The sequence below is a fragment of the Buteo buteo genome, chromosome 23, assembly GCF_964188355.1.
Source record: "Buteo buteo chromosome 23, bButBut1.hap1.1, whole genome shotgun sequence".
NCBI lineage: Eukaryota > Metazoa > Chordata > Aves > Accipitriformes > Accipitridae > Buteo > Buteo buteo.
In genome coordinates, this window is record NC_134193.1 from 5,987,613 (window position 1) to 6,109,686 (window position 122,074).

At 56.9% G+C, this 122,074-nt stretch overlaps 6 protein-coding genes across 18 annotated transcripts in view; 1 reads left to right on the plus strand and 5 right to left on the minus strand.

Moving 5' to 3' along the window:
• The window catches only part of KCNC4 (potassium voltage-gated channel subfamily C member 4), a 20,618-nt gene extending 18,263 nt beyond the window's left edge, over positions 1-2,355 (minus strand). For 4 of the 5 annotated variants that reach the window (XM_075054895.1, XM_075054897.1, XM_075054896.1 and 1 more), the window contains exon 1: positions 1,669-2,330. In XM_075054895.1, coding sequence (XP_074910996.1) covers positions 1,669-2,319 — 651 coding nt within the window. In that variant the 5' untranslated portion in view covers positions 2,320-2,330. Of the gene's footprint in view, positions 1-1,668 lie in introns of all 5 variants that reach the window. The other variant, XM_075054893.1, reaches the window with a different exon arrangement.
• Positions 2,356-9,386: 7,031 nt separating this feature from the next.
• SLC6A17 (solute carrier family 6 member 17) lies at positions 9,387-23,160 on the minus strand. 2 transcript variants are annotated; one of them, XM_075054605.1, is made up of 12 exons: positions 22,875-23,160; positions 19,145-19,302; positions 18,737-18,863; positions 17,928-18,109; positions 16,719-16,829; positions 15,515-15,756; positions 15,153-15,275; positions 14,625-14,817; positions 14,061-14,253; positions 13,710-13,869; positions 12,986-13,148; positions 9,387-12,545 (listed from the first exon to the last, which is right to left on the minus strand). In XM_075054605.1, exons 1-12 carry the CDS (start codon positions 23,158-23,160, stop codon positions 12,177-12,179), a joined length of 2,307 nt encoding a protein of 768 aa, XP_074910706.1. In that variant the 3' UTR covers positions 9,387-12,176. The 2 variants fall into 2 exon arrangements, with proteins under 2 accessions (XP_074910706.1, XP_074910707.1); XM_075054606.1 differs by lacking the exon at positions 15,153-15,275.
• A 37,220-nt stretch (positions 23,161-60,380) lies between these two features.
• On the plus strand, positions 60,381-66,673 carry ALX3 (ALX homeobox 3). Its single transcript, XM_075055805.1, has 4 exons — positions 60,381-60,636; positions 63,920-64,224; positions 65,576-65,638; positions 66,325-66,673. Exons 1-4 carry the CDS (start codon positions 60,396-60,398, stop codon positions 66,640-66,642), a joined length of 927 nt encoding a protein of 308 aa, XP_074911906.1. The 5' UTR covers positions 60,381-60,395; the 3' UTR covers positions 66,643-66,673.
• A 1,705-nt stretch (positions 66,674-68,378) lies between these two features.
• STRIP1 (striatin interacting protein 1) lies at positions 68,379-80,472 on the minus strand. Of its 4 annotated transcripts, XM_075055800.1 has the most exons (22): positions 78,916-80,125; positions 78,689-78,800; positions 78,438-78,507; positions 78,076-78,150; positions 77,408-77,542; positions 76,909-77,029; positions 76,469-76,537; positions 75,907-76,013; positions 75,337-75,464; positions 74,695-74,877; positions 74,357-74,574; positions 74,033-74,098; positions 73,812-73,875; positions 73,352-73,423; positions 73,002-73,076; positions 72,704-72,801; positions 72,287-72,413; positions 72,090-72,190; positions 71,810-71,876; positions 71,417-71,521; positions 70,919-71,123; positions 68,379-70,590 (listed from the first exon to the last, which is right to left on the minus strand). In XM_075055800.1, the coding sequence occupies exons 1-22, from the start codon at positions 79,140-79,142 to the stop codon at positions 70,343-70,345; spliced, it is 2,673 nt and encodes an 890-aa protein (XP_074911901.1). In that variant the 5' UTR covers positions 79,143-80,125; the 3' UTR covers positions 68,379-70,342. The 4 variants fall into 4 exon arrangements, with proteins under 4 accessions (XP_074911901.1, XP_074911899.1, XP_074911898.1 ...); XM_075055798.1 differs by lacking the exons at positions 78,689-78,800; positions 78,916-80,125 and adding an exon at positions 80,407-80,472 and having other exon boundaries at positions 68,380-70,590; XM_075055797.1 differs by lacking the exons at positions 78,689-78,800; positions 78,916-80,125 and adding an exon at positions 80,236-80,383 and having other exon boundaries at positions 68,380-70,590.
• A 695-nt stretch (positions 80,473-81,167) lies between these two features.
• On the minus strand, positions 81,168-108,360 carry AHCYL1 (adenosylhomocysteinase like 1). Of its 3 annotated transcripts, XM_075055802.1 has the most exons (19): positions 108,044-108,112; positions 95,268-95,448; positions 93,125-93,241; positions 92,271-92,382; positions 91,766-91,909; positions 90,862-90,962; positions 90,462-90,564; positions 90,109-90,203; positions 89,120-89,226; positions 88,921-89,037; positions 88,642-88,705; positions 87,095-87,183; positions 86,605-86,675; positions 86,036-86,130; positions 85,853-85,951; positions 85,207-85,275; positions 83,939-84,017; positions 83,336-83,456; positions 81,168-83,189 (listed from the first exon to the last, which is right to left on the minus strand). In XM_075055802.1, the coding sequence occupies exons 4-19, from the start codon at positions 92,359-92,361 to the stop codon at positions 83,183-83,185; spliced, it is 1,452 nt and encodes a 483-aa protein (XP_074911903.1). In that variant the 5' UTR covers positions 92,362-92,382; positions 93,125-93,241; positions 95,268-95,448; positions 108,044-108,112; the 3' UTR covers positions 81,168-83,182. The 3 variants fall into 3 exon arrangements, with proteins under 3 accessions (XP_074911903.1, XP_074911905.1, XP_074911902.1); XM_075055804.1 differs by lacking the exon at positions 93,125-93,241; XM_075055801.1 differs by lacking the exons at positions 93,125-93,241; positions 95,268-95,448 and having other exon boundaries at positions 108,044-108,360.
• Positions 108,361-112,339: 3,979 nt separating this feature from the next.
• Positions 112,340-121,101, minus strand: CSF1 (colony stimulating factor 1). 3 transcript variants are annotated; one of them, XM_075055285.1, is made up of 9 exons: positions 120,804-121,101; positions 119,368-119,499; positions 117,451-117,513; positions 116,959-117,138; positions 116,523-116,700; positions 114,697-114,824; positions 114,352-114,407; positions 114,209-114,261; positions 112,340-113,876 (listed from the first exon to the last, which is right to left on the minus strand). In XM_075055285.1, exons 1-8 carry the CDS (start codon positions 120,822-120,824, stop codon positions 114,210-114,212), a joined length of 810 nt encoding a protein of 269 aa, XP_074911386.1. In that variant the 5' UTR covers positions 120,825-121,101; the 3' UTR covers positions 112,340-113,876; position 114,209. The 3 variants fall into 3 exon arrangements, with proteins under 3 accessions (XP_074911386.1, XP_074911384.1, XP_074911385.1); XM_075055283.1 differs by having other exon boundaries at positions 114,697-115,535; positions 120,804-121,083; XM_075055284.1 differs by lacking the exon at positions 117,451-117,513 and having other exon boundaries at positions 114,697-115,535; positions 120,804-121,087.
• Positions 121,102-122,074: the final 973 nt, after the last annotated feature.

Sequence of the window (122,074 nt, forward strand, 5' to 3'; positions counted from 1 at the left end):
GCGTTACCACTGGAAGGTGACCATCCCAGTGGCAGTGCTAAGCTGAGCCTTTATCTTAGGGCAGTAAGAAGGAAGCAGGGAGCTCCCAGTACAGACTGATCCCACTCCAGCCCCAGTCAGGGCTCACATCACAGCCATCTCTGCTCCCTCCAACACACTCCTCCTGCTAAAGCAAATGCCTTTCCGAGAGCAGCTCAGCACACGGGAAAAGCAGAACCAAATAATAACATGAAAAATTTGAGTTGAATTATTGTGCTCAGGTTTATTTTTTTGTTTAATTTTTTATTTGGAGCTTTCCACCACTCAGAGCATCTCTCAGAGGCAACAAGCCCTCAAAGATGGACAAAGGATTGGGTACCCCTTTTAAAATGAGTAAAGCTCTTGCTGCCCAAACATCCTCTGCATGTGTGTGTGTGTGTGTTGCACTTACGTTAGCTGCAAAAATACCTCCTTGACAAACTGACCCCCTGCCCCGCGCGCTGCTGGTGGGTGTGAAATGCCTGCAGGATTTCTTACCATTGATGGTTTTTTTACACCTCTAAATGCATCCAGAATTCATTTAGATCCCAAATGCCTATATGTGTGTGTGTAGCAGATTTATAAACTGGGCGTGATGGGGGACACACGCGTGGGGATGGGACTGGATGGGTACAGGTGGGTGTCTGGAGGTCGGTGGGCAGCACTTTGGGGGTGATCTAAGAGTAGCTGGGAGAGGAGACGCATGCGCAGAATAATGCCTGACCCGGGCTGGGAGCCCAAAGATGCGCCTCGTTATGGGGTATATGTCCCGGGCTTGTCGGTGGCTGTGGGTAGGGATCGTCTGCATGTGCAAGGGGAGGTTGTGGGGGGATGTTTGTGCACGTATGAGCTCGTGTGTGTGTGTACACAGTGTACCAGGTCCCCGGGGACGTGCGTGGATAAAGGGGGTTGGGATGCGTGTGTGTGTTTGTGTGTTAACCGCGGCTGAGAGCCTGCGCTCGCACGTGCTGATGGGGACCGTATGCTGCGCGTGGGCAGCATCGACGCGGCGATGGTGGGGACAGGGGTGCGGGGATGAGGGTGCTCGCAGGGCAGGGAGGGGTGCTTGCGCAGAGGCACGCGGTGTCCTTTGGGGCTGCTGCTGCTGTAGAAGACGAGCACAAGCTCCTCGGGGACAACTGTGAGGATCCTGTTTGCTTCAGGACCTGATTTGGGTGCCAGCAGGCATCAGTCCTGTCCCCCCACTCCACACCTGGGCCATTAAATGTGGATTTTGGCATGGGCACGCACACAACCTGACGAGAGGAACCCAAGCAGTCCTGCCTGTCCTAGAGCATCCTGAAACTCTGCCAGGACTCAGCCCTGCCAAGGACTCTCCCTGATAATCCCTCACCTCCATGTGCCCAGGAGGTGCCCGGGTAGCACCCGAGGGTGCGAAGGGGACAAGGAGTGGGCCTGCCCCCAGCTCCCCCAGATGCAATGCGTTAGGAGGGGATGGGGAGATGATGGAAGAGACTTCCCCCTGGATGGGAGATGGCCAACGCGCCCCATGGTAGGAGGGAGATGGCAACGGGGGCGCCCACGCAACCCACTAGGAGAGTCCATCTCACCCATGGGCATGAGGAAATGGAGACACAACCCCAGCACGGCCCCATCCCACCTCCCCACTGGCACGTTTCGAGAGCTTACCCTTGCCGCCTTGGATGAGTAGGGATCCTCAAAGAGCGCCCACATCCTGGGCTGCCAATTCCGACAGCAACCACCCCCTCCGGCAGCCCCTGCCGCCCCCGGCGGCCTGTCATCCATGCCCAGGCGTTGAAGGGCCATCTCCCTACCCCCTTCCTCTTCAGGCTCCTCTCCACCGGCCCCTCCACCGGGCTCGGGACTCTCGAAGATGTCCAGGGCCTCTTCGGCATCGCGATGCTGGCGGTAGGTCATCCAGCAACAGGGCTCCACATCCGTCTCATCGATGCCCCAGTAGGTCAGCTCTTCTTCGAAGAGGGGTCCACAGATATCCGCAGGGCAGTGCAGCTTGCCGGTACGGTAGTAGTTGAGCACGTAGGAGAAGATCCCGGGGTGACGGTCGAAGAAGAACTCATTGCTTTTACCATCAAAGTCAAAGTTGCTCTGGGCATCGGGGTCGGCAAGCCAGGCCAGGCGGGTGCCCGGCAAAGTCCGGAGGGTGCTTTTGTAGGTCTCATGCCGGGTACCACCTACATTGATGGTGATCTTGTCCGACTCTTCCCCTTTGCCCATCTCTTCCTTCAGGCATGTTTTGGAGGGTGGTTTGTTCCCAGACTTGCGTCCACGGTAGGAGGAGACACACACCGAGCTGATCATAGATTTCGGTGGATGGGAGATGCACGCTACGCGCACCCTTCCTCCGGGCGAGGAGCTGGGGGTCGGCGGAGGCGGGAGAGGGGGGCAGAGATGGGACTGGGGAGGGGAAAAGGGGGGGCTCAGGCTTGGCTCTGGCCTCAGGGGGAGCAGGCTGGAGCCGAGCCGGACACCGCTGGCTGCTGGGGGACGGCAGGGGAGGCTGCAACCTCCACCCCCTCCAAAACCACCCCCTGAAATAAAACCGCCCTAAACCGGGAGCCAGCCCAGCCCTGCCGGGCAGCAACAAGTGCGGGCAGGAGGGGGCCGCGGGCCGGGCTCGGGGAGGGGGGGGGGGGCGGCAGCCCCGGCTCCGCCGCGGGGGGATGCGGGCCCGGCCGGGGAGGATGCTGCCGCCGCCAAGGCCGGGGGGGTGACACGGACACGACGAGCCCTGAGCCCCGCCGGGCTGCGTGTGTGTCCCCCCCCCTCCCCGATACCTGCAGCGCCAGGCGCGGGGGGGGGCCCCGCCGCCCGCTCCGGCGGCTCCGCGCTCCCTCCGCCCTCCCGGGGCCGGGGTCGGGGGGGGGGGGGGCACCTCCCCGCTTCCCGGCGGGGGAGGGCAGGGGGGGAAGGTGGGATGGATGTGCCCCCCCCGCCCCAAGCCGGGCCCTGTCCTCCCCGGGGGGGGGGGGGGGCTGCGGCGCCGAGGGGGGGGCCCCGCTCACGCGTGGCCGGGCCCGGGGGGGGGGGGGGGGGGCCTGTTGCGCCCCGGCCGTTGCCTCCCGGCTCGGCTCGGGGGAGGCGGCGAGGGCTGCTCCGGGGCTCGGCGGGGGAAGAGCCGCCGCCCGGGGCTTTTATAGGGCTGGGAGCGAGCGGCGGGGTTACGGGAGCCGGCGCCGCCCCGCCGGGGACCCCCCCCCCCCCCCGCCCCAGCCCCCCAGCCCCCCGCCGCTGCCCTCCCTCCCAACCACACTCCTCCATCCCCGCATCCCTCCTTCCATCCTCCCATCCCTCCATCCCCTCCACCCCCAGCCCAGCTCCCCCCCTACCCGGCCCCCCAGGCCCCCCCCCCCCCCCGCACCCCCAGGTACCGGCTCACCTCCCCGCGGGGCCCGACGTGCAGGCGAGGCTCTCGGGGACTCGGTGTCAGCGAGGAGTGAACCCCGGACACCCCAGCTCCGCTTCGCGCCGGAGGGGAAATGCAGCCCAGAGCTGGCTGCGGATCTGGAGCCAGCTCTTGGCAGAGGCTCGAGCAGATCCCATCCCTCCCTGGCTCGCAATCCCTCGCTCACCGAGAGGTCAGGAGAGACCGACCTCGGGTGCGGGGTCCGTGGCCGGTGGGGAGCCGGGTGGTTACAGGCAGACCTGGCCCTCTTTCCGTCCCCCGAGCATCTCTCTGTCCCGGTTTGGCTCTCGGGTGAAGGATGCCCCTTCCCCAGCGCTGCACCCGCGGACGCCGAGCCTGGGACTCAGGGTACCAACCACCCCAGCCCCAGGGTCCCTTCCCCTAAACCCTCCTCCTTGGTGGGCTCTTACACCCTTGGGGTGCTGGTGATGCTCAGCCCCATCGCCTGGGGCTGGGGAGGGGGTGAAGAGCTCTGGTGACCCAGGGGACAAGCCCGTCACCAAGGCAAAGACCTGAAGGACCCGGCCCCGCCAGCGCTGTTTACTGCTGCGTTGGCATTGCTGGTGCTGGGGCAGAGGGGGGATGCAGGCGGGTGCTTTGGGGTCATAGGTGGGATCCAAGCCCAGCATAGGCCTGTTATTAGGGTGGGGGGCTGAGCCAGGGGGTCAGCACTTGATTAAGGGGGTCCTTGGTGCAGGGCGAGGGGACAGAGAGTGAGGGATGCTGCCCCGTGCCAGCACCCCTCTCTGCACCTCCCTGGGCTCTATGGAGCTTCCCCCCCCAGGGCCCCTCCTCACCCCCTGCCCAGGTTTGTCCCCTCGGTGACACGCTCACCCCCTTAACTGGGGGGCGTTGGAGGTGGCTGGGGCAAACGCTCCACCCAAAAAGCCCCAAGGCACGAGAGCCGCGCTTAAAAATCTTACCACCAAGAAAGCCCTGCTCCAACTGTAACTGCAACTCGACAGCTTCCAGGGCCGGATCCTGAGCGGGTGGAGGCTGGCGTAGCTCCACACCCAAACCACCCGGGGCTGCACCAGCGGGAGAGCGTGGAGCCCAAGGGAAAACCGTGCTGGAAGAATCGAGCCTTGCATCACCGGCCAGGCATCGCAGCTCAGCTCCTCATCATCGGTAATGCGAGTTTGGCCAGGAGGAAGGAATGCTGCGACCTGATGCTAATATTTTATCCGGCGACTTTCATCCTGGGGAGATCTTCGTGCACCCAAGCGCGACCGTTCCTGGGGTGGGAGGAGGTGGCCAGGCAGACAAATGGGTTGTATCTGGGGAAGGAAGAGATCTTTTAGCCAGCAACACCCGCCCAAAGCTGTCTGCTCTCTAAATATGCCTTCAGATTTTTAATGTCCATGAAAAAAAAGAAAAAAAGAGAGAGAGAAAGAGAGAAAATAGAAAGAGCTTGATGAATAAGGGCCTTTTTGGAGCAAGAGGGAGTCACTTCTGCAGGGACCTCCTGCAAGACTGAAGGCATCTCAGATAACATCAAGGAACGAAGAGCAGCACCTGGAAGATCTCAAGGAAGATCAGCTCCAACCTGGAAAGCCACAGCCCTTGGGTGGGTCCTGAGGACACGGTAAGGGGTCTCTGGGTCCCCCCCACTGGTCTCTATGCTGTCTCTCCCCCTGACCCGGCACGGTGCCCTGAGCCCTGCCCGTGGCCCGGCACATCAGACATGTCCCCAGCTTGGCACACCAAGACCAGCTCAATTGGGCCCTGGGATACTGGGAGGGCTGCGTGGCCTAAAGGAGAGGTTGGGAACATGCTGGGGTCACACAATGTCTCTGTCCATGGAGGGACGGAGGAGGGAGGTGGACTGCAGCTCACTTCAGGGAGAGACGATCCTGCTTTGAGGTAGAGATGGGCAAACCAACCTCTCCAGGTCCTTCCAGCCCAGGACTCTGTTAATAAAAAGATACGCTGACCTCAGCAACCCCTAGATGCTCCAAACAAGGTCTCTGCCCTCTTCCCTTTATGCTTTTGGTGGGACAGGTCCGTCTCCAGCCTGTGGGTGGTAGCACCCACAGCACGGCAGGGTGCTGATGCTGCAGAGCAGTTCCCCAAGGCACAAGCTCCAAGCAACCTCTCAGGACGCTATTGGAGGTGGCTCTTCCCAACGAAGCTGTTGCAAGCCATGGGCAAGGTTCATCTCTGCCGTCCGCCTCTGCTGGGTGAATTTTTCAACTAAAATTGCTCAGCGCCAGCTAAACATGGATATTTGGTCCGTGCAGTTTTGCACGGACAGAGTTGGCAGCCCCTTCCCTCCACGACCTCTGCCTGGAAGGGGAGCTAGCTCATCCCAACCCTCCCCCGTGTGGGGCCTGCACCCCAAATTTTTCCCGAGGCGGCGAGTGGCAGAGTCCCGGTGCTGCTGTCACACAGTGCCATCTTGTGGGTCCTGCAACACAGGCTGGAGCCAAGGCAAGACAAAAAAAAAAAAAAAAAAACAGGCGGCGGAGGATGTCTGAGTCCAGCGGCGAATCTGGCTCCATCCACGGCATCGCTGATGCAATTTTATTCCATAAAAGCAATTTGGGAGCAAGAGGAGGCTGGGCTGCAGTGGGGACGGTGGTGGTGATCATCTGCCTTCGGAATGACCAGGAGCGGTTCATGAGCTGCTGCTGTGCCTCGGTTTCCCTATCTTTAAGAGTTGGGATAACTGTCCCTGGTTTTCTTTCCGAGGTGCTCAGGGAACCACAGCAAGATGTTGCTATTAGACGCTCCACTGTGTGACCGTACCCACCATGTGCCTGTACCCTAGTCCAGAGCTGTTTTGAGATGAGACTCCCAAAAACAACCCCCTGATGCGGCGGCACCAGCCTTCGCCTCCCACCAGGCTCTGAAGGCTCCCTGCCTCGCTGTCACAGGAAATTCAATTACGTTTTTTTTAAGCACGTATTTGGCTTAAATTTTATATGTGGGCCTGTTTCTCTGCGTCTTTTTTCTAGCCCCACAAGGGCCAGAATCACCCTTTTCAGTTTGTTTCATTCATCTGTTTTGCAGGGAGCCCCTGGCACTGGGACCTACGTGTTTCTGACCCCTCCAGACCTGCTCTCAGCTCCCGCCAGTCCGCAGGGCAGGGGAAACCAAATCCTGCCCCACTCACCCTCCTGGCCTGGGGCTTTTCCACGGCAGCAGCTCACTCAGACCCAGGCGATAGCTGCAATCCCAAAGATGCAGCAGAGCTGCTGTTTGGGGTTTTTGCAGGGTTTGCTTTTGCAGGCGGAAAGAGGAATAAAACAAAACGAGGCCTCTCCACACTGGGGACAAGCCGGCATGGCAGCAGCCTGCCGGTGCCTTGTCCTTAGACAGAGTCCTGTGGTGGGGACATGTGTACCCTCCTGGGTCTGGCATCTAAGCCTCTTCCCAAGCCCAGAGCCACCCAGCGCACACAGCAGTGGGAGCACAGGGGTGGGCTGAGGCTGGCCAGCTCAGCACAGCAGTGAGCACCACGTGTGGGTACCACAGAGCCCTAGGCATCACCCTGAGTCGGGCTCGATGGGTGCTGCATCTGTAATCCTGTGTCCCCTCTGTGCCACTTCACTGGGGATGAGGAGGAGCTGGGACCATCTCTGTCCCTGCTCCCACAGATCGGGGCTGTGCTGGGGTCCAGCTGCCCTACGCGTCCTCTTGCCCTGGTCATCGTCCCCGGGGGATGTTTTCCCCCAGAGCCAGGTCCTGGACAGCCTCTGGGCAAAGATAACCCGTGCGCCACCTCCTGCAGTGCTGCTCCTCCAGCCCCTATTGCAGACACTTGCCTCAATCCTACACCAACATCTCCAGATGATGCAGAGGTGCTCAGAAAACCTGCCCTGCTCCTATACAGCTGCCACCGTAGAGGTGGGGGGACAAGTTCAGTTCACAGCCACGGCAGTAGGCTGATGGCGTCCCCAGGGCTGGTGGATCTCACCTGGTCCCATCCATGCTGTTTTCTCCCCCCCTTCCTCATGCTCCCTGGGCCTGAATCAGCCCTGGAGAAGCCAAAGGAGCTACAAAAGATGGGAGGGAAGGGAAGGGGCAGTACCACTCCCCACCAAGCCTGTTACTAAGCTAATATCCAGCAGCTGAAGTCATCTGGGGCTGCTGGAAATCTCTGGTCCTTCTCCAGGTAGGGTCTCCAGACTCCCACTACCCCCCTCAGGATAAGCCACCAGCAATGTTAGCAGGGCATTGTGCAAAGGAGGAGATGCTGTGTCTTACCGGTCCATATGCCCCATAAAGCCAGTGTGTACTGGTTGAACTGGTCCAGGATGGAAGATCACCTCCACGATGCTCCTGAAGAACGTGCGGGCAGCCGTGCCCTGAGTGAGCCCCTCGCAGGGGCTGATGCTGGATGGAGAAAGGGAATCAGAGGATCAGGGGAGACAAAAGGATGATAGCGGGGACGGGACGGGACAGGGAAGGACAGAGACATCGATGCCTGTGGGTGCTGACAGCCCCAATGCCTATTGCTTTAGCTCTCTGCAACGCCCAACCTCAGAGAGACCCCAAAGCCCACCCCAAGAAAGGAAACAGAGGCAGAGAAGAGACTTGGTGAGAAGGGATTTGGTAAGAAGAGACTTTTAATCGGACTCCATTACAGCTGTTACAGGATTTCTCTCGACTGCCGAGGAGTCCGGCCGGCACGGCACGCGTGGTAAATACACCGGCTACGAGGATACATGGGACGAGTTACTACGAGATCTGTGCTTTTACCTGTACAGGAGGGTTTTGCCAGCGTTGTGCTTGCCCGCAGGGGAAGCAGCCGCATCCTGCGTGCTGCCATGGCTCTGCCCGGGCTGTGCCGTGTGTGTGTGTGTGTCCCAGCCACCAAGGCCACCCAGCTCTGTTCCCCACTCCTGCCAGTGAGACCCAGGCTCAGGGAAGGATGGGGGACAGGAGGAAGGCAGTGGGAGTTGCTCCAGGGAGGTGCTGGGGTTTAACGTGACCTGCTGGGGTCTGGGTAGGGGCCAGGAGGTGACGCAGGGGCTCTTTGGGAGGGATTGAGGGGAAGGGGCCAAGGGACACCCAGGGACGGTGCAAATCAGCAGCGTACAGCCGGCTCCAGCCATCCCCTCTGCTTTGCACCAGGGTCAAGGGCAGATCCAGCCCTCACCCACAGCACTGGCCGCACAACCCGATGCTCAGGGACGGAGCGTCCCAGCTCCAGCCCTACGGGGACCACGTGCACCCTTGGACCTGCAGCACCGCCGTCACAGGGCGGGCACCCTCCTGCAAAGCTCCTTTCTGCCCTCAGCACCAGCCATCCCCTCACCAGACCCATTTAAGCCCTCCCCAGCTCTGTCTCCAGAGAGGGGACAGGGTTTTGGCCCCTCCTGATCTACTCAGCACCTCCTTGTCCCCCAGCCAGGGACACCATCCTGCTCCATGCAGCAGGATCCAGGCTGGGAACCGCGTGGGGAGCTGATGTGGGGGGACAGGAATATTGGCAGCAGTTCCCCCCTCCTTCTCCCAGCGCCTGGAGGAAAACTGAAAAGTGCCTGTGCTCACAACTAGCAGCTATTCCCTGTGCCTCTGTGGAGAAAAAGAGGGAAAAAAAGTGATTTCTAGGGCTAAAAGCCAGTGGGGGTTGGCCTGATCTGCAGCCCGGGACCCCAAGAAGGTGTGTGGAGGGAGAGCCTGCCCCGGCAAGCGGGAGAAACCCCCAACGCAGGCTCCAAAAGTGACCGAGTACAGCGAGAAGTGAATCCTAAACAAAACACATCCGCGCACACATACACGCGCACACCCCCACGCACGGCATCTACGGACGAACACACGCACACTCACACGGCGACGACACAGATCACTTAAAATTTAACACACGCCCCCCCCCCCCCAACACCCTGTGTCTAACACCGAGCAAATGCCACAAAGAAATACAGTATTTCCACAGATAAAAATAAAGGTGTCATCCCTCCTCCTCCTCTTTGCTGGATCCCCAGGACAGCTGGACCCCCTGGGGCTGGGGGGAGACAGGGGGATGGCCACCCACCGCACACAAGAAATAAAAAGGTAAAAATATGTCCCGATATACAGTGAGAATTGATCTGTACAGCACTGGGAATGAAAATAGGTCACGGGCCACTTTGGAATACGTTTTGTCATTTAACAGCATTTACAGTGACATTTACAGAATAAATATACAATAGAAATAGAGAATCTCTAGGTTATTATTCCATCTCCTCTCTCTGTATATATTTTATATATATATAATATAGCTTTTTTGTTACCTTCTTATTGACTTTGCCTCCTATTGATGCTGCAAGAAGAGGGGAGGAAAGCGAATGCCTCCCTGGCTGGTTTGGGAATGGTGATGGGAGAGACGGAGGGCCGGACCCTTCCCCCCAGGGTTTGAGGAGCATCATGCCATGGGAGCGGATGGGACTAAGCACTTTGGCTATGGGAGGTTTCCTGCTCCATTAACTCCATGGGAGCTATGGTGGGAATCCGGCCCCCAGACCCAGGGGCATTGGGAAGGTGATGTTGGGCAACGATTTGGCTCATCCTCTGTTTTGCTGGTTGGGTGGAGGAAACTGGGGACAGAGGGAGAAATAAGAGGTGGGAGGGAACATCTTGCCTAAGGATGGGGAAATGCCACGGGGTTTGTGCTTCTCCCATTCAGGGACGATGCCATGGGACTATTTCTATGTGGCTCGGCACAGGCAGGGGAAGGAGAAAGACAGCAGAGGTGATGGTGAAGGGGGGATTGCCGGAGGAGAAACAAGACCATGGCTGATCCTGACCACACAGGGCTGGTGCTTCTCAGAGCTATCAAACACTGAGCTGCTTTGGTTCAGTCCATGCCTCTGTTTTCCCCCTGGAAAAATGGTTAGTGAAAGGCCTGAGCTAATTGTCCAGGAAGAGCATCCAGGTCACCAGCCAAGCCCATGGAGAAGGACTGTAAATAAAGGATCACTACCCACAAGAGAAAATGTCATCGTGGGAGACCTCCTGGCCCCAGAGATGCCAGGAGAAGTCAAGGATGTGGCGAATGGACCAGGTACTTTCTGCCTTCGCCTCCCAGCCAAAAGAATCCAGGTGAAAGAAAACCCATTGACAGGAGAGCGGAGGAGAGAAGGGCTCGTGTGCAAGCATCCACAAACTTGGCCTTCAGACTGGCTTGAAATACCATCATGCATGATCCAAGCCCAGCAGAACCAAGGATGAGGAGCTTCCTCAGCTTTTGGAGGCCATAGCAACGTGCTGAGAGGGAGAGAGGGTGCAAGTAGGCTGCTGCTCCCCTGTCCCCATGGGGAAAGGAGGAAGATGCCACATAATACTGGTACTCTTGACAGAAATGCTTGGCTACATGTAGGATTCAAGGAAACAACCCTCAGTCCCAGCAGGAGAGACTCGGAGCTGGGAGATCCCAACCTTTACTGACAGCCTGAAGAGAAACAACATAAGGTCGCATCAGTCTGGTCCCCAGATAACATAGATGGGCACGAGAGAGACCCCTGGGCTCTACCAATGGCTCACCAGCCTGGATCAAGGGCTAGCGGGGACACTGGAACCAGGTACTGACTCCCAGTGACTGCTGCTCAGCAGATGCCTGCTGTCCCCAAGAGCTGGTTACCCCCATCCGAAGGCTGCTGAGCCCCTGTGGAGCTGCAACGGGAGGCAAAGCAGACCCCCTGGCTCAAAGCTATGAGAAATGAGGACGCGTGTCCAGAGATAATCACTGTCCAGCTCACCTCAGCTGGTGGGTGCAAGGGGGGTAAGTCAGGGGGTGGTTTCCTGAGAGCTAAACCAGGACTGCGGTAGGACTGGATGCCCCACAGCTTCTCTGCTTGTCCCTCTGGGACATCAAAAGAGAGCAGCAAGAGGAGACGATTACCATGCCAGGGATTTTGGTTCAGCAGAGCATCCCACATGTCAGGAGTAATTCCAGGAGAGCACTCCTGACCCCCATCACGGTAACCCTATCCAGACCCCACACATGCTCACACATCCAAATCACCCTCACTTCAGAGGTCCTTCTGCCACTCAGCATGCTAACTGCCTAACCACGGAGCATGCCGACCACTTCATCCCATGGGCACGACATCTCCGTGTCTCAGAACAACCCACAGACGCTGTCCCCATGCTAGCGGTAACAAAACAGATACCAAGGATCCACCATCCACTGTCTCACGCATTGCAATGTCTCAGCCAGCCCCGCACTGCTCCCTGCCAACCCTGGTCAAAATTTGGGGGTTATTTGGGTGTGTCCACAGCTATAAAAACCTACAGGAGATACAACAATGACGACGATGGTGACAACAGCAGCACCTTTTTGTGCTATGAACATCAATGGTTAATTGTGCTCGTTGGAATAAGGCCATGACTCCTCCCCGCTAAAGGACAACAGACTGGGAGGGAAGAGCGCTGGGTTACAGGTGGAAGCGTGGCTGGCTTTCCACCTGATACCAGGTCCTTTTTCCAACCATCAGCTGCTTAGAAAAGAGAGATTCTTTGCTTCAGATTTGAGCTGTGCGAGAACAACTCTCGGAAAGATATTGCAGCGTCTCTTGTTCCTCCTCCCTTCCCCGAAGGCAACCCCGGGGGATCCTGCCTTTCAGCCGAGGGTTGTCAGAGGAGTCCTGCCCCTCCCGCAATCCCTTCTTCCCGATGTCATCTTAGAAATGGCTGCTTTTGGTTACGATTTTAAGAGGGGTTTCTTCTTCATCTTCCTTATTAATTAATTTTCCTGTTGCCTGGACAGCCAGGATCCACTCCCCAGTGACCTCCTCTCCCGGTGGGGGTGGTCGGCAGGCAACCATCACAGTTCGGATTCAGGGGTGCTGGCCAGTAGGTACCCACTCCCGTATCGTCCGTTGGGGGCACTGCTCATTTCCATGGGGGAGTTGCTCCCGGGACCCAGGTAGGAACGGTGTGTGGGCATGGGGGACGGGGTCTCGCTGGGCACTTTGCTCAGGATGAAGCGGGTCTCATCGTTGTCTTCCAAATTGGAGATGTCCTTCATCATCCGGCCCTTCTTATAGGTGACAGAGAGGGCGTTGGAGCCATCCGACACGAGATGGAACTGCCGAAGGATGAAGACCAGAGGCAGAGGGAGGGATGCCAGGATGATCAGAGAGATGAGGATAGCCATGGCCCAGGTTGGGTAGAAAAGGAACTTTTCTGCAGCCTGGAAGAGACAGATATTAGTGTCAAGGGGCTGTTACAGCAAAGGTGATGCACACCAGGTACGTCTGCTAAGTGCCAGGCAATTCCTGCTGCTTCCTGCCAGACTTCATCCTCAGGGGCACCACGTGGAGCTATCAGAAGGTGGGGTCAAATCAAAGAAAAGGACATGGTCCAGCACACAGCATGTAGCTGTGGAAGCAAACCAAAATCCAAGCTCAAACTTCAGCCCACGGTCAGAGCTGGCTGGAGACTTCTGGGCAGTGTGGACAAACCTGATTGCTTGCAGAGGATGAGCGGCCACAGGCAGGACATCTCCCAGCAGGAGAGGGGAGGAGAAACAAGCAGAGCTGTGAAGAGCGGGGTGGTCTGCAGCTCTCAGCTGCCCCCTGCTCAGCCTGGACCTGGAGTGGAGGTGGCTGTGGGGAAGGGAGCTGTGCTCACCTCCTCTCTGATCCATGCACTGTAGCCCGGGGGGCTGACTCCCAGCTGGATGATGCTGGCGGTCATGAGCACAGCCATGCAGATGGGAGACACGTACTTCCAGGTGTAGTAGTAGAATTGATAGGGCCGGAAACCCAGCATTTCTGTCAGCTCCTGCATGAACCTGCCGAGAAGAGATGGAACCATGCCATTCCCCACCTTCAAGTGAGAAACTCTCTCCCCAGGGGCCCCCATTTTAAATTATGCTCAAGGTAGAACCTGAAGAACCACCCAGCTGATCCAGGCAAGTATCTCAGTGTCCCCTCAAGCCTGTAGGACTGGTTGGGAACCTCCTAAGGAAAAGGCCATTTGAGTGTTAGCCGGAGCCTCCTTTGCTCTGGCCAACTTATGAACAAGAACAGGCGCTGGGGGGAATAATGTCCCCTGCCAGAAGGGCCCAGAAACCTGAGACAAAAGCGTAATCAGAAGTGTCAGAGCACCACAACCGACAGTAGATACCCGCTAGAAGGACCTGCTCCTGGGGCTGGGTTACACCTAGTGTAGGGCAAGAGGATCAAGGTGAACTGAGTTCCTGCCTCTATAAGGTAGCTGTTCCTTGGGCATTTGCTCCATCAGAGCTGGCCTCCTGGGGAAAAAGTCATATGGAAAAGAACTGGAAGGAGGGGTGGGGAGGCTAGCCAGGAGTTACAGCACAGTTATTCTTTTTGTCATACAAACGCCTTACTTCTTGGTGCCATAAATCCAGGCCACAGCGATGTTCTCCAGGATGACCACAACCGTGAGTGGCAGCGTGGCTGAATAATCGTCAAACATGGTGACAAAGTAATTCCCAGAGCGCTGCACAAAGATCAGTCCCACCACGAAGGCGAAGATGCAGGAACCAACTGTGGGGAGCAAACAAGCATGGTCAGCAGAGCACCCCAAGGGCAACTAAGGCCTCCACCACAAGGTCCCTTCCCTGCATTAGCAGGACCCGGTACACATCCACTATGTCCACATTCTTCTGGAGTGACTCCCCAGGGCAACAGGGACCCTCCACCCCTCCCCCAGGAGGTTGCAGGAGAAAAGACCTCACCTGTGAACACTTCCTTCCGCACCTTGAAGGTGTCGATGATGGGCGTAGTGATCCCTGACATGGTCCCGATCATGCTCCCCAACCCCAGGTTTATCAGCATCAGGAAGAACATGACAGACCAAAATGGTGAGGCTGGGAAGTGGGTCATGGCTTCTGTGAAGGCAATGAAGGCCAGGCCAGTTCCTTGCACCGACTGTTCGGGGGGAGAGAGGACCAAAAGATGAGAAGAAACATGTCAGGGACACAGCCTGCAAGCCCCTGCATGCCTCAGGTCTCTCTCACTGAACCACTCTTCAAGGAAAGAAAAATCCAGTCTGGTACGCCAGCCTGGAAGCAGTGATGACCCTGCTAGACTTGCTATGGTGAGACCTTTCCCTCACCCCAGGAAGGACCATTGTGTGCTGGGGAAGACCACAGGGACAGAGAATCCCCATTCCCAGAGGGCCTCTAAAAATAGATTTTCCAGATCCACGTGCCAGGAGTAACACAAGTAGAGCAGCTCCTACCAGGGAGAGGCAATGGAGTAGGTGACCTCCTGGTCCTAGCAGGAGTGCCACCAGGTACCTTGTCGAGTTCATCCTCCAACAGGCAGGCATCCAAGCCCAGTTCTTTGAAGTGCCCCTCTTTCACCGTCATGATCACCCTGTACATCTCATTGTAGTCCTTGGCAGTGAGGTGGGAGAAGTTCACGTGGGGTGGGATGAGGTCATGGCTCAGCACGTTGGTGTTCAGGTAGCCCAAGATCTTCTCAGCATTCCTGAGGGAGAGCAGAGCCTCATCACCCAGAGATGTCCCCTTCCTCCCAGGGTGGAGGAAGGGGCCTGACCATGGAAGCCCTTTGCATCAGGCAGGATGAACCTCCCTGGGTCACGTTACCCAGGTCCCAGTCAGAGAACCTCTTTGCAATTTCCTAAGGTGTAAACATTGCATTAGGCCACATGACAGAGGATGCAAATGGGGACCCACCAGTAAATGGGCTCTCTGCACCTCCTTCTCAGGCTTACCTCCTGCTCTGGGACTCCACAGTGTGTGGCCAGGATTTTTATGGATGCAGCTCACTGTCTAAAGATAACACTGGGTGCACAAATTCACCTTCCTCCAGCTGCTTCTGGTGTACAGCAGAGCAGCTCCCTTAACCTTGCAGACAAGTGGACGCTACGACGAGTAGAAACTGGGGGAAACCCAGGTGATGTGACTAGGCGTGTTGGATTCACCCTTAGTTTGCAGAATAAGAGCTCATCTTAGGGCTGGATTTTAGGTTGGAGGAGCTGAATACCGAACCGCCTCAGCTGCAGTGGGACATCTCTGGAGATCCAGGACTTGACCATCAGGAACTTGGGTCCACCAAAACACGGTATCACCCAGCTCCAGAGCACTTCCTCTATTGCCTCCAGACCCACCACAACCAGCAGTAGCAAAGACCTGCCCACCCCAAACAGAGAAAAAACTCTTACTCCACCACACATTTCTCATTCATGATGTTGGCCTTGAAGCCCAGCACAGCAAATACAACCAGCGTGGCCAGGATGGATGTGAAGAAGTTGATGAAGGAGACGAGCGTGGCGTCAAAGTGGCAGTTGTTGTCCTGCTTGTTGTAGCTGGAGAAGGCGATGACCCCCCCGAAGCCCAGGCCCAAGGCGAAGAAAACCTGCGTAGCTGCCTCCCGCCACACCTGGGGGTCCAGCATCTTGTCCAGCTTGGAGGGGAGACACAAGAAAAACCCATCACAGTGGAGCCAGAGCTAAATTAAAAGGCTTCTGTACCTACAACCTGGGCTGGTTTTGGAGCAGCCATGGGCATGCTTTGATCTACCACGATCAGGTCTTGCATTACCAAACATTCAGAGGTCCTTTTTCTCTTTCCCACAGAAGGGGAAACTGAGGCATAGAAAAGGGCAGGTGAAGGTGCTCCATGTGCCCCAGAGCCCAAGCTGGACGACCAATCTCCCAGTGCAAAGCCCTACAGCTTCCCAGTGGACCACCCAGCTGCCCTGGGGAGCTGGCATCCCCATCCCCATCCCCTCACCCACGTACCATCCAACCATGGGTCTCCATCCTCCCCTGGCCATCTCCTGCCTCCAGAGCACCTGGAGCACTTGAAATCAAACGCCTCGGCTGGTGGGTTTGTTTAACCTCCCATCCCCCCAACCACATCCCCCCTTCTCCTGCAAGCCAGAGCTGCAGGCTGGAGGCCTCCGAGTGTCATTCATCAAGAGATCATAATTAATATCTCCTAACAGCCTCGCCGGCTGAGCTGATTCATCTACATCTCTGCTTAATTAATTAATTAGCTGGTTAATTAATGGATGCATACCACCAGCAGAGGTTTTGCTGCCAGCCAGCATTTTCCTATGAAGTCTTTAAATATATTGTCTCGGGCACCCCCACTCCCCTACCCTGGCATCTGGGCACCTAAAGGTGATGGGAGTGATGCTAAGGCTCAAAGCAGCTCCAGGGTGGTGAGTATGCGAGGCTTGTGGCTGTCCTGGCCATACCCTGTATTTAAGGTGCTGCTAGAACATCCTGATGATATATCAGGATCTCCGAGGTAGTTTGGGGTGGTACTCTGGGTTTTGGGGTGGGGAGCATAAGGGAAAATAGGGTGCGACCTGCCAGGAGGAGAACCTGCCTGGAGTGTGCTGGGCTTGGAGACTCTTACCTTGGGCGTGAACATGTGCATGATCCCATCTACTGCCCCACGCAGCAGAAGTCCTCGCACCAAGAAGCAAACCAGCACCACGTAGGGGAAGAGCGAGCTGAAGTACATCACCTAGAGTAAGAGGGATGCAACGTGGGCACAATCTCATTAACTGCTCGTGAGTTCAGCCACTTCCCCATCCAATCCGAGGATAGCTCAACAGGGGTGAGAAGGGAGGGTTACCCTCCCCAAAATGAGGTCTGCTCTGCAGGCAGGGCAGGGTTTAGCTGTGGGACCTCCTCAGTGCAGGATGTTACAAGTGCTGAAGCTTAGGTGGATTTGCAGAGTGCTTGGACATGCTTAAGAGAGAAAATCTGTTGGGGTGGCTGAATGTGAAGATGCCAGTGTTGGCTTACAAAATCCCTGAAACACAAACTCCTGGTGCCCAGGGAGCCTGAGGGAAGGACAGCTCTGCATCCCCCCACCCCCACCCCCTTTCCCCAGCATCTGCCCAGAACTGCAGGCAGCCGCAGCTGGTGACTGGCATGGGACACATTTTCAGTGCCCTGATGAGCAGATGCAGATAGGACTTCATCCTGGGCAGGGGAGACCTGCTGCTGTGGTCCTGCTTTTGCAGCTCACTCCCACCCGTCTGCTCTCAGGGCTGTGGGACAGGGGTCTCATTGCCCTCTGCTACCTGCTAATGCACCAGATGTTTTGCAGAGCACATCTGGAGACAGGGTTGTTAAAGTGTCCTGGGAGACCATACCCTTCTGCATCTGACCCCGCTGCTTACACAGCCTTGCTTGAAATATCAATGGCCTCTGCAAGCTAATGACATCTCTCTCCCAAAGCTTTCTGTTCCTCCCTGCCCTGCTTCTCCTGCACAGTCCCAGTGTTCCCCCTGTGAAGGAGGACTGAACACTCACCCCTACACCCTACAAGCATCCATCAAGATGGCATCAGGGGATCGGACAGTTGGCATCCCCCCAAATGCAGGGGCTGAGCAGGCAATTTGGCTAGCCTGATGTGGCTGACCGCTGGGCCATGGCTGCAGGTGTCAGCTGGACTAAACCTCTTCCCTACATCCTCTTTTGATCTTATTCTGGATCCCAGGGGACACAGTATCCTCCAGCCACCCCAGATCAGGGCAGGAGAGCGTGGTTCAGGCAGGGGGTTTCTGCCTCAAGGACAGACCCCAGCCAGGCTCAGGTGGCCACCGATACCCACCTTCCCCGAGGACTGGATGCCTTTGATCATGGCCAAGCCAACAAGGCTCCAGGCCACCAGCAGACACAGGGTCATCTTCCAGTTGAGCCCCCCACTCTCTGAGATAGAGTTGGAGATGTCTAGGGTCTCCCGGTACCAGAAGTAGGTGGTGGCCGAGCTCCTTTCGCATTCGGTCTCCACAACTGCAACCGAACAGAGGCAGGAGACCATGAGGGGGCTGGGGGAGAGTCACCCACCATCTCTTAGGGGATTAACAATGTCAAAGACCTGCCGGAGCCAGCCAAGAAAGGCAGGCATCCCTGGAAACTAAGGGACAGGAGTTAATGGGGCTCATTTTTGGCAGGAAAAAGAAGAGACAGGACATAAAGCCATTGTCAGATGAAAATAAGACATTAAATACAGGGAGAGACATTTGCATTTGCTGTAAAACCTCCCAGAGTGTCCCAAAGAGATGCTCAGATGCCATTAAACACCATTAGCTCCATCAGCATCTCAGTTGGGCACTGATGGAGCCGCCAGGTGAGCCCTGCCTGGCTCTCATTGCCTCCCTCCATGGTCCTGGGTCAGATCCTGGCTCTGAGCACTGAAGCAGCCTGGAGACCCAAGCTCTGCATCCTCAAACTGGCATCAAATCCCATCAGTGGGGACAGACCCCGAGAGGAGAGCATGGGAGAGACCTATCCAACCCAAGGGAAACATTTTCATATCATCAAGGCAGCTGGACCGGAGAGGACCTGGTGCCCCAGGAGACACCTCAACCTGCGGTGTCCCAAACCGAGCCTCCCCCCATGCCAGTGGCCATCCCTTACCGGCCACGGAGCCATTTTTCACGATGGGGCACTCGCTCCAGGGAAGAGGGTACTGGAAGGACTTAAAGAAGTAAAAGATGCTCCAGCCGATGATGACGTTGTAATAGAGACCGACAAAAAAACAGACCTGGGGGGAGGAAGGAGGACATGGTATTAAATCACAGGGCAGTGACACTGTCCCCAACACACCTTCCGCTGGGTAGGGAGCCGGGGGGAGCAGGGATGCTGAGATCAGGGGATGGGCCTGTTCCCACCTGGCCCTAGACCCAGGGGTGGAGCTGGAAAAACTCCCCTTGACCTCCCAAACTTCCACGCGGGGCCCCTTGATGTTTACTTCCAGGCCATCCCTGCCTTTGCAGCTTTCAAAGCCATCCCATGCACCCCGAGGGGACCCACGGGTGCACTCACGAGGCAGCTGGCATAGCCGATGCCCCCCAGGCGAGGACAGATGTAATTCCAGACGCCGATGCTGCCCCGGCGGATCCGCTGCCCCACCGCCAGCTCCAGGAAGAAGAGGGGGAGCCCGATGATGATGAGCAGGACCAGGTACGGGACCAGGTAGGCACCTGGCAGGGGAGAGAAAGCTCATCATGGACCTGTCTCCTCCTGCTCTCATGCAGCCAAGGATGAACGGACAGGGACGGACAGGCAGGGCAGAGCTGGGACAGGCTCTGCCTGGTCCATCAATTCATTTGCAATGGATCTGGGAATGCGGATTGGTGCTCAGGCAGCAGAGAAGACAGCCATGGAGAGGAGCAAACCACACGTGTGTGGAAGGAAAGGATGCAACATCCTCTGCCAGTGTGGGTACATGTGAGATAGACCCCAACGCACCTAAAGACATGCTGCATCCCTGCAGGCGCATCGCCCCACGCACAAGGAGACACCCCGGTAAGCCAACCCATGGGGACACGCACACATTCCCAGCCATCTCGGACACACAGGCAGGCAGGACATCTCCTGTTCACCCAGGTCCTGCCTGCACACGCACGTCTGAGCACAGCCGAGCCCCCTGCACCAACACGCACCCCCCCGCAGACACCCCACGTCGCCGGCAGCAGCATTCACCACGCCACGTGCCACCTGGTACGGAGCGAGGTCCTCTGGTAGGGGTAGAAACAGCTCAAATTAGAAACTCAGTTAATCTCTGCCTAATTGAGGAGGCCAGAGAGAAATTAGGAGTTCCTGAAGCATAACCAACTGACCGTAAAGGATGCGATGACTCACGCTGCAGCGCCCAGCTGATGAATTACTCCAACCTTCTGCCAGGGGCTGAGGAACGGGCTCCGGAGCATAAGGCTCACTCCCACAGGGCGGCAGGCGATCCAAAGGCACACGCTGGAGCCTGGTTGCGTTGGGCAAATTCCTGGCTGGATTTAGACCCCGGTGACAGCCACCACCCCCTGGCCCCGGGCAGGACCTGTGGCAGCTGATGCTGCTTCGAGCAGCGGTGCTGCAAAGCGGTTCAGCCTGCAATAATGTCCTGAGCTAAGCACCCTGGCAGCAGGTTGGGGATTGACGTGTTAGAAATGCAGGTGGGGACATAAATTAAGATGCAAGAGGTCCAGGGTGATTAGGTGGATGAAAGGAGAGGCAGAGAGCAGGGCAGAGCTGGAGCCCCGTGTAATTTGGGAAGGACCACGAGCATCCCATCTCTGCAACGCCCTCCTGGGCGCCCACATCTCAACCTGCGGATGGACGGAGATGAGACAGATGGACAGATTCAGATGCAGATTTGTCCAATATTGGAGATTTTCTTCCTGTGATCTCTGGAAAGATGGGCACCAGCTCATGCCCCGTGCATTGCCATGCTCGGCAGCACCACCATAGAAGTACAACGGGCAGGGCTGCCAGCCCATGCCGGCTCCTGGCACACCGAGTCCTGGAAATTTGGCTCCAGCTCATCTTGCTACCAGCACGCAGCCATTCTCCCCCACAGACGCCTACTTGGGGAGCAGGAGAGAAAGCAGCAGCTGCCACCCCATCCCAGGGCTGCTCAGCGCACCCAGAAGTGGTCTGTCCATCACTCCCCAGCTCCTGCATCCATCTGTCTGGCATCAGCCTCGCAGCCTGGTGGGAATCCCAGCCAGGGGCCAGGAGGTTAAACGCGGTGGGAAGAAAAGGCAGAAAATCAGTGTCTGCCTCATGGGACAGGGGAGATGATGCCGCTTGGCCAAAAGAAAAAGTGCAGGAAAGCTCAGCAATCTGCTGCTCAAGCCAATTCCCAGCTCTGTGCCTCAGTTTCCCCTTCTGTAAAATAGGGGCAATGGTTGGGGCAGCTTGTAAACCTTTTTTGACACCTGCTGCAGGAAGATGTTATACAACAGCAAGGAGCTCCTAAAGCCAGCTGCTTGTCCCAGTCCCTGCCTGGCTCTGTGCCTGTGTCCTGCCGCAGGACGGGGCTGAGCTGCCGCGTTCAAACCCAGCACACCCATCTCCTCTGCTACAGTGGGTCTCAGGGCTGTTGTAGGTTGAATTTCTCATCCCCACTTCACATCCCATCTAGCCTTTTGTCTAAAAACGCTTGCTTAATGCTCTGCACATGCAGACAGCAAATTCAACCCTGGATTTGCCAGGGAATACACCAGGATGAATCCCAGCCTGGGAACACGAACTGCTCCTCCTGTCACCCAGCACCTGGGACAGCCAAGGGAATGCAAACATACAGGACAGCAGAGACGTCAGCATAAACTGAGAAATTTTCATTCCTTGCACTAATTACTGTTAGTTATTGACTCTTGTGCCAGTGGGGAAACTGAGGCACAGCTGGGTTAAGTGCTTGCAGAGAAGCGGAACTCTGGATCTCCAGGGTCTGAGCTGGTTCCCAATCTCATTTAATTGGGAAAACCTGCTTGGAAGTCAGAGGCCAGATGCGGAGAGCTGTGTAATGAAGCCAGCAGGGGTGTATCAATCTATCCCAGCCCTGAATTTACCCCAGGCTCTGCCTCCAACCTCCTTCGAGCCATGCATACAACCCTCCCCACTGCATCCGATGCACATGTGCACCGGCACGTGCAACGCAGCTTAACGCAGGCGTTCAAGTCCCGCAACGCCTGCAGATGCTCGCTCGCTGCAACCCAAGACCACGCTGAGACACCCCACCCCCATCAGCTTTGCAACGTGGTGGACACACCGTGCAAAGCCGTGCTGTGCCAAAATCGAGCCGAGCCTGGACCCAAACTAGGGCACTGGGAGCTAAGTGTGCCAGCAGCCGGGGAGATGCTGGGATGCACGAGCCGGCCGCAGCGTGCTCCATCCCAGCTGGGAAGGGAAGGCGATGGGGGTGCGAGCAGCCCTGGGGTGGGAAGTGCTGACTGCACAGGTCTTCGTTTGGGGAGAATGACTCATCGTGAAGATGACACCAGAGAAGTTTTAATTATTGAGAGCGCTGCAGGTTTGCCAGCTCCCGGGCTGGGGGCACGCCGAATGATGCAGCTCCGGGAACAAGGCGAGTGCAAGGGGGGAGAGGGGAAAGTTGGGCTGATCCTGGCTTCCTTCAACGCTGCTCAGCGGGGGCTGTTTCCCATCACTGCAAAGGTCAGTGCTGTGGGGGAGAGGCCTCGAAGGCTGGGTTTGAATTAATGCGGAGCAAACCGCCCTCTCATCAGTGTCATGAAGGGTGTCTGGTCTCAGCACAGCTGGAAGAGACCTGGCCCTCTGGGCTGCTCCTGGAAAATCAAGGAGTGGGCTTGGGGTGGGCTGGGAGGACAGGCTGGCTGGCAGGAGGATTTGGGAAGGGGCTGGAGCCTACACAACAGGGCTTCAAGACCTAGGGAAAATAGAGGAACCTTCTCTTCTTTTTTCACACCTTAGTTTCCAAATTGCCCCAACAGGAATTGGGGGGCTGCAGCAAAAAATCCTGGCTCTCAGCCTGGGATTCACCTTGACTTTGGAGTGGGTGGGTGGACAACCTTTAGGAAGAGGCCGTCCTGGAGGTTCCCGCATCTCTGAACTGATGAAGGCGCAGCGATGAGCAGCTCCTGACCACGCCTTTCCTCCTTCAGAGCCCAAATAACCCACTTTAAAGCCTCAATAACCCCCATCCTGCCCCAAGATGCACCCCTCGACATGCAGTGAGGCAGGATTGGGCTATACTCCCTCCCCTAAGGGCTGAGCCCATCCCTGCCCCACCTCTCACCTCCTCCGTTCTTCTGGCAGAGGTAGGGGAAGCGCCAGACATTGCCCAGCCCCACGGAGTAGCCGATCTGCGCCAGGATGTACTGCAGCTTGCTGTTCCACGCCGGCCGGTTCTCTGCATCCAGCTCCTCATCTCCATCCTTCTGCTTGTCCCAGGTCTCCCCCGTCACGTTGAGGACGCTGCGTTTGTAGTCCACGGGCTCTTCATGAGCCAGCAGGTCGGCCACCGACTCAGTGACATGCTCGCTGCTGTGCTCCCGCTGCGTCACCTTGCTGTTCTTCGGCATCGGGATGGCTCCACGTGGCCCCGGGGGGCGGGATGGGGCGAGGGGAGAAGATGAGCGTCCCGCAGGGAACGGCACCCGTGTGAGCTACAGCTCAGACCTCACCTCCTCTTCATCAGCAGGACCTGGGCAGGGGAAGAGGTCAACAGAGGGTGAGTTGGTTTTGCCTTACCCCCAGCGTGTCCTGGTGCTAGTGGGACCAGCAGCACAAGGGGGAGAAGGGTCTCCATCACCCCATGCTTTGGAGACCTCCTTCTGGACTGAGGAATGCTAAGGGCCCCCTTCTCCATAAGTGATGGACCAGGAGCAACACCTTGGATCAGCCTTCATGGAGAAGAGCCTCCCGCCACCCACAAGTGGGAATTTCCCTGAGCTGCAGGGGACAGTGACAAGCGATGGAGCTAGTCGCATCGCCGTGACACTTCTTTTCCCCTCTAACAACCCTGGGCCCGCAGCTGATCCCCCACGAGGGCTGACGCCACATTCAGCGCCGGCCAGGGTTCTGCCCTCCCTGCCCCGCTCCCTCCCCTCCTGACCCATCGGCAGAGCCTGGGCTCAGCCTCACAACAGCTTGAAAGCACTCAGGGGACAGTGACAAACGCCCAGGCTATCTCTCCATCCCTGGACATTATCAGGAGCAACTTAAAAGCCTGGAAGCCTGCAGCTAAATCTTCCCAGGCAGCTTTACAACAGATAACGGCTGCAAAACAGCGGCAGCCGAGGCAAAGCCATCAATCGTCCCAGTCTCTCCACCTTCCCAGCCTTCATCGCAGGCCAGACTTGCCCAGGGAGAGCCATACCAGTCCCACAGCATCCATGCGGTTACACCAGTTAACACAAGTTTGCCTTCACCACCTCATTCCCAAAACCGATGGCACCAGATCCCACGGGTGCGGGGCCGGAATAAGCGCAAGCAGGGTAATTTTTGGACCCACGGAGGGAGCGTGGGTGGGAGTGTGGGTTTGCCGCCGGCGCGGTGATGAGTGGATGTGCGTGGTGGGTCGTGTTTACAAACAGGCAGCTGTGTGTTTGCACCGGGGACTCCTCCAGCTGCGGGAGCAATCCTGCACAGAGGGATTTCAGGGGGTGCCCACAATCCAGGTCAGCCCTGCAGAGCTCACCCCTGCCTCAAAAAGCTTGGGGACATCAGGGAAATCCTCTCTGCTGGGCTGGGGATCCCCAACTAGGAAAGCACCACATCCCTCCTCTCCATACTGGGAGAACTGGGGTCAGACTGGCAGCTCCCACCCCAGCTGGGACTGTGGCACTTCACCAGCTGGGGAGAAAACACAGAAACCCCACATCTTGAAAAAATTACTCTCCCAAAAGGGCCATACTTGCTTCTTTTCTCTGCCCTCCGTCCCTGCTTTCCAGGGGACACCAGGCTGGTCACTGGCCCCTGGAAGAGCGATGCTGCTGCACTCAGGGACCTGTCCTACCCCAGCCGGGCTGCAGCATCATCTCACCCTCGCCCTGGGGGCTTTCTCCTTCAGTTCAAAGCTCATACAAGACCCAGTAGCAGCTCACAGGTGACATGGCACAAACAACCCATCAGCGCAGTCCTTGGGACAGCCGACCCTCAGCACGGGCAGCCAGTCTCTGCCGGGATGGATGATGCAGGATGGACCTCCTGGCGAGCCAAAGGAAAACTCTCCCATGATTTTCCAGAGCCATCCCCAGCTCTTCTTTCCTTTGGACAAACATCCATCTTCTTGACCCAATTCAGCTCACAATCCCAAACCCTTTCACAGCAGCAGGTTCAACCCAGGCAGCAAAGCCCATCCCCACCCAGTGCACTAAGGTCCCAACCCAGCATGGGAGGGAAGCAAAGCATTGGCAGCAGGAAACCTCACCTTCCCTCACCCTCACCTTGGTGTTTTTTCACCCCTGAAGAAAGTTCCCCCTTTGCCAGGCCCCGTTCCTATTAGAAAAGCTATTTTCGGCTGTCGGCTGCATCCGTTGCCAGGCAACTGTGTCGGCTCCACATCTTTCCTGGATCCGGCTCCTCTGGAGAAGCCGTTTGAATTATTCTTTCAAGCCTGGCCCAGCAATGTTTAATTTCCTAACGAGGGCTCATTCACGTAAACCGCTTACGGCTGAATCGTGGCAATTACCAGTACATGGCTGCTGGGGGCTGGAGTATCCTCAGCCGGGATGGGGACAGGCACAGAGGGTGGGGAAGGGCCTCATCCAGCAGCCAGGAAATCACTGGGATTTCCATCGATTTTGAATCAGGTTCTATATAGATTAGTGCAGACCTGGTTGCACCCGTGAGTTGTTTGCTGCTCCCTGTCCGCTCAGCAGCCACTTAAGCTCCTTCTGGGCGAGGGCGACTCAGACCTTCAGGAGGACACAGCCCCAGGGGCTAAAGTCTCTCTTTATATTACGGATAGAGCCTAGAAGACCTAGGATCTGCTGGCCAAGCCCACAGAGCTCAGTGGCCCATGGCAAGGGCACCCAAACTGGTCTCCTGGGACAGCTAAAACCCTTGGACCAAAGCCTGGGAGGTGCCCAGCTCCAGGGAAGGTGGTGTTGAGCCAGGCCAGCACGATGGAGTCAGGACAGACCCCACAGCATCTCTTGCTGGATCTCTGCCTCTCCCCCTCCTCAGTTCAGGTGTCCCCCTCCCGCATCATCCTTAGGAGCTGAGAGGCAGCAGGACACAGCAGTCCTTGAGGAGCAGGTTTCTTCAAGCACCTCCAAAGCCCCAGAGGCTCTCAGCGCCTTGGAGGACACTTGAGACAGCAACATTCCCAAAGGATTTGGGGAGCAAAAGGGGTGCTTGGCTGCTCTCCTGGGGCTGGGGCAAGGGCTCTCTAGGCATTGGGATGACACTGGAGGATGAGCTGAGGGTGAAGGAGCAGACGTACAAGTCTTCCTGCCATGGGAGATGCACCCCAGTTGAACTAGAACAAGGGAAAACCATGGTAGACGTCCAAATCTTGATCCCGGCATGGCTCTGTCACTGTGTCCCCATGGCTTGCTTGGGGACATCCTGCTGTCTCCCAAATGGCTCAGCCCCAGCCTGGTGATGGTGGTGTTGCCCAGAGGAGATCCAGGCCTGAAGAAGAGAAGACTGTTCCCGACAGCAATGCCGTGAGCATACCCAACCTTTGCCATCCACATACCCAACCTTTGCCGTCCACATCCTGCTGGTACCATGAGATGAGCCCAGCCAGAACCAGCACAAAGCCACTAACCCACATGGCACAGGGACCCAATCCAGGGAACAGTGAGGTCGACGGGGCTCTTCCTATTAATTTCCCCAGCATTTTGCATCAGCCCCAAGGTCCGCACCCCTCAAATTGTAAAGCACAGTCCAAATCCATCTGAGAAAGGTATTTGCACTCATTTCTTTGATTGAAAGGGGAATTTAATCAAAAATTCATCTGCCAAAAATAATAACAACCCTGTGAGAAAGATGAAGCAGATCAGCTGACAACCAGGAGCTTTCTGGGCTGGAGAGAGATAGAAAACCCTTGCTACTGACAGATGGAGATTCAGCTTGTTTACTTAGCCCTCATGACCTTAATTTTCTTAAATGTGCATTTTTTCTTTCTCTTTAGAAGACAGATTAGGGTCTTTCAGAGCCCATGGCTTGTAATAACCTCACTTGCACTGCCAGACCAGGGGTGCCTTTGCACCAACTGCTTTGCCCAGGTAAAACCAGTGCTGATGCCACCCATGCAGATGCTTGGAGAGGCACCATAGCTTTTCCCATGACAGGACCAGGGAAAGGACCAGTTTGTGCTGGGGTCGGTGCTGGCATCTCTAGATATCACTTGAGAGCAGCCAACAACATCCCGGAGGGTGTTACGAAGGGAGGTGTTGGGGAAAGCATCACTGGGTTTTCCCTGAGGATAACTTGCCTCCTGTATCTCCCACCACTCCGTGTCCCTAGGTATCTCCTTGAAGGAGATTCCCACTTTCGTAGTCCCCAGTGGGTGCCTCCACATCCAACCCTTTGCCGCCATGCAAAGCAACCACAATCCCCTGCACCCTGTTCCGACACCAGACTCACTGGCTGAGCCCAGGGCTCCTGCTCGCAAAGTGACAATCCCCATCCATGTCCCCCTTGTCCAGGTGACACAGGGGTGGCCTCGACCACCGTACCCCTTTGCACCGACAGCTCAGGAGCCACCGCTGCAGCAGGTCAAAGGCACTTGGCAATGGTTTGCCATGGTACAAGCTGGATTCCCCCCACTCAGGGAAGGGGCAGAGATGGAGAAGCTCCTGCTTTGCTACACCCAGGGGGTTTAATCCCTGCCCAAAGGCTCCCATCAATCCCAGCTGGAGACGGAAACACCCACTGGCGAAAAGCTGCTATTTGGGATGAGTGAAGACCTCTGGGAGCCAAGAGCACTGTGTCCTCCAGCCCAGCCCCACCAGCAGCATCATGAATGGTTCAGCAGAGGAGGGATGCTCTGAGCCGTGTGTCCTGCCTCGACCCGTCCTTGCTTTCTCAGGAAGATGGCTAGGGAGCAATAAAGCAGGCTGGAAACGTGTCAGCAAAGCTTTCAGCTAGGCCTGGGAGCGCAGAGGCAGGCAGGGAGGAGATGAGGATTTGCAGCAGCCTCTGAGGAGAGCAGCTACCAGCAGCAAAGATGCTCTGGGTCTGAAGGACAGACATTGGAGGAGATTTCTCCTCTCCTGTGTGCAAATTCTACACTTATACCCTGTTTAGGTCCATAGAGGGGAAACCGAGGCAGGAAAAAACACAGCCTGAGATTGGGTGAATTTAAAATTAACATTTAAACCATGGGGACTCTCTGCTGGTCCCTCACTACCCCACCACCTCCCCTTCTTCAGGTATGAGCCTGCTGTGCTCAGCTTCCAGGCAAATCCCCCACAGGTCCTAGAGGAGAGGGGAAAGATGCTCCTGGTGAAGCACCAGCTCATTGGGCCTGGGAAGGTCCAGCTTACTCCATCAAGGGCACAGAGGAGTGAGGCAAGAGCAAAGGGACCAAAGACACTGAGGGATTTCAGGAGGTAGAAAGGCCACTCTCGGTTTCAGGCTGGGAGATTCAAGCATCAATATGCAGGTCCCTGTCCTCCCCAACACACATGGGGCCAGGGAAACCTCACACCCAGGGCCAGGCTGTTTGATGCAGATGGGGAGACTGAAGCAGGGAGGGGAAGGGACGGATCCAAGGTCACCCAGGAAGCCAGAGAGCCTGGGAAGGAGGAACAAGCATCCTTCCCGTCATCCCTCTGTACGCTGCAAAGCCAAGCAGCAAAGAGAAGGAGCCCTAGATGCACATCCCGACTTTGAGACCAAATCATGAGAAAACCAGCTCCAGGTCCCTACCTGCTGCTCCCCGTGGTCAGGAGTGCCTCTGCGACGGGAGAGGAATTGCCCTCACAGAGCGGGTCCTTCGGGAGGTATCCCACTCTTATGAGCCGCAAGAAACCAAGGGCAGGACCCTCCCAGCAGCATCCAAACTACGCTTCAAAGCCCCAAGAAAAGATTTTTGCCCAACAAAGTAGCACGGCAGCTCTGATGCCCCCAGCCCTGCTCCAGGGACCTTCCTGCAGCCTCTGTCACCCAAACCTGCCTTCTGCGAGCCAAGGCTGGTCCAAGATCCCTCCATCTTAAATCTATTCAGTGCTGGGGCTTGCTCCTCCCTGCTCATCCTCTCTGGCTCCACAGGGAAGGTTTTTGCCATCTGGGCTCATTAGGGCTGCTCCCCTTCTTTAAATGATCCCTGTTAATTAGCGCCAGGCTCTCATTGCCCTGCAGAGATGACACAGGGTGACTCAGTCCCACCAACCGAGCTGCATCCGGGTGTGCTCCCTCCCTTACACCCACGTGTGGAGGGGTACAAACTTTGGACAGGGTTGGCGTGAGCAGATGGGAGAGCACAGGGGTGCCCAAGGACAAGGGCACCTGCAAGAAGCTTTACTGGAAGCCAGGCTCCCAGCGCCAGTGCGGGGTTGAGAGCAGCTCAGTGGCACGCACCTGACATTTCCCCGCCGGAGGTGCTGGAGATGCTCTGCGCCGAGTCCTCGTGCAAACACTCAGGCCCGCTTTAGCATCATGACACAAGAGCAGTTCGCATTCACTGATGAATCAGAGCTGCCTCCGCTTCTGTCTTACACCTACCTAAGTGGCTTTCGCCAGCAAAAGCGCCCAGATGTTATAAATAACTCCCAGCTCCTATAAAGGCAAGCAGAGGTGGGGCTACCCCAGCCACCGACACCTGCTCCACCCCAGAGGTGGGTGAGTTTCCCACCATCCCCAGCTTAGGTTTTTTACGCCCCGTGGCAGGTTGTGACATTACAGCAACTCTTTTCTTCAATAGGTGACAAGAAACCTTCAGAAAGGGCAGTTTGGCTGATGGGTCATGAGACAGACACAACACCACTGGAGGAGGGGAAGCCTTGGCACTTGGGTTTGTCACGGAGTGTATGAGCCCATTGATTCATCAAATTTGGTCGCCTTTCATCTCTCATTTAGCATCATGAAAACATACATCAGCTGCAATAGCGTGACACCGTATCAAAGCCAACCGTCATATGTTTCCTTCAGGGCTCTGTTTGATTCACCAGATGATCTTTTTCCGGTTAGATCTCGGTGATCCCACTTAACTCACCCACTCTGGCTGAAGGTTAGTGACTGAACCCAAAATTAGTCTAGGTTTATCCTACAAGGCAGCAAACAGGCAGCATCCAAATCCCTCTGCAAGGTCTGCTTTTCCCTCTTGTAATTCATGAAGCTGCTGCTACGTTTGTAAACAAACAAGTCCAAATGCAACCCAGGATGGGGTAAAATCAGAGCCTTTCCTCCCAAGGCAATGGTTTAGTCTGGATATACGTAGGTCAGCATCTGATCTAGGGTAAATTTGATCCTCGTGACTCCAGCTCGGCTCTGGTATAAGTCCAGATTCCCTGCTCTGTGCAAGCCTGAAGTAGCAGTGGAGTCACTCTAGCTTTAAACCAAACCCTTTTATTCCTATTGACTTCAGCGGAGCCGTCTCCAATTTATTCCAAAGAACAGCTCAGACCCACATTTTATTTCCCTTCCAAGCAGCTGAGCTGCAGTCAAACCACCATCCAGGTTCCTTGACCTAGTCCCGACACCTCTAGAGAGATATTCGCAAGAAACTCTACGCCCTGCCGAGAATAGCTCAGCTGCCGTGGCATTTTGGGTTTTTTCCTACCAAGACCAGAAATAGTTGCATCAGCTCCTGATGGATTCAAATCTCAGGTGCCTCAGACACAAGGCATGATCCAAGAAGAAGAAGGATTTCACCTTCTGGGTGCTTTACAAAGAACTGGGACCAGATTTCTCAGCTAGCCTAAGCCCCACGTCCCCGGAGCAACGCAAATCTGCACCTGGCCGAGATGCCAGCCCAAAACATGCGCCTTTGGGCACATCCAGCGTTGCAAAAAATGCATAGAAGGGAATAAGGACTCTCCACACCCAATACTGAGAATTGCACGAAACCAGGACCCCCAGCCCCATTTTTTTCTGCCTCAAAACCAGCCATCCACATTCAGGGAGCAGCACAAAAATAAAAGAAGGGAAAATAAACCCCCAACACTTCAGGGGCCAGGAACAAAATATTCATTGCAGCTGAATGCCTTTTCCTCTCCCAATGTTATTGTCAAGGTCAACCTGGAAGCTGCATTTCTACCCACCCTCAAGCAGTGGCTCAGAGGGGATGAGCCCCCCACCAACCCAAGCTGAGCAGCCAGTGCCACCCCACCCACCCCCCCCCCGGCAGCTACCCCCAGCCTCTCCGGGGTGCCTTAAGCCATTTGCTGTCTCTAAACGTCCCCCCCACAGCCCTCGATGCCACCACCCTTAGTGCCATGCCTGATGCCTCCAGACTTAGGTGTCCACCCCTCCATCACCCCCTCCCCGCCAGCCTAGCCCTGAGCACCTTCCCCCCAAAAAGGCCCCGACAGCAGCGGTGGGGAAGGGGCAAACCGAGCAGGCAGCACCCGGTGAGGTGGGAAGACCCCCGGGAGCGGGACCCCGGGGGGAAGCGAAGGCATCAGCCCTTACCTGGGCGCGGCGGCGGCGGCTGCTGCCCGGCGGCTCCCGGGAAGGCTGAAACTGACGCGGTCCCGGGAGAAATTGACCAGATCCCGGGAGAAATTGACCAGATCCTGAAGGAGACGGACCAAATCCCCGGCAGAAATTGACCAGGTTTTCCCCCTGCCCCGGGGTCGGGAGGGGAAAGGAACGAGACCGGGAGGCGGCGGCGGGGCCGGTGCTCCGGTTAGCGGTGCTGGACGGAACCGGGCAGCCTCCGCACCCCGCGGCGGAGAAGCTGCGCGGGTACCGGTGGCTGCGGGTACCGGTGGCTGCGCGCCGGGCGGCCGCTTTCCTTCCTTCTTTCCTTCCCCCCCCCCCCACTCTTCCTCCTCCTCCTCCTCCTCTCCCCGCCACCCCTCGGCGGATGCGCGCTGGGCTCGGCCCGGCCCCGCTCTCCTTCGCCGGAGGGGAGGTAACTCCGCTCGGCTCCAAAAAAAAAAAAAAAAACCAACAAAAAAAACCCAACAACCAATAAAAAAATAAAATAATAATAATAATGGACACGCAGCCCCTGACGCAGGCTTGAGTCACCAGGGCTGTGTGTCAAAGCTGGGGTGCCAGGCCACCCCCCCACCCTCACCTCTCCAAAGGGGGCTCTTGCATTAAAAATAAAAAATAATAATAATTAAAAAAGAAATAGCAGTGAGTGCTGGCAAAAGGGCTGGGTTCAGCTTTACTCGCCCTGGTGCTGGGGGGGGAAGGCAAAAGCTCCTTTATAATGGCCCCCCCCGGCCAAAAAGAGCAGCCCCAGAGGTGCCCTCCTGGCCACTGCTGTGGCTCTGCCCTGGGGAAGGGAAGTGCTTTGGGAGGGGTAGGGGGAGAAGGAGATCTGGTCACCCCTTTCCTCCAAGGGTAACTTGAGAGGAGTCACTTTGTCTCAGACCACACGGGGACAAAGGGAGACAGGAGGAGTGGTCAGGACCCACATTCTGCTCCCCATAACTCAGGTGCAAATCTGGAGCCCACCCTTTGAAGGCAGTGGTGCTCAGGCTTGGCCTAAAACCCAGTGACACTCAGGGACCCCAGACCCAACGCAGGGCTCAGAGGACATCGCATCTCCAGCCACACCAGTTCCCTCTCATGACAAAGGTGAGCCCAGGAGCAGCACAGGCTGGAGCGAGGCTGAGCTAGGGGTGTAAGCCAGCTTTGGAGTATGAGGTATTTGCATTTATTAACCCACCTTTAATGCTGATGGTGAAATTCTGCAGGCAAAAGGGTCCCACTCCCCATCCAAACAAGACACAGTGGGATAGATAGTAACACCAGGTATTTTATCAGAAGGAAGGCAGAAATACACATGCACAAACAGCTCTTCAGGGTAAGCAAACCCCAAACCCAGCTTCTTATACAGACTTGATTTGTCACAGCCACTTAGGCTACTTTGGTGCAGTAACTGTGGTGTGGCTAGCAGAGAGTCCAGGCACACCTGTAGACATCAGCCCTCCCCTTTTATTCACTGCTGCTCTCAGAAAACATCTAATTGGGTTAATCAGGAAAGCCAGAGGGCTGTTAGGTTGGTTGACTGGTGGGGAAAAGGAGTTTTCAAAGGAGTTCATTGCTGGTTCAGTACCTGATGGAAAGGATTAAGGTTTCTGGATCCTGAAAACCCAAATTCAGCCCATCCTAATCCCAGCAGTGTAGCCTCGACACTTTTCCCCAGCCAGAGTGTTACTGTTGCGGGGGATACTGGTACCAGTATCCAGCTCCTGGGCCTGTGAGAACCCCAAAAGGAGGAAAAACACATTTGGAAGAGACAGACCCTGGAGGATTCAGATCTCAAGCCCCCAACCATGCTCCTTCTAGCTCCTGGATCTCAATGTTTATGCACATTTCTGGCATTTGGACCCATTTCCCTTTCCAGCCTATTAAGCACAAAATGATCAATTCTCCCAGGTACTTGGGAGCCCAGCCAGCACCTGCACTGAGATCCAGTGCCCGAGTGTGAGACCAACGGTCATAACTCTCCCTCCTGCCCCCCTGGGAGGAATAAGGCCACACTCCATTAAATCTGCGCCTTTACCCATCCCAGGCAGGAGTAAGGCAGCTCGATGCAGCACTTGAAGGGGAAGAGGCGCGTGATTTACTACCGTGCAAAATTCCCAGCGTCTGCTCAGCTTATTGCAATGTCTCTGCACATCTCACAGAGGCTGATGCACCTTGGCAGGGGTGGGGGGACTTTGAGGCTGATGTGAGCCAGCCTGGAAGAGACGGGGTGTCGGTCAAAGCCTGCCAGGGGTTCCTCTGGTTTGTGGTCAGCCTTCATGACCTCTCTGAAGATTTGATGCTTTCTGTGTTTTAAACGTGGCATCTTGTCACAGTCCTTCTTGTGGATCACGCTTTCTCGTTGATAGAAGAATGAAACATGGAGGGCAAGGATGCAATGCCCAGGCTGGGAAGTGAAGGTTAGACTTGGAGCCATCACAGCCAGCACATCAGTGGGGTCCCCTGCTCCCTCTTATGGGGACATGCAGGGGACAGGCAATGGCAGCTATTAACAAGCAGGGAGAGAGAAATGTGCCCCACAGCATGTCACCTCCACACCACCATGGGGACCAAGAGCCCCCTGCGGGGACGCTCCCTGCTCTGCTCCCGTGTGACTGCCCAGGGGCCCGGATCCAGTCAGGGGTCTGGGACAAGGCCATGGGGGAGTGGGGCCAGGAGACATTATGGGGTGTGGAGGAGCCTCTCCCTCCGTGAAATTCAAGCCCACGCAGGGTCAATGTGAGACGCACTCTCCCCCGGCTGGAAAGTGACAACCACCCCCGTGCAGAGCAGCATCAGGCTCATCACATGCACTGGGAAGACCCAGCAATGGGAGAAAGGCCCTGCTGTCCGCAGGCACAAGAAAAACTTTCTAATTTCTGAAGATGGAGGTTTTTATTGCATCCCAGTGCTGTCTCCATGGGGAGATGGGTACTAGCTTGGGAGGGCTGGGGAAGGGGACCTGCAGAGCCCACAACCTGCAAATGCCAGCAGCATAAAGCTCTCTGCACGCTCAGAGATTAAACAAAAGAAGATCAGTTGACCTTATTAAGGGGGTCTTAAGTAAAGGGAAGTCAAGCAACCTTATTAAGAGTGGCTGAACCAGCCATTCAGCTCCCCTGCTCCTGCACTTCTTGGGGGAGCAGGGATGAGCCTATTCGAGCTGGGAAGGGGTCAGTTCCTATGCCACACGTGACTTGATGACACCTTGAGGTGTCATAAATTCTCCCCTGAGGATTTAAAGATCTCACTTTGGCTGGCCACACATCACCAAAGTGCATTGCTGGTTGGTAAACTGAGGCACAGAAAGATCCCCAGCTGTATCCCAACTAAAAAAATGACTAGACAAGGTTGGATATGGACTCTGCCATGAACATGCATACTCAGGACCAAAATTTCAGGTTATGGCCCAGGCTGTCACACTGCAGACTGTGCCAGCTATTGGCACAGAAGATACCACAGTCAGATGCAAGAAGCTCTGGCTACGGCTGCATTTGGCTGAGGCTGATCCAGAGACACAGGCTCAAAAAAAAAAAATACCCCAAACTCAGAGAGCCCGGTACTTTTCCGACACTAGCCTGAGCAGCGGGAACAGTCTGGATTAAAGCAGAGCATGAGTAATGTCTCTCCTGGAAGAGCAGTGCCCCGGAGAGCCAGCGAAAGGCTGATACCACAGTCGAAGATAGACGCATTTCCATAAACGCTGGAGCAGCAGCCTATAAATAACCGCCTGAATTTACCGCTGCTCTCATGTGACCCTGATCCCCGCATTTTCGGCTGCCATCTGTCACCATGGAAATGGCATCACAGGGCCACCAACCATTCATTCATAGGACTGGTCCAGGGGAGGGGGCCTGGCATGGGGGAGGCATCGCTGAGGCTTTTTAAAGGATGAAAGTTGCAATTGGGGGAGGAAAAATACAGCAGGGAGATTTAGAGGGAGTGGGTGAGGATGGAGCAGTCCTTCCCAGGAGAGATGCGGCAGAGCCTGCGTTTCCAAACGTGCTGCAGCCAGGCAGGGGCACCCGGGCAGAGCTGTGGGAAGGGATGGACAGACAGACAAGCCCGGATGGACAGAGAGCAGGGATGAACGGATATCTGCAGGGAGCACAGGGATGAATGAATCCCTCCCTGGACAGCACCCAGCAGTTTGGAGCATCATGAGGGTGCCGCCAGCACAGGGAGAGGCACTTACCGCCCTGTCCCCCCCCAAACCCCTCCTGGCCACAGGGACAACCCTTGTGCCCTGTGCCTTTGGGAGGAGACAGCTGCCTTAAGAGTTTACCTTATTGCCTCCTCCAGGTGAAATGGCTACCAAACCTGGCTTTTCCCCCCAAAGCAGGGTGCAAACAGGGAGGGATTAACAGGACAGTGAGCGTGGAGCTGTCGGTACGCTCAGAAGATGATTTTCCACCTAAGCTGTCAAGCCGACCTACATTCAAGTGATAATAATCGAAGGGGATAATACCCTCCGGTTTCTAAATATGTATTTGCCTGCAAAGCCAGGGCCTGTCACGGCTCATTCGAGGCCGGGCGCTGCTAACGCAGAGGGAAAGGAGCAGAGCCTGGGAAAGGAGAGCCCAGTCTGACTCAGAGCAGAGGAATGTCTGGCTCTGACAGAGCATTTTCCACCCAGGGATCCCAACTGGCTGTGCCAGGCTGCTTCCCCCATCCCGCAGGGCAAAGGGATGTGCCCAAGGCTACAGGTGAGGCGGTGGCACAGCCAGGATCCTGACCAGGATATTCCCCTCGGATTTGCCCTGCCCATCCCAGAGATGCCCCATCCTCATCATCACGGGGCGGGGGGGGGGGGGGAACAGGGACACCTTGGGCTGGTGACCAGCGAGCCCACGCAGACATGGTGGCACTTCCAAGGGCTCCCAAACCTCCCTGGTCACCCAGGGGCAGGATGATAACCCTGCAGGGTACCATGTCCCCAAAAGAGGGGTAAATGCCAGACAGCCCCAGCTGGAAACATCAAGAAACATGGAGAAAATGACCTTTAAAAGAAACATCTACCATTTATTAGTGATCTTAATGAAACCAGCCCCGGTGCCCCTCCATGCACTCACCTGTTGACTGTTTTTCTGCGGGGCTGCAAGGAGCAGAGACCATCTATTTTTGGCCTAGAGATCATGTCTAAAAAACAAAAGAGTGGTTGGGAGGAGGCAATAAGCCGTGTCTGAGCGCAAGAAGAAAAACCACACTGCTTTATTCAGCCCCAGGGGACAAGCATGCAGGGAATAAAGGGGACTCTGCACAATAGAAGGAAAAATAATAAACCCCAGCACAGGCGTAGGAATGAGAACCATGTCCCATTGCCCCTGGGCAAGGGCTCCTAGCAGCGGGACAACACGCTTTAAAGAGCTGCTGCTCCTGAGTTCTGGTCTTAATTTTCTTCACATGCCGAGCTGCCATCGGATCAGACGCGGCCGAGTCTGCATTGTGCAACGGGGCAAATTCATGAGCGCCGGGGCTGCGTGGCACCATGCTGGCTCAGGCTGCTGCGATGGAGCAGGCTCCATTTCCAGGTAGTTTTGGGGGCCTGGATGGGTCTTTTTGGAGGGGCTGAGTGATCTCAGAGAAGGTTTTTTGAAGGCTTTGCCTGTAGTTTGGCTGATACTGCTTTCCTCCCCCTCCAGACCCCCAGGTCCTGCTCCTCACTGCCTGTGCTCCCTGGCTGAGCCACCTCTGTCTCCTTGGAGGGTTTGCAGTGGGGTAGAGCCCAAAAGCCCTCCCTCATGGCCAGATCCAGCCTTCCCTGCCCAGCACAGAGGCCTGAGTTGGGGATCTGGGATAGTCTCAGTGCCTGGACTCGCTCTGGGGAGCTGCAAGGTCCTCGGACATTTTGTCCTTGGAAATGAAAACAAAAACCATTTAAAGGACTGCTGATCCTCAGATCTCCTTGTACAGCCGCTGCTGGCTGTGCCGTTTATTCCTGGAGGAATAAAGAGAGATCTCAGCCTGCCTTTAGGCCAGCTTCTTTGAGAGGGGACATGTGTCCCCTTTCCGAGTCTCAAAGGGAGGACACAGCCCAGCAGGGAGGGAGTTTGCTGTGGCCTTGTCTGATGCTGCCCAAACCAGCACATGGCTTGTTCCTCTGATGCTCGTTCCGACTGTGCAACCTGCCTGGCAGACTCAACAGGGTTCAAAGTACCAAAACCAGAGGATTTTCACCCCAACCCACACTCCCTGGGGAGAAAAACCATGTCCTGGGCTCTTAAGTCAATCCCACCGAGCTGTTCATCATCCCTCGGCACAGCCTCTGCCCTCCCCGGGGAGATAACCCCCAGCAACTTGGCACCCGGCATCGTTCTCTACCCAGCTAACGAGAAGCAGCCAAATGCCATCCAGCCGGTCCCCACCAGTAGCTGCTTTCAACAGAAATCACCCAGAAACTGCCCCAGGGCCACGCAGCAGCAGCCCTGGCTGGCCAGGAGCAGATGGGAGCCAGCCGGCCACCTGCGGTCCCCACGGCCACCTGCCACTAGCCAGCCCTCCCCAATGTCCCCAGCCTGGCAATGCAGCTCCCAAGTCTCGGCAAGAGCCACGGATCCACTGGAATAAGGGAGCGGAGAAAGCAAAGCTGCCGGCGTCAGCTGGGGGATGCTTCCCACCGGATCCCCAAGGCTCCCACGGGACTCGGTGCGTGGAGCCCGTCGGTTCCTGTTTCACCAGCTGCCATGTGATTTTGCCTTGGGTATATTTTAAGCGCTGCCTTTGACGTCACACCTTCTTCCCCAGGATGCTGCTTTCTATACATTTCCAGGCAAAACGGTCCCCAAATCTCCTCTTCAGGTTCCCCCCCCGCCCCATCAGGCACTGAGCTCCCCTGGCCCGAATTTCACCCATCCCCTGCAGTATCACCTCCCCACAGCCAGGTCACCGCTTAGCAGCTAAACAAAGCTAAGGATGGGAAGTGATATTTAATAATCAGCTTTGGCAGAACAAGGAACAGGTGGAAAAAAAACAGGTGCGAGATGCCCGGCTCACCCAGCAATTGGACTCAGGGCAGGAGCGGTCCATTGGCCCCACTGGGCGGATGCAGGAGGCAAGGCATCTGGAGATGGAGCCAGCCAGGGTGGTGGGTTCACCCTGCTCCCTCCTTCCTTTCAGAGCTGGGTGCAAGTGAAAAATCCTTCTGGTGTCCCACACCACCCTGACAAGATCCATCAGGCCTGACAGGGAGCCAGACCCCATCCCATCCCCTCCATCCCACCTGCTCTCCTGGATTAGTCCCAGCCCCAAATGAATTGCTGCATCCTGCCCCAGACCAGAGGCAAGCCTCCAAATCCCTCACCTCACAGGTCTGAGCACCTCCAGGAGCAGGATACGGCCATCTGGGGAGAAGGACACAGGCAGGGATGGAGCAGCATGGCCACTGTGCTTGTTCCAGCAGTTGGGGAGAGTTTTGCAGCACTGCCAGCACAAACACACTGAGCTCTTTGCTCATATGTCTCATTCCAGAAACAGCCACTGTCTGTTCCCGGAGACCTTCACCTGAGCCTCACTTCACCTCCCATCGAGCTGTTTGGGCTGACCCATGACCAGTGGAGAGCAGCAGACGGCAAAGATCTGACCTGTTTTTTCCCTTCTCCCAAGAATTTTTACCTCCAGCTCCGTCTCGGCACATCCCACTGGATCTCAGTGCCAACACCGGGCATACAAGTGCCTCTGTGTCCTTCCCCAGAGGTCCCCGAAGTCAGGCTGCCCGTGGAGATGCTGTGGGGATATCCACTGCCCCATACACAGCAGAAACCCGCCCTTCAATGTCCTGTGAGCACCCCTGCCCCGAAAGAAACCCAAAACATCTGGCCAAGGGAGCACATTTCCTTACTCCGGACCTTGGGCACAGCTGTTTTTTTTTCTCTTTGAATCCCCTGGCCATCACCCAGCCGGGCATTTCCACGGGCTCTCTGGCATCTCACCTGCCGGTGGGATATCTGCAGCTGTGGTTCAGCCCCCATCGGAGCCATACCAGTGGAGAGGGAAAATGCAGGAGGTCTTGGGGCTGGGAGAGGTCACTCAGAGGACTAAAGCAGCTGATAAAAAAAATCCCATCCCAGAGGTTCAGCTGGAAACGATCATCCACGTGAAGACAAGTCGGTTGGGATGAGCCTCCCTCCCCTCCCTCGTGCCCCCCAACCCTCCAAGCTTCCCGCACGAGGGGGTTTCACTGCGCTTTAAGGACAGACCAAGCCCCAAGGTATGTGAAACGCTGTTGGAGAGAAGAGCCTGGATGCCATCCCTCACCCTCCCTGCTGAGCTCCCATCAACCCAGCGAGACAGCCACCCGCAGGGCTGCCTCTCCCCAGCCTCAGTGCGGAGAAGCCGCTGATGCTCGGCCCCTCTGGAGCCCTTTCCCGTCAGGAAGAGCTGGGCTGCCCTACTATAGCTGGCATGAATGAAGGCATCTCCCCACCCCGTTAGCCCCCTGGGGCTGATTCTTCTTCTCTCGCATCCAACAGCACAGACCCAGCCCAGCTGCAACAGGGGCCAGGAGGAGGAATCAGGCTTGGGAGAGTTTTGAGGAGTGTTTCTGCCTGGGCAGCATCTCCTGGGCTGAGCTGTGTGGGTCTAGCATGGCCACACCACCCTGTCCCGCTCTAGGGATGCAGGCTTATGCCTCGAGCATCCTGCACTAAGGCAGGATTTGCTGGAGCTTTGCAAGATGTTGGGAGAGGGGGATTTTTTCAGCCAAGGCAGGGTTTGCTGCAGCTTTGCAAGGAGCTGGGAGAGGGGGATTTTCCTCCCCAAGTCTCCTTACCTGGCTGGGAGTGACAGCAGGAGATGGCTCTGCCGAGGCGAGATGTGCTGGCCACACAGTGGGATGGGTGGTAACCCTGGCCGGAGTGGGGCTGGCTGTGGTTTGGGTTTTGTACCTGTTCAATCCTCCCATGTTTCTGGTTTCTCCTCCTTTTCCCCAGTGCCCAGAGCTTTCAGTGCCAGCTGTGAAGAGGGGGTTCCCCTGCCGTGCTCCATCCCTCCCCCTGAGGCTCTGGCACCGCCTGGAGCCAAGCAAATCCAGAGACAGCCCTGAGATCAAGCAACGCTTGATGGGATCAGGGAAGGATTTACTCAGGCCTCAGAGAACAGGGTTTTCCTCCCTGTTCAACAGCACTCAGACCTGCGGCTGCAGCACAGCAGGATCCTAGCTGGGACCCCCTAGGGCATCCCCCCACAAGAACACCTCGAAACCAGCTGTTCAGGGACCTCCCGGGGCATCTTCCAGTGGAAACACCCACCCAGCTCAGCCTTTACGTGGGAAACCATCCAAGCAGCGACCGCCTGTCAGTCCCCATCCCATCTTCCCCCCCAGCATCCCCATGGCTGTCGGCACATGGAGCCGCTGCCAAGACAGCAGCGCGCTCCATTGTCCGGGTCAGGCTTTAACCGCTGCCACCCGAGAGGAGGTTTGGACACCCAACAAAACTGGCAACGCCAAAGAGAGCCCAGAGGAGGTGAAGAGACAAACAACCGGAGAAATCAACCCCAAAAAAACAATGCATCTTTTTGAGGCCGGGCTAAAGCCCATCGTCCCCGCTGCAGGGCTCGACCTCGGCTGAATGACACGGCCACCACCGCTGAGAAAGGGACCGCGGAGGAATGCAGCCACATGGGGGTCCCCCAGGAAGGGGGGAGCATGGGGGATGTTCGTGTTTGGGAGAGGGGATTGCAAAGCCCGTGGCCTTTCGAGCCACAGCCCTGTCAGAGGCGGGTACTTGTGGTTCCATTTTGGCTGCATCACCTAGAAATTTAATCCCTGGGCAGAGCCGGGCATGCTGAGCACAACCCAGGAGCTGAGAAGGGGGCTGTGAATCAAAGGGAGGGTTGGGGGATGCAGAAGAAGCCTGGATAAAATAGGAAACCATCAACCAGGCTGATTTTATGGACATTTTAACCTTTCCTTCTCTTTGTTACCTAGAATTTACAGCCCCTTCAACTAGATGCTCGAAGCTGGAGCCAAGGGCACAAAACACGCAGCGCCATCTCTTTGCAGCTGGGGATGGGGAAGATCGGATGGAACCAGCAGATCCCAATCCCCATCATGCCTTGGTTTCCCCACATATGAAGATATCTCCTCACCTAAACACCTGAGCTCAGCAGATGAGGCTTTGGGTTTGCACCGTGCACCTCCATTCGGGGTGGAAATAGGGGCTGGGAGTGCAGGGGAAGGTGGGGGTCCTGCTCCAGGGAAGGGTTGGGAAGTCCTGGGGGGGGATAAGTCAGCAAAAACAAGAATAAGAGGAATCGGGAGAGAGGATGAGGAAAGGGAAGAGCGAGGAGGCGGCGGCAGAGAGACAGACTGCACCGACCATCTGCTGCGGGTGCTTTTAATTGCTTGGGCTCATTTCAGCTCCTCTGCCTTGGCTCTGCTGCAAGAGCTGCCAGCGATGGGAGCTGGTCCCCAGCACCAGTCTGGACTGCAAGGGACACTCAGGGATGGGGCAGGATGACACCCAGCCCCAGAGCAGCCCAGGTGCAATGAGGGGAGAGAAAGGAGCCGGGTTTTGCAGGGCTGAACTGGGGAAAGCATCTGTGCCAAGGATGGGACCAGCCAGGGCTCCATCACCAAACCACCCACTGGGGCCAGGGACCTCTGGCAACTGACTCCAGCAGAGCCACGCTGGAGCAGGGGAAGGAAAAGCTACTCAGAGCAGCCACAGATGCTTTACACAACCGGGCAGATGCCCCAATCCCTTGCAGCTTTTTAAAGATGCCTCAATTCAAGCACTTGAGTTTGAGAAGGGGACGTGCACCTGGGGCTGCGGAGCTCTGCTCCAGGCTATAATTATCCCCCCTCTCCCTCAGCAGCTCCTTCTGTACCATCTGCACCTCCTGATACCTCCCTCGCTCTTCCCATCACTGCCCTCCTGCCTGTCCTCCCCCCAGAACCCCTCACCCGGGGGTCCCCATCCCTGCAGGGTTGCTTTCCCTGCACCCCCACATCACCTATGCCAACCTGATGCCAACTGGCAGGTGCAGGCACAAAAATCACCAGCCATAAATTTGGGCATCATCTGCCCTCCTCAGCATGGGATCTCTCTTGCCAGACCAGGAACCCCCTCAGGGGACCAGCACTGTGCTGCTTGCCAAGGCCACCAGCCCCTGCCACACTGCAGCCCACTCTGGGTGGCTTTGGGGGTCCCCACCATCGCAAGGCCTGTAGCCCACAAGGTCTTTGTCTCAGCCCTACCATAACACAAAAAATAACAAGCTGCTGTGCTCCCCACAGCCCTTTTATCCCCCATTTGGGGGGTCAGGGTGGGAGGGAAAACCCAGATATTAATTATCCCTTCATCACATATACAAAAAGCCAGCTCCCCATTGGCTGCACTGCATGAATGTACTCACACGATGGAGCATCCACTCTCCCATTGACTTAGTGGCCAGCACTGATTTATGGGCTGGGCATCATCTGCCCTTTGGGGGGGTCCCTGGGCTTCCAAAAGGCTCCAAATTCCTCACTGGGATGGTCTTGGATCTGCCCACCACCACCACGGATCCCATTAACTGGGGTCTGTTTAATTGTTTGCACACAGCTGGGACAGCCCTGGGAGGAAAACGGAGGGACTATGCTGCACCACAACCTGCACGTCTCCATGCACGCTGGGAAAAACTAGCAGGAGCTGCAGGTTCTGGCACTGTGGGGTTTTGCAGGGGGATCCCAGCATCTCCATACTGGGAGCACTCGGAATGCTGAGCTCTCCATATTGTCTCATCACAGGGATCACCTGTATCCTGCAGAACTGCTGCAGGTTTAGGACTCAGAGGGAAAAAGGCAGCCCGTCTCCCCACGCCAGAGGTGTGTGCTGGTGGGAGGGATCAGGGTGATCCAGTCGGGAAGCTGAGGGGCTTGGCCAAGCAGGAGCTGTGCATCCCCTCTCCCGAGTGTTTACAAACAGGATTAGCACTGCCAGCAGATTAAACATGCCATGCCTTGGGTTTAATTTCCCTCCTTGGGAAGGTTTGATATTCAAATCCAAGGCTACAGTGAGTTGCAGTGTCCAAGTGCTGGGTGCCAGCTGTGATGAGCTTGTCAGGCCTCTGCTAGTGCTTGGTCTCTGAGCCGCTTGGCAACCCCGGTGGGCGATATCATCCTGGTAAAGCTGAAAGCTGGGGATGGACCTGGGGGCATTGGTGGAGGTGAGAGGCTGAGGGAAGTGGAGGGGATTTGGGAGCCAAATCTGTGTCCTGTGTTTGGGCGGGAGCCAGCAGATCCCCATCAGACCCTGAGCCCAGGCAGCTTCTTTCAAAAACCTGCCCCGAAGGGACAGCCCAGGCAAAATTGGGAAGATACATCCAAAGCGATCGCTCACCAAGCAGCTTAACACAATCAGCTTAGAGCACCAACGAGAAAAAGCTACAGCTGAAAGAAGTCAGATCCTTAATCTTGGAGCAAATCCTGCTCCGAGCCCTCCCCTCCCTGCCCCATCCATCCCCTTGGGAACTCACCCTCCTTTTTCCAGCATCCCAGGAGGGTTTATCCATGTAGATCACAGAGAGCAGGGTCAGGCTGGAGACAGGCCAAGTGCTGGGGACATCTGTCTGCAAAAACATGGGAGGAGAAAGGTGAAACAGACCCCGTGGGAGATGTTTCTGATCCTGACATGGGGAATCTTGCAGGTAAGGTGGCAGCTGGCACATGTGGGTTGAAAGGGAGAAAGGCTGATATGCGGGGGGAGCCACCACCGCTGGGATAAACCCCAAGGGTCAGGAGTTTGCATATTAAAAGAGGAAAAAAGGGTGATTGGAAAGGGGAGCTTTCAGTTGCCGCGTGAGCAGGATGCAGCCGAGACACTGTACTGCAAACACAGGGGTTCCCTCCCTGAGAGGGACAGGGACCCTACTCCTGATTTACCCCAGGACCAGCCAGGAAAGGATCCCATGAGCAGTCGTGCTGGAAGAGCGAGCCAGCCCCTCTTCCTATCTCATCTCACCAGGTAATTGCCTCTCCCAATTACACAATTAGCGCAAGCAAAGGTAATTACAGAACAGAGGCGTATAATCATACAGCAAGTGCCGTGATTTCGGGTGGCAAAAGGAGGAGTGAGACACGTTTGGGGAGACAACACTGGGAGGGAAATCATCTCCAGAAAGCGAGGGACGGGGACAACACGGCAGCTTTGCACACAGGTTTGCACACGCGTGTGTGCTAACAGCCGCTATGGGCACATTAACAGCTCGGTGGAAGGATGAAGTACAGAGCCAGACAGCTGCCAAGCAATTTGGGATTGCTGTGTGTTAATTATATTAATGCACACAGGTCCTCTGCCCCGTTTCTTCCTTTTCCTCAGCACAGGGCTTGGGTTTGCAGCATTTTTTCTACTTTATAATCGCCCGAAGGGAGGCATTAATGGCCGAGTGGAAGGATAAATTGCAGGGCCAGGCAGCTGCTAGCAGTTTAGGATTGCAACGTGTTAATTATGTTAAAGGCACTAAATAATTTCACTGTGTCGATGAGGGAAAGGAGGGAGGGAGGAGGTGGCAGAGAGGGTGCTCCAGGAGGGTATGGCATGTCCAAGGCGCTGGAGGGAATCAGGTACCTACAGCCAGGGATGCACAGGCACCTTGTTCCCATCAGCTCCTTTGGAAAAGGCAAGTTTTTAAAATGTAATAGCCTGCTCTAGAGACGTTTGGAGCCTGAGCATGCTGGGTTTGGACAGTCAGGGTTGGAGAAGCCGTTTCCCCTCCAGCGATGCCAGGCTGACCCAGGCACGTACCCACAGCGGGTTGCATGGAGGAGGACAGCGGGAAAGCACTCTGCCCTTGCAGGGAAGGAATCAGCCACCATGGAGAAACCTCCTTTCCTGCGGGGAGACGGTTCAGCTCCACCCCCGGACCCCCGGCGGCTGCGCTCCCCGGGGAGAACGGGCAGGACCCGCCGCCTCCGGCTGCGCTCTGCCGGGGCCGGGGCCACCGACCTTCCCTCTCCGGGGTCCCGTTGTCACTAGATGGCAGTGGAGCATCTCCGTGAGGCTCTGGGGGAGCCCGGAGCCTTGGGAGACCCCCCCACCCTCCCCTTCCCCGAGCCTCTCCCAACCCCTCCAGGCAGACCCCGGAGTGATGCCCGGAGCCAGCCTACCCCGGTACTGGTCCAAAGGGATCCCAGGCTGGATCTCGGCAAACCCAAGCTGCCAGGCATCAGCGTTGCCCTGGATACAGCCCCTTTTCTGGCTGAGACTTTATTTGGGTGGGAAAAAAAAAAAATTAAGATCTTGGCTGCTTAGCAGGGATTTCTTCTGCAACGGTCTCGGTTCTGGCCTCGCGTGTGTTGCCCACGTTTCTGCCTGAGAGAGCCCAGGTGCGAGCATGACGCAGATCCCAAATTCCCCGCTCGGTCCCAATGCTGCAAATAAACCCCCAGCCCTTGTGCAGACCCTGGTTGTCCCCTTGTCAGGGCAAATGCAGAGACCCTGTGTTACACAAGCTATAAACAGGGGAGGCAAGACAAAACCCTGGAGCTGCCATCCCTATCCTGGGCTACTGTCTCTCTGGGGTAAAAACAGATTCTTTGACCCAGGCACAATCCCATGGGAGCAACTAGCCTTGAGGAATTAAACTGCCCTGCCAGACTGGCAGCAGAGTGGCTGATGCCAGTGCTCCCAAATGAGGAATCCCTCAAGAAAATCAGTTTAGTTCAATTGCTGCAGCAGTTGGCACGTGGTTACAAACCAATCTAGAAACCAGCTCCATTAAATCAGTGTAATTTCTGGGCATGCATCGGCTCTGGTTTTACAGTCCTTCAAGCAGGGCACTCCATCTACAGCAGAGTGGACTTTTTTGGAGATGTCTGGTTTTCCTGCCTCAGCATCACACCCTCCCTCTGCCCTCCAGGACCAGCAGCCGGGATGGGGCAGTCGCAGAGCTGAATCCATTCCTGCTTGGAAAAGGCACAGCAAAACCTGGAGATGGTCTCTCTCCAGCGTGGTCAGGTCTGAGATGCAGCTGCAGGCTGAAACACCTGGTCAAAATGCACAGGAATACCTGAAAAAGGAGAAATTCACCCCAAATTCAAGTCTAGCTGGGAGGACAGAGCCCCCAGACCCAGCAGAGCAGAGGGATGTCACAGCTCAGGGGCAGGAGACACCGCAGCACCAGGCTGCAGGGATGGGGTGAGGTCAGGGAATGGACATATCAACCCCTGGCACGGGGCTGATAAAGGATGGGAATAAATAAGCCACAAACACTCAGCTCCTCTGGTCTGTACTGTGCAGAGACCATCAAGATGCAGGGCTGGTGTGATATGAGACGTCCCCTCAAAGCACAGCAAAACCAGTACCCCACTAGCACCTTCATCTAGCAAAATCCACAGCACCCACCACCTGCTCTATATGGGCTCCCAGACCAGCTTGGGAGAGAGATTTTAGGGTTTCTCCCTTCTTTTGGGCATGGCCAGGCCAGACCCCAAGTGAGGGGAGGCGAATAAAGATGGGAAAAATAGAGCCTTGCTTTGCAATCCCTGACTCAAATCTTACCAGAGAGCAGGTGGGATCCATGAGGCCCTGCGACTTCAGCAACCACAGCAATGCCTAAAAAAAGGGATGACATTAAATCATGATGAATAATCAGTTATTTATTGGATGCTTCAGTGGGCACAGGTGTGCCTGGCAGCTTTTGACCACACAGAAACCAACGCTGTCGGCAGAAATCAGGGTGATGCAGTCCAGCCGCAATGCCGGAGAGCGGCACTAAGACCACATCCATCCTCCAAAGGGATTTATTTCTTTGGCAGCAAGAAGGAGGGAAAGCAGCATGATCTGCTCATTCTCAGCTGCGTTTCCACAGTCCCCCAGGACCTGCGTTCCCTGACACCAGGGCATCGGATTTCCATGGCTGAGGATCAGCCTCATATCACTGGGGTCTGCAGGAAATTGGGGCTGATGGGAGGCCCTCGGAGCCAGGACGGGGTTTGGAGGCCGATGCCTTCAGACCAAAGGTACCCATTATCCCAGCTGTTGCGGGGACAGGCACACAGCCCAGGTCCCTTTGGGACCACCAACCCCATGGGCTGGGTAGAACACATTGGGGTGTACCCCAGGGGGGAATTTGGGATTTACTCTGGGGATTGCTTGTCTGGGGAGCAAACTCACCTCCTACCTTCTTGCATCACCATGCAGGTGCTGGGATGGGTACATGAAATAGAGTAGTGGGGAGAATATGAGCCTGCACTTGGCTCTGCAGCCAATATGGCAGGGAGCCTTCCTCATCCTCATCCTCCTCTTCTCCAGGCTGCAGGAGAAGGAAGGAAAGATTTTTACAGGGAGGCTCCAAAAAAAGAAACCCCAAGGGCTCAACCCATGTCCTGTTACCATTCAACCTCTACCCTAAACCAAGAAGAAAACAGGAGACAGCAGCTATTGAACAGCAGCCCCTCCACCTGCTGTCAATCACCCTGACTTGGGACAGCTGATGCCAGTGATTGACAGCAGCTCAGGATGGGGTTGAGCCCCTCTGCTGGGGTCTTCCCTGCTCTCCCTCCCTCCCAGCCCATCCACATCCTTGGAGGAGAGCTCCCCCAGGCTGGATCCATCTTTTCTGTATTTATTAAAACAACAAACAGGGGCTCTGCCTCCAGGTGCCCTTGCACATTCCTGTGGGACCAGCAGAAGCTGGACGCAGCAGTGGGTGCCTTGGAAAAAAGCATCATCCCAAACCCAGCTGCTCCATGTTCCACTGAGCCGCCTCGTGGGATGGGGGTCCCCATGTGAAGGGGGGCTGTCACAGCATGTCAGGTCCTATCGAGGCAGAGGTGTCCCAGCAAGAAGCAAAGGGGTGGTGGGATGATGGATCTCATGGTGATGCACAGCTCCTGCACCTGACTGCTGCAGAGCAGATACATTTTTCTTCCTATAGCAAATGCTCTTTCTGCCCCGTTTCCACCCAGGGAGGATATTTCTACTGCCCTTTCGTCCCCTTTTGGGGCTGGATACAACCCCTCACTCCTTCCTAGGATAAACCACTGCCCTGAGTGGTTGGTAAACACTGCTGTGCTCTCACCCAGAAGTGGTTGTGCTAGTGGGCAAAAGTGGTGGTGGGGGGGAGGGAATTAATCCTCTGTGCACAGCCAAGGGGAATTGGCTGGGCTGGGAGGTTTCCCTTGCTGGAATCAATGAAAGGATGGATTTCAGCCTGCATGACAACGCAGCCTCGATAGGGTCAGCGTGTCCTACACTGCCGGGGTCTGGCCTCCTTTGAATGAAACAAGTTAATGAAATTACTGCAAGTCGGAGGGACACAGAGGAGGCTCTGTGTCTTCCTCCATGGAAAAGTGTTCCCATATTCAGCTCACCAATATCGCCTCCGTGCCAGGGACTGTGGCATCTGTGGGGGATGCTACACAGGGCAGGAGCGAGGCAATGCTGTAAAATCCCTCCCTGAGCATCCGCTCTCAGTTTTCTGCTCTTGCCCAGGCTGGTCCGACAAGCAGAGAGGATGCTGCCGTGCCAGAGGGATGGAGAGCACAGAGCTGCAGCAAAACAGGCAGCAAAAAAAAGATGCTGCAAGCAACCTTATCGTTCCCTGCTGCCAATTAACCTTCCCCATGTAATTTTATCCTCTGTCCAGATCAGCAAGTCCCCAGGCGCGGTTTGGGTTGGGGTGAGAGGATGGGGCAACCCCTTCTTGGCTCCTTGGGGAGCAGGGGCACAGAGAGGGGTATTCTGCCTCGTCTCCACTGCCGCCGGCCTCGGCTAACAACCGTGACTCCTCCGTGCAGCAAAGGAAGCGGGGTTAATGCTGAGGAAAGCCTTGGCCGGCTCCACTGAGCTCATGCCCTCAGTGAAATTATTGAATTTACTTCTCACCGACAAGCCAAAGGGAAGAGCAGTGGGGGCTGCCGCAGGGCACGCTGCGCCTGGGAGCCAGGTGGGACCCAATAAACCCCATCCTGGGGACAAGGCAGCATCGTCCCACTGGTGACACGTGTCCCCAGGAGAAGGGTGGGGGCCCAGTTTCATCTCACCCAAGCAACGTCCTCCCGAAAATGGGGCAGGGAGAAAACCCCGAGAGCAGGGAAGGATGGAGAGACAGAGACACTCTTAGGAAGAAATGAGGGGAGCAAAGGGGAGTTGCTGGTGCAGGTCAGATCCTGTTCACGGGGTAACTCCATCCACCTGAGAGTGGACATGCTGGGATCTGTATTACCCCAATTACCAGCTTCAGACCCAAATACAATGGTCACACAAGCTGCTAAAATTTAGCCTGTGCAAGCATGTCTGTGCTCTGAGAACATCTGCCCCAATGAAACCCCCTCATATAGAGGTCCCCCCAACACTGCAGGGTCCCCCGAGACCCCAGCACCCAGAGACCCATGTCCTTCCCAAGTGCCCAGCGCAAAGGGCTCCACCGCCGGCTCCCTCCACCACATGGTGCCCTCTCCAGCTCCTTGCTCCAGCTTTCAGGGCTCTGCACAGCTGAGCTGGGCTGGGGAACCCCCATCAAAGATGCTCAGAAGAAGCAGCAGCAAAAAAGATAATCACAAATCAACACTTCTCCCCCAGCATGGCCCATTCTACAATTTCAAATGAGGAATGTGGTGCCCAGACCCCATCATAAATTTTCCCCTGACACAACCCTCTAAACCACTCACTTTCGCCCAGATTACCTGGATTTGATGACCTTCCCATAGGCTTCACATCCTGGGATATCGGTTCGCTGGGTGATCCCTCCGAGAACATCCTCTCCCGGGTGCTGGGCCACGGGGGCAGCTGCTGAGCCCTTACCCCCTGCTCCAGGAGGTAACAGCCCCTTTTACCCTTGGCTCCATACAGAAAGGGCTGATCCTGAGTGTTTCTTCCTCCCCAACTACTCTGGGCACAGAGATTTAATGTGAAAATGCTGTGGGCTGTTTGGGGAGCAGGAGGAAGACATCTTTTACTCCAATTTGGCAGAGGTCGCCTCCACTTATTGCTCTGAGTTTCCCCCCTGCTGCTCTGAAGGCTTTGAACCAGCTCAGATCCCATTAATGGGGTTAAGCAACAGCAAGGAAAACGTAGCATTAGTATCAGAGGAAATATAGGGAGCCTGCTGGTGTTTAGGGCCTGATTCTGCAGGATGCTCAGGCTCTCCATCACCTGGGACAGCCCTGTGTTTCATGCAATAGAGTTGTTCTTGATAAATGCCCAATGCAGGGAAAAACCCCGGTGTGGAAAAGCTCAAGTCATGGAAACCAAGTGGCGACGTATTTGGGGAAAGTATCCCAGCACACTGCTCTCCTCCACCCCATGGGCTCACACGCAGTGAGATGCAGCCCACATCCACGCTGCAGCAAGGGGAATGTGGTCCCAAGAGCCTTAACCCAGTTACTGGGGTCCGAGCATCCACCAAGACGCGGGACCTCTGCCCGATCCCCCCTCAGAGCTAAGCACACTCCCATTTGCAGAGCCGTCGCATCTCCCGCTGTTGTGTTTATACCAATTAACTTGCTCAAAGCAATTAGTGAGCTCTAACACCTCCAGCCATCACCTTCCTATAATAGCAGCGGCCCAGAGGGTGTAAGCAGAGAGCAGGGCACGTCACCGAGCTGGACTGCGCCACTTTGGGATGGGAAAGAAAGCAAGGATGGCGTTTTGCTTCTATAGGTGCATGATGTATCTGCTGAAATCCCAGGGGTTAAACCATCCTTTCCCAATGAGGCTGTCTCATGCAAACTTGCACCATTACTTCTCATCCATGATGGCTGTCCATCTGTTCCCAGTCCTCCTGGGGCTGGCAGGGGTAAAAGTCTCAGCATAATCAGGGTTTCTCACTCTCAGAGAAGAGGAAAGGAGGTGCCAAGTTTTCCCCAAGCCTTTGCGCCCCATCAGTGGATCTCCACAGGTGAGTGCAGCAGCCAAAAGGGAAGGAGAGAGCAGATGACCAATGCTCCAGACACTGATCAACCCAAGACACCTCTTACACGAGTTGCACATGCTGGCCCAGTTCCTCAGCGGAATTAAAACCACCCGGTGCTCTTCAGCTGATCTTTTTTTGGGAGCCTAAGAGGTTTTGGGGTTGAAATTGCTTAAAAGTTCAATGGCACGGTTTTTGTTTCCTATCAAGGGACCTTTGAGATATGGAACAGCTTGCGGCTCCTCACAGGGAGATTTGCAGTTGAAAGGTCAAAGCTGTTTCTGGTTCTCCTTATCAGCATTGGCCGAGCAAGAAGGAAACCTTTCACCATCTGGGTCGGGTAGGGGAGGTCACGCCGGGGACAGAGCACTGGGGCACCGGCGATCCGGAGATGAGACGCCGATGGCAGAAGGTGGGAAGAAACCCAGAAGACAGGAATTATGCCCTATCTCCAGACCTGCAGCAAAGCCATGGAGGGGAAGGCTACCCTTCCCACCACCCTGGCAGACCCCATGGTCCCATCTGCTGGAGAACTAAAGGCAGTGGGACATGATGGTTTGGGGGATACCATTGCCCACAGTGGATTTGGCCACTGCAACCATGGGATTGGCCCCACTGGTGGACACTCAGCTCCCTGGACCTGTTCCATGTCCCTCCCAGCACTGCTGGGTTTGCTTTGGCTTGCACCACTGACATGGATGAGGACCCACATTGGGTTTGGGTGCTGGGACCCCTCCAGGGCTCTGCAGAAACATGGTGGTGGCCAGGCACAAAACCGCCAGAGCAAGCCAGAAGCAGTGTTTGCTTTACAAGACCAAAGTCTCCTGAGCCTAAACAGAGTCCTGGCCCTGACGGACAAGTTTCTCCACAGCCAAGCAACATGATGGTGTCCCATCCGACCAGCTTTGCCTACACCCCAAATAACTAGGTGCTAGAAGCATCCTCCAATGACAGCAAAGTTTAAATGCTTCTGGGCTCAGCTCTTACGCAGCCCTGCCTTGTTCTCAGCCTTCATCCCCCTCTTTGCATCCATCCATCCATCCCAGGCCATAGCACCACAGTGCCCATCCAACCAGTGCTCCAAGCTGTTGGGCGCTTTGATCTCCCCTTTCCCTGCTCCTGCCTGCCTGCCTGCTCCTTCCCGTTCCCTGCACGAGCTGGTCCTCACACACCTTAAATCAGCCGACCCAGCCAGGCTGGGAGCCGGAGCAGGCAAAACAAATCGGTGGGAAGCAAGAAGCCTTGACAGCCCATCTGGTTTTCGCACGACTCCCCCGGCGCTCTCGGCGTTGTCACCTTTCATTCATCCTGACAGGTACAGAGATCACCACCAGCCCAATCTCTTGAAGTCTTGACATGCACAATCCTGTTATGGAAATACAAGAGCTCCTGCTGATGTGCCTTTGGGGAAAGCAAAACTCTCTGCAAAGCCCTTGGCTGAAAGGAGTGGAAAACACATGGCGAGGAGGGGAAAAATATCCCCCAAGATACATGAAGGTGGCTCTTTGAGGTCAACCTCACCTCTCCTGGCTTCCTCCAGTTGTAAACACAGCCAAGCATCACCGACCCATCAGCAAAACCACCCAAGAAAGAGCTGGCGGGATGCTTGCAACCCTTAACACCAATGTCGGTGCCCCATGCCTCAGTTTCCCCATCTGGAAGAGAAGCACTTTGTTCCCTGGCACTGTCTCCTTAATGGGACCATGAGGATAAGGACACATCCAGCACCCACCACCAAACTGCAGCCTGAAAAGTCAATGAGCTGGAGCATCCTGTGTATGCTCCCGTACCACGTCCATCCGAGCGGGTCTCACCCGGCGGCGGGGCTCACAAGTACGTCGCCGGCTGAGAGCCACTCGGACAGATGCGGTACAGGAGCGACAGCAATGAGAAAATACAGCTCTCCTCCCTGCAGAGCCCCCGGGGATGGCTCCTTCCCCCCCTGCCACCAGCCACCAAAAAAAAAAGCCGATTACTTTCAGGTGTCGGCCAGTTAATAAAATAAATCTTCCCCTTAAGGAAAGAGGAGGTTTGCATGGAGGGATTTTTTTTTTTTTCTTTTCCAAAGGCTAAACACAAACCAGAAGGCAACGGACTCCGGCACGTTGGCTCCACTGTCCTTTCGGGACACAGTTGGAGACACTTGGCTTTATTTTTTCCCCTTCTTTCACCCCCTTCCAAAATTTCCCCTAATTTTTAGGGGCTGCTACGAATTTATCCCAGTAATCACAAGGCGATGTCATCCCACCGGCTCGGCCCCAGGGAGTTACTTGCATCGCTGTTTGTTATGGACTCTCCAGAGAAAACTTTTCCTTTCCCTGCAATAAATTTTCCACTTACATTTTAAGGGAAGAAAATGTTTTCCGGTGCTTTTTCTGGCTCTCTGTCGGGAATGATTACTCCCAGATTTATTGGGATTTGCAAAGGAGGCGGCGATACCTGGGATCTCCGAAACTCGCTGGGATAATGATGCAGGCAGCACTTGTCAGCCTCAGATCTGATTTATGGAGCAAGATTTCGTCCGTCCCGGTGCGTATAATTTACTGGGCTCTGGAAGTGGCTCATTAGGGGATGAGACAAATAAAACCATCAATCCCCCGGGGAGGGGAAGAGCTTTGTCCAGCTCTTCGTACCACTTGCAAATCCCAAGGCAGGCTTTGGGGTTTTCCTCGGTGGCAACTGGACAGGGAGCAGGGCCCTCGCCGGGGTAATTCGGCACCACCGGCACGGCACGGGACCCGCAGCCGGCTGCTGGGATGGCTGAGCCCTGGCTGGGGGGGATCAAGTGAGCCCCCAAGGTGGGGAAGGCATCCTGGGGCATCCCCGGACACGGTGCGGGTCCTGCTCCCCCGTGACAGCCGGGTGTGAATTTTGGGGGGGGGGGGATCTGAGCCCCCCTTGGCACGGTGTTGGGACCCACTCCATGGATGCCAAACAAGCCGGGGAAGCTTGAGCCAAATGCATTTGCTCTTACAAAGCTGATTTCTGGAAGGCTTGGATTTATTCCCGATCCCTCCCGGGATCAGAGAGTCGGTTCAGCCCTTTCTCACTGCACAGACAGGAGCTGGGATAACACCACCACCCCCCCCACCAGCACCCCAAAAACATGCCCCACATCACCTCCCTTTTGCTTTTTTTCCCCCATTTCCCGCATTTTTCAGCCTTTTTCCAGCTAAAGACCAAACTCTGCCCAGAATCACCCCATGCAAACCCAGAATAACTGACCCCACTGCGAAAGGATCAGCCCAGCCCTGCACCAATGGGGAATAAACCCCCCCCAGGAGAATTAATTCCCGCCCTGGCCACGGACCTGGCCGGGCATTTGTACATCCTACGCCAGCATAAATCTGCAATAACACCCAGCACCGAGTTACTCTGATTTACACCCGTTTAGCCGGCTGCTGCAGTAATTCAGGGGCCGGATCCTGCTCCTGGTTACGTATATGTTAAATCCAAAGTGACCCCACTTATTTAGTGCCGTTATTTTAGATTTACGCCATGTAACGGCGTTACTCTAAAATGAGAAACTCAAATCAACTCGAATCCTACCACTTCCCAGTGGAGCAAATGTGAAATAAATTCCCTTTAATCCCTAGATGTATTCCTGATTTTGCACTCACTATCAGATTTTTTAGAAGTCAAAAGATCCTTTCGGCTCCCAGTTACACGTCTTTTACTGGGATTAATGCCATAAGCACATATCCAGCCCAGCATCTTCCCCGAATCCCAGCCGCTGCCGGCTCGCTGCCGCTTTCAGGCTTCATTTCAGCCCCCTTTTTTTTTTAGAATATATATATTTGGAGCAGCTGGAAGGAAAAACAAGCCTGAACTTGGCATTCTGAAGCACTTTCCAAAGCAGCCTGAAAATCCCCCACATGGATGAAGTACAAATCTTTCCGTATTAAAGCAGAAAGCCGCCTGGCGTAACGGCACGGCATCGGGATGGCGATGGGAGAAGGGATCCATCCCTCTGCCTCCCAGCGTAAAATTGAGTTTATAGAGACCAAATTAACCGGTGGTGGAAATCCACCCCGTGGCCCTGACTGCAAGGACGGGGCCGGATCCTTGTTTAAAGCAGCCCGAGGGAATTAAACTGATTTATTCCTGCAGCTCCTCTAAAGGCCACTACACCTCCAAAGCACTTTATAAACACTTGTATTTTTATTCAGCAGCTGCAAAAAAACTGCTAGTTTTTACGTTGGTTTGAATCAAGCCAAAATAATGTTGATTATTTTTGTGGGTTTTTTTTCTTTCCCCCTAATCTATCTGCATGAAATGTAAACGAAAACAAAAGCGGTGGGGCTTGGCTTTCCCGCCAGGTTTAATCCCGTCCGCAGCCCCGTAGTTTGTTTTCACAGGTTTTGTTTCCTCGATTGTTATTGCCATCATTAATTTATGGCACGCTTCGATGCCGAATGCTGCTCTGAAGCGAGCGCTGGAAAGCAGCACCAGAACGAAAATGGTAACTTAGAGATTTCAAAAACAAAAAAAAAAATTGCCAAAAAAATAACCCCCGAAAATTGCCAAAAAATTGCGATTTCAACAAATTTGCTATTTTCTGGAAAAAAAATCCACCGTTGCCAGTGCTGAGGGTGTGCACGTGTTATTGCAGCACATGTATATCCCTCCTTGCTACATCCACAGGGCTCTAATCCAGCCACACAGGGCTGTACGTATAGATGATACAATCATAATATATTTGTACAATTTTAGGTATTTATGCAATTATGTGAGTGCAATTTCTGTGTGCTCATCTGTACCTCTCTGCAATCTAGACACAAATTTATATGATTTTAGTGTCCACGTGCTGGTAACATGAACTGATACAGAAATACACTGTTTGTGTGCAAAATTATAATACATATTTGCATGGGATTAAATTATTAGTGCATGTATCTGGATGGCTGTAAATATGCATGTGTATATAAATGTGCATGTGTATATAAATATGCATGTATATATAAATATGCATACATGTACATAAATATATATGCATGCATGTAAAGCATGTGTGTGACACGGAGGCTGTCGCCTGCCTTTGTGCATCGTTATTACACAGGAGTGGATATCTGCTTTTATGCTTTGCTTTTGTGAAACCTGGAAACGGGACCATTTTCTGCGTCGTCAGCCTCGTTAAATAACAAATCTGGCCCCGGCTGAGTGGACCCGATGGGCTTCCGGCAGGGTCAGACCGAGGGGCTCCGTCTCCCACTTGCTAACGCAAAACAGGGTTGCGATCAGCAAGGGAGATTTCCCCAGGTAAATTAATAAAATAATTTTTCCTGCCATCAACATGCACATTCCTGAGTGAGATCGAACCGTAACTTGGGATGAAGCTCTATGGTGAGTCGGACATTAGGAATTGGAGGATTTTCTGGGATATGTGGGAGGCAAAGAGGGATGTGCAGAGGGACAAGGGCTGAGGATTAAACCCGTGATAGCTCTGTAGATTTAGGGGAAAAAAAAAAAAGTAAGCAAGGGCACAGATTCCCTTTGCTGCTCAGGGCTGAGATTATCATCCCTGCGTGACAGAGAGATGCCCAAGACAAACTAAAAGACCATGTTGGCACCCACCAAGGGGTGTAAACCCACTGGGGATGAATCTCCCATGGGGATTAGGAGAAGGACCTTGCCGTGGGGTGCAGAGTCTGGAGAAGCCCAGGCTGGGGACACAAGCAGAAGAGCAGCCAGCGTGGCTGACTGAGTCCCACATCTTCCTCAGGTGAGGGAAGAACCTCCTGGGTTTCCTCAAAATGCACGTCCTTGCAAAGGACAGAGGGAATGGCCTTTGTTGTATGGTCCCGGCTCCTTTTGTCGACACGTGGTGTTTTTCTCCAGGCTGAGGTCCTGGCCTGGGCATGGAGAGGAGCAGCAGAGCTGGAGAACGACCTCCAAGCCCTGGTCCAAGCTTGCTCAGCAGTCACCCAACACAGCTGGGGACGCTACAGGCTGGGGAGAGCTTTGGTGTCTAATAGTGTCATCAGGAGGACAATTGTCCCCAGATTCTGTCCCTTCTGCCTTGACCTTGAAGCTCACGTGCCAGAGTCACGCTGAGCTGAGCTGCCTCCCTGCTTTCCAGAGGAAGCCATAGCTTTTTCTCAGCGGGCTCCCAGGAACGGGCTTTCTTCCCAAACTGCAGATCGCAGAGGAAAAAACAATAAGAATCAACCCTCTTGAGAAAACGCCCATGGGCTGGACCACGACTGCTGGTGCTCACCTCTGCTGCCCATTGCTCGACCCTCAGGCTGGGAAGGAAAGCATGTCCTTGGAGAAGGAGAAGCCCATTCCCAGTCCTGTGTGTTAGGCATTGCTCCGTGCCTCGCCAGCATTTCCAAGGCTCTGGGTAACATTGCAAAGTCTCGGCTGTGCAGGGGCGTTCATACAAACCACAGAGCTATGCAAACCCTCCCAGCCTCCTGCCGAGCTCTTCAGTGACATCTCATGATCCCAGGGGAGGTGAGGCAGCTCTCTGGGATGGTTGGAGACAGTCGGGAAAGCCAATGGGATGCAAAGGGGGGGGGGGGAACATCCTCCTCCCAGCAAGCAAGAGAGAAACTGAAGACAGAAAACGTTTGCCCACAGAGCATCCCGCTGGAGTCCTCCCACTGCACTTGGTGGCTTTCTTGCCGTGGCTCGTTTGGTGGCAGATGCAATTAAAATGGGGCCACAAAGGGTCATTTCAATCCAAGAGCCAACCCAGCAGCACTTCCCCTTGCAGAGATGCCAGAGCCGGATGCTGTGACATTGTGAAAAGTTTCTGCTGGAAGCCTTTCAGCCGAGGAGCTTGTTGGGATCATCCTTTGCCCATAGATAATCTGGTTTGTGACAAACGAACCTCAGCGAGCCCCAGGAGCCCATGGTGACCTCCCTCTCCCGGTCGGTCCCACAGCGGCACCCATCCATGGTGCAAGGGGCAGAGCCCTGGTCCCCCAAGGAGAGCCCCAAGAAGAGGCACCCACCTTGCTGTCCCCCAGCAGCCTTTGCCCCTGATCTCAAAGCACCCAAAACATCCATCCACCAAGCCAGGAGGATGAGGCATCCTGGTGTGGCTCTACACACAAGAAAAGCCGGGGCAGAGGGTTGGTGGCAGGTTCAGAAGGAGACCCCAGGAGTCCTGGTCCTCAGCCCTGCTCCCTGGAGGGACCAAACCCCTCAGCAGCTCCACGAACCAACACCAACACCACAAATATCCAAAAGAGCTCACAAACCTCTGCTCACACTGCCTTCAGCTCCTAAATACCCCAACTCCCACCTTCCCAAGACCTCTTCCACCTGCCCAGGAGGGTCCCAGTGATGGCTCCAGCCTGCAAAACCAGCACATCCCAAACCAGCCTGTCCGTCCCCCTCTGCACCACGGGCACACATGGGTAAACTCATCCCTCTGCTATTAAAATCCTTTAAATGCCAGCAGTAAAACTGGGAGAGGTACGTTGAAACTAATAAGCTTTTACAGGAGTTATGCTATGTTTAATAATATTTAATGACTTCTTGCATGCCTGAGGACTTATAGTCCCTATTTAGCAATAATTTACAACACGCAGTGAGCTGTGGACAGTCAAACAGGGAAAAATCTCGACAGCTCCAGCTGCTGCAAAGGAAAGGCGTCGGGAAATGCTGCAGGATGCGGGATTCGGAGGGAGCCGTCATGGGCATTTTAAAGGGTGGGCGAGGAGGGGGCACCACACGCTCAGACCCCCGTTCACAGAGCCAGCTCCTCGCAGGACTCCCTGCCAGGATAAGTCTGAGCTCAGGATCACAACCCAGCTACTATTTTTCTTGCAAATGTAGTTTCCCTGACCAGGGACTGGAAAATCCAGCCATGATTTATACCACATGCCACAAACCCGCCGCTCCTGCGATAACAGGGGTTTTTGCAACGATCCGACAATGTCATATCAATCCTGCAACTGCTGCCAAGACATAGGGGTTACATTATATTTTTATCATAAGCTCTTTGAAACGTGGTTGTCTTGTGATTCCAGATTTGCACCGTGCCTGGGATAACAAAGTACTGCCCCAGCACCGCCAATAAAAGCGATAGCATGCTGCATAATGTTATTTAATGGTCAGCGTTATCCTGTTGTTCCGCTATTTAACATCACACGGCTGCGATCCGCCTGGTCCTTCTCCGCCTCTTTTTGCTGCTCCCATGCAGTTCATCCCCTGCCCTGCAGCCCCGATACCTGCAGGTTATTTTTTCCCTAGACCTAGAGCAAGGAGCGATGCCATAGGATGAGTTAAAAGCCGCGGTCTGTGTTGTGCGTAGGGGAAAACAGCAAATGGAGGCATAAAACATCACCCTTCAGCCCAGATATGTCCTTGTTTCTCCGTGCCTGTTATTTAATCTCCTCTCTCTCTGACACCGAGCCTTTGAATTGCCAAACCTGCCCCATCGTTTTGCACACAAACACCCCCAAAGCTGTGTAAGCCCCCCCTTCACCAAGCCAAACTCCCAGTCCTGGGGAGCAGCCGAAGCGGCTCCAAAGTGGGTGGATGCAGAGGAGCAAAAAAGGAGGCGAGACGATAAAAAAAAAAATAAAATCCAGGCAAGCTCTGATCCGCTCTGCCCCAACACCGGCACCCGCTGCAAAAGCCAAAGCCAGGCTGCTGGGGATGGGGGGACCCATGTCCTGGGGTGTGGGACCAGCGGCAGGGACACGCAGGGAGCAGGACAGGACCTCCTCGGTGCTGGAAGCAAACACTACCCACGGCAGCAGAGCCCAGCGCCTGCTCCAAGGGCAGACACGGCCCTGTGGGATCCTGGATCTTGTCTCCCAGGGTCACCATCATCCCTGGATCCTGTGTCCCAGGGCCACCATCATTCCTGAACCGAGCTGCCCAGGCCTCAGCCCCGGCCTTGGGTGGGGAAAGGCTGCATATGGGTTCAGTACAGCTTGGGAAGGGGAAAAAAGAATCCAGAGGGTGTCTGAAAAATGGAAGTTTCTCCCCCTGCCTGGGATTTTCAGCTGCTCGTAGCAGTTGGGGATGAAGCTTTAAATCAAGGAAGGGCCCTGGGCATTTCCTGTAGCTGGGAGACACTGGGAGCGCTGGGAGGGGAGGAGCAGGACTCCCCCCACGGCCCCAGCCTCGAGGATGGCGGGGGACCGCTGCTCTGGTCCGACCCACTCGGGAAGGGCACCTCGGGGCTGGGGTGGGGTGGGGGGGAACTGGGATTAGAGGGTTAACGAAGTGGATGGGAGGACGCACGTGACTGGCTGTGGAGTGGGGGAAGTGGGCCGGGGTGGGGGTGGGTGTGTTTGGGGGGGGGGGGGTGTGCTTGGCGATCCCTCCCTTCCCATCCCCACCATCCCCCTCCTCCCCGGCCCCCCGCACAAAATCCGCTCCCCGCCGGCCGCCCCCGCTCCCTCCAACCTGCGCCATGGAGGCACCGGGCTGCCCGGCCTTTCGCCGGGCTGGCCCCCCCCCGGGGCTTCCCCGGGCTCCCACCACCTTCGCTTTCGGTCCACCGGGACCCCCCCGGCAACAACCGCCGCCGCTCAGCCCCCGCCCGGCCCGCTGTCCGCCGGACAAGGCGGACCCCCGGTACCTGGGGGTCTCCGGCCCGGGCCCCCTCGCCGTGGCCGTCCATGGGAAGCCCTTCTACCCGGCCGGGGCTGCAGGTACCGAGGGGAGCGGCGGGTGGATGGGGGGAGCCGGGGCCGCCAACCCCCCCGCCCCGGCCTCTCCTGCTTCTCTTTCCTCCTCTTTCGCCGGGGTCTGATCCTGCCGCTGCCCTCGGTGTCTGCCGGGACCCCCCAGCCCTGATCCCCCCCCGCCCAGAGCGTCCTATCGCCGACACTCTTGCCCACCCCACCCCACTGGGCTTCATCGAGGCGGCCGCTGTCGCGATATAGCCCCGTCGGAGCGGAGGCGGCCAGGGCATCCCCCCGACGGGAGCCGGCGAGGGCCGGGCCGGTGCTCCCGTCTGTCGGGCAGTCGGGACTGTGTCGCGACAGAGACCGAGGTCTCCGGTCTCCTTCTCTCCCTCCAAAAACGGTGGGGACGGCGGGGATTGGGGGGGGGGGGGGAAAGAGGGAGAAGCGGCGGTGGGAGAGACCCGGCCCCGCTGCCGCGACGGCGGGGACCGGCCCGGGCCCGCCGCAACCCCGGGCGGAGGAGCGGCGGGTCCCGACGGGGCTGGAGCCCGTTAACCGGGGACGGAGAACGGCCCCGTCCCTCGCAGGAGGCTGGAAAGGCGCGGCCGGCCGCCGCCTCCCGTCCCCGGGCCTCACCGGCGGCAACAACCGGCGCTCCCGCCGCACGGACGGCTCCGGGGCTCCGGGCCCGGGCAGAGACCGGGCCGCGGGGATTGCGGGGCACGGCGCTCCCCGGTGCACAGCCCCGGGGCTCCAGCTCTCCCGTCTCCCCGGTGCTACCGGGGGCACGGCTCCGGGCCTCCCGGGACACGCCGCTCCTCCGGCTCCCGGGGCTCCGCACCCCTCTCCGGGCCCGGGCAGGACGAGACCCTTCCCCGGGAGCTCTCCCCGTCGCTCCCACCGGCCGAGCAGCCGCCGCCGCCGCCGCTCCCTCGCACTTTCCCTCCCGGCCGGGACCGTCGGGGGCTCCGGCCGGGACTGATCGGGCTCATCCCGTCCCTCCGGGGCTCCCCCGTCCCACGGGCCTTTTATTCCTCCCCCCCCCCTCACCTCCTTCATTTTAATATAAGAGGAAAAAGGCACCGCCGCGGGTGTAATGGGAACCAGGTGGGGCCCAGCAAAGCCGCCCCGCTCCCGGCCGGGGTTGGGGGGGAAACAGGTAGAAAAAGCCCTGGGGGTACTGGGGACACCGGGCCGGTCCCCTCCACCGTGCTTACCTGCTCCCGGTGCAGGGGGGGGGGAATGCTGCCGTCCCCGGGGGTGCTTTTCGCTGGCGGCTGGGGTGTCTCCCCCGGTTCCCGGGAGTCCTTTCCGTGCCCCCATCCCTTCTCTAATGATCCCTTTGAGTTCTCCTTTTCCCCTCCCGGTTAACCCAAGAATTGTACAGCTGTGCCCCAGCTGCTGACTTCCCCAGCGCCGCCAAATCTTTCAGGGGGTGTCAGGGAAGGAGGGGGGGAAAGAAAATATCTATATCTTCGGTTTTTCCCATCCTCTTTGTCCCCCTGCGACGCCGTGTTTATTTAGCTACACGCCCGTATCCTGCTCCCTTCCTGCCTTCTCCTTCTTTCTGGCCATTTATTTATTTGTCTCCAATGCCGAAACCCAGGGATTGCTCAGAAATGCAGCATGTTGCCTTTGAAAAGGGGGAAAAAACCCCAAACCCAATGCATTTATCAGACTGCTTTGTGTGGCAGGAATTTTTTTTCCCCGGTCATTTTTCCTTATTTTCGGTCACACTTGGGTTTTTTGCCTTCGCTCCACTCCTTGGTGGGACTTGTTTTTTATCATTAAAAACCCCCGACCTGGTGGCCAAGCCCTTCAGAGGACAAAGCGGGGAGGAAATGGCAATTTGGCCTCATCCCTTCACCGTTACCCACCACCGGGCACGTAGACAGGTCGGTACCGAGAGGGACGGGGAGCAATCGCCCCCCAAACCTCCCCCCAGATAACATTTTCCCATTAATTCAAAGCAGCTGGATTTTGGCTCTCTGCTGTGCGCCGTAACCCCCAAATTGCCTTAATTAGGAAACAACCAAAAATCAAAACCGAAAGTCTGGAAAAGGCCGCGGTAGGGGCTGGTTCGGGGGGCGCGGAGCTGCCAGTGGGTCTGTAGGGATGGGGACCCCGTTTCCCCGCTCCACCGGGATGTGATGGTTAACGGGCTGGGAAGGAGGATCCATCCCAAAGGAGGCGATTTCCTCCCTCGCCGGCCCTGACTGCTGCGCTGTGCCCAAGGCCCAGCCTTGGGCCTGATCCTGCCCCTCCAAAGGGAACAGTTCTCTCCACCTGCAACAAGCCCAAGTCTCTGGAGCTGGTGCTTGGGGTGGGGGTGAGACCAGGGCAAAACCCAGCATTTTTGGGTTGTCTCCTTCCCAGGCGACACCCCAAGTCCCCCTTCAGTTCTCCCTTCACTGATTCAGGTCCTCGGGGTCCCAGCAGCACCCAGCACTGGCTGGAGCCACGGAGCCCCGTGTGTCCCCGTGTAGGGACAGACAACCCTCCCAGGAGACAAAGGTGACCTCCGAAATGCATGGCAGTGACTTATCTCCTTGAACCAATTTCATGAGATGCCGCAGCAGTGAGGGGAAGGGGGGGGGAACCCCCAAACTTCTTGCTCTGGCCCCCCGGCCTCACAGGAGGGTGGGGAAGGGGAGCTCTTCTCGAGCAAAAAGGGATGGTTTTATTTTTCACTCCTTTCCAAATGCTTTCGGGAGACTTACAGCTACAGGGAAATGCTGGCCCCAGGGGCAGGCAGAGGATCTCCTTGAACCGAGCTCAGGCGTGGGGGTCTGGATACGGCCCAGTGCCAGGGTGGGCTGGGGTTACTGGTGGATCTGATGTCTCTGCCCTGGGCGCAGCTGAGCAGGGTGAAGGCGTCAGCCCGTGCTGGAAGGGAACGGAAGGAGAGGGACGAGGAGAGTTGAGTAAAGCCCCGTACGCAAGACGATCCTGCGCTCGCCTTCTCTGCCTCTCCTCGCCCATCCCTGACTAGCAGCATCTGAGAGGGTCCCCAAGTGGGACCCCCAGCCGTGGGTCCTCCCCTGCACCAGCCAGGCTTCCCCCCCCGCACACCCTCGGGGAGCATTGCCTCCCCACAGCTCCCCAAGGGATTTTTGCCTTCCCTGGTGATGGATTCGACCTGCTGCATGCCTGTGCCGAGCCCCTTGCTCCTGTACCCCAGCATCCCCCTGGCATGACCGGGACCACACAGGGATGGGAGGAGAGGGTTGGGGCTGTGGGCACCGAGAGCTCTTAACTTCATTAGCACCATTAACACCACCCCGTCTTGTGCCTCCCCCCCTGCCAGGCGGCGAGAAGGGATGCAAAGGCGGGTACCAGGTGATGCCCGCAGCCTGCCGGGCCCCCGTGAAAGCCCCAGGGGAGCTGGGGTGCCCGCTGGCAGCACCCCTGGGCAGCCTACGGGAACACGGGGTCCCCGAGCTCCCTGAGCCCCTCGGCAAGAGCAAGAGCAAGAAGCGGAGGAACAGGACGACCTTCAGCACATTCCAGCTAGAGGAGTTGGAGAAGGTTTTCCAGAAAACACATTACCCTGATGTCTATGCCCGTGAGCAGCTGGCACTACGGACGGACCTGACCGAAGCCAGGGTGCAGGTATGGGCACGGGTCCCTGGCTCCCAGGCTTCCATAGGGATGGGCACAGCCACCCCAGGTGGTGCTGGGCAGAGTTAGAGGATGTTTTTCCCCTTTTCCACAGGGTGATGCTGAGCTAGAAGCTGTTTTTCCCAGGAGGATTATGCTAAGCCCCAGAGGGGAAATCCCAGCCGAGGCGCTGGCTTCACCCACCGCCACAGGGTGTGGATGCCAGTTGCCTTTCTGAGCTCTCTCCACTTCTCCCCTTGTCCCCTCCTCTGCAGCACCCAAGGGGCAGGAAGAGCCAAAATTTGGGCCGTCACTGCCAACCTGCCCCCCCAGCATCCCCTAACGTGATCCCCCCCCATGCATCCATCATCCCCAACCTCCCTCCCCAACTCAACCCCCATCTCAGCTCTCTCCAGCCCAGGACTAGCAGCAATGGAGCTGCCATCCCAGGAGAGGGATCCCAAAGAGCTCAGCGCAGATGGGGCTGGGGGTGGCACATCCCAGGATATGGGGCAGGATGAGGACCTCCCTTGCCCCCCCGGCTCTGCCGACATCACACTCGTGTCAGGCCAGCGAGCTCTTTCCAGAGGCATCTCCATGTGGTTTGAGGCTCCCAGCGGGAAGAAGTGGCTGGAGGGGGCACCCGATGGGGAGAAAAGTGAAAGTGGGTGGGTAATGAAGCGAGCAGGGAGCACCCATTGAGTGCTGGGTGCCTCAAGCCATCGACTCCTAGGTGCTGCCCTCCCCATGGGACAGGAGCTGGTGACAAGGCACAGGCAGGGGACATGCACCCCAAGCCTGCAACCACCCAGCCAGCCAGCACCCACCACAGCTTCCAAGCCCTGATTTGGGGTGAATTTAGATGAAATTACCTGTAACCATGAGAGCCCTGTGATGAGAATCCCGGTACCATGTCCTCCTCTCCAGGAGATGCTGCTGGAGCCGTCACCGCTCCAGCCACCTCCAGTCCTCAACCCCATCCAGCAGCACAGAGGGGACATGCAGGTGGGTCATCATGACCATGCAGGACCCAGAGAGCCTCATTCTCCATCGAAACCTGGGCTAAACGAGGCCCAGAAACACAAGGGAGAGAAAAGGACTGTGCACGGAGCAGGACTGCTTCTTTTCCAAGAGGGCTAAGAGATATTTCTGTTCTTGGTAGAGAAAAAGGCTGGTGAGCTCAAACGGGGCTGCGCAGAAGGGTGGCTTCCTCTGTTCACCTCCAGTTTACCGAGATGCTGGGGCATGGTATTAGGGCTCTTTTCCTGCCGGGAAGATGAGCATGGACCTGGGCAGAGGGCTGCCCATCTCACCCCAGGCAGGCAGGGGTCCCTGTGCCTCAGCCCTCTCCTCCATCCCCCAGGTCTGGTTCCAGAACCGACGGGCCAAGTGGCGGAAACGGGAACGTTATGGGAAAATCCAGGAGGTGAGAGATGCTGCGGTGGCTGCCTGCCCGTCCCCCTCCCCCTCCCAGGGTAGGGGTCCCATCCCGTTGCACGCAGGGTCCCCGCAGGGCGACACACATGACCTATTTTTGCCCCTTCTCGCCCGTGGGCCCTATGATTCCATCCACCCTTGGGAAAAGCACCTGGCCCTGGATGGAAAAGGGGGAAAGATGCAGCATCACATTTTGCCATATGCAGGAAGATGCTGCTTTAATGTCCCACTCCATCTCCCATGGGAACATGCCCTTTGGGGCAGGTTTTGGGGGGGTGTCCCCCAAAAGAAGCCCCTTTAGCTGTTCCACATACATCAGTACTTCCTGCCCCCCTATTTCTGCAAAACTGCCTTTTTTTTTTCTTCCAACACTGAAAAACATACAAATAATTTAAAGTTCAGCTTCACACGCATCCCCAATGCCAAATGCTACCACCACCACCCTGCATGGGGGAGGAAGATTTCAACAGGATTCAACGCCCCCCTCCAGGGCAATTAAAATAAAGCAAAGGCATCCCTCACTTTGCACCCTGTGGGTGAATGGGTGAGGGGTGTCCAAGGTGGAGGGTGAAGGGGATCCAAGGTGGGGGTGATGTGGTCCCCACCCTCAGCTGCCCTCCCCCTGCTTCACTTTGGGCCTTTTTTTTTTTTTTTTTTTTTGGTCCTTTTTTTCAGCTGCAGAACAACCTGTGGCCAAGCTCCGGCCCCGGGAGCCCCGCAGGGCTCCTGCCCCCCGAGAGCATCCCATCCCCCTGCATGTCTCCGTACCCCCACACTCACAGCAACATCGCCGGCTTCATGGGCATCCCCGCTTCTCCCGGCCCCCACCCCGGCATCAACAGCCTCTACTCCCTGCACAGCCTACCCCCCCCGGCCCTGGGCACCCACCCCTTCGAGCCAGCACCCGACCACGACTACAAGTCGCCCGCTCTGGTGCCGCTGAGGATGAAGAGCAAAGAGGCGACCAGCAGCCTGCTGAACTGGGCTACGTGATCGATCTGTGGGGAGGGACACGGACCGTTCACCCCCCCACCCCGGAGCGTGTCCTCCCCCCACCCAGTACCAGGGTTTGGGAGCAGGTTGGTGGGGTCACCCTTACCCCTCTCCCTGTGCACCCCGATCTCCGCGAGCTTTCCTGCATCCCAGCCCACTCCATCACACTGCTGTCATGTGGGGGGGGGGTGTCAAAAGTGGGACTGCTGGGGAGGGAAAAGGGTCACCCCCAAACCCAGTCTGTCCCAGCGGGGCTGGCACTGGCAGCTCAGGACCCTGAAAGTGGCTCCCAAAAAATGAGCCCCCCCCCTTCACCCAAGCACCTTCAGTGAATAGGATTTGATGGAGATACCCAGTGGTTTGCAGCAGGGTCGCAGCCTCTTGGCCCCCCCACCTGCCTCCCTCCCTGCCTGACCTGGGGGGCACCAGCCTTGGGTATGTCCAGGGAGGGGACTGTGCCAGTGAGGGGTGCACCGGGGCAAGGGGCACTGGGTTGTTTTGGGGTTAGCGCTCCCCTCCCCAGCTGAAATTTGGCCACTGACCTCCCCCAGCATAGCCAGCAATGGCAGAAATTAGGCTCGGCACGTCCCAGTCCAACCATACTGGGAAGACCCACACAAGCTGGTGTTCAGGGGGAGTTACTGCAGGGCAGAGCAAAACCCCCAGGCATGTTGAAGGAGGCCCTCAACCCCCCCCAAACCACGAGCAGCCGTTTCTGCTCCCCCTCAGAGGGAAAACAAGGTTCAGGATGACCTCCCCAGCACAGTCACCAGCTCCTGCAATGTGCAGAGCCCCCCAGGACAGGGAATAAACCAGTATGGGGTGGGGCGCTGCAGGGATAAAGACACCTAAATTGAAGCCCATTTCCCTGTGGGGTCACCCATAGCCCCCCCATGCCCATTACCGCTCAGATCGATGAGGCAGGGAGGTGCTTTAATCCCAGGGGGTGGGACCCCCATCCCTGGTACTATCCCAGGTGCCCCAACTTGGGTGTTTGGGGAAGAAGTGGTCAATTTGGAGGGTTTTCCCCATTTGGGGGGCCTGCAGGAAGCCCCTTAGTGGTGGTACCTGTATGGCCAGTCTCAGGTATCTGAGGGGGGTCATCTTATCACATCTGACGTGCTTCATCTGCTCCAGGGGTCTCGGGGTGCACCGCAAGTCCCTCCAAGTGCCAGGTCGCAGCAGCATGTCCCATCCCATCCCCCAGCCAGTGTGACCCCCCCACTCCATACAAACAGCCCAAATCCAAGTCACAAACGGGACGTCCCCTTGCTCCTGCTCACCCTATCGCCAGGAGATGCTGTCACACCTCCAAGGGCCCCCTCGTGCCAAAAAAAACCCCAGAAACTGCAATGCCACCTTGCCCCCAGCTCCTGGTCTCCTGCATCCTGGTGCTGGGGGCGGGGGGGAACATCAACCAGGCACCACAGACCCTCTCAGGGAGGCACCCAATCTGTTGGTCCAGCCCAATTTGAGCCAAAACCCAAGGTTTTCAGCCAAAGGGAGCCCAAATGCTCCAAGACCTTTGTGGATGTTGTTCCTCACCCACCAGGCTCAGCACCCCTGGCACAGCCTGGCCACAGTGGGTGCCCCCCAGGAGACAGCCCACGGCCCGGCTATGCACCCAATGGGTGCCCATCCTTGCCTGGGACATCTTGTGCCCTGGCTCTCACAGCCCCCCCTCCCACCGGCGGGGATTTCGTTATTCATTTATAAACAATAAAACATTTTTAATAAGTTATTTATGGCTCCAGCAGCACTATAAAAGCCGCAGTCTGTGATCGCCCGGCACAGCTGGGGAACATTTTGGAGCAGGCAGAGGGGAGCGAGGTGTGATGGAGAGCTCGGCTCAGCTCACACCTCATCTGCGAGCGTCCTGCCGGGCTCCCCCGGCCAGCTCCTGCACCAGGACCAGGTTTTGGGGACCAGGGTGGGTGCTAGGGGCACCCAGGTGGAAGGAAACCGCTCAGCGGGGGTTCCGTACGCTTTGCAAATTCAGGCATCACCCATTCCAATGTGACGGTGGTGGTTGCACCCCCCAGCCGGATCTTGCTCAAGGGACATCCCCCCTGATCCGTGCTGCTCACAGGGGGACAGGGTCAGGGGGCAGCAATAGGATCCTTGGAGCGATCGCTGGGCTCCAGCTCGATGTCACCACCTGTCCCTTGCCCATGGCTATGAGGGAAGCGGGCAGGATGGGTCCCACAGCCCGTCTCATGGCCGCACAGTCTGGGGACTGATTAAGGGCACGTTACCATCGAGGCTAAGCCGGCATGGCTTCTCTGATGTCTGCTAAGCGCTGAGTGGGCTGCCTCCTGCCTTCAGAGCCCACAAGAAGGTCTCCAGAGCAGGGGCTGAGCATCCCCCAAAGCTGGGCTCACTCCTGGAGCACCATGGACTCGGCCCTGATGCATCCCAGCAGGTGACAGGGAGTAAATCAGGGCTGCCCCAGCCTTCCCCTGCCCACAACCACCACCACCCTTGGGCAGGGAAGCGAAGTTTCCTCTGCCCCTGCCCTGCCTCTCCCCGCTCAAACCAGGGGTGAATCGCCTGGGATTTTACCCACCTGAGCTAGCCAGGACTGCTGCTGCCCCTCTGCCAGGGAAACTGAGGCACAGCAAGTCGTAAGGGTGAGCTCTGTTAAGGCCAGGCTCCAATGCTGGGAACAGGGGCCAAAGAAAATCCCAGTGACACCGCCACCATGCCGGTGTCAGAAATCCCAGGGCAGAACTGGGGAGGGTTCAGGGAAAGGGACAGGCAAATGCCTGCTTGAACCTGCCAGCTCCTGCCTGCAACCCCGAGATCACCAGCTCCCCCAAGCCAACAGATCCAGTTGCAAGATAAATATTAAATCTTTCAGCGACAGGTAATCCACCCCCAGTGGGACTTGAGGAGTGGGGACAAGGACACAAGACAATGAACCCTGTGCGCTAGCTCAGCCCCATCCCTGGGCCCACCCATTGCTGCTTCCCTGGGGCAGGAGGGATGGGGACACAGATAGAGCCCAGACACACTCGTGTCAGAGATTATCACGAAATATATATATATATATATATATATATATACAGCTCATCCACCCCACCCAGCGGGGCAAGGGAAGACTGCAGTCTCCAGCCGTCCCCAGCCCCTCAGCGAGAGGACAGCCCCTCATCCCCCACGCCATCACCCTCCCAGCACCCCCGACCCCACCGCCACGTCCCCCCAGGCAGGGTCTGGGCAGGGGGACAGACCGTTTTCCTGCCACAGCAGCCTCTGCTCCCCATGTCCCACAGCAGCACCGAAGGGGCCCTCACCCCACTTTGCTCCGCTCCCCGCACCACTGGCTGCTCCAAGTGGAGCAGAAGGGTCTCAGCCCTGGCTGGTGGGGGGCAGAAGGAGGGTGATGGCAGTGCTGCCTCTGAAAGCATCGACCAGGGGCACACACAGGTCCCCCCCACCCAACAGGAGACTCCCAGGGCACTGTGGCCTCCACCAAGCCTTCACCCTCAGCTCGGGGGTATAGCCTGGCAGAGCCTGGAAGGAGGCAGAGGGGCAGGATGGTGCCTCGGCAAGGACCCCACAGCTCCAGCCTCTTCCCAAGCCCGCCACGGGGGGTCCAAGCACACACAGACCCCCCCAAAGCCTCTCTCCTCCTGCCCCTCGGCAGCAGGCCAGCTTCGAGATCTCCCCAAAGCACCCCCTCCTGCCTCCCCATCATCCGTCACTGCAGCAGCTCCTCCCAGGAGATGGGTCGGGAGAAGACCTCCCGCTCCAGCCACAGGTCGTAGTTGACCTGGAAATCCTCGGGCAGGTCCACACGCTGGCCCAGCACGCTCTGCAGGCAGTTGTCCACAGGCAGAAAATCAGGGTTGCTGTGTGCCCGGTCGTAGCGACGCGAGTTGAAGCGCTCGATGCTGGCACGCAGGGCACATTCCTCTGCCTGGAAGTCCCAGGGCCGGGCATCCAGGTCTGGGCAGAGTGAAGAGGGGTGTCAGAGGGGAGCTGGGGGCCCTTCAGCAAGCCCAAGTCCCTCAGGAAACGTCTTTGCAGGTCCTTACAAAGAGCAACACGCAGAGCACAGAGCAGGCAGCCACCAATAGCTCCAACACCAGCCATTGCCAGCCCTTTCCCTCTTCCCTGCGATGCCACCACTCCAAATCCCTCCCCGCACCCCAGAACTAAGGGTTGCACAAGCCCTAAGCAGAAAAGGGACAGCTCTGGGCACAGACACGTCACTGCACGGAGCAGGAAGGACAGCAGGTAATGGGATGTTCTGCAGCTGCTGTGAAGGACGTACCGTTGCCGTAAGCCCAGTCATCATTGAGACGGTGCCGCACTTTCTGGTAGATGGCCGACATGGTCTTCATGTTGCTCTTCCTCCACTGCCGGCCCAGGTACTTGGTCTGTACCTTGAGCAGCTTCAGCACATAAAGCTGCATCATGGCCTGCTTCACCTTCAGTGCCCGCTTCAGGATGGGTGCTGACTTGAACACCACCAGCATCTGCAGGGAACAGCCTCCCCAGCAGCCGGGGACAGTGGGTTGACATGGCTGGGACAGATACATGGGTACACACATGCCAACCACCACGTCCAGCACACACAAGCCCTTCCCTGCAGTGTGCGCTGTCCCTCTCCCCTTCCACCCACCCTCTCTTGCCTCCTGCTCCCCAGCAAAGTCTGGGGTACCATGCAAGGGCCACCCCAAGGCACCCGCAGCCCCCTCACCCTGTCCAGGCACCCTGTGACAGCCCAGTCTGGCCAGGGCTGAGCCCCAGTGGGTTCCCCAGCCCTCACCATGGTGCGGGAGTGCTTCCACTTGGTCAGTTTGTTCAGGATGCGGAGGAGGTTTATGCAGGAGAAGAGGTTCCTCCAGCAAAACTGGTTGTTGTCTCCAGCTTCCTGCGGGAAAGCAGAGGAAGGGGTCAGGCAAGAGATCAGAGCTGGGATGAGAAGAGGCTGTTCTGGTCTGAGGACCCTTGCCCAAAGGGGTACAGCACAGCATGCAGGCAGGAGATGTCTGCCAGCCCCATGCACCCCCCCAAACCCCCAGCAGCACCAGGGGTCAAGTCCAGGAGTGCTGAGGGTGCCAGGGCTGGGTGCTGGAGCCCTGCTGCCTCCCCGTACCCATGATACCCCCTGGGAAGCACCCCAGGATGCCAGGACCTGGCAGAGAAGGGAGGGACTCACCAGGCTCTCTGCCGTCAGCTCCGGCAGCTCATGTACTACGCAGTACGGGTAGTCCAGGACAGAAATGCTGGGGGAAAGAGAGGGGGTGTTGTGCTTTTCCCCCAGATCCTACCTGGCCTGGGGGCAACACAGCCCCACCCTCCCACCCACTGGAGTGGGCACTTCCCTGCATCTACCTGCGCCCAAGCCACAGCCAGGGAGGGACTGTGGAGGGGAAAAGCAAGCAGGGACCCGCTCCCCACACCCGGCAGGGATGCGGGCAGGCAACCCCCTCCACTACCTGTTCTTGGCAGTGATGTAGGACATGATGTTCTGGTTGAAGAACTTCAGGATGAGCGGGATGCAGTTGGCGAAGACCAGATGCTGGGCCATGTACTCAAACTGAGGAGAAAGGCAGGTGAATGGGGACCCACCACCCTGGGTCCTGGTGCATCCCCAAAGCCCCGTGCAGGGCGGCTGGACCCTGGCCCACCTCACCTGGTAGATGTGATTCAGCTTGAAGTGCTTGAGCAGGAGGAGCAGCACAGCAGAAATGGCTTTGACGATGATCTCCTTGTGCCGATTGACATCCACCCCCAGCTTCATGCTCTGCAGCACTGTGGTCCTGGGGAACACAGAGGGATCCTTGGGCTGGGGCACTGTCCGCACCCTGCCAGCCCCGGAGGTGTCGGCAGACAGTCCTGCCATCCCCTGGGCTCTCAGCAGCCACCTGCAACCAGCTCCTGCAGCAACACACAATTCCTGGCACACCACTGAGCAGAAGACGGTCAGATCACCCAGGAGGCCTCAGAGCAGCCCCAGCCCAAACCGTGCCACCCTGCCTGACTCCCTCCCATCCTCCGTTCCCTTCCCACCATCACCCAGCACCTCTGCTCGCCCTCCACTATCACTCACGGCATCTCCTCCGGCAAGACATCTGCCAAGATATTGATGGAGTCTGTCTTGGCTTTGGAGGTGGGGGCTGCGGCAAGGAGGATCTTCAGCAGAGCAATCTGGGGAGAAAGGATTGATGGAAAAGGGATGGGAGCAGGGGAAGCGGACACAGGCTCCCCTCCCCACCACAGGAGGGAGTAACAGGGGTGCATATGTGGGGAGGGAAGAAAACGTGGGGGGCATCACCGGAAAGGGATGGAGCAGTGGAGGCAGACCCCCTCCACTTAGCCCAGGGGACCCCCAGTGCTCCCCAGCTCACCATGTACTGCGGCAGGCTTGGCAGGAGGCCCTGGTACAGGATCTCCGCAGGGACTTGCTCCACTTCTTCTTCCCCCTGGTGCCAGGAGAGACCACAAAACCTCATACCAGGAGCTGCCACCAGCATCATGGGCCTGGCTCAGCCCTAGGCTCTCCAACCCCAAGGGCAGGATACCACCAGCTCCTGCCCAAAGCCTCTCCACACCCCCCACCCTCTGCCCACAGCAATTGCTCCTCCCTCCCCAGCAGAGCAAACCCCCCAGCCCTGCCAAAAGCCAAAAGGCCTGGGGGCACCAAGTGCCCCCAGCTCCCAGCCTAGGAGCTTCGTCTCATCCTCATGCCCACACTCACCCCAGAGAGCGGGGAGCGCAGGTACTCATCCTCCATATGCACTTGCACCTCCGCGATTGATGTGTACTTGTGCTGCACAGGGAGAGAGCAGAGGTTCACACCACAGACTCCCCCTATCAATGTCACCAGCCCCAGCCTGGTCCCATCATCTTTTTAAGTCCCTCCCTGTTATTCCTGTCCCAGTGGTCACCGATGTTGATGGGCAGGGTGGTAGCTCCTGGCCTCACCTCTGGGACAAGCCCAGTACAAAAGGGATGAGGCCAATAAAGAAAGCGGCTCAGTCAGCCTCGGAGACCAGCGATGGGATGAAAAATTATGGCCACTCCCAACAAAGGGCTGAGCAAGTGGGAGAGGGCTCAGGAAAATGCACCACTGGCCCTGACCTGTGATCAGTGCAGGGTGATGGGGAAGGGGCATCCACACAACAGCAGGGGCTGGAGGAATTCATCAATGTACTCACCAGCTTCAGGGTTCGGATGCTCTCATGGATGGGCCTGGGCAAGCCCACCACAGTGTTGGTGTCACTAGAGAGAAGGGAAAGAGCCAGGATGGGTGCAGGCAGGAGCAAACCTGAGCCACCCATGGGCTGGTCAGAGACCACCACCCCAAGAACAAGCCAGCGAGCTCAGAACTTCCCCCCCAGATTGGCAGCCCCCCCAGGCTGGCTCTGCAGGAACCCACCTGCCCAGCGTGTAGCCAATGAACTTGCTGCGGCTGGACTCCAGGAACATCTCAATGTCCTTCTCTCTGCAGCAAAGGGAAAAGGGGAAGAGTCACATCTTCCTGTCTGCCTAGGTACATCACAGCCCCAGGCACAGGCCATCAGGAAAAACCTCACTGTCAGATAAAGGAGATGGTGCTGAGCCCACCCCACCAAAAGAACAGCCGCCAAAGTGACGACCCCATCATCTTCCCCACACCCTTGCTGAAGTTCTCAGCATTTAACAGCCTCCGTTTTCCTCAACCTGCTCCAGCTCTCCCTGCAGGTCAGCCCCACGGACTCACCGGACCTTGGGGGCCCAGGGTAGCCCCTTGGGGCAGGTGATGCGGTCACTGGGGGGATGCTGAGTGGGTGGAGGCATCACTTCGTCCCGTTCGAGGGGGAAGGTCTCTCCCTCCAGGCTGTTGTCATCATCATTTTCCTCCTCTTCCTCACGGGAGTCATCAGCTTTGTAAGGGTCCCGCTCATTGAAGGCATCGAGGTTATCCTGTTTAATTAGGGCCTGGAGACAGAAGACCAGGCAGGTGAGTAATGTGGGGACAAGTTGCTCCAAGGTCAGTGCCCAGACCCCAGCCGTCCCCTCATTAACATCACCATCCCCAGCTCCCTGCGCCAGCCTCACCTTGTGCTCTCGCCGGCCTCGCTTCTGTTGCTGCTCAATCAGATCAGAGGCGGATGCGGGTGGGGAGGCAGCTCGCATGTTGCGGATCACTTTAATGCTGTCCTCCGGGAGGGGTGGGAGGCCCAGGATCTCCCGCTTCTCTGCCTTCATGCTCTGGAGCTCCTCAAAGCCCCCAAGGGTGCACTGCAAGGGAGACCATGGCACCCTGAGCACAGGGGACTCCTTGACACGTGGCACCGGGGCCTTCTCCAAATCCACTCTCCCGGAGGCCCAAATCCTTCCTCAGGGTATAAAACAAGAGCTGCCTGGGCCCGTGCTGCTCTTGTCGTTGTGAAAGGCAGAAGGGACAGGAGGGTGTTCAGGCATCAACAATTGAAGTGTCTGGACCTTTTCTTTCATGCAGACCCCAGCCAGTGACCTTGCTTTGGGTCTGTCCTCAGTATCCAGCTCCAGACACCAATATGCAATGCTCCCCTATGGGGTGAAACCTGGGTGTGGCTTTAATAGGGCACAAACTACTCAGCTGAACACCAGAAAAAGAGGATGGCGCAATTACAGCCAGCTCTGAGAGCAGAATTTCCTTCCTCTGCTGAACATCAAACCACAAGATGCATGTCAGCACACCCCATGGCCTCTCCTTACCAGCACAGTCTTCCAGAGCAAGAGCAGCACCTTCTTCATGGGGAAGTGCGGAGCGTGGCCACTGCAGAATTTGGTCACCATCCCAAAGAGCATGACAGAGAAGGGCTCGTTGTTGTACAGGGGCGCTCCTGGAACCACATGGCAGGAATAGCCAGGCATCCCTCACCCTTGACCTCACCCCAAGTGCCAGCACCACCAGCCTCTGCACCCTCACACAGCCTCTGCAGTCTCACACCCCCCATCTCCGAGATCCTCATCTCACCCCAACTTCTTGCTTCCTTTCCAAGGCCTTGTAACAGCCACAATTTCTTACCTCTGTGTTGTGAGGAAATGACAGCCCCAATATTCAATTTTTTTGCCCAGGGAGAGAGCAGTTGGACAGCAGAAAAGGCTGGCTGGCTTCCTCTGCTCATCCCGCTTTGCCCCACCAGCAAGGTTCAGCCTAGCAGAAACCAACCCAGTGCTGCCAGTCCCTATTAACTGAGGCCTAGAGACAAACCCCATCTCACTTGCTCGCACTTCAGCCCTAGAAACCTCCATCCTGTCAACATCCAAGCACATGGTCCTCACCCAGCTCTGCTCGGAAGGTCTGTCTCATGCTCTTCCACTCGGGCTTGTCCCCCTCAGCCTCCTGCCGAACAGTCTCCACAATCAGGTACATGATGTTCAGCAGCACCCTGCAAAAAGCAGAAAGTCAGGCAAATCACCGGAGGCTGGGATGAGTTATGGAGGCACCACCAGCACCCAGGGCGCTGGGGGGAGGCTGGACCAGCCCAGACCACAGCCGGTTTCCATGCACCCACTCCACACCAGGGGACTGGTGCTCAGGCACTGGGGAAAAAGGTCTCTGCAAGTCAAAGCAGGAAAAAAAATTGCTTTCCCATACTTTATTGCTTTCATGTCCCCAACCAGCCACACGCCTGCTGTGCAGGCTGAGCACAAGGGACATCTGCGGACTGAGCAGACCTGAGCACACCTGACAACATTCACAGAGCCGGGGCAGAAGGTGGGACAGCCCTGGGACGCCCTCCGGTGCCTGCTGGCCTGTCTTAGCTCACCAAAGAAACCAGCAAGCGCTGGGTCCCCCTCCTTGGCCTTAGAGCATCCCATCCTCCCAAGCCCTGCTCCATACCTGAGGTCCGTGCTGTCAGCCAGGGAGATGGCCGGCTTTCTCACGGCACTGCTGCAAGCTGCGCTGTTACTGCGGAGGGAAAACAGCCTCAAGAGGGGCCTTTGGAGACATTTTAACTCTGCCACGAGCAATCCACATGCCAGAGCCAAACCCTGGACTAGATATAGCTGCAACAAGTCCCCTGTTCACAATGCAATCAAGGGAGGAGGAACAGACCTGCCTCTATTTGCTGCCAGGCAGCACGACTCATAATGAATTTCTGTATAAATCAGGTATAATTCTACATTACCTATCCACCCAGAACAGCAGGAGTCATTACTGGTGGCTGCCCAAATCAGATTAGGAATAGACAGACCAGGAATGGGACTGCCACCAACTGGAAAAAACTCCTGCCATGGAGCTCCAGAGCCATTTCTGAAGTGCTTTCCTCCAGTACTCACTCAATCTCCATGTTCAGCAGCTCCACCAAAGCGTTGAACGTCCCCACTTCCAGCAAGAGGAAGATGTTATACCTCATCCAGGCCTGCACCTCAGCCTCAGAGCCACACTCCCCAAACGTGCCTGCAATGATACCCTTGCTGGATCCCATCTCCATAGGGATCCTGAGGCCCTCCCACACCGCCAGAGCACTTTGCACGGGGAATGAAAAACACAGCCTTAATTTTAAGGCAAAAAGTTGGATGCAGAGGACAGAATTGCCCTCCTGTAGGTAACGCAGCCGAGGTCTGGCAGATCCAGGATAGCACAAGGAAGTAGGCCAAATTTTGGAACAAACTCCTATAAACTGTCTGGCTCCCGTGAGAATTAGCTTCGTTCCAGACATTCCAGGTGAAATAAAAAATGCAAGAAAAAAAAATTAAGTTTTTTAAATTGATAGCCTCCAATCCATTACCCAGATTTAGCAATGGGGAAACTAAGGGGGCAGAGGCCTGGTGTCACCTTGGGCAACGTAAAGGATGGCTCGGGCAACCTTCAGCCTCTTTTCCCGCGCAGTGACCTCCAGCCCGTCGAGAAGCCGCATGGCGTGGGTGCGGTGCTGGTTCTTGTCCAGTTCGGTCCATTTCTTCTCCCGCACTGAAAAGCCAAAGTAGGCAGGCTGAGGGCATGGGGCTCCTCTGCCTGCCCTGGACACAAATATCAATGGAAAAGCTCAAAAGGATTTGGCATGATGGAAAACAGGGCTGCCCCAGGGAACGCTGCGCTCTGGGAAGTAACGCCCAGGAATGCGTGATCAGCCCAGAGGGACCGTCTCCTGCCTTCCCTCAGACAACTAGATGAATCACATCCATCTGAACCAGCGCTGGCAGCTGATGGGAAATGAGCTGGATGCTCTTGCTGCTGCCAGTATGTTCCAGCACAGCCGTCCTGGCACTGATGAACCACCTCGGACATCAACATCAGCAAACGCTGAGCACGCTGGAGGCAGCAAGCTGCGCTCCAGAACCAGCCCACGCACACTAATGAGGTCTCCAGTACAAACTGTGTGAAGACTATCAGTGCACAGCTCGAGCTTTCTGACGCAGCATTAATGCATCAGTCCCTATGTCTCCTTCAGGAGATCCCTGTCCCTCCCAGAAGGGGCAAGAGGTCGAAGAGAAGGATCTTACCGTGGATCCTGAAGTCCTCCTCGAAGCACTTGCGGTTGAGCAGGAACTCTGGCCCTTCTGTGTAGCTGTATAGCTCTGCCAAAAGAGCACAGAGGAAAATCTCCAACAACCTGCACCAAGTCGTCGGAGAAAGCTGCAACCTGCCCACGTTAATTGCAGTTTTATCCAAGATGAGGGAAATGCAAAAAACATACCCAGCATAAGGCTAAAAAAATTAATTACACAATATCACTTCCTTTTAACACGAATAAGGTGTTTAAAGACAATAATAGAGCGATACTGGAGTTGACAGAGCTCCTTTAATCACTACCAGGAAAGAAAATCATGGCTGATTAATTGATCCACCAAGACAAGTTCCTTACCGGAGAGCTCTGCTGCCCATTTGTCAGTATCTGCATATTCAAACTCCAGGTCTGGGGACTCTGAATAGCCCTGAAAGCAGAGAAAGAATTCAGTTAAATTACAGCATTTTTCAGGAAAACCAAAATCCCCAAGACATTCACAATTCACCTCATCCTCTCGCAAATCCAGGACTGTATCTTCTGTTTAAGAGACCAAAAACGTACCCACAGCAGCGTAAACGTTACCAAGGCAACTTCTACCCACCTCCTGCATCTCCATCCCAGCTCCGCTGCACTGAGCCATGCTGTGCTTCACTGGTGGGCAGCCCCCGCATCACCTCTAAAACACTCCAGGAGCCCCAAAAGGCCAAAAAATAAAGCAGGAGACGGGGCATGTTTAATCTGCACTGAGCCATGCTGTGCTTCGCTGGTGGGCAGCCCCCGCATCACCTCTAAAACACTCCAGAAGCCCCAAAAGGCAAAAAAATAGAGCAGGAGATGGGGCATGTTTAATCTTGGGGCAGGGAGTGGATTATGGGGGACCAGAGAGCTTTCAGAGCTCACCCACGTGTGAAAATTTGGGCTATCCCCCCAGTGCCAATCGGAGGGATGCCAGCAGATGCAAACAGTGAGAACGAAAGAACTCCAAGAAGCTTTGGTGAGGCTGGAAAAACATCCAAGAGAAGCCTTAGACCACAAAACATCTGCTCCCTTTAAACAAGTCATCAGCGTGGACCCACAGCAAAACCCTCCCAAATCTCAGGGCACCCACTCCTGAGCGAGGGGCTGATCCAAACCCCTGGCTGCTTGAAAGGTGGTGGGTCTGCACTGCTCTGTGGGGCTGGGAGCCATTCCCCAGCACCTAAGGCTCATGCAAACCTCCTCAGGGCCCTCTCCTGTCATTTGAGGGAGCATCCCCCACCCTGCTGAGGACACCCCTGGAACCATCCCAGGAATTAAACCTGATTCGGGGGACGCAATGGAAAAGCCGTGGGATAAATCAGCTCCACCCAGTCCCACGCAACCCTCCCGATCCCCCACGGCTCCGGGGTCCCCACCAGGACCTCGCTGTCTCCTTGGAGGGGTCGGTCACCTCTTGCCATAGCCCACACTGAGCACCACAGCAGGACCGACCCGATGCACGGGGACCCGACGACCCAGTCCTCGCCGCACCCCGGCCACTGCCGCACAGGGCCGGTACTGCCGGTAACGACCGGCAAAGCTGGGGAGAAGTCCCTGGCCGGGGTGGGGAAAGCCCAGAGCAGTCCTGGAAGGAGCGTGGCCAGTACCGGGTCCGTTTGGGAACCTGGGGACCCAGCCACCCTCATGCCCCAGACAGGTCAAACCGACCCAGACTTGAGGAAGAGATGGATGACCGGGAAACCGGCACCGACCCGAGCCCGGTACCGACCCAGGTGAGCTCTGGGCAGAGCCGGTACCGAACGGGCCTGTCAGAGAAAGGCCTCTCGGCTCCACAAAGCCGGTACCGGCCCGCACAGCCCCGCTGTTGGCGCCTCAGGCCAAGGCTTTGGGGCGGCAGGACCGGCCCCGGGGGAACCGGTACCGAAGCACCGGCTCCGGGGGAGGGAGCGGCTGGTCCAGCACCGGCCCGCGGGACGGCGGAGCCCCAAACACAGCGGGAAGCCCCGCGCGGGTCAGGACTGAAGCGGACGGCGGAGCCCGCGGGCGCCGGCACCGCACGGGCAGGCCCCGGGCCCACGGCGGAGGAGGACGAACGCGGCCTCGCCCGGGAAGGCCGCCTCCCCCCACCACCACCATCCCGCCCCGCGGAGCCGGGCCCGGCGGCGGCGGCGCTGACCTCGGAGTCCTTGCGCGGCGGGCGGCCCAGGTCGCGGGCCTTACCGGGCGGCGCAGCCCCGCCGCGGGCCTTGTTGTTACCCGGGAGCGGCCCCGCACCCCCAACGCCGCCGCCGCCGCCCGGCTCCATGTCGGCCGCCCTCCACCGCGCCGAGCTCTCGCGAGGACTCACCCCCCCCTCTCGCGGGAGCGGCAGGGAGAGCCGGGGCAGCGCCGCCGCCATGTTGGGAGTGGCACCGGGTAGGGTAGCTCCGGTCTTTCGGGCGACCGGGATGTGGATCTGCCCGCCGGTCCCGCCGCCCCGCCGCGGCGGCCGCGTCACCGCCCAGCGCCGCCCGCCCCCGGCGGCCACGGACAGCGCGGCACCCGGCCGAGCGGCGCGCTCCGCCCCCGCGCGGCCATCTTAGGTGTGGCACGCCGCTGGCCTCAGCCATGCTGGGAGCGGCACTTCCGGCCTTCCGTAGCCCGGCGGGGCGGGGCCCGGTCGCTTGCGGCCGCCATGTTAGGAGTGGCAGGAAGGGGAAGGGGTGCTGGGAGCCAGACCCCAAACTGAGGGGCCGGGAACAAATGAACCTTCGAATCAAGGGGCTTGGGGGGGCTCGGACCCCAAAGAGAGGGGGCTTGATAGGGCTCAGAGGAGAGCCAGACCCCGACAGAGGCACCTGATGAGGTTTAACCCCTAAGTGAAATGGAGGAGGGGCTTGGAAGGCATCAGACCCCAAAATCCAGGGCCCTGGAGCTGCTCAGGGTGTCCTGGTGGGGCCCAAAGCCCATCTCGAGGTGACCAAAGGCATATCCCAGCACAGGCCCCAGCCTCAGACAGAACTCAGGGTCCCCAACGGAGTGCAGTCGCTCGCTCTTCCAAATAAACTGCCCACAAGCGAAAGCGCTTCATTTTTCCTAATAGTTTAATTAGACTTTAATGATTTATTGCTCATCTGCAAGGATTAATATTGCATTCATTAAAAATCATTCATATACAAAATAAACCTCTCCCTCCCAGCCCGACGCTGCCACCGCCATCCCCGGGCTCCCCCCCCCCCCCATGGCTTATACAGAGATGGAGCCCTTACGCCGAGGTTTGACCCTAACGAGGATGGGAAAGGCAGCGGGGGGGACACCATGACCCCCAAGCACAGGGGTCCCTGCCTGGGTCCCCTCACAGGGAAGGGGTGGAGGCTCTCGCTCCCTCCCTGCAGACACCCATCCCAGCTCACTGAGCCAGGCGTGAGTCCCATCCCCGTGAAGGTGGAGGGGACCCTGCAAGGCAGGTGATCCCCAAAAATCTGTGGGGAGAGCGAGCGACCCAGTGACAGTTCAGGAGAAGACCAGCAGGGTGAGAAAGAGGAATAGTCAAAGGACAAGGAGGCAGAGGGGAAAAGAGGAGGGTGATCAAAGCCACGAGCATCCCTCCCATCTTCCTCCCATCCTCACAAAGGAGCTTTGCACCCCCCCGGGAAGCAGCGGCACCCCCAACCCTGCAAAGCCCCGGGGAGGGACCCAGGCAGCACCCAGTCATGCCCAGTCCGCAGGACAGGGTGGCCAGAGGTGAAAGAGCAGCCCCGGTCACGGGTACCCCAGCATCTCCATTATCCATGTACCGGGAGATGCGGGCAGTGGGGGTCCTCCTTCCCTCCATGCTCTGGCCTTGGCTGGGGGAAGAAAGAGGCAATTTGGGGAGGATAAAAAAGCCAAGAGAAACCTCACTGGGTTGCAAGGAGCTTCCCCCGTCTTGGGACAAGCTGCAAGAGATGGAAAAGAGAAACAGGTCACCAGCGAGGATGGGGAAGGGGACAAACGAGGCGATGAGAGCGGCTGAAACGCACTGCGAGAGGGCAGGGAAGAGCTGAGAAAGCCCCAGCTCAAGGGCCGGGGCAGCAATGGGGGAGCCGAGGGCTTTGCGCAGGGGTCTGTGGTGCAGAGGTCCCAGGCTGGGGTAGGGGGAAGGCTCATCTCTGCATCCGTCTCAAAACAAAAAGTGAAACACCCCCAAAAAAAGAAAAACAAAACAAAAAAAAACCCCAACCAACCAGACACCATAAAACCACCCCGCGCTTCTCAGTGGGAGATGGGGCCACTCAGATGCAGCGAGTGCCTGGACTCAGCAGGCAGCTGCATTCCCAACGCTTCCCCCGCTTTAAAACATCTCTTTAAGGATCAAAAAGGAACAGAGGAAAAAACAAACAAACAAACAAAAATGTTTTTAACTCAATTAAGGTGCAGTTTGGCTAAAAAACCTAGGAGAGATGAGGATAATGCTGGGTAAGCGACCCCCGTCCAAATTCAGATTAGCACCCTGAAACAGTGAACTCCCCCAGACCCGGCCGGCCACCAAACCTGGGCCACCTCGGTGCAGGGACCTTGGCCAGGCTTGGGGACAGTCACCTATTCGCGAGGTGGCCAGCAGGCGCCACTCTGCTCCCAAGCAGCGCTAGGAGCATTGATCTAGCAGCTAAAACTGGGCTCTTTAAGGCAATTTAGAAGTTGCAGATAATCCACACAAAGAAAGAAACATCAGATAAGGTAGAACAGCATCTCCGTATCTGCAGGGATCCCGGCCGAGACTAACGCGGGCTGGAAAGGTGAGGAAAAGAAAAAAAAAAAAAAAACCAAAAACCATCGCTGCAGGAATGAACTGCCCTTGGCACATCAGGAAAGGGAAACCCTCTCTGGGAGCCAGGGCTGGGAGCCACCAGTGGCTTCAGCCACATGAAAGCAAGAAGCGAATCCCAGGTTGTCTGCCAAGATCAGACAGAGATGTGATCACGTAAAAGGGTGAAACTGAGGAAAAAAAAAAGTGACCTTAAAATCACACTGATAAATGTAAAAACAGGTTCCTTTGTTGGTTTTAAAAAAAAAGAAAAAGGTAAACGAAAATAAAAATTATCTTTAAAAATAATCTCTCTAATGTTGCCTTGTGTGGTCTGGTCCTTCATGGGTATGGTCCGTCAGTATCTGAAAGAGAAGGGAGGGGACAGTGAGGCCACGGGTGCTTGGGGACACAGCTCCTGGGAGCTCATGCTGTCCCAGTGCAAGGAGATGCACCCAGCAGCACCCTTTGGGTGGGGAGACAGCAGCTCCCTGCCCTGGCCAGCACTGACCTGTAGTAATTGGGTTTGAAAGGCCCGTTTTTGTTGAGTCCCAGGTATTTTGCCTGATCATCCGTCAGTTCTGTCAGGTGGGCATCAAATGAAGGCAGATGCAAGCTGGCGACATACTCGTCTGGGAAGGGGGAGAGGAAAGAGGGGATCGGGGGTGCACGTCCCCCACTACACTGCCGGGGAGATGCGGTGTATGGACTCATCATATGGCACGAAAAGGGCCAGGACACGACCCTGGGTCTGGCTAGGTAGTCCTTGCCATCTAGCACCATGGATTCACCATCACGTAAGCCTACAGCAGAGCTGAGCCCAAGCCCGGGTGCTGAGCAGGGCTGGATGTGCACCAAAAGGCACAAGGGTTGCATGAAAAACCTCGGTACAGGAAGGCTGCAGGATAAGGGACACCTGCCACACTGCAGAACATTAAGGAAAATAAATCAAACAACCTGCACGTATTTTAAGGTTGCTGCCTCTGATGGCTTCCCTGAACTCATTCTCTCTCTGGAAGTTTTATCCAGCCCAGGTTTGAGTTTCTCCTTACAACCAAAACTGCTGGCCCACAGCAGCCTGGGGGGTAAGTCAGTCTGGGTTCCCTTCACTCACCCATCTTCTTCGGCAGCAGGTACACGTCCTGTTTGTAACGGCCCTCGGGAGCGTTGTAAAGCTCAATCAGAGCTAGAGCCTGCAGAGATCACAGGGGACAGCCCGGGGACAGTCAGGGACAGCCACCAAGCTGGGCAGGGCTGAACCCCCACAATGGCACAAAGCTCTTGGCAGCAGAGATTAGGGTTTGGGAGCACTGAGGGAGGAGGCAACCATTTCCAAAATGCCTTGAAGGAAAGGCTTCCACCTAAGGGTACCTCCGCTCTCTGGGTCAGGACCAGAGAGATCGGAGATGAGATGCCACCCAGCTTGTTTGCAGCATCTGGGCTTAACGCCCCTGGGAAAACCAGAACACAAGTGACAGAGCAGAGGGGAGCAACTGTAATTCTCTTAAACCAACTCTAATTCTCTTAAAACGGCTGCTGCGTCATGCAGAAATGAAGGGATTGCTCGTTTTAAGCTGGCGGCATCGCTCGAAAGACCACGGGCACCCCTTCAGCAGAAATAAAACTGCATCTCCCCCAAGTGCCGGTTCAAGCAGCTGAGAGCCAGGTCTAAAACACAGCCCTGGTCCCTGTCCATTTGGACTCACAGGTGTGAGGATAAGGAAATTCCCCACTGTTAGCGTGGCTGTCCTCCCCCACCACCGCAGTCCCCAGCCATCAGTCCCCTCCATGTTTCCAGCCCAGCCGGTTTCTTCCATTGCTCGCTGACCTGAGGGCTGCGTCGGCCTTGGCTGTTCACACAGCCAGCACTGACTGCAGATCTCAGAGCAGAGCCAAATTTAATCATCGTTTTCTTTGGAAAGGCAGTCACGACAAACAGTACAAGACACAAGCCGTGTCTGCCCAGCTGAGCCAGTACTGATGCTGGGGAGCATTTTAACCACTGACCTCCAGATCCCCAAAACTCAGCCCAGGGGAGTGTTTTGTGCTGTAGAAATCAGAGTCCAAAGACAAAACAAAGCCTTGCTTTGAGGTAGGCTTAAACCTGTGCTAGGGGAGCTCTCCAGTGGCTTAAAGCACAGCAGGAGCTCTGCCATGAAGCCTGGCTCATTTAAAAGCTCTCTCCTAGCTGTAACCAAAGTAGTAAATTCAGACCATCATTAACTGCATCCCAGACAAGAGGTGGCAGCTATGGTATCTCTGGCACCGGTCCATCCCAAGGACCCATTCAACAGCTTCTTCCAAACCATCCCCACCCCGAGGCTCATCTAAGGCCCCAGATCATCCTCCACCCCTCGCGCCCCGGCCCTGCAGCGTACAGACCTGAGTGGTGGCCGTGATGGAGAGAACAAAGGTAGGAACCGTAGAGCAGCTCAGGTTGAGAAGACGGCCCTAGGAGACAGCAGGAGCAGCTTGCAGAGAGCTGAACTTGCCCCCAAAGCCAAAGCGAATTGAGTCTTGAGATACAATTCACCTCTACCCCCTCCCAGGGGCAGGGGCCAACCACAGCACAGTGATTCAAGGGCTACCTATGTGACCAGAGCATTCAAACTCTGCCTCGGTTTCCATCCTAACCCTTGGCTTTAAGGCAGGGAGATTCTGTGGTCCCTAGAAAGAGCCAGTCCCTCCTACTGCCAGGAGAGCTCAAGTGGGAAGAGGAGACACCCAGCTGGTTTGCTGCATGGGAAACTCTGCCAAAGCCAGAAGCAGACAGCGTTTGGCTGATAGGGATGACTCCCGGCGTGAAAGAACGGAGCCAGATGGCACCTCTGTGGCTGCATGTGGTACATGATACCTCCTCTGCCTCAAGGAAAAAAAAGGAAGAAAAAAAAATCAAGAAACCCTTTCTTGAGCTCTGAACCTCCTCCTAGCACCTTTCCTCCTGGTTAAATCTCTGCTACAAACTCTGGCATGCAGTGATTTCCTGATAGAGGCCCAAAGCAACATCATGGCACAGCTCTCGGCGCACCTCAGCCAGCAGCACCACCCGCTTCCCATCTGGCCAGATGACGTGGTCCACTTGGGAGCGGACTCGCTCCCAGGTCAGCTCTGGGGTCCGGAGGCTGGTCTGCAAGAGCAGGAGGAAGAGGCTGGAGTCATCAGGGGAGGACGGCAGGGTGGACACAGCCGTCGAGGTTGCAGGCAGACTCACCACATCGATCTCTGTGTTGGAGTGGCCCATGTTGCACACGATGCAGCTATTCTTCATCCGATCCAGGTGTTCTCTGGTCACAACGTTCTTGTTTCCTGCAGGCAGAGAGGGGACAGATGAACCCAAGGCAGTGGAAATATAAACTCTCTGATTTCTCCTTCCCTGCACTTGAGTCAAAGAAGCTCAGCTTAGGGCAACACCAGATGAACTTCCACCAGGACAAGAGCCCTCCTGGCTGTGACAACAGAGAAACACACGGGATGAGTGCTGATCTGTGGTCCCATGAATTAACCAGGCTTCAAGAGACCCCAAACTACCTGTGGGACACATGGCTGTGATGTCTCTTCTCCCAGGGGCTGAGGGAGGACTGTAGTCAAATAGCAGACTGGGGGGGGTAGGAGGGAAAGCTCTGGCCAGAGCACAGCTATTGCTCTTGCAAAATTAGCAGCACATGGCAGGGAAGTGTCCTCCATCCCCAGCTCCCCAAGAGCCCCTGAGATACCCGCTTGGGAATGACTGCTCCTTCTCAGCCTGCTCCAATGCTCACCCACGACCTTCTCCATCCCTACCTGTGCAGGTGATGACGACATCCACCTGACGGATTACTTCGCTCAGCTTCACCACCCGAAATCCATCCATGCTGGCAAAAAAGGGGGAGAGGGACCACGATGAGGAGGAGAAGCCTGTTCTCTCTCTGCCCCAGGCCAGGAGGGATCTCAGCACTGTATTGCTGCAGCAGCTCTGAACTGCTCACACAGCAGCAGGGCTATCCTTCACAAATGTTGGAGGAGCTGGGGGACGTGTGGAGCATTCAGCCAGCCCTGCATGAACCCTTGAGCAGCCTTCCCAAGCCAGTTGGGGCAGGTGCCTACTGCCTGGTACCCCACCACTAAACCAGCCCTGAAAGCTGCCCAGCCCTTCCCCATCACACCCCAACAAGATGTATATTCTCCAAGACGAGCCACAGATCCTCCTGGCTCTTTTTCAGCCTCTGTCAGGGTTTAAAGGGGGCCAGAAAGCAGACGAAGAGATGCTCACAAGCAGCATGTAACATCTTACCAAGCTTGGAGAGCGCAGATGGGGTCAATCTCCGTGACGTAGACAATCGCTCCCAGGGCTTTCAGAGCAGCACAGCATCCCTTGCCAACCTGCCGAGGCAAAGCGTCAGCGTGGAGCTGAACACAGGACATGCTGAGTGCTACAATCCCTTCCCTAAAACAGCCCAAGCATGTTCCAGACTGGGAGATGCTCATCCCAGCTATCTGCCTGATGCCAGGAGCAACTCAAGATGCATCTGGCAAGTGGCAATTCTGCTGCAAGCCCAGCTCCCCCTCCAAGGCCACCAAGCCCTCCAGCATGGCCACCAGCTGACAGGAGCTTTCCAAAACCAACACGCTTACAGCCTGCGCAGCCCCAGCATCACAGGAGCGCTTCTGAGCAATCCTCCAAGAGGAGATTAAAGCCAGTCTGGACGAGCATGCACTTCCCCCACTTGCCTTTAAGCCAAAGGGCTTCTTCAGCATTCAGAGCTGTCCTGCACTGCTCAGGGGACAGATCCTCTATCCCACGCTCCTCGCATCAGCATGAGGGAGAGCAGAGCTCCTGCAACAGCATCTCTAACTCTACTCCTCTCCTCACTACAAAATTAAACTGTTTCTCTATGCCACTTAGCCACACTAACACTTGGCTTATCTGCACGTATCCATGCTCAGCCCCATCTTCTGACCAGCAACATGCTGCCGGGCAAGAAACATCTCCAGAGACACCCTCACTTATCACCGAGCTCTGACCTCAGGTCTACTGAAAACAGCCAGGCAGGGCAAACTGGGACTTCAACCCACATCCAAAGGGGAAATCAGTGAGGGTGGAAGGACTCCCTTGTTTTGAAGAAGTCCAGGAAAACCCAGGACGGGCCCTGGAAGCTACAACTCCCAGCACAGCTCCTGGCTGGAGAATCAGACGCCACCCTGGAGTGCCTGGGCGAGAGCCAGCACAGCCTCTTGGTCAAGCAGAGCTGGGCTCCACTGGTGTCTAAATAAATTAGTAAGCGTGTTCCTGCCGGGAAGAGCATTTGCAGCTACTGCCAGGCCCTTCGCAGCACGGGAAGATAAACACCCACGCAGACAGCGCACAGATGGAGGGAAGGTGTCAGCTCCCGGCTCCGTGCTCTTCCAGGGCAGAATCATTTACAAGTTCCTGATACGATTCCCCTATGCCAGAACATTATCCACCAGTGAGATGCAGCCTGCCCTCCACCTCCTCTGTCACAGGCTCAGTGACAGCTGGGCTGGATGCTGAATTCAGTCCAGGGACAGCAGATGGGAGCACCCATGGGTAGTTATAATTCAGGCCAGTGTTCCCAGCAACTGTCATATTTGCAGCCCAGGTAATCTGCAGGCAAACTGGGAAATCTGATGCTTGGTCTCCAGCCTCCTAGCAGGTTCTAGCAAGATTTCCCTGGTAATCGCTCACCAGGTTTGATCTACTCCTATATCAAGGGCAAGTGGTCTTTGCACAGGAAAGAAGCAGGATGCTGAGCTCAGGGGAAGGATGGCTCGGGGAGAGGCTGACTCACAGCTCCACCGACTGCCGCTCATGAAACTCACCTCCCCATAACCACAAACCACCACTTGCTTCCCTCCAAACATCACATCCGTGGTCCTCTTCAGGCTGGGGGACAGAGAAAGACCTGTGTTGGGATTAGTCAAGCGCACACCGCTGACGGCACAGGGCAGCGCTCTGCTGCAAGAGCCCCCAAAACCAGGTCCTGCAAGCACACAGCAAGGGCAAAGCAGCAAAGAGCCCAATCTCTGCTTAAGAGGAGCTGGAGCCAAATCTGCTGGTGTGATATTGACAGTGCGAATGGGGAGAAGGGTTGGACTCACCCGTCTAGGATGGATTCCCGGCAGCAATATAGGTTATCAAATTTCTGTTTCGTGACAGAGTCATTCACATTCATGGCTGGGACACACAGCTTCCCGGCCTTGGAGAGCTGGTACAGCCTGGAAGAGGGCAGAGGCAGGTCAGAGCAGAGAGCAGCTACCCAGTAAGAGATCTCCAGATCACCCTTCCCTAACTGCCTACCTGTGCACACCGGTCACGCTCTCCTCCACAATCCCTCGGATCTTCTTGAATACGTTGGGGTATTTCTTGTAAACCCAATGGGTGAGGTCCCCACCGTCATCCAAGATCTAGAGAACAGGCAAGGAAGAGCATGAAGCAGTCAGGCCTTCCACTGGGAAAAGCACTCGCTGGCAACAGGATAGGGAAAAAGAGATGGAGAGCATCTTCAGGCACTGATGGGGGGCTGTTTGGGCAGAGGCCTGGGGGAGAGGACTCCTGGGTTGCCCTAGTAGCCAACAACTCGAGGTCTCCTCCAAAACACAGGATTTCTTACCCCCTGCATGGAGCTAATTGATCCTAACAGGGTTTTCTGCCCCTGCTATTGCTCTGCAGCCTGGAAATGTGACCACAGGCAGCACTAACAAAACAGGCTGAGATCAGAAGGATGCCACAACGTTCATGCCCTGAAAGCAAACAGTCAAGAGGAAAGGCTGCAGGAGCTGTCATGGCCCCACTGACACATGCTATCGCATCATTAGTGATCACAGACCATGCAGCAAGGCAGTGAGAGGCATCATCTGTTTTCAGCAAGGGAAAGATCCCCTGCAGAGACACCCCCCCACTCTCTTTGGGAGACCGTGGATGGGATGTGTGTCTAGAGGAGCAGTTGGGGAAGCTCCCATAGGGCTGACCCTCATGGGAAAGAGGTCCCATGGTTTCTCAGCTTGTTGGCAGCTCTGGCAGGAGATACTCCCATGCCATTGGGCTGTACCAACTCAGCACATCATCCCTGCAGCTCCTGCAACCCCCCCACGGTTGCCCCCAGCCCAGCTCCAGCTACCATTCTCCAGGACCTCCACTTTAACAGGGGCTCAGAGGCCTTTGCAAAGCCAGTAGGTGCCCAGGCAGCCCCAGAAGGCTCCCAGGAACAGCCCCAGGAAGGTAAGGGTGAGGAGCACCCAGTGACCACTCCACGGAAGAAGAGGAAGGGCTGGAAGAAGGCTCATTACCATGTTGGCCTGCCAGCCATCTACATTAACACAGCGGTCAATGCACCACCAGAAGTCATCCTCCGACTCCCCCTTCCAGGCAAACACGGCAACACCTAGAAGAAGAAAAGCATCCTTGGCATCTGCTGAATTTGGCAGAGCTCTGCTGCCTGGCCAACTCAGGAAAGCCATGAACAGGAGGGGCAAGGGGCCATGCAGAGATCAAACCGCAGCCCACAACAGGATCAAACCTGTTTATCCCTCCCTAAAAGATATTTGGTCCAAACCGTCCCTCAAACCAGCTGTCTGGGACAAGGCTGCAGAGCCAGGAGGGGCTGGAAGGGCTCTGCGTCCCTAGCCTCAGCTCTACTCACCAGCTTCTGCCAAGGCAGCTGCCACTTCATTCTGGGTGGAATAGATGTTACAGGCAGACCAGCGGCACTGCGCTCCCAGCGCGCACAGTGTCTCAATCAGCACCTGCAAGACAGTGGGTTGAGCAGCAGGCCTGGGGAATGGTGATGGGCACAAGCACGCCAGCGCGGTGCAGGGCCCCAGGCACATCCCTGTGCAATGGGCAGCGAGGAACTGATCAGAGATTGGCTCCAGCAAACATTGCACTGGGGAAATACAGGCAGTAGAACCTTTCCAAAATGTTTCCAGAAAAGTGAAGGTGCCTCCTCCAATTCCCCAAGGCTGGGAAGCTTAAGGGACTTTCTTCCCTGGGGAAAAGCTGGTCTGTCCCACCCCACACACCCCAAATAAGCAGCCACTCACCGCAGTCTGTGCTGTAATGTGGGTACAGCCCACGATTTTAGCTCCAGCCAAAGGCTTCTCCCCTTGAGCTCGTTTCCTGAGTGAAATCAGAGCAGACATGTCTGCAAAAGTAAAAGAGGGGTTTTAATGATGGCTTAGCCCAGAGAGGCCCCTCTCTGCCAGACCTGCCCTCCTTTCTGGGGTCTCACAGGCTACATCCAGCCCCACAGTTTTTGCTATAGTTGTTACACAGCCAGGGAGAAAATTCCTCATCCCTAGCCTGGCAGGTCTGTCCAAAACGGGATCAAAACACCAGTGTCATTTGTCACTTGACAAAGCCACTCAGGACCCAGTGTCCTTCCAACCACGTAACAAGACAGGTCTCGGACAGGCAGTGCCCAAGGAAAGCATCTCATGTGTCCCAACTAAGGACAGTCACCAGCCCTGCTGCTGAATAGCATCAAGGAGAAGGACCTAAAGAAGATGAAAACAGTGCTGCCACATCTCAGAAGAGCTGCTCTAAATGTGCCTAGATTATCTTCCCCTTCTATGGGTTTGGCAGCACGTGTCTAAAAGGAGCCCAAAAGCAAAGTTACCCAATCACCCAGGGGAAGGGGTTGGGACTGTCAGTTTTCATGTCTCCCAAGGCGTTGCAAGATCCTTGCCCGATGAGGTTTCTCATCCAAAGCCACCGGAACATTAAACCCTGCAAGAACGCTGCTGCTCTTAGAAAACGGATGCCACGCATCATTAATGTTTGCCATCGCATCCAGCTCTTCCCCACATAATCTGCTGATTTAGGGGGGTAAAACAGGATATTCAAGGCTGTAACAAGAGTTGCAGGAATTGCCTGGGCTCGTCTCCTGGTCTCCAGAGAGCACAACACCTGGCCACAAGCCCCATGAACCCCACGGTCCACTTTTACCTTGTTCAGCAATCTCAATCTCCCGGCGCCCAAACTCTGCCTGCTTGATGTTCTTCACACAGAAATTGCTGCTGCCTTTGGAGTTGGTTTGTTGTTTCTCACGGGGGGACACCTCGTCATCAGAGCTGTCCGTGTAGGAGGCAGCTAAAGTCAGGAGAAGAATGTGCGTTACCCCAGGACCTCCTACCCTTTAGGTTTCTGCTCTGTTTCACTTCCCAGCTTTCACATACACACACGTTCGTGGCTCAAACTACAAGTCTCATAAGGAAAGTCAATGTCCAGAACAAATTTTGCACTCTTGCTCCCTAAAACAACCCATAACTAACTAGATTATCAATTGGTAATGAATGCCTGAGCTTCAGGAACCCCCACAATTATCCCCTCCTCACCAGAGTACAACACAGCAGCGTGGAACATCCTGAGATGCTGTATAAGCAGCACGTTCAGTGGCACCAGTGCCGGATTTGGGAGAGGATCACACATGGACAAGGAGCCTGGCACTTACCGGAGCTGTAGCTGTCGGTGGAAGACTGTGAGATGGATCGGGACAGGGACCGACGGCCTGTCTTTGTTGGGAACTTGGTGAACTCCTGCATGTCATCTGCAAATTGGATTTGCTGAGAAGTGCAAAGGAAGAGAAGTGCTAAATCAGCAGGTGTTCCTAACGGCACATCACCTTTCCAGGCTATATGGGCCCATGGTTCCCTTCAGTCTACCTCGACTGCTGTAGTCGCAGAAATGAGCATCACCAAATGCATCAAGGGAACAGATCTGTGGCTACATGTGCCAAAAATTGAACCCCCTCCTCTGCCTGATCATCTCTGTCACCAGAAGGTTAAAGCAGATTTTACACCTAACACTTGAAGATGAAAAAAAAAAAAAAAAGCACTCAGCGAGGCTTGAAACATCCCCTTTAGCCCATCTCTGGCTCCCTGAGGCTCCTCCAAGAAACTCAGACTGCTTATACAACACAAATAACATGCAGCCCTCCAGACAAGCCCTGTGCAGGCAGAGCCCCCGCTCCAACCCCAGTTGGTCCCAACTGATTTCTGCCTGAAAGTGTAGCAGCAAGAAAGCTGGGGTGGTCCCAGCAGAAAGTCAGATCCCTGGTGCTTCCAGGCTCTTCCCCAGGAGCAGAGCGTCCTGCAGGTTAAAAACATGGCACATCCTTCCAAAATCGACACTAAAAGCAGGGGGAAAAAACTCAGCAAGAGAGAACATTTCAACAAAAAGTAGTTGACATTGCATTGGCTTTCAGTCTCCTCTGCATTACAGATGTTTCCATTGTAAGAGAAGCCCTAAAACAGCCACCCCTCCTTCCTCTCTCAGCCAGAGGCAACTTAAGGCTCCAGCACCTACCACCAGCTCATCAAATTCAACTGCGTTGGGCCGAAAGGAGGGAAAAAATAGCCCCAAACTGCTCAGCTGCTGCACTCATCCCGTGTGACCAGCCAGCAAAAAGCCTTACTGCTGCTTCTGCAAGAGAAAGATGACTGAGATGAAAGGGAATTAGGAAAAGTGCCAGCAAATCCAGCCTGATGCCCCCCTCCCCAGCATGCTGCCACGCAAGAGACCCTGACAAAGAGCCCCAGCATGGCCTCTTCCCTCTGATCGCGTCACTGCAGGATTTAATTTTGCCACTTAACAGGGATGAGACGTCATCACAGGGAGTGGGATTAACAAAGCATCCCCACAGACCCAGGAGACCTCGAAGAGTCCTGAAGAAATCAAGATGATGGAAAGAGACAGGCCACAGTGGCCTCAAGGAGGGATTTTCCATGCCACAACCATCCCACAAGCTCCCTGAAAGCTTTGATGCAGGAAACAGCCTTCAAGGGGAGAAGAATGAAACTATGTAGTTGAGATGATCCATCCCAGAAAGGAGGGATCTGCATAGTCTGGGTCTGGGCTGTCTGCAGCACTAGTATGGCTGTTTGGGCTGCAAAATTGAGCCACGGTTCCTGGAGAAACCCAGCTGATGGGCCGAAAGCAGCACTGGTATTCTGCTCAGGCAGGGAAACAGGGACACGAAACCCACTGCTCAGTCCAAGAGAGGACATGTGGGGCGATGGAGGTGACTCCAGCATCCCCTCCGGGAACAGACTAGCACCAGATCAAGTCCATCACACCCAGGCAGGCATCCCAGGCATTTTTGTGGGTGCTGCTGCTAAAAGGTTTTTAGCCAGCTCCTCTGTACTGGATATGTTACAGCCTGGTATCTGCTTCCCAGACCAGACTTCCCAGCAGACACCCTGTGATTCTGATGCAAACTGCATGAATTTGCATTAGTGGAAGGAATGGGAACGCTAAAATGGAGTTTGCAGGTTTGGTTTTGCAACCGTTTTAGGTCATTTGGTGCAGAGGGAGGAACTGCAAGGCATCATAACCTACAGCACTGCTGGGAGAACTGGTACTGAGAGATAAGAGGTGCAGAAGCACTTCTAGCAAGCAACGCCAGGCAGGTAGCAGCAGTGTCCTCGGGGCGCAGGGCCAGAGCTGGCAGGCATGGCAGTTTCCCAACCAAGGAGTGATATTGCTGGAATTTGTTCAAGGTCTGGTACTGGGATCAATCTTCCCCAGACAGCCTGAGAAAGGCTTGTGCCACCTCTGTGCTGGTGTATTGCTCATGGGCATTTCTGGGGGGAGGGTGGGGGGAAGGTTAGCAATTTCAGAACAGCAATATTTCCACCCCTTCCTCTGGCAACTCATCAAACCAAAGGGTGTAAACATGCCCCAAAAAACAGCTGCTGGCATTAAAACACCTTAAAGTGTTAGCTGAGGAATTTTCCTTTATCTCAGGGAAAGGTTTCCAGGGAAGAGGTGAACCCAGGAGGGAAAAAAAGAGATAACCCAGGCTTTGCTGCTCCAGCCGAGGGCACAGGTGGGTGTCTGTCCTGGCTTACAGCATCCAGGATATGGGAGTCCCAGGCACTTCCCTGCAGTGAAACATGCTGCCTGGACGGGCTCATGGAGCAAAGCTCATTTGGGATGCGATGGGAAGGAGAGGGTGGGGATGGAGGGTTGCTGCACTCCCCAGCTCCACACCATCCCCACACCACCAAGACAACAGAGATCTACTGGACACCATCATCCCCTTTGGGGGGACCTAGCCGTGGGTGTTGAGCCAGCTCTAAGGCACAGTCCCACTTTTTAGGAGAAACAGCAGTTCTAGAAATGCAGGGTTTGAATCCAAGGGGAAAAAAAGGCACTGCTAAAGAAACCAAGTGCTGAATTAACCACAGTAATCCCCGTCGTGGCTTTACCAGAGCTCATCTGAACTCCACAGCTTAGCAAAATCTGCCCTGTCTAAAATTATCATCAAACATTGCAAACAGCTTCCAAACAGAATGAACTGTTCGCACATCAAACCCCCTCCAAGCTTGGCAAATTAACGCAGCGTCCGGCAACCAGCCGAGAGGAAGATGAGGGAGGACAGCAGGTGCCGTGGTCAGGCAAAGCGACCAAGCTGACTGGCGATGTGCGTGACCATCGGCCGCATTACCTTCCATGTGCCAGGCTCTCCAGCTGCATTAAGGCGACGGAGAAAATCTTGTAATCCCTCAGCTTGTCATGGGAATTTGAATGAACGGCATCCCCGGTTGGGGGCTGCAGATTGAGTCGGCTGTGTCTGACCGAAGCTGGGCTGGCTGCAGCGAAAGGGGACCGGGATCGGGACCGTCCGGCTGCGGAGAGCACGATGACAAATCACATCCCAAATTTCATCCTGCTGGAAGCAGCTTTTCCGACCGGGTGGAGCACAAGGGTTTAAGAGCAAGGAAAATATTTTTTCGTCCCAGCAATTCATGACCAAGGAGGCAAAACAACACAGCACCAATTTCTCTGCACAGAAACAGAGCCAGGGTGTTTTCCAGCATCACTACCCACTTACAGGAGGGGATGGGGTCGGGGTCCTGATGGAGCCCTGTGCCAAATGAGCAGCTCCTTGCTTGGTACCGCAGGGGGGTTTTGGGAGAGGTCCTGTAGGAAAACACCAGGATCTGACATCTCCTGCCAAGTTTTTGCAAAGCAACGCTGAACACTGCCTGTTCCCGGTCACACCTGCCAAGCCAGAAGTACATTTTCTCCCCTTGTGAAACCTGGCGTGACCGTACCCATTCCCACGCAGATCCGACTATTCCTAACAACGGCTGCTCATTTTCAGCTCAAACCACCCCTCCAGGCACTGGGTCTGGCTGGGCAGGAGGTGTGGGAACATTGTCCTTGCTGATACAGCACCACATCTCAAAAAGGGTCAAATGGGGTGCCAGGGACCCCCGGGCCCTCTCAAGGCAAACACCAGCCACCTTGTTTGGCTGCACTGCCCGGTGCTTCCCAAAACCACTGTGAAGCTAAACAATGAGCTTCAATGAGCCTCTCCCTACATTATAAGGTACTTGCCCATACGTGGGCACATTGGCTGGAGAGTCCCAAACCCAGCAGCACACACGCACCCAGCACAGCCAGCCTCGTTTATTTAATTATTACAACATAGGAAAGGCAAACAGATTCCGGATCTAGACTGCTACCATCTAAATGAACCAGCAGCTCGTGACTGCTGGGTGTGCCATTCTTGATGGTTTATCCTGTGCTCTCCCCCAGCAGTCAGGCTAGAGAGCAGCTTTTTGAGCTTACTGAGTAGAAGTTCCCACCCCACCTCTGAGCTTCAGAGGACTTTGTAAATCCAGCTGGATTTACCTCAGGCACAGATGAGCCAGGCATGTCCCTCTCACACAAGACAACTCCACTTTTAATTTTAAAACTCCTTCTATCCCCAGAACAGCTCCAGAGAGGATGCTCAAGCTCCTTCTCCATGCTACACATCCCTGATTGCATCCTGTGCAGCCTCAGGGGACAGCAGCAGAGCAGGTTGTGGAAGGAGGAGGTGGTGGTGGTTTTGGAAAGCATCCACCAACTCACAGCCATCCCCGGGGCCACACGCTGACCCGGTTCACTGTGGCACAGGCTCCATGAGGGAAAGGACATGTGCCGGGGAGCGGCTCCAGGCTCCCATCTTACCACCACCAGGTTTGCCTTAGCAACCCTCTTTTTATTATTATTTTTCATTAGGGACGTGAGCAATGGCACACCACAGTGGTGTAAAAAGAGTGCCCTTTACAGCCACTTTTGTCCTGGAGTAACCGGTGGGGGTACAAGAAGACTGAACCACCTAAAACCCTCCAACCTAAGTTTCCTCCACCATGTCCGTGGACGTGACAACACAGTGCAGTCACCCAGGGAGAAACAGCAAAATCAGAGCAGAGCACGTTCTCACAGCAACACAACCGCCTGGAAAGGAAAAAGTCTCTGTAACCCACTTCTGCCCTCCCAAGAGAAAAGCCTGGAAGGATCCAGGATCTTGGGACCTTTGCTTTGCAGAAAGCCAGCAGCAGAGATCAGGACTATTCAGGGCAGCCGGTTCCCCTTATTTAATCTCCTCTCCCAAACAAAAACTCTCTGGCAGAAGCTGGGAGGGCACTGTCGGTTGCCCACGCTGCTAAGGCAGCCCTTACATGCCCTGTCTTTTAAGTTCATCATTTCTTTGTCATTCCTGGAAATTCAGCCAGACTAGAAATGCTTTACAGCTCAAATCAGCACTCATCCTCCTCACCAGCCCCACTTGCACACAAGACATGATCAGCAGCTTGTACCAGGGCCGAGTTTTGCAGACCTGGAGAAGGGCACCTTCACACACCCAGGCTTCAAACACCGAGGATTCGTTATCTGCAGAAGGACCGTGTCTTCCCGTGTAGCTGCAACTGGTTTCTCACGACGAGCTGGGTCCTGCCACACTGATGAGTTCGGGTGTTTCTAAAGGACAAGTTGTTTTAATCCACTTATTTGCAGAAGCGAGTCGTCACGTTTAGTCAACGCAGCAGTGAGGGAGGGAAGAGGCACCCAGGGGCTGAGGTCTCTTCAGCCACACATCAGTGGAAGAAAAAAACCAAATAAATAAAATAACCAGCATGAGGCTTTTCTTCTGTTCTAGGTCAAAAAGAAGAGACGAGCAGCAGGTTTACTTGTGCCACCTTCCTGGAGAGGGGACAGCACTCTTCTGGGCTCTGCTCCTGCAGCCACCCAGGTCCCGGAGGGGACCCCATGCTTCCCAACCAGCAGAAAAGAGCCCTCCTCAAAGCCACCCACAGCCTCCTGCCACATTTGCCCCCTTGGGACAAGGGGCTGAAGCCACCCCAAGCCCGCTCGCCACAGGTTCCCAGGGTCTCTCCCCTGTGCTGGCCCCACGGCTGGCAGCAGTCCCGCCGTGGCCGGGGGAAGCGACGAGCGTGGCTGTGCCAGGGCGCTTGGTTTGTTTAGAGGACTTGGCTGCCGCTGTCCTCAGACCCCTTCTGCCCTGCTTCCAGGCTGGGAGAGCCAAGCCCCTGTTCCCACAGGACAGCGTCTAGACACAGGGCAGGGAACCCGCCGCAGCCCCCAGCCCTCTGGCACACAGGGGGACACAGCTCCTGCTCCACAACCTGACAGGACACGTGTATTTTTGGGTTGGAAATCAGCAAGGCAGACGTGGATATTTTTAAAGTGCCTCTCCTGTGAGGTTACCCAGCCCTGGAGGGGTATGTCTGGACCACAGCATCCCCAAAGGATTGAGGGAAGGAAAAATCAAGTACTCAGAGCAGAGAGATGGGGGCATCGGGATCAGTAAGGCTCCCACCCTGACCACTCACCATCCTCACGCCCAAATCACTAGCAAGGGGAGGGTTTTGAGGTGGATTTGGCTACGTGACTCATAAACCACCCGATTTTACCACCTCCAAGCTCTGGCCAAGCAAGCCAGCACACACGTATATGACAAGAGGTTGCACGAATTCACACGAGGCTGTGGCCAAGCTCACGCGACAACCAGATTTCCAATTCAAATCAGCTCAGCAACAGAAGATACCCCAGCCAGAGCACGAGGCCGGGTGTAGGCAGGGCAGGGGTTGCATTAGCAATGCCCATGGCTTCAGCCCCACCATGCTGCAGGGGTGCTGGAGGAGAGGGTCGGCAGCCAGGCGCTCAGCAGGCATCCTCTGATCCTCCACACTCACTGGCAGAGCACCAAGGGCCCTGGGGAGAGCCAGAAGTGGCACAGTCCCAGCTAGAGAAGTTATATGGAAAAACAGGACCTGCTTCTGATCCTGTGGCCTTGCAACAGGAGGACTTTCTCCTGATGGTTCCCCCAACCCAAACCTTTAGAAGAAACCTCAAAGTGCTTCATTCAGACAATGCAGCTGGAAGAGCTGCCTGAGGGTGCTGCTCTGCTTTGTGGATTAAAGCACGATCAGTGCTGAATTCAGTGCTGCCTGGATCTGTACCTCTAGCTCCTCAGAGGGTTCACAGGGCAGGATTTTCTCCCCGGAGAAGCAGATACCTGCCTGGCACTCTCCCCACCGACTCCCTGAGCAGGAACCACAGCCAGATCTCTGCCTGGAAACCTTTACACCGTTCCCAACAAGGAAATAAAAGGCGCTGAGGTCCTGGCAAAGTAAACTGCCAAGCCCTGATACCAGCCTCCATCCCTCACTGGCAGAGAAGGGCTGGTTGGGTAAAGCACTTGGGGGGGGGGGGGAGAGGAAGGCGGAGGAAAAAAAAAAAAAAAAAACAAAAAAACACCAACAACTTTCTGTAAGTACAAGAAGAGAATTAAGAACTTTCACATGAATCCCAAAGCTCAGCAGAGGAGGAGAAACACCAGGAAAGAAATGGGCCCATTTGAAAATTCCAATAGGCCAGAAACCACCACAAGATTTCAGTCATCATGGGAATCACTGTGAATGCTAGCTAAAGGAAAAATAAATAGAAGGCAGGATTAAATAAAATAAATGTGATTTTGAGTGCCCAGCTGTTAAATAGTAACAGGGAATAACTTACTGCCTTATAAACACCTTGAGGTCAAAGGTGCACTGCCTCCAGCAAGAGTAGAGGGAAAGCTCCCCACCAGCAGATAAGGCATCAGTCCTTGGACTGCAGGAATCGAGGCAAAGGCTTGCTCCCAGCTTTCACGCAGAGGGATATCTCCTTTACAGCAGGAAGAGCAGAAGTTCGATACCTGGGATCCTTAAGGGCAGTGAATTCCCACCGCATTTCACAGGTTAACCCTACGAACCCAGCACAGCTACCCAGACAGGCAAACATCGCTTCGCGCAAAACGCAATCGGCTCAGCTTGCTGGGTCAACTAATTAGCTGACACACATCCCCCCTGTCAGACAGCCTGGAGATACTCAGGTATGCAGAGGAGAGATAAGGCTTGGAAATAGGGAAAGCACAGACTGGGAGAAGTCTTTAATGGGTGTAGAGGTGGCCATGATGGGTTTAAAGACATCCCAGACTTCTTGCTTAGGGATTCATCTGTGGTGCCCACCCAGCTGTGCGCCTGTGGCACACCAAGTGTTTGGGCAATAGGATAATTGGTATTAATTGGAGTTACCTTGCTGGGAGCATTGCATGGACAGGACTGTGGGTTAAGTCATTTGCAGTGCCTTGTGGGGCAAACTGAGGACTAACGGCCTCTAACGGGCCAGCTGGCCGCTTCAGAGATGGAAGCCCATGGAAATGTGTTTGTGTGTCATAGCTGATAGGGAATCATCTTTAGTTAGTATCAATTTTTAAATTAATTAGAAAACTCCTCTACAACCACAGCTGTAGAAGACCAAGGGAACACTTGGAAGTACTGTCAGAGAGCTTGTTCAGCTCCACCACATGGGTCTGAAGCAAGGGTGAGCCACAAAAACACCAAACTGAAATCCCCAAACCTCTCCTTCGTAATACTAAAGCAGCCCCTGTGTTTTGGGGGAGGAATCAGTCTACCTGGTACCCCAGGTGCCCTACCTGCCTCCTTCTCTCTCCCAGAACTGGCTTGCAGAATCACAGCATTTCAATATTTCTTCTGGTCTTTCAAGAGACCAATACAGCAAACACCACCCAGGCAAGGCTCCAGCTACTCTCAGCTACACTTAGAAGACCTTCCATCCCTATGCCACAGCTCTAGGGGAAAATACCCCCCAGGATCAGCATCGAAACAGGAGCAGCCTGTGTGCAGTACATCTCAGAGTCAGGAAATACAGCTGTGTAATCGGAAAATAGGAAATACATCCTCCCCATGTTTCCAGCCCTGGCTGATCCCCCACAAGCCCCTCACAGCAGTATTTCCACAACTGCATCACCTAGCGCTGCCTATTTCATTTACCAACATACTCTATTTTCAGCCCTGGATGAGACTTTGACTTTGATGTGTCTGGTTAGAGGCAAGGCAAGAGAGAAACCCCAGGCTTCAGCTTAGGCTGTTCACTGCTAAGGAGTTGGAGGAATCATTATCAGGATGGACAAACGTCACCCTCCCGGACACCAACTCCTCATGTCGGAGCAAAGCGGACCCCTTCCTTCAAAAAGGGTTGATTCATTTAAGCCCCTTTCTTTCAAATGGGGCAGGAGGGATAAGAAGCGACATCCTTGTGGGAATGGCGAGGTCAGAGAATATTTGAAGAAGGGGTTGGTTAACACAGGGAGACCCAGGCAGCGCCGCCTGCAAGAGGCTGATGGCTCCAAGGTCAACAGGGATCGGCCAGATGTTCTCACTCCAAAACATGCCCAGGTTGGATGCAAGCCTCTCCCCACAGTGCAAGAATGTGCGATATTCAGGGCTCCCTGCAGGGAGGCGAAAGGAGGAGAGACAGAAAACAGCAGACACAGGTTGAACCTCACCCCAGGCCATCTGGAAGGAGGAAACAAAAACGTGAATTTTGGCAAGGCAAAGCCCCAAGGAACCTCCTTTCCAGGCTGCCTACCTTCTCTCTCCCCACAGAAGGCTGGAAGGAGCTATTCCCTACACCCACACCTTGTAGATAAATCAGGCTCCCACAACCCCCACCCAAATCACAGCTCCTGAATTAAGGCGTCTCCTCCTCTGCCAGGCACGAACGAGTCCTGCCAGTGAACTCTGGGTCTGCAGGAGGCAGCCAAGGGGAAGCTGTACCCACCTCCGAGGACCGCGGGAGCCTCACCCGAATTACAATGCAGCCTGTTTGACAAGCTAGAACATCATGTCCTCGGCCACCTAAGTTCTTTGGCTGTCACAAACCTGAAGTAAACAAATTCTGCAGCAGCAATAAGCTCGTTACCAAGGCCACCGTATTGATCCCGAAGTGTAATTAAAATTCACAGTTCAAGCAGCCCAATGCGACAGGGCAACTGGGGCAGCCTCCTAAAGGCATGAATAGCCCCAGCTTCCGCATCCTGCTTTCTCAGAGGCAGGGAGCCCACAGGGCAAGACCAGTTGCTCAAAAAACACCCAAAGTGGCAGCTTTCTCTTTGGACCATTGAGATGCCCCAGAGCACCCACTCCCCATGTCGTGCCTCGCTGAGGGTTAACCACACTGGGGAAGCGTGCCGAGATGATGCTTACCCCAAGGTTAGAGGGGTACAGTGCAGACCAAGTTCAGGTGCTGCTGTGGGTGGCCAGGTCCCCAGGGTTTGATAAAGGGCTCCCAACACACCCTGCTGAGATGGTAACAAGATGCTCTCCGTGGTGGGGCTTCCCAACCCTCGTACAGCAGCCCCCAGCCTTGCATTGATCCAACCAATGGTCTCATTGAGAAAGAGCAGTGTCACACTCTGCAGAAGTATTAGCACAAGGTCCTTTGCACCCGTGGCTCCACGGGGCCAGCGGCAGACCCTGGGACAGTCACCTCAAACGTCACCACCATCTGCTGAGTGAAGGTGAGTCAGAGTCCCCAGATAAGCAGGCCTGATCAAAGGGCTCAGCAGGAAACGCAACAAGCCCTCTGCAAACGCGAACGTCACCTGCAGGAAACTCCTGGTGATAAAAGACACAGCCAGGCACGAGCAAATCTCTTCAGCTGAGTGCTGCTCTGAGCAGGCAAGTCCCACACCTTCCCCTGCCGAAACACCTGGGACAAGGCACTCGCCAGCTCCTCAGAGAAACAACATGGACAGGATGCTCACCTGCAAAGCCCTGCATCAAGCCAGTTGGTTATCCAAAAAGGATCAACTCCAACCTAGCCTTGAAGAGCTGGTTCCCAGAGCAAAAAATCCCAGCCTCAATCTCTAGCAGGGAGCACAGGAACAGGCTCCAACATTTGCATGGGCTGGAAAGCATGGTGAAAATTGTTCAGGTCCCAAAGAAAGTATTGTGGTAGGCTGGTCCCTAGCAGATGATACTCTCACATTTTGGGAAAGGCCTAAAGAAAACACAGCGTTTCTGCTGCCAGCAGACTTCCCACGCTCCAGACCTGGCTGCTCACGTGGGAAGGAGGCTCCCACCAAGCACAGCAGGGCTTGCAGGAGAACCAGCACTGCTCAGATGGGTGGCCCCCACACCATCAGAAGATGACAAGAGATGCTTCTGAAGACTGCAGAGAATGAATATCCAACTCCTCTCCCACCTCCAAAGGCCAGATAAGAGAGTGGAAACCCAACCTACCTCACAGGACTGCAGGAGGAGAAAGGAGAAGCAAAAGCCACACACCCCAGCACATCGTTCTGAAGATGGCTTGTGTCCATCAGACCCTGAAAAATCTCCTTTCTTCTTGCTCTCCAGCTCAATAACTTAAGTAAGCATCTTCTGGCCTTGCAGTAGTTCTGGGTCACAAGGAGAAGCCTCCCCTCTGGACAGCAATGAGACCCTCCAAAAAGCCAAAGTGATGAGAAGGACCCAAGAGCAACTTATAACAGAAATAATTACAATTCTGTCATTTAATATAGCACCACCCGTGACCTGTCTGCTCCCAGCCCCCAGTAAATCATCCCCGTTCAAAACACCCTCATGGTTTGCTCTCACCATGGGTCAGGGTATGACCAGCTCAGCCTGTGACCATCTAACCACAGCAATGTGTTCACTTATTAGGGTTTTCCCGCACCCCAAAGAAGGCCAGACCCATCCCAGGTGGTCCACACAGAATAAGAGCTGTTCAACCCAGCCCAGGTATCTCATTATGAGAAAATGCATTATGAGAAAAACTGCAGCGAGAGGAGAGCGAGAAAGCAAAAGAACAGAGGATTTGGGCAAGGAAGCAAGACAGTCGAGTGTACAGCATCTGACTAAACAACCAGGAAAGGAGGGTGGCCACTGCCCTGGACAGGCATACAAAGGCAGAGGAGGATTTATGAGCAGCCAGTCTAAGGGTTGAAATTAAAGAAAGAGGAAAAATGAGCAACTCCAGGAGCTGTCAGTACAAACAAGGACATTCTCATCCCCCTGACAGACCGAAGGGGAAGATGGTTTATTAGCACCCAGCCTGGCAAAGCTGCAGAGACCTGAGATGACTCAGGACTGAGAAAAATGGGGCAGAAAACCCAGCTCTGGGAAGGGGCTGTGTGCGGGGCCGACAAGCAGCAGGCTGCAGCAAGGTCAGACACTGCTCAGGCAGCAGGAGAGCAGCTCTGCAGGCAACTGCAAAAAGCAGCAGCAGAGATAATGCTCTGGAGGAGGCACCCAGCCCCCCCCAGGGGATGGCAGCTCCCCATGGGCTCTGTCCCCCTCTCCCCAGCCTTCCCCTGCTCCCACCTCCTGCCACCCCCGTGCCAGCCAGCACGCAGCTCCGGCTCACTACCACTGCAAAGCTGCAGCGCTGTGCATTAGCATTCCCCGCCGCACAGCCTCAGCGGGATTCCTCCGGTGCCAGCATCCGCAGGGGCACAGCACCAACCCAAACCCACCAGCCATGGGCTTGCCAGCTTCTTGGGACATGAAGGTGCCATGTGGCTCACCTCCCCGAAAGCAAATTCAAGGCTTTAGCCCATTTCACACTCCAGGCATGCTGCATGAGTAAGCAGATCTGTCTGCAGAGCGTCGGTCTGCCTGTCTGCTGGCAACCAGGTGTGAAGGAGCCCACCGGACAGCAATCCCTGAGACAAGGATGCAACGGGGATCAGGTGAAGTGACAGACAGGGACAGCACTTGCCAAGCCCCCCTGCTTTGCCGCAAGCACAGCATCACGTCCTTCCCGCTCGAGGGCACCCACGGCTCAGCTGGGAACTTAAGGCTCCACCAACCAACCAGCTGACATGGATTCAGAAAGTAAGGCTGTCAAGGGCAACCACGATCTCCAGGGAGGCAGAAGGGCAGATGCCCAGATGCAGCAGTGATAGCACACAAGGATCTGGAAAAGCACGACCTGCACCCTTGAGCTTTCCCATCATCCCCACACTCATATTCACTTAACCTGGGCAAGCCATAAGCCTCAGTGCTTCCAACCCTTCCCAGCAACATCGAGGCACACACTGGAGAAAGCAGAAAGCTCAGCATCATTCACCTCTGCCTTTAAACCACTCCCCGCCAAAGAACCGCCTAGCTCTGATCAAACCTGGTGTTATTTTGCTGACAGTCCAACTTCCCATAAGCTGCAGTGAAAAACGAGCTTTGGCAGAGCCAGGCAACCCAAGCTTCTGGGGGAAAACCACCACATTTCTGCAGAAAGGCTACAGCTCTGTTCACCTTGACTGTGTTGGCTCCTACTTAAACCCAGAGTTGATCACATTTAATCTCTTACCTCCTGCTGTTTCACTTTTTCACCTTAAACAAGTCAGTGGCGAGAGGAAACAAAGACGTCAGCGATCCCCGGGGCTGGCTGCGCAGCTCAGGCTTGCTCTGGGTGCCCCCAACGCAGCCTGCCAACGGCAAGGAGGGTGCCGACTTCTCCTCAGCACTGGTGGGGCTGACGTGCCTCCAGCTACATCCGAGATGCTCCCCCAGGTCCAAGCTGGGCATGGGACACTGGCAGGCTCACGTCAGCTCTTCCGCTGCACACTGGTGCTCTCCCTGAGTGGCAGCGCAAGTTAAGACTCTTCTTTGAAAAGCTATTCAGTGGCAGGTCACACGGAGGAGACAGAGCCTGCACTAAGCTTGGCTACTTTCCCACCCTCCCCATCTCCAAACACCTTATGCAAACTGCATTGGCAAAGTTCAAGGAGCCTAAAAACCCAGGGAGGGAGCCACTTCAGCAGCTCGCCATGATTTCTCCAACCTCAATGCTGGTAAATCATCTCTCTCAACCATCTTCTTCACTGGCCTCTGACCACACTGAGAGCTCTGGGGGCAGTGAGCACAAAAGTCACTTCAACTTGCATTGAAACAGAAAGGCGTTTTAATGGTTTAATTGCAATCCTGCTTCGAAGGCATCTGAGCTGGGGGCACTCAACATCTTATCTCAGGAGGGCAATTCTCCCTTCCTCGTCCTTTTATCCTTCTGCCAACGCCTCTGCTATTACCGAGCACTATTCGCAGTAACTAGCCAGGCAAGGAAAACAGCGGCCCGAAGCATTTTGTTCCTTGACCTCAGCCGCATCACATCGCACGCTCCCCAAGATCTCACTGGCTGCTGATGTTATCGGCCTCAAATGCCGTGTGTCGCTCTGGGCACCTTTAGTATCATCACCCAGTCAGGAAAGGCTGCAGCAGCCGCCAAGTCTGACTGTGGCTCCTCATGCTGTGCAACAAGCCTGTGTGTACATCAGCAAATTCAAGGTGATACAACATCCCGTATCCCCTGAGACACAAGCAAACTTTGCCTCTGAGGGTACTGGATCAATTCGCCCCTACACCTACGTCGCATTTCTTCTTACAACACCTATTTTGTCCTCATAGGATACTTCGGGATGAGTAGTTTGCTCTCCTCTCTCAGATCAGCTGGCTGCAGCCTCACACTGTTAGCTCCCCAGCTTTGAGAAAGGCGACAGTAACGAAAAGGTAAAAACAATTCCCGAGTTTGAGCTGTGCTGAGCCACCGCTGGAAGACGCAGATCCCAGCTCCACATTCCTCTGCTCCTTCCTCCAGGCTATGTCCACAGCCCAGATAAACAGGGCCAGGGTGCAGGGAGAGCCTCCAGACCCCTGCTCCCTGGCAGCAGCCATGAGCCTGGGCAAAGAGAGAAGCCTCAAACACAGCTGCTTGTCAGCAGCCCCTCCACAAGGGTCAGATGCTCTCCTAATCCCACCACTGGCCAGAGCAGGCAAGAGAGATGCTCCCCCAGAGAAGGAGGACATTCGCATTCACTGCGACTGCTTTGCCTTTGCTTCCAGTGCGGAGGCAGGCGGCTGCAGCCCCGGGGGGAACACGATGTTCAGCACAGCAGGGACCTCCGGCTGCAGCTGCGCGGATCCGTGCAGCGCTCGGAGCACAAATCTGCCTCGCTGGCAGGACCACGACTTCAGCAACATGTTACCAAGCCTGGCAAGTCTGCACCAAGCCAAGAGCGCAGGTCTTCATGCACTCACCCATCTAAAAGCCAGCTACCCAAGTTAGTGGAGGTCCTGCACCCTGCCACGGCAGCATGGCCAGTGCTCGCCCACCCATGGTGCCATCCATACACCCCATGAGGGTTACGCAAGCAGGGCCCGCACCGCGGACAGAGGCACCGGAGGATCTCAGGAGCTGCTGCAAGAAGGCCTTCAAGGATGAAAGGGTAAAGAGGTGACTTGGGAGAGCTCAGCACCGGGGGCTGTTCTGGCAGCCTCTTCCCCACGCTCAGCCGTGCTTCCACCCACATCTCCAACAGAGCCCCTGCCCCAAAAAGAGACTCCAAATTTACTTCTGCCACCCTTCAGTGACCTACAGCAGGATCTCCAGGTCACTGCTGCCAGCTCGTCCTATTTAACAGGTCCCCCTCCTCCGTCCCCACTGCAGAGCACCGTCACCTCCACACATGCAGCATCCACCACGGTCCTGACCCACGGGGTCCCCAGATCTGCTCCCCCAACCTTACCTGCCTGTCCCGTTGCCCGGGGTCACCCTGTCCCCCAGGCAGCCCTATGCCACAGCCAAGCCCCCCGCTCTGCTCCTCAGCTTCCTCCCTCCCAGAGCTGGACCAGGCCTAACCCCAGCGCCCCCTGATCGGGCCACATCTCTGCCCTGCTGGTACCAGGCCCCCATCAGCACCCCCTCATCCCCAGCTGTATCCCAGTACAGACCACTCTCTCCCCAGTACCCAATCCCTCCCCATTCCACCCCAAACTGGCTCAGCATCCCCTGTCGGGCACCTCCACCCCCGATGCTCGGTACCAGCCGCCCCCAGACCGGGCCAGCCCCCCCTCGCCGGTACCAGTCCCCTCCGAGTCCGGTACCGCTTTCCCTCTCCTCCGCCAAATGGGGACAGCCCCTCCCTTCCCAGTCACCCCCCAAACTGGACCAGTTCCCGCTTTCCCAGCATCCCCCATCCCCCAGCCGTGGGGCTGCTCTTCCCAGAGCCGGCCCAGCCCCCCCCCCACCCCCGTCCCCGAACCGGGGGCTGCTCCCCCCGAACCGACCGGCCCCCGCCGGTACCGGTACCTTCTTGGGGGCCTTGGTTACGGTGGCCATGAAAGAGTACTTCTCGGCGTCCTCCACCTCCTTGGCCTGCTTCACCTCCTCGCCGCCGGCGGGCTCCGGCACCGACATCCTGAGGAGGAGGAGGAGGCGGCGGCGGGGCGGGCCGCGGCCGCCCGCGGTACCGGGCGGGGCGGAGCACGGCGGGCAGGCGGGAGCGCTCCGGTTCGGCTCGGCTTAGCCCGGTTCGGCTCGACAGGGCCCGGCCGGCCCCGCGGCGAAGGCTCCGGTGCCGCCGGTTCGCAGCGCGCTGCGGCGGGGACTGCGGCCGCCGCGCTGGGCGCCAGGGGCGGGCCTGCTGTGACGTCAGCGCGTAGTGACGTCGACGCGCACCCGCCGGGCAAGTGAGGCCGCACGGCGGCTCGGGGAGGAACGGGCGCGGCGGCGCGGCGCCCCCTGGCGGCGGCAGGCGGGGACGGCGCGGAGGGGGCGGAGTCGGGGCGGGGGCGGAGCGAGGGCGGAGGGGCGGAGTCGGGGCGGGGGCGGAGTCGGGGCGGGGGCGGAGCCTGGGGCGGGGGAAACTAATCGCGGAACAAATCCAAATTTAATCACAAAAGATAAAACAAAAGAACAAGGTTTCTCAGGAGAAGATATTTCTATTTATTCAGGGGAAAAAATTAAATCGGGGAAAAAAATAAAAATAAATCGGGGAAAAAAGATTAAAGTAAATCACGGGGAAAAAAAATAAATCGGGGGGAAAACAATAAATCGGGGAAAATAATTCAAGAAAATGGAGAAATCACAGGGAAAAAACAGATGACGCGGGATGGCGGCAGGAGCAGGATGCGGCCAGGCAGCCCCGCGGGGGTCGGCGGCCCGTGGGAGGGGGGCACGGGGGGAGCGGCCGGGGGGGAATGGGACACGCCGGGCCCGATCCTGCCCCTCTCTCACCTCTGGGCCCAGGAAGGCAGAGGGAGGGTGGGTGTCCTGCCCCGAGTGGGTGCTGAGCCCTGGGCGGGTGCACGACCTGGGTGAGTGCCCGGCCCCGAATGGGTGCCAGCACCCGCCAGTGCGGCAGCCTCCGGCTCAGTGCCAGCGTAGGGTCCCATCCATGACCTCCCCGGCCCTCGTTATCCATTAACGAGCTCAGTGGGGCCCCGAGGTCCCTGGGAATCACCTGCCTGCATCTCCAGGGGTGGGGGTGCTGAGCCCTGTTTGGGGGTGCTGGGCCTGGGTTAGGGCTGCCTTCCTCCCCTCCTCCTCCTCCTCCTCACTGTGGGGTCTCCCAGCGTGGGGTTCACGCTGGCCCCTTCATTTCAGGCAGGGATATCCGTGCCCTGCCCATGGGGCCCAGGGATGCTCAGGGGCCGCATCCTGCACGGTGGCAGGGATCAGGGCTGAGCACTCACCCGGGACCCTCGAGAGCACCCGCACCCCCCTCCAGCAGCGAGCAAGGTTTGGGGTCTGAGGGTGCAGGTGCGGGCAGGGTACAGGCATGGGTCCTGACCCTGCTGATGGGTGTCCATCTGTCCTGCCGGGCATCACCCCACTTCCACCCCCACCGATGGGTGCTCACCCACCCTGCCCGGGCATCACCCCCAGGTCTGTAGGGTCCTCAAAAGGACCCTGGGGACAGGCTTGCATCTCTGTCCCAGGGCAGGCAGCAGCCCTGCCCGTGGGGCACCCTGACCCCGTCCCCATCCCCAAACCCACCACGGGCAACCGGGGGGTGTCTGAGCCCCACTCAGGCTTTGCTTTCCCAGGGGCATTCCCTTAAAATACAAGCTGGGAAAACATCAGCATTTGGGTTAAAACGCTGGGGAGGGGGGTGCAGATAACATTTTTTAACCAAAATCGCTGCGTCTGGCCACAAAATGGCCTCTGGCCACCAAAATCCTCCAGCAGCTCCTTGGCCAAAACCCTGTCCTGGACCCGCTGTGCCCCAGGAACCGCGGCCCCAGGGCCCTTTCCGGGCGCTTCTGCCCCGTCAGCAGCTCTGCGGTGCCCTCGGCAGCGCTGGGAGAGGTTTCCCAGGGTGGGCAGAGCCCTCTTGGGGCACTTGGGGGGGTCTCGGGGCACTTGGGGGGGTCTCAGGGTGGTTGGGGGGGGTCTCAGGTCAGTGGGATGAGCCTAGGAGGTCCCAGGCCCCCGGTGCTGCAAGGACTGGGGATGTGGGGCACCCCCCTGGGTTCGGTGCTGGGGTGCCCAAGGAGGGTGCTGGGGCAGGGTGGCCCCACTCTGTGCCACCCTGTGCCACGCCATGCCCGTGCGGTGCTGGTACCCAGCAGGTCCCAGGAGATGCTTGCTGATGCCTTTCCCTCCCACCAGCCATCTTTTCCCCAAACTCACCCTTTTTCACCCCATCAAGGCAGCTTTTTAAGGCACAAACACCCATCTTGCACCCCAGGAGGGACCCCAGGGTGCCACCACGCTCTGTGCCCCACTCAACCCCCCGGGGGGGGCATTTCTTTTCTACCCTCCCCTACAAGCATGAAGGGATGGGGATACGGCTCCATGTCCCCCCGCCTGCTATGGGATCCCTGACGGGGGAGGCTGAGACCCGATTTTGCCCCCCAAATTGTGAGGGGCTGGTGGGGGGTTCTGCTCTGAGCAGGGAATCACCTCTCCACTCCCAGCCAGGTTAGTAATAAGGTGGGGAAGAGGCCACCAGTTGGGGACATTGGAAACAGGGGGAACCTCCTGGCCTGAACCCTGGGGCAGGGAGATGGGTTTTCTCTTTTTACCTGCATTTTCCATGTGCCTTTACAGGTTTGGACTGCTCAAAGCAACTTGGGGGCTCAGGGATGAGGGTTTGTGGGGTGTAAATCTGGAGGGGGCAGGTATTGGTGCTCCTCACATCCCCCCTGGCAGCCAGGGATGCTCCCACCTCTGCTTCTCTGAGCTCTACCAAAGCATTAAGCTGCCATCGCAGCCCTGCCATCATTCAGCTCCAGAGTTAACACCCTCTCCCATGCAGCCGGCTTCCACCTGGAGCTGCCTGCAGGGCAGGGACTCGCTGCCCCAGTACCCCCAAGCCTGGGCACCCTGCCCACCCCTAAGAGCAGCCTCTGACCTTAAATACCCCGCCAAATCCGACCATAATGATTGTGGCCTGAATCTGGCGGGATATTTATAGGTCCCACTTCCCTGGGAAGGGGATGTGGACCTGGGAAACCCCCGGCTGCTGCTGGGGAGAGGAAGGGCTGGGCTGAGTCAGCTCTCCTCGAGGAATCCTGTTTGTCAGCAAACGCGGCAGCAGCTCAGCCCCGACACCCACAAAGGGCCCCCGGGTCCCATCTTGGCCTTCCCGTCCCCCCTGGGCGAGCGATGGGGGAGGCTTAACCCTGCAACCCCCCAACACCAACCCCCCCATGAGCATGCTGGTAGGGGCTCAGGATGGCGTTGAAGCCCCCTCGTGCCCAGGGTATCCCCCCCGGAGATGCTGGCTCCGTGCAAGGCGGGGGGGGGATGCTGGGCTCCCCCATTCCTGGACTGCAAGGGGAGCTGGGGGGGTGGCGTGGGGGGGAAGGAAATGCCTCTTCGAGTGCTGCCTCTCCAAGTGAAGTGCTTGCAGGAAGCTTTGCTGAGAGCAACCTCAAGTGTGTTTGCTTTAAACAGCTGCTTCCCAACCCACCGCACAGATTTTGGGGGGCCCCGCTGCCGGGAAAAGGTCCCTGTGCCTGGAGGCCCTGGTCCCGGCGATGCCGGAGGGATGCGGGTGGGCTGGGGGCAGGAAGGCTGGATCCGTCCCTCTGCCCTGGTGCTGGTGGCCATGAACTCCCGAGTGCATCAACAGGAAAGCAGGTCAGGCTGATATGGCCGGCCAGCAGCCTGACCTCCCGAGCCCTCGCCCCGCCACCGGCCGCATCCAGACCTCCGCCCCACGGTCCCCGAGCAGGGGCTCCGGCGGCTTTCCCTGGGCGTCCCCCGCTCCAGGCAGAGCCCAGAGCTGCCCCCTTCATCTCCCGGGAAGCCCCCCATTGCAGGACACCAAAGCAGCCCCAGTACGGGTGCAAGCAGGAGGGGACACAGCCCTGGGTCCTGGATCTGGTCCAGGAGCGTTCCGGAGCCAGGATGGGGGGGGGGGGTCCACCCCCCCCTTCCATCCGAGGGCATGGGGGCAGCTCCAGCAGGACCCCCATGTCTCCCTCCAGTACTCAGTCCGATGCAGCCACACCGGAGACGGATCCCCTCTCTGTCCCCTCACCCCCCCTCTGCCATCCCCCCATCAGGGACCCCAGGGCTGGGACGGGGTGGTCACAGGCTGCATCCCCCCATCAGCCCTGTCCTCCCCCACCAGCTCCCAGGCTTACACAGTGCTACACATCTCCGTTTATTAATAATATTAAATATACAAGATGTTTTCTATTATTTTCTTTAAATAGACTTCTTTAAATGACTTTGTATAAAATATTTCAACGTTTCACTGTATCAAAAAAAATAAACCAGAGGCAAAATAAATCCGACACAGCTTAAAGGCAAGTTTTCCCCCGCAGGAGCGGGGCCGGCACGGTGTCGGTGTCTCCTCCATGGTGCAAATCAGTGCTGAGCTGGTGGCTTACACCAGCAACGAGTTTGGCCTCAGCCTCCCTGCTGTGGTCAGGGCTTTCCTCCTGATTTACACCAGTCCCTTGCACTGGAAACCCCTGCTTCTGGCAGTCATAAATACATATTAAAAAAAAATTAATAGTAATGCTTTCTTTAAAAACAGTTTGGTTTGTCCACATTTTGTTCCACCGTATAAAAATAATACTTCAAAACCCAAGAGCAGCGTGGGCCACGCTTCACATTCGGGGCCGGAGGGATGCTGTGGCAGGGCAGGATGCAGCCCGAGCTCAAGGTTTGGGGTATCTCTGGGGCTGGTGCATCCCAAACCAGGCTCTTCCCAAAGCCAGGGAGGGGGGGCTGAACTGAAAAGTCCCCAGGTACCCGGCTGGGGCATCTCCATCTCTTACGCCCACGTTGATCCAGTCCTTTCCCGGCCCCATTTCCCTTCTCTAAAGCGCAGTCACAAAAGAAATCCAGTTGCAGGCGAGGCCAGCTCGCAGCAATAACCCTGTGGGGGGGCAGAACAGGCCCCCTGTAAAATACTCCTGTGGGATAAAGACTTTCATCCGCTATATTAAAAATAAAACCCTAACGGCACGACGGTGAGCCGAGGCCAGCTCGGACACAGGACCAGAGCCAGATCTCCACTGGCAGGAGGATGGGGACCGGGACGGTGCCAAGTGTCACCCCCAAGCCTGGCCCTGCACGGGGACGTGGGCACCGGTGGGCTTTAAATATTCACAGTGTGAGGGTTTAAGTTGCAAGTCGGGGCTGGGGTTGTGCAGCCTGGGGGTGTCCCAGTGACTGACCCCCCCCAGCATCCAGGATGCTCCAGCTGAAGCTTCGGGAAAGGCAGGGTGAACAGGGGGGTGATGGGTGCTGCTCCAAACCACACCATAGTGGGGTGGGAGAAGAGCCGGTGGATCCGGGGAGCTGGTCCCCTCCATCTTCAGCCAGCACAGGCCATGTCCGAGTGGGATCCATCATCCCACATCCAGCGCCAGCTCAGCACCACGGTGTCACGTCAGCCACCGCCACTGTCCCAGCAAAGTCCTTCGGTGATGGCCTGACACCTTCCAGCCCTTGGCATTCCTGGTGTCCAGGGGTCCCACTCAGGGCACATCCCCCCATCCTTTCATCCCTGCCAGGGAGTTTTTTGCAGTCTCTGGCCACCAGAGTGGGGCGAGAGAAGAGGGAGCATCAGCATCATGGCGGGACCATGGAGGGGCCGGCGCGTGCCGACCCTCCTTCACATGGCGAGGAGCATCCGGATCCGTCCCCCAAGCAGCTTCACATCCCGCCTCGGGCCCTGAGGAAAAGAGGAGAAAGATGAGTGGGAGCCGAGGCTTTGCCAGGGAGGGTGGGGCGGGTGGGGAAACACATAAAAACCGCAGGAAAAAATACTATATATATTAAGAAAGTGCTGGTAATGGATTAATAGGCTGCAAAACCGCATGCTGGCAGCGCTGGGGCACAGACCTGCTCCTCTCCGTGTCTTCCCACCCCATCCACCCCCAGCCAGCAGCCAAATTTCCCCCCCTGTGGCTGAGGTCAATGCAGGTGGGGACAGTCCAGGGACTCAACACTATCCCCGCAGGCTTGGGCCAGAGCCCTGCGAGGTCCCATCCAGACCCTGCTCACCTTAGAGCTCCTGAGTCTCCAGCTCTGGACGTCCCCTTGCTCCTTGCAGCGCCCTGCGAGGGAAAGCCGGGGGGTTTAGCTCAGGGTGGCCCAGGGTGGGGGTCCCCAAAGCCCCCCCCCAAGCAGGGTGATATTGCACCCACCTCCTCTCTGGCTCCTCGGGGTCACAGCCTCCATCTTCCAACGGCCGCTCCAGGACCTGTGCGGAGGGAGGGGGAACGGGGAGATGAGCCCTGGGGAAGGGGAGGGGGCTGCGGCGGGGGGGGGGGGGGTGTCTCACCCCCAGCGCAATGACGGGGGGAATCTCCCAAATAACATCCTCTCACCTGCTCAGCACCACCGCTTGTCCCCCCCCCCCATCTCAAAATGATGGGGAAAGTGGGGGTCAACCCACACGTACCAAGAGACAAGTGGGGAAACTGAGGCAGGAGAAGATGTTTGTGCCCAGGGAGGAGGCAGAGGGGCTGGCGGGGAGAGGGGGGGCTTACCCTGGATTTATACTTGTAGAAGAGCAGCCCTCCCATGGCCAGCAAGACGGCCACCACGCTGGCCACCGTGATGTATATCAGGGGCTCCTGGCGGCCCTCCCTGACGGCCGGCTCCTTCCTGCGCTGCTCTGCGCTCAGAACAAAGCCAGAGTCAAAGCTGGGGCCAGCCCCGCCATCCTCAGGCTCCCGCAGCCGGCTCAGCCCCCAGCCTCGCACCCTCGCCCCGTCCCCGGGGCCGCCCGGCACTCGGCCCCGCATCTCTGGGGCCATCCTGGAGAAACGGAGCTGCGTGATGGGCTCGGATGTCTCGGTGAGACGGATCCTGGCTCTGCCGCCTGCTAAGCCAGTGCTGGGGGATGCTGCCGGCGTGGTGGTCCTGAGCCCGCTGGGATGGTCCAGGAGGATGGAGGCTCCCTGCTGCTGGGCCAGATCCTGCGGCGGGTGGCCGGCCACCATTTCAGTGCCCCCTTCCACCAGCTCTCCGTCCCCACGCAGGATGGAGACGTCCACCGCCACCACGCCAAGGGTCCCGGCCGGATCCAGGAGGGCTTCGGCGCTGTCAGCTGGAGCCGTCTGCTGCATCGTGGGGGACGGCACCGACGCCGTGTCACCTACCCCGGCACCCAGGACCTCCTCGGTCCCCGAGCCACCGTCCGTGCTACTGGGGGGCTGAGATGGGGCATCTAAGTCAGTGAGGGTGGCATGGAAGAGGCTGTAAGGGACCTGGGTGCTAGCGGGTGCCACCTCCCTGCTAGCATGGGTGGCAGCGGAGAGGGAGGGCTGGGTGGCAGAAGGGAGGGCAGGGGACAGGCAATTGCAGTCAGGATCTGTCCCCACACCTGAAAGAAGCAGAGAGAAGAGACGGCCGTGGGGTCACCAGCCTCCAAGAGGGGCATAGCCAGCAGATCCGAGGTCAGGGGCAGCATCCCCATCCCTCCCCGTGGCCCTGGGCAAGTGGGTCAAACAGTCCCCCCCCAAAAAAAGGGAGAGCGAAGGTGAGGCAGGAAACAGGCAGGGAGCAGGCAGGGACAGACGTGGCAGCACAAAGATGACAAGCAGCAGGCAGGATGAAGCAAACCCGAATCAGCGGGTCCCCTGAGCTGATGACAGCAGTTTATCCATGACTTGCAGGAGCTGGACAGCCACGTTTAACATCCCCCATGGCACAGGGACAGGACACAGCTCCGACACACGGACGACAGCGAGACATCTCCTCTGCAGGCATGCAAACATACAGCACGGGTGCTCGCGAAAGCACGGACGGCAACACAGGGCTCTTCCACCCCGGTGGGCAATGCTCTCCCCGAAGGCTTGGTCGGGGGAAACTGAGGCACGGGGCAGTTGAAGTGATGCAGCCGAGGTCATGCAGCACGTTGGTGGCAGAGGGATCCCGACGCCTCAATTTCTCCGTGTTACGCTCAACCCGGGCCCTGGGCCTTTGAAACGGAGCCGAGCCTGATGCCTTCAGCCGGGCCGATGGAGATGCCTCCTTATTCCCCCTCAGCATCTCTCTCTCTCTGGCCTTGTTTCCAGCAGGATTTGGCCCAAATCCCACCTCCAAAGGGTGGCCAGCCCCTTCTCCCAAGCCCGGCTCTCCCCAGACACAGACGCAGAGCTCGCCAACACACCGCCAAGGCCACCCCGCAGGGATGGCCACCAGCCGAGCGACAGAGATGGGGATCAACGCAGACACGTGCCGTGCCCACGGCGCCCGCGTGTGCCCACAGAGGGGGACACGCGGCTGTCAAGCTGCTCCATGCAGGCGAGCCCAAGCCCCCCGGCCCAGCACGGGTTTGCCGGGCAGAGGCAAAGCCTCGGCATCTCACCTGGTGGGGATTCGGCCTTCCTGGGTCCCAAGCAGGTCCTGCGGTAGACCTGGCTGCAATCCTTCTCGAAGGTCTCCTGCTTCTGCAGCAGCTGGTTGATGTCCTGGAAGAATTGCTTCACCAGCAGCAGCATCTCATAGGGGGAGGTGGTGAACTCCTCAAAGCACATCTGCGAGAGCTGGAGGAAAAGCCGGGCTCAGCATCAGCTCCACGACCATGCAGGGCACCCAGTGTCACCACCACGGGGTACCACGCTGCACCCTGTGGATTTCCCCATGGTTCCCTGTGTCCACACACACCCCATCTCTGCTCCACTTCAAGGTCCTGCCCACGGACCCACCCCAGGATGCTCTGGACACTCTATTTCACCCAAGGATGAGGACTCAGATCCACACCCCTGCAGATCTGGCACCCCACAAGGCCGGGGACACTGTACCTTTCTCTCCTCATCATCCTCCTCCCTGATGCAGGGGTCAACATTCTCATCGATGCGCCTGTACATCCTGCGCACCATCTGCATCTTCTTGGCATTGGACGAGTTCTCCTTGAACTCCGTTCGCTCCAGGATCTTGCCCAGCAGAGGAAAGGCAGCTTTCACGTAGCAGACGGAGTCATTCTGAGAGGACAGACCCCACAAAAAAGTGAGACTGGTTACTGGATGGGCAGAGGCAGCAGCACCCCACCCACTCTGCCTGGGGGAAACTGAGGCACAGAGCCACAAAATACCTTTCTACAGTCCCACAGGCTGCCCTAGCTGGGACTCAACAGCCACCTGGCCAAGCAGGATGGGTCCCTCCTGGGAAGCCTCCCACAAAGGGGGACGGGAGAGGGGAGACTGCGGACCTGCAGACCCCCCCTGCCCCGTGCACCAGCTAGCCCTGGTCCCTGTCCCCTTCTGTTCCCTGGTACCCAGCAAGGAGCCACTCACCAACTGCATCTTATTGATGAACTTGAAGGAGACCCTGCCTGGGTGCTGCATCTGGGTATCAGCCTGGAAGGAGAGAGCAGGATGTCACCCCATGGCCCTGGGGGCATAACACAGCAGCAAGGGGCAGTGCAACCAACACAGGCACCCCAAGGGCATGAAGCGGTGCCTGAGCCCCCAAAATCCACAGGGCTGGGAAGGATTCTGCTCCCACTCCTGCTTCATCCCACACCATCCTCTTCCTTGCACAGACACTTCCCTAAGGTCGAACCTCTGGCAGGGGCGAGCCCAGGATCCCCGCTCCCATCGGACGGCATGCTTCCCGTACCAGGGATGCCTGCCTCCCCCTGCCTGTTCCCACCCCACTTCTCTTCCTCTTCCTCCTCCTCCTCTTCCTCCCAGCACGTCGGCAGGGCCCAGCCCTGCTTGATTCTCCCAGGGTCTCCCCCGCAGCGCTCACTCTGCTAAAGCCAGGCTGCAAAAGAGCATCCTGCCATGCAGGAGGTGGCCATGACACCGAGGTCATATATCCCCCGGCATCACACAACGCCGGGGTCCCGCACACAGCGCTGCCGGCCCCCTACGCAGCAACCCTTTCTGATGGAGGTGAAAACCCACCCCAAAGAAGCCCCCCTGCCTCCGGGCCGGCATCCCAGGCTGGGAGGGCGAGGGCTGCCAGAATTGCCGGCCGGCCGGCAATTCTGGCAGCCCTCGCCCTCCCAGCCTGGGATGCCGGCCCGGAAACAATTGCTCCATTATCCCACAGGGGCTGGAGTGAGGGCTGGCTCCTCGTCAGTGGGAAGAGGAGAGGGCTGCATTCCCCAGCAGGGAAACCACGACTTCCATTCAAACCTGCTCCATCCCCTTTCTCCCCTCAACCACGCACCCACTTTTAATCCCCGGGGGTTGCAAAGCAAAGGCTCCCCGAGGATGCGGGGTGCTGAGGCTGCAGGGACAGCTCAAGCAGAGGAAGCTGAGCTTGCACACACGACATCTGTCAGCTCCTGGCACTGCACCTCGGTGCTTAAAGAGGAAGAGGTAAAGCGAGCCCGGACACAGCGGTTACACGCTGCGAGCCAGAGAGCTCGGTGCAAAGCAAGCAGGCGGCGAGGATTCGGAGGCGCCGCTATCGCCTCTCGCCCGCGCACCCCGTTCGCTGCAATGGCAGAATTTAATCTGTGACAACCGTGCAAATCCCTGCGTGCCCCCAATTCCCGATTCTCCCCTGAACATCCGCGTGATTCCCTGCTCGGAGGTGAGCCAAGGGCCAGGGTGAGATATGGCCCCAGCAGCCAGGATGGGGCCAGGAGTTGCCTCCCTGTGAGGTGGGTGTGAGCACCCAGAGCTGCCTATGGGCCACGTGGGATGAAGGCACCCATTGCTCCAGTCCGGCTGGCTCCAGCACCCAGCTAGCCTGGCCGACGGCCCCCCTCGCTGCCTGCCACCCACCCACAGCCCCATTGCCAGCCCAGCTTCCAGGCAAGCAGCTGGACTCAGGAATGCAGCCGGATTCCTCGACTTTAACCCCTGCGCAGCCGCCCAGAAAACGCCACGGCCCCACAGCACCAGTCCCCTCCACCGCTTCCCCATCGCTCCTGCACCCATCCAGCCCCACTCATGCCCCCTTCCCGGCCACAGTCCTGACAGCTCCTGCTTCCCCTCTCCTTCCATTTCTCCCACTGACAGTTTTCCACAGCCACCCTTGCTAAAGGCACGACAGCACGTCACACCCCCACCCGCCCCCGGTGCCTGCTTCTCCCTCGTGCCCAAGGATGCTCAGCTCCTGGGTACCATCACTTTCCTGGTGGAGCTGAAAATAAGTTGATTAGCTTATTTTCAGCCCTAAATAAGGGCTAATTTGTGCCTGCCCAGCCCCAAAAGAGCCCCCATCCCATGGCAGAGCCTGGGGAGGGCACTCACCAGCTCCTCCAGCTCGGCCAGGTGCTTCTCCGTGATGATCTGTTGGCAGTAGCTGTTCTGCTCCGTCTCATGGATGCTGCAGACCAGGAGGAGGAGGAGGGATGACAGCAGGGTGCAGCGGAGCAGGCACACCTGAGCATGGCAGAGCAAAGGCTTGGAGCAGGGCTAATCCCCCCACCCTGAGCCCCCTGCCCTTCCCCACCACCCTCCAGAGCGGCCACCTTCGTGGTGGACAGGGCCTGACCACGGTCCAGCGAGATAACCCTACCATGGTCCTCCAACCCCCGCGCCCATCCCCATCCTGCTATTTTTAGGAGCGCCAGGTCAGTGGGGAATTTCCCAGTGCCCGCTGCGGGGGCTGCGTGGCCGGGGCCTGGCTGGCAAAAGCCTGGACGTGGCTCTCAGCCACCTCCACATTCCCCATCCAGCCCTTGTTCCCTCTCCCGCACCATTTCTCCGTCTCTCCTGCAAATCTTCTCCTCCACCCCGGCTCCGGGGAGCTGTCTGACGCACTGACCCACCCATCCCCAAAAATCCTCCTCCCACCCTCCGGACCCCCCCCAGCCTCCAGTGCCTGCACCCGCCGGGCTCTTTCCATGCAGCGGCTCTGGCGTCGCCCCAAATTCCCCTCCCAATCCCCCTGCAAAGAAGCGGGGAGGCCCCGAACCATTGCAGGACCCCAGTGGGTAACGGGGCTTGTCCCAGGGCCAAGACCCCCGAGGTGGGGATGGAGCAGACCCCCGGGGTGGGTTCGCACGCCCCCCCTCCGCCGTGTACCGGCACCGAGAGGGTGCCTGGGTGATGGCAGGAGGGGGGGGGGGGGAATTTCCCTTGGAGGTTGTCCAGAAATCCTCCCCTCTTGTGAAACTGCAAGATGCCGCCCGGGCCACCGCCGAGACACGGCCACGGCTGGCCGGAGCCTCACCCCGCCGGGGACGGGCCGGAGCCGGCGAACGGGACGGGGCTGGAGCCGGGGGACGGGACGGGGCTGGAGCCGGGGCCTTTCGCCGCCGGGGCCGGGAACCGGGGACGGGGCTGGAGCCGAGAACCGGGGCGGGGACGGGGCTTCACCCCGCGGGTCCGGGAACCGGGGAAGGGGCTGGAACCGAGAACCGGGACGGGGCTGGAACCTCATCCCGCGGGTCCGGGAACCGAACCGCGGCTGGAGCATCACCCCGCCGGGAGCCGGGCCCCCCCCGCGGACCCCCGAAGAGGGGGTTTGCCACGTCCCCCTGCGTGACCGGTGATCGGGGCGGGGGGGGGGGGACGACGACGACGAGGAGAACCGGGGCTGAAGGAGTGGTGGGAGCTGCTCCCCCCGGGGACCCCGCACAGGTGACAGCGGGCGCCGTGCCGGGGCGGGGGCGGGGGGGGGGGGGATGCAGGGTGGGGGGAAAGGTTTTTTGGGGGCTGGATAGCGGGAGGGGCCGCCGTACCTTGGCTCCGAGGCGGGGCATGGGGGCTGCCGTGGGGCCGGGGCTGCGGCGGGACCGGGAGGTGCGGGCGAAACGGCGGCGGGGCCGAGCGGGGCCGGGCTGAGCCGCCGCCGCCGCCGCGCTGCCCTTTATAGCGGCGCGGCAGCATGTGGTTTATGAGAAAGGGCTGGCGGCCGGCCAGCGCCCGCCGCTCCGGTCGGCCCCCTCGGATCGCCTCGGATCGGCTCGGGACCCTCGGATCGGATTGGATCGGGCCCCTCGGGTCGGATCGGATCGGATCGGGACCCTCGGATCGGCTCGGGCCCCTCGGATCGGATTGGATCGGGCCCCTCGGGTCGGATCGGATCGGATCGGGACCCTCGGATCGGCTCGGGCCCCTCGGGTCGGATCGGATCGGATCGGGACCCTCGGATCGGCTCGGGCCCCTCGGATCGGATTGGATCGGGCCCCTCGGGTCGGATCGGGACCCTCGGATCGGATCGGGACTCTCGGGTCGGATCGGATCGGACCCTCGGATCGGATCGGATTGGGACCCTGGGATCGGCTCAGCTCGGATCGGATAGGATCGGGCCCCTTGGCTCAGCTCGGGACACTTGGCTGGGATTGGGACACTCGCAGCACCAGGCGCTGTGTGCGTGACACCCCCCCCCCAGCACCATCGCATGCACACACACATGTATGTGCACCCCTGGGCACACACACTTGCATGTCCATGCATGCCCCTGGGCACATGCACACATATATGCACATATGTGCACACACCAGGAACGGACACCCCCCCCGTATGTGCACACACACCCCTTGGAACACATACATGTGTACATATGCATGGACAGCACTGGGGCATGCGCGCACACACACACGCACAGCACTGGGCCTTGCACATGTGTGTATGTGTATGGTCACCCTGGAAACTTGTACACACGTGCACGCACAGCGCATACACACACACGTACACACCCTGGGGCTTGCACACACGTGTACATACGTGCTTACGTCTGGGCACGGGTACCCATGCGCACCCACAGCCCAGAGGCCTGCACACACGCATATGTACATGCTTACTCCTGGGCACACACACACACACACGTGACACCACATGTGCATGCACAAACATGCAGGCACACCCATGCACATGTGCACACACACAGCCACCACCCACATACACACTGCATGTGTGCACACAAACACACACCCAACATGCACACATGCATAAACTCCTACATGCACACACACTTGCATGCACACTCGTGTGACCACGCAGCCATGCA

Excerpts from the sequence above, each read along its gene's own strand:
- AHCYL1 (XM_075055801.1), bottom strand. The coding sequence starts at position 108,151 with ATGTCGGTGCCGGAGCCCGCCGGCGGCGAGGAGGTGAAGCAGGCCAAG. Across the intron at positions 90,963-91,765 it reads GATTGAGATTGCTGAACAAG|ACATGTCTGCTCTGATTTCA; the intron begins GTAAAAGTGGAC and ends TTACTTTTGCAG. Across the intron at positions 84,018-85,206 it reads CCATCACGGCCACCACTCAG|GCTCTAGCTCTGATTGAGCT; the intron begins GTCTGTACGCTG and ends TGATCTCTGCAG.
- STRIP1 (XM_075055800.1), bottom strand. The coding sequence starts at position 79,142 with ATGACTTGTTTAAAGGGAGCAGATGTTTTGTGGTCTAAGGCTTCTCTT. Across the intron at positions 75,465-75,906 it reads GACCTTCCGAGCAGAGCTGG|GAGCGCCCCTGTACAACAAC; the intron begins GTGAGGACCATG and ends ATGTGGTTCCAG. Across the intron at positions 72,191-72,286 it reads AGCTGAATCACATCTACCAG|TTTGAGTACATGGCCCAGCA; the intron begins GTGAGGTGGGCC and ends CTTTCTCCTCAG.
- ALX3 (XM_075055805.1), top strand. The coding sequence starts at position 60,396 with ATGGAGGCACCGGGCTGCCCGGCCTTTCGCCGGGCTGGCCCCCCCCCG. Across the intron at positions 64,225-65,575 it reads TGACCGAAGCCAGGGTGCAG|GTCTGGTTCCAGAACCGACG; the intron begins GTATGGGCACGG and ends TCCATCCCCCAG. Across the intron at positions 65,639-66,324 it reads GTTATGGGAAAATCCAGGAG|CTGCAGAACAACCTGTGGCC; the intron begins GTGAGAGATGCT and ends CCTTTTTTTCAG.
- SLC6A17 (XM_075054605.1), bottom strand. The coding sequence starts at position 23,160 with ATGCCGAAGAACAGCAAGGTGACGCAGCGGGAGCACAGCAGCGAGCAT. Across the intron at positions 19,303-22,874 it reads CTGCCAGAAGAACGGAGGAG|GTGCCTACCTGGTCCCGTAC; the intron begins GTGAGAGGTGGG and ends CTCCCCTGCCAG. Across the intron at positions 18,864-19,144 it reads TCGGCTATGCCAGCTGCCTC|GTCTGTTTTTTTGTCGGTCT; the intron begins GTGAGTGCACCC and ends TCCTCCCCCCAG.
- CSF1 (XM_075055283.1), bottom strand. The coding sequence starts at position 120,824 with ATGCCCCGCCTCGGAGCCAAG. Across the intron at positions 117,139-117,450 it reads TCATCAATAAGATGCAGTTG|AATGACTCCGTCTGCTACGT; the intron begins GTGAGTGGCTCC and ends CTGTCCTCTCAG. Across the intron at positions 114,408-114,696 it reads TCTACAAGTATAAATCCAGG|GTCCTGGAGCGGCCGTTGGA; the intron begins GTAAGCCCCCCC and ends CCCTCCGCACAG.